Source organism: Cyprinodon tularosa, unplaced genomic scaffold, assembly GCF_016077235.1.
Source record: "Cyprinodon tularosa strain WSP-4 unplaced genomic scaffold, ASM1607723v1 ctg270, whole genome shotgun sequence".
In the NCBI taxonomy this organism is placed as follows: Eukaryota; Metazoa; Chordata; class Actinopteri; order Cyprinodontiformes; family Cyprinodontidae; genus Cyprinodon; species Cyprinodon tularosa.
In genome coordinates this window covers 1,508,635-1,652,813 of record NW_024038975.1, presented here as the reverse complement: position 1 = coordinate 1,652,813, position 144,179 = coordinate 1,508,635, and the positions used below count along the sequence as shown (strand labels likewise).

General features: G+C 37.9%; 4 protein-coding genes and 3 long non-coding RNA genes across 10 annotated transcripts; 4 read left to right on the top strand and 3 right to left on the bottom strand.

Moving 5' to 3' along the window:
• Positions 1–41,898: 41,898 nt before the first annotated feature.
• cbsb (cystathionine beta-synthase b) lies at positions 41,899–56,746 on the bottom strand. The gene is made up of 15 exons (XM_038289618.1): positions 56,687–56,746; positions 52,890–53,225; positions 52,079–52,185; positions 48,603–48,737; positions 48,419–48,498; positions 48,133–48,337; positions 46,296–46,387; positions 45,955–46,071; positions 45,782–45,866; positions 45,571–45,676; positions 44,507–44,578; positions 44,292–44,426; positions 43,333–43,441; positions 43,161–43,245; positions 41,899–42,661 (listed from the first exon to the last, which is right to left on the bottom strand). The coding sequence occupies exons 1-15, from the start codon at positions 56,707–56,709 to the stop codon at positions 42,564–42,566; spliced, it is 1,785 nt and encodes a 594-aa protein (XP_038145546.1). The 5' UTR covers positions 56,710–56,746; the 3' UTR covers positions 41,899–42,563.
• A 4,895-nt stretch (positions 56,747–61,641) lies between these two features.
• On the bottom strand, positions 61,642–73,240 carry u2af1 (U2 small nuclear RNA auxiliary factor 1). Its single transcript, XM_038289641.1, has 10 exons — positions 73,210–73,240; positions 72,636–72,726; positions 68,234–68,328; positions 66,971–67,058; positions 66,172–66,238; positions 65,375–65,424; positions 63,535–63,633; positions 63,304–63,437; positions 62,011–62,103; positions 61,642–61,919 (listed from the first exon to the last, which is right to left on the bottom strand). Exons 3-10 carry the CDS (start codon positions 68,275–68,277, stop codon positions 61,811–61,813), a joined length of 684 nt encoding a protein of 227 aa, XP_038145569.1. The 5' UTR covers positions 68,278–68,328; positions 72,636–72,726; positions 73,210–73,240; the 3' UTR covers positions 61,642–61,810.
• On the top strand, positions 72,625–83,750 carry gabpa (GA binding protein transcription factor subunit alpha). Of its 3 annotated transcripts, none has more exons than XM_038289640.1 (10): positions 72,625–72,751; positions 75,786–75,878; positions 75,960–76,104; positions 76,213–76,297; positions 76,392–76,613; positions 76,697–76,891; positions 76,982–77,038; positions 77,913–78,035; positions 78,243–78,435; positions 83,092–83,750. In XM_038289640.1, exons 2-10 carry the CDS (start codon positions 75,802–75,804, stop codon positions 83,309–83,311), a joined length of 1,317 nt encoding a protein of 438 aa, XP_038145568.1. In that variant the 5' UTR covers positions 72,625–72,751; positions 75,786–75,801; the 3' UTR covers positions 83,312–83,750. The 3 variants fall into 3 exon arrangements, with proteins under 3 accessions (XP_038145568.1, XP_038145566.1, XP_038145567.1); XM_038289638.1 differs by having other exon boundaries at positions 76,389–76,613; XM_038289639.1 differs by lacking the exon at positions 72,625–72,751 and adding an exon at positions 72,894–73,098 and having other exon boundaries at positions 76,389–76,613.
• A 1,608-nt stretch (positions 83,751–85,358) lies between these two features.
• On the bottom strand, positions 85,359–116,975 carry LOC119786351 (amyloid-beta A4 protein-like). Of its 2 annotated transcripts, XM_038289636.1 has the most exons (18): positions 116,743–116,975; positions 102,629–102,796; positions 102,358–102,487; positions 102,168–102,280; positions 101,736–101,926; positions 101,445–101,662; positions 101,132–101,299; positions 98,734–98,867; positions 98,568–98,642; positions 98,289–98,447; positions 95,776–95,904; positions 95,559–95,658; positions 94,442–94,509; positions 92,679–92,817; positions 92,171–92,224; positions 88,941–89,029; positions 86,223–86,369; positions 85,359–86,142 (listed from the first exon to the last, which is right to left on the bottom strand). In XM_038289636.1, exons 1-18 carry the CDS (start codon positions 116,800–116,802, stop codon positions 86,041–86,043), a joined length of 2,244 nt encoding a protein of 747 aa, XP_038145564.1. In that variant the 5' UTR covers positions 116,803–116,975; the 3' UTR covers positions 85,359–86,040. The 2 variants fall into 2 exon arrangements, with proteins under 2 accessions (XP_038145564.1, XP_038145565.1); XM_038289637.1 differs by lacking the exon at positions 101,132–101,299 and having other exon boundaries at positions 116,743–116,974.
• A 13,569-nt stretch (positions 116,976–130,544) lies between these two features.
• On the top strand, positions 130,545–132,476 carry LOC119786411. Its single transcript, XR_005281179.1, has 4 exons — positions 130,545–130,616; positions 131,688–131,981; positions 132,141–132,164; positions 132,353–132,476. It is a non-coding gene; the product is annotated as an uncharacterized LOC119786411 (long non-coding RNA).
• A 3,555-nt stretch (positions 132,477–136,031) lies between these two features.
• Positions 136,032–138,276, top strand: LOC119786324. Its single transcript, XR_005281172.1, has 3 exons — positions 136,032–136,163; positions 136,500–136,523; positions 138,215–138,276. It is a non-coding gene; the product is annotated as an uncharacterized LOC119786324 (long non-coding RNA).
• Positions 138,277–138,472: 196 nt separating this feature from the next.
• Positions 138,473–141,833, top strand: LOC119786344. Its single transcript, XR_005281175.1, has 4 exons — positions 138,473–138,508; positions 138,992–139,015; positions 140,762–140,861; positions 141,258–141,833. It is a non-coding gene; the product is annotated as an uncharacterized LOC119786344 (long non-coding RNA).
• The last annotated feature ends 2,346 nt before the right edge of the window (positions 141,834–144,179 follow it).

Below are 144,179 nucleotides of genomic sequence, written 5' to 3'. Positions count from 1 at the left end.
TGTTGATTCTCTCCTGTGTATTACAAGTCAATATATATGAGCCATGCAAATTTGCATGTGCTACATACTGTATGTCTTGACCTTTGGCTGATGGCTGTGGGGCAGAAACCTCAGCCTGAAAGGAACATTAATGTGCAGCTGGCACAGACATATCAGCTGCTGCACGCTGTAGACGTGATCTAGTATCAGTTAACCAACATGCTCTGCATGACAGGGAGATAGAGTTCAACAGAAGGAGAAGGTCTCTGGGAAGTATCTGCAGTGCAAAACATTTTGCTGAATCTTTCTGACGTATGTTCCTTAGAAGCCGTAAGTCATGTTAGTTATTTAAAAAATGTGTTTCTCAGACATAAAATGTTTTGCTGGGTCACTTAAAGCCATAGAGTTGGTCTTTCTAAGGCGTATACTTTCTTTTGCTTTTGAATTTAGGGAATACTTAATGTTTTCCTTAGAAAACAGCTTATTTTCTTTAGTAGAAATGCAAGTTTACACACTGTTTACCACGCTGCAAAAATATCCAAACCTCTTGTGTCTTCCTGCTTCCACAAACTACACTTGAAAGTCTTAACTACATTTTAACACAAACAAGCTTCTTCTTGTTTTTCTTTGCAAATTTTCTCAAATTCAATCAGATTTACTGGAGAATATCAGTGGGGAAAAAAACATACATACTTTAATTTAGATTTAGGACACATTCATACTGCTAATCCAGTCTAGGGATCAGTTGTGGTGAAAATATTCACACCTTCAGTCAACGGTTAGCTTTCAAACAGAGATTTTAAACAGTATCATGAACTTTTTTTTTGTGTGCAGTATTGCACTGATCTAGAAGAATACTTACTGATGTAGTTGTACACCTGCACCTGTTTGCTCTTCCATTGTGACTACACATAAAAAAATCACACCGCAAACAAACTGCTCTAGGGTTGATATCAATTGGGTTTCATATTCATGCCGGCTGTACTGTTCCAGGGTCTTGGGCTCATCCAGCACTCTCTGTTCCAAAAGGCGGACTCTGGCATAGTTGAAAGCGTTCTAAATGTTTTTTTGTGAAAGCAGCCTTAGGCTGCACTCTCACTGGGCTATTCTGACAGACGCATATGATTTGATCCGAACCTTTATTATTTTGCATATGTGTCTTCTGCTGAAAGGCAAGCCTTTCCCCTAGTCTCAGGTCTTTTAAAGTCTCTAACCTTCTGACCATCTTTCCCCTCAGCATGATGCTGCCACTGCCACCTTCCCTGATGTTACTATTCTGCATGTAAACCAAAAGCTATTCTCATCTTATATGAACTATTTCTTCCATGTTTCATGTGACCCTAAACGGCTTTTGGGAAACTAAAAGTAGGATGTAATCCAGCTTACTTACCGCAATTTCGTCCAACTCCTCTGTAAATGCCAGATCTATGGATCTGCAGATCTCCAGATTTTCCCAACTGAGCTATTAAACTTTGCACATCCTCCATAGTTGCCATAAGCCATCTTAGCTGTTTAGTTAATGCTGTTCTTGCTAAGCCTGTCAGTTAACATGGATGGGCATGACTTGGTAGGTTTGCTGTAGTGAGGTTGTATTTTTGGACGATGACTGAACAATGAACCAGGATTTGTTAGGAACCAGGGAAATAGTTCCATAATTTAACCTATTCAGATACTTAACAGCTTTATCCTAATGTGTCTGCTGTGATCTTTGGTTTTCATGAGGAATAATGCACACATGTGGAAATTAGATATTAATGTATGATACATAAACAAACAAAATAATATTAATAAATATGAACACAATTGTTGTACTAGATGAATTTAGATCATGGCTGCCCTAAATTAAAACAGACTCTGGAGGATTGCTTTGGGTATGCTTCTGAAAACTCCCATGAAACATTCTTGGGTGTGTCATTTAATTTGCTTGCTGCTATTTATATGTGTTCTTTGACAACTTTTATTAACAAGGCCAACTGCTTCACCCAAAAAATGTTTTCAACTCTGATAGGTCCAATCATGTGGCCTGATCAACCAAGATTATGCAGCATCTGATGCTGCAGCCAACAGTGCAAACAAAACAAAACCTGTTTTTTTTTTTATCTCAGAAAACTTTAGGCCACATTCCATGAAGAACATATTTAAAATGTGCTACAAACATCAAACTTATTGTTAGTATTACAGTGTCTTATCAAATTGCAAAAAGAAGTGAGAAATATATTTTATTTTTCTACTTTTTTTTTCATTTGAAACAGAAAAAACAACAATAAATGATTTTAATCTATATACATTCATTTTTAGAAATATTTAAACAGATTTACCGAGGCGATTATTTTGCTTACCAATAAAATGTGTATTTATGAAAGCTGGCGATGGTATTTAACAAGACTAAGCCTGTATTGTGAAGCTCAGCTGCTCCATTTAACTGTTTGAGCGCAGTTTCTGAACAGGTTTTGCAAGCCTTATTAGCAGATATCTGTGCTTAGGGAGTGGAGTGTGGAAACACTTGACTGTACTGATTTTTTAGCTGTTATGGCCTTGAAGTCATAATGTCATGTGTATTAGGGTTCCTACAGGGCAGCATTTTGGGACCATTTATTTTTCTGTTGTACATTTACAGTCTTCCTCTAATGCTTTGCATGTCAAACCCTCTAATGTATACTGATGATTTATACTCTTCTTTGTGTCCCTGATTCATATTTAAATACTGACTCAGTTAAAAACCTCCTAAACACAGATCTTCAGCACTTTCATAGCAGGTTTAAGAAAATCACCTAATGTTAAATTGAAGAAAACTGAATGTGTGAATTACTATTCACCCAGGAAATAATTGTTCATATTTGATCCTATAACCTTGAAGCAAAATGTTTCCATTTTAACCACTTACCAATATTTGGTAATTAACCACAGACTGTTGTCACATATTAAGCGTTAACTTTCAAAAATATGTCTTCATGTCATCATAATTTCCACTCTCTTGTACAGTCTGCCTTTCTGATCGCTCACTACAAATAAAATCTTTGTACCAATAGATAGACATTAAAGATATACATTTGAGACCTTATATTTGGACCCACTATTATACTGCTCCATTGTTTTCTAATGATCTAAATTTTGAAAACCCTACAATGAGCATTGATATAAAGCTTTAGCCAATGCAGGGATTGGTCTTACCAGTAGGGACTCCTGCTTTATAGGACTTCAGAATCTGCTACGGATAGAGATCTTTATTTCTTTCTTATTTTTGCTCAAGCCTGGAATGATATTCCATGGTTAAATCAGTATTATTTCCACACTAACACTTTTTAAGAAGTCCGATGCTACTGTATCTGTGGGTAGGCTGAAATGAGGCTGCCTCTTAATGCAGCTTTATGCCAGTCTGGTTTTGTTTACGTCGATATTATGATGTATGTGCTTTATGTTCTACAGAGCAGGAACCTGCTGAGAAAGAGAAATAAAAAACAAATACTTGCCAGGTTTATTTAATATTTTTCAGTTTAAAAAACTCAAATAAATAGTTGATCCAATAATTAACCTTACAGTAGTCACATACCTTCCCTTAAATGATTCATTTTGAAATTATCCCAACTGATCCATAAAATAAGTGCTTTTCTAAGGTTTATTAGGTGACCTCCTAGTAGTTGATTTTCTCATATTAGCTTCATCTTGTCTGTTCCTGTTTGGCTGTGACTCCATTCTGGTGAGAAATATCAGCTGTGCTGCTGCCATCAACACCTTTGTTTATAGATGTTGGAGGTTGGCCTGTTTTTCAGTGTACTCCTGTTTCTCTGACTGTGACTAACTGTATGTGCTCTCTTTCATCCTCTGACATGGGAGCTGGCTCAGAGCTCGTCTGCCTGACTGTGTGTTTCCTGAACAGGGCTGCCTGTGGAGCTGGTTGACAGTTGCCTTTTGTATCTCTGCTTCCGTCTCCTTAAACCCCAGTCAGCCTCAGCCTGGTTCTGCTGGAGGTTTCTCCCTGTTAAAAGGGAGTTTTTCCTCTCTACTGTCGCTACAAACATGCTTGGTGTGAAGAATTGCCTTAAAGTCAATGAGTCAATGTAATCAACTGGTTTTCCTTAGATAGAATCAAATGACTGTATGATCTGGTTGAATTGTAAAGTGACATGAGATGATATGTGTTGTGAATTGGTGCTATATAAATATACTGAATTGAATTGAATTGAGTTGTAAGACATCAACACTGTGCTTTATAGGAGGTGAGTACCCAGGACATTAAAGAGCAGTTTCCATGTACTATCTATCTTTCCAGGAAGACTTGAAATAAGTTCCAGAAGTAATTAAACCTATAAGTTATCAAAAGCAAACCCCAAAAGGGACCCCAAGGTTCCTTCAGTATTTGAAGGTATTTTTGAAGTTTAAGGAAACTATCGTTAAACTTCACCAAAAGATCCTCTAATTTCAAACCTTTAAGCTCCAGAAGTAACATGAAAGCTTAAGAAAACTAAGGTTCAAAAGTGCGATGCCTTTCAAGGAGGGTAACCTGTAAATCCTGGGATGTGCGTTGTAAGTCCAAGAACAGCAAATTTTACTTTGTGACAGCCAGAAAACCTAGAAGTAACTAGTATGTTTTGAAATGTAAGCTGTAAGGTTTGGTAAGTAACTTGTAAACACTGGAAAGTACTGGCAAGTAACAAGTACCATGCAAATTAACCAGTAAAGAGTGTACCAAACAAATCTCTATTTCTTAACAATACCCAGGTAATTCCTGTTCGTTTAAATTGCAATAGCCAAATGTTTTCCCGTATTTTATAGGAATATATGCACCATATTATAAACTTCTACCATGTTGTAATTTATCTGACTAGGTTGACTGGATAATAAACAAAACAAGATACTGTGGTCAAGATATTCCTATTGAAAGATGTGCTGTGTGTTTCTGATACACTCTGGAATCACTTATCTTGACCAAGAAGTGGATACTTTGAAAACAACCGAATTTGCATTATTTGAAGCACATACTACTCCTAGGATTTCATGGTTTAGATCAAGTAAAAATCACCCGCTTCAAAATTATTTTAATCTAACCCAAACTACGCAAAACCACAGATTCAATAATTCTTATTTATGAAGGAGAAAAGAAAAATGGTGGAAAAACGCGTGACGTAAAAAAGCAAAGGACACCTTTCAAAGGTCAAACCTTAGAAGTAAACTGAGAGTCCTTTCTTTTCACAACCACTGGAAATGTTGGCTGCCTGAAAGTTCACTGTTTGTGTTTTTGGCAAACATAGAATCTGTGTCTAAGCCTGCCATGACTGTTGTGTATCTATGCATGTAAACTGAGCTTACTGGTTATTATAGTTCAGTGTGGGTCCCCAAGTGTAGCAAACCACAGGGTTTAGGCTATATGATCTGTACAAGCTGTCCCTGCGCTCCCAGTGCTACATGACCGTCTCCACGCTTCAAACAGGAAGTGTAGAAAATTCCTCAGAGGCTCAGAGCTCAAATGACCAGTGATGAAAACACTGATAGAGCTTTAAGAATATGTTCCCCAGTGTGTTTCCCATTCTCGGGCCTCCGTATGTTTATCTGTTCCAACACACCTGATTCAAACCAAGAGCATGTCAACAACCTTTGACAAGACATCTGCTGCTGATTCATGAATTAATCACTGGTGTGCTGAGGTATGGAAATGTGGTATAAATGAATGCTAGTGTCCCTCTTTGTCTTTAACTATAAACAGTAACATAATATCCATAACTAACTGTTGAGCTTCTATATTCTTGTCTCAAAGAGACAGTTAGGTCCTGTTCATTGTAAATGGGAATCTACCTTTTGATTATCCACTGGCAATAGAAAGTCAAATCTGGTCTTTCAAACTCTGGATTTTTATCTCTGTTAGATCATTTAGAACTGCTTTGGACTTCCTTACATGAGACAAACACACTCAGTAGGGTTAAATACCTTATTATATTTTAATTCACATCATCCATGCATATTTATAGAAAGGTGAAAATAAGAATCTGAGTCACTGGCACATTTCACACTTTAAATGCCGTCCTCATGCCCTCGACTAATAGCTTAAAACACAGCTTTGGTAGAGTAAAATGGTGGAACAGAACCAATATGACCATTGATCATCCTGCTAAAAACAGCAATGAGTGCAGCTACATGCGGCGTTCTGACCCATATTCAGCAAAGTGATCAAAAAGTTAAACTAAACAGCCAATATTATAGGCGGGACATTTGACTTTTGATATTCCATTTGCCACTTGAACTTTATTGGTATTTAGTCTCAGGGATTTTATTGTTCCAGTCAGAAATATATAAAAGCCTAATAAGGAAAATAGCTCAGAGTGGAAAAGGTTGTAACTGTTAGTCACAAGCTCATTCCCCAAATAAAACGTGCCTTTTCTCTCATAGAGCCAAGATTGTTAGCTGTTTTTTTCAGCATTAGACATGTTTCATGTGTAGTGTTAACAGAAATAAGTGGTGCTAAGCAAAGTTAAATCAGTTTGGAACCACAAAACAAAACAAAAGAGACAGAAGATTAAAAAACAGCAAATTGTATAGGGAAAAGGGTGCTAAAATAAATACAAAAACTCATGGTTATCAGGCACAGATTACAGAGGAAGCAAATGTCTGATGACAGAAGAGGAACTCAGTCTCATGAGGTCAGCGACACGAGATCTGTTGCCTTGTTGGCTTTTTCTGTAAGGCAAACACTTACTGTAAACAAATCTCCAGAATGTGACAGAGGCTGATAAAGAACACTCAAAGCCTCTCTTGTGCAGCCGCTGTAGAGGCTTTTAGATCTTCCCTCCTCCCTGAGAGATTAGCACCGTCCTAATTGTGCCTACGTGAGTGAGAAACTGTGCACATGCGTCACTGCCAATAATCAGGCTTTCTGGCGGGGCAAGTATGAATACCAGAGGATCTGCTGAACTCGTGGAGCCTCAGAGCTGAGTAAATAAACAGCGCTCAGAGGAGCTTGTCAGGACTCTGCATGAGTTTGTTGTTCCTTTGGATTGTTAACATATTTCTATACTGAAAGTTTCTGCTTTGCATTTTGTACATTATTCTAATACATTAGCAGATGACAAAGTATGTGCATAATACTTTATAAAAAGACACATTAACTTATTTTTCTTTGTCTGACGTTAGGTTGAGTAACTTTAACAAATAATCTCTCTTTGAAAACAGAACATTTTTGCAAGTGTTTTTTTTTTTGCAATAATTCTTAAAATAAGTAAATAAACATATATATAAATCTACTAAATCTTCTTCAAATAGTTTGCTTGGTTCTTGTTCACGAGAGTCCTTGTTTAACGGGGTCAGGGTTGCAGGCCGCCATGGCCCTCACTAACGTTCACTTATGCTGAAATCATTGCCTTGTGATGAACAAGGAGTGTTCATCACAAGGTTGTTTTTCTTAAGACACTTTGTAAACGATTTGGTGATGTGTTCAGGATCACTGTCTTTTATGGGAGACATGTTTGTGTCCAAGCTTTTAATTTCCTGACTGATGAGTAAAGAATAATTCCTCACAGTCTTCTTTGCCATCTGGTTGTGAAATTATTTAAGTCCCTGCAGTGAAACACCCACACAACTTGATGCTGGAGGTTACCAGAATTTCCAGCTTCCCCTTTTTTCCCCCTTCAAATATAACAATAGTCTGCAGACCACAGGACATGTCTTTAAAAATAAATTGTGGTTTTCTCCGTATGATTTTGCAAATTGTAATCTGTTTGGGTTATTTTTATGTTGCTTGGAGCAACAGCTTCTTCCTCCCTGTGTGGCCTTCAGATCATATCGTACAGAACTCATTTGAGTCCATAATGAGATAATGGATTTCTCTCAGAAGATTGAGCAAACATTTTAACAATGTCTTTTCCTTTTTTAAGGTTAAGTAACTGGTTTAGAACACAAAAAAACAATGAAAGGCGTACAAAACATTTTTACTTCCAGAAAAGTCTAATGCTGGAGATCTCCATGCTTTTTATGCATGCATATATTTTACAGCTTGCAGTGAATCTGAGGTTAAATCAAAGTTCTGAAAGTTTAAAATATTGTTAAAATTTGCTTACTTCTTTTGATGTGGCCTTGTAACACATTGTGTCTCAGAATCTTGCCAAAAAATAAGGGATCATCTGGGCAACAGACTATGAATTTTTGTACATTTTAAACATTCTGTAAAAACCTATCTTGCACCAATTAGGCATTTACAAATAGAAATAATGTTTAGTTATCCTAATTCAACCTCAGATTATAACCTTAGTTGGATAGTATATGAGATTGTGAGTAAAAAGGGGTATGTATCTTTTTTATTAATGTAAGTCAGGCTTAAAGTTTCACATCTGATATTAATACAAGTTTATCCAAATAGAAGTTAAGATTGCATTGTTGAGAACAAAAATCATTAAGTTATAAGTGAGAATAGCACAGGGTGAGCATTGATTAAAAAAGGATTTCCTGTTACCGTAATTGTCTTTAATAACATTTAGCAATGTTTTAAGTCCACCCTCACATAAACAGCTGCAGCGAATCAGCACCCTGCAGTTGGAAAACCTGCAACAAAACAATAAAAAAACGAACGTTTTTCATCAATACAGCCAAACGTGGCCTATTTTATGTATGTTACAAAGTTAGGTTAATGGATAATTTTAGCTAAAGTAACATTTAGAAAGAAATGTATATATTTTATGTGTTTCTTGAAGTAGTTCTATATTGAACAGCACTGTGAAAGCAGCACCACCCTTCCACATTTCTGAACTTAAATAATGAATGAGTAAGACCATTTGGTTAGCCTGTGCAGAAAGTGTGTGTGATTGGGAGCTGCTTTCTCCCAAAGGTGGCAGGAGTCACCACTACATCCAGTACCGAGGTTTACCATTGAAAAATTAAACATTGTAAAGTCAATCAATAAAAAAATCTAACATTGTCAGTAAAAACAAAACAAAAAACAAACTCTTTATCACTGAACATTTCCTTCTAAGGCCTAAAGAGGCAGGTTCATTTTTCAGTTATGTGTACCAGTTCAGTATTAAACATAATATATAACACAAGTTAGCTAGTGGCTAAAGAGGGTTCTTGTTCACACTTTAGAGAAATAAGTTAACCATTAGTTTATTTTAAAACACAAGTACTAAATCAATTGATGGTTTATACAACTAACACTGATAATAATACTAAAAATGTCTCTTATTTGAGGTGTGGCCCTTGAAGCTAAACCGTCGATCGAACTGCATGAAGATAGAGAAGAGAAGCTATAAAACCTTAAAGCTTTCTGCATAATCTGGAAGAACCAATAAATGTCTTCTTGTTCTCAGAGTGGCCAGAACTAGTAAAAAGTTTGTTTTGCCTTTGAGTATTTATAATTCAGCCCAGCTGCCAAACTCAGGCAGAGAAGGTATTTTTTCAGATTAAAAAAGAGCAGGAGAGCAGCATGCTATATATTAGAAGATAAATGATCTAAGTGTTCATACTTTGATCATGTATTTTCCAACCATCTCTGCCTGCTGATCCCCTAACTAACCATTATATAACAGATCACTGTATGGATCTGGTCAGTTCCTGTTTAGCTGTGGCTCCATCCTGGGGGTAATATTAGCTGGGCTGTTGCCATCAGTACCTTCGATTATGGATGATGCAGGGGGCCTGTTTTAGGTTTTAGTCCTGTTTCTCTCCCTGACATAGCTATGAGCTAAGCTTTACCAGTAAATAACTGTATTTGCTCATGAAAATTGGCACAGGGCTCGTCTGCTTAACTGTTTCTCTCCTAGACACCTGTTGAGCTAGTTTACTATATTGTCATTTTTAGCTTAGAGAGTATTTACCAATAAGTGCTTCTGTCTTTGTTTTGTATCTCTGCTTCTATCTGTATGTCTGCTTCTGTCTCCTTGAACCCCAGACGGCCTCAGCAGATTGCCTCTCACACTCAGTCTGGTTGTGCTGCAGGTTCCTTCCTGTCAAATGCATCCTATCTAATTTCTTTATTTTAAGGGTAAAAATAATCATTCCATTGGGAAATCATCTTATTTATCTACTCAAATTAAAGGTAAATACAGTTATGTTAAGAAATGTTCACAAATTTTTTAAGATAGTTTTTGCAATGTTGAAAAGTTTGTTTACCTTCTCTATGCCAGATTATGTCTAATAGAGCCTTGTTTTTCTCATTATTTATAATCTTAAGCAATATCTTCCTCTGAGAGCTGGGTCACTTAAACATTTGTTAGCACATCTGATGATAGATGTTTTTACATGGATTTCTAGCTAATAATGCTGGAGGACCTTCTGAACAGGACCTTCAACTAAAATATTGTTTCCTCAAAAGTTTAATAGCTCAGTTCTGAGTTCTCCACCTGATAAGAAGATGGTGCACCTTTTCTTTGGTTAGTGGTCGAGATGTGAGTTACACTTTGGATTGCCCATCACTCCATCACACGGAGACACAACCTTGTATCCACAGGGGAAGCCAATTCTCCTGAAAAGGATGTTGGATGAAGGTGGAGTATGTGGAGGTACGCCATACATAAACAGGGACAACTTGGAAAGGACAGGCTAAAAGGCCCTGGCCAATATTCAAACTACAGCTCCTTCTTGCTCCAAGACAGTTAGCATTTGTCTCACTGAGCAGCTCAGAAACACTAAACATCTAAAACAAACACTGTATGTAAGGTTTTTATTCCTGCAAACTGCAAGCTAAATCTGCTTGATGTACATGTGTGGATGTATGCATCCTTACAGCGTTGGAGATAACTCATCCTTTTTTCTTAGAATGTTATCATTCAGGTGTCTCCATGTTCTTTTCGCTCCAAAGAATCTCTGAAAGTCAAGAATGACTTAGCATCTGATATCTCTGCATAAACAGGTTTACACAGATGAGGGCAATGATGTCAGATAACTAGTTGCCCTGCAGCCACAGTTCATGAAATATTAATGGTGGATAGCGTCCATCGGTGTTTACATTCACAAACACATGATTGTGCTTACATCTTCCCTCTGGTGACCAGCAGATAAGTTCTAGTGATTCATATATGTATATTTTTTTTTTCAAAAGTCTCAGGACTCCAATCTTTTCTACAATTTCCAGTGGGGGCCTAGCCCAAACTTTAAGCAACATTCACTTCCAATATCCACCCAATGCATTCCATCTAAATGATAGTTTGCATTCTAAATGTTGTTAAAATTGCAGTCATTTGACTGAGCATTGCTTTTTTCTTGCAGGTCTTTTGTCTTGAACAATTATTTCTCCTTTCACTCCACTTTCATTGCATGCATTACATTAACATGCAGCTCTTTCATTGTTCTTGTCATAACGTTGACGTTACCCAGGCCTTAGATTTGCCTCATGCATCAGCACCAGACTGTTGTGGCACTACAGTAAAGAGATTAAAGAGGAGTGCAGAACACAAAGGCACACACACGAACACACACACACACATCCCCATACACACACACACACAAGCAGTGTCAGCTGTGAGAGCTATGACGCACATTGGGCTGGGTTAATATTGTGCAGTAGACTTTGCCGTCTGTGTGAGCATTCCACTACAGGCAATAAATTCCAGCACTCTCTCCTACTGAGTTCAACCAGCAGCTGCAAGCTCAATTAGTCTACGTCTCTGTTGCAAAAACCAACACACAGACTCTCAATAACTCCCTGTTTTCTAATAAGTACCTCCTCGTCTCATAGGTCGTTTTAGACATTTTACAGGTCTTTTAACAGATATTAAACTGCGGGCAACAATAGACATTAAACACGGCTATCATGAAACCAAAGTCTGCATGAAAATCAGGTTTCTTTGCAGAAACTGCATACTATGATCATTCTGACATTTTTAGTTGGTACAATCAGCCTTTGCATTGTGATCCTTTTAGTTCAAGCATAAAAAAACATCACATTTTTTATGCCTTCTGTATCTCCTTGTCATCTCAGTGATGTACAAATGACCAGTTTAGGGTGCGTCCTCTTGCCCTCTTTATTGCTATAATACTCTTCAGTCATTGAAAAGGAAAAATGATGTAAAATGTTATCGATAAAGAGACTTAAGTATACCACAGGATTTATTTACGTACATCAGTTATGGAAAAAGATCCTTTCTCCCAGTTGCTGATTGACATTCGGATTGTTTTTCTGTAAACTTTTCTTGTGTTGTGGCGTTTTCATCTTGCATGGCCACCGATCTGTATCTCTTTTGTTGCACATTTTCAATGATCTATGACTCCCATTTTAATAATTGCACAGTGTTTTTTTTTTCATTTCCTTTTATGTTTACCAAGCTGGGTCGACAGGGTGAGCGACCCTGGTTTAAATCGCCTGCAAACGGCTCAGCTCTGATCAGCATGCTGTTGGAACTCAAGACCTGGGTCAACCAGTTAATTTACGTGATACCATTGAGCACAACATACGGATGTCAACAATCCGTATGTTATGTCAACATCAACAGTCATGTCTACTCTAACAAGCAGAAAATACTCTGATTACATTCGGCAAACATGGCACAGCACTGGTAAGAGAGATTGGGACAGATAAAAAAGCAAAACAATAAATACACTTACTACACCCTGGCTTCCTTACATGTTGCTATCCATTGTAGACTTTTCTGATTTCTGTCCCACTGATGACATCATCAATGCTAACCCAGCGTGAAGGTGTCACCAGACAATCCAGGGTCGGGGAACAGAGGCCATGCAGCTTGCCAGCCAGGGTTTAGACCCAGCTTGTTTTACCAGTGGGAAGGGAGCCAAATGCAGATTGTTAGACCCATGTTTGAAAATCCTGGGTCAACCTACTGTTTTCAGTGGGAAAAGGGCTTTACAATAGGGGTTCCTAAAGGAAAAGTCCGTTCAGCAAGGAATGACAATGGATAATTATTTATACCTAAAACTAATATGTTCACATTGATTTAATGAATTTAGCATTAATCAGTAAAAAAAAAATGAAAATAATATTTTTCATTGCCATCACTTAGTCTGGAACCGGCCATTTTTGCCCAAATATAGTAACACCTCACTCCTGACATCTTCCGGCACTGATGTCACGGTGCGGCAAGCCTAGCGCCATCCTTCCCGCTTTACAAGCAAAATAAAAGAGAGCTACTAGACACGCCTGCAATCAACAACAATCATTTAAGCTTTGAGAGGACTTCACCATTAAAATTCCCTAAAACTAATTAAACTGACAATGCCCACGTGCATAGCAGTTGGATGTTGTAAATCATTGGATAAAAGTGAAAAAAAAGTTATTTCACCTTTCCGATTCATGATCCTCCCCGGACGGGTTACTCCGATCCTTATCGTTGGATCGCCAACCCGAAGAGGGATGATTTGCCATCGAACTTCTGTCCAGAGAAAAACACGTAACATGCAGCCAACATTTCGAAGAAGAATGTTTTTAAGATGACTTGGATAATAGCGCTTTGTGACAAACACCAGATACAGCATTGGGACTTGAACAACAGCCGATACCGCACCATGACATCACAAACCGGTAGGCAGCAGTAGTGTTCCTTGTCAAACATGGATGCCTCCAGTAAAGCACATTTAAATGAAATTACTCTTAATTAAAAACATTTATCATTTATTGAACAGTATGTAATAATTTCATATTTAAAGTATTTTCAGAAGTTTGAATTCTGAATATGACCAGACTTCTTATAGTTGTATTGTCCTGTGTGAACCTGCATGCTTTCATTTTGCCTATATCCTTTAGAGCTGAGACATCTTTAGGATGATTTGTGGTTTTTCATCAAGCTTGAGCAGGTTGGTCAGTACAGTTCAGTCTGGTAGTCAGGAGGGATTCCACATTTGCTATGAATGTCTTTGAGTCAATAGCTGTGTTTCCATTAACTGTCGAAATGTCCAAATTGTAATTATAAAAATAAATGTGCTAAATGGAAACACTGTACTTTTTGGGGGGGGGGGGGGGGAAATAAGTCAAGTTTTTTTTAAAGAGTTTCACGGTTCAATGAGGTGATTTTTTCGGGCATATCAAAATTCTTACTTATATTTCACAAAACTGTAGTGGTAAAACATCTTTTGCATCACACCAGTCACATGATCTGAATCTTGACCTTAATGCCTTACTCCCCATAAAAAGACAAACCAGACCAGAAGTAGCTGAAGGATTATATCACCCACTAGATCTGTGGCTGAAGTATTGATTTATATCTTACGTGTTTACACCTGCCGCTGCCATGTTGTTTTCAAGAGTTAGCTCATAAACAAACATATTCATGTGGATATTTGATTGGATTTGCTATTGTAACTGTATTTGTCATTTGTATTTTTGAAATTAGCAAAATCTCACATTAGTTTTGTTTCTCTGTAGTTATTCTGGTTCTAAAGCCTCGGAGCTCTGCCTTGTCTATGCATACTCCAGTGTGGCCTGAATGTCTCTCATTTGCAGATGCCATTGTTGATTTGAGGACTTTAAACACATCTCTTACTGTCCTTACTAATCAGTGTGTTTAAACAGATGTCAGGCTGTTCTGTGGCTCTCTTTGCATTTCTTGATACTGCTTAATTTTGATGCTTGGAGAAGCTGTAATATCTGTGTATTTTTCTCCTGCTTTGCATGAATCAGCTGTTCTGTTTTTACATCTACGTTCATTTCTTAAATTTTTATTCATGCTTTCTCATTTTAAGGGTTCAAAACCCCCAGTGAAGAACTTATGCATTGTGTAAATTACCATAAAAACTACATTTTCACTTAACAAAGCTGAACTCTGTCATTGCATAACATTTGTACTACTCATTTAATTGTTTGGTTCTTCAGGAGAGAAAAATTGTGATCCTAGTAGTTTTTATGAAATGGTTTTAATGTTTGTGTGCAAAGTAAAACAGTGTTAGCACCCGAAATAAATAAACAAAAGATTTTGTTAAAAATATTTTAAAAATACAGAACTTGGGGAATAGTTTTCAGATAATAATTTCTTAATAGGATAGAAAGCCTTATAGATGGAGACCTATGTTCTTAAAGGTTAATAGAGAACATACTAGTAATTAATAGAAACAGGGAATAGCATAAAATCATTAGAGAAGTGTTCAATCTGATAATATATGAGTCATACAAAAAAGATACAGAACAGGAGAAATGAACAGCAGTGGTTCACTTTTTGGTTTGCAAATAGAAAAAATAAGGGCTAAATTGGTACTATGAGTACGGAAGATGGTTGTATGAATTGGTGAAAGGGTGAACTATCATAAAGCTGCTTTGCAACTAAAGAAAGATCAGTGTTTTATTGATGGCGCAGCATTAGTACTGCTGATGTAATTTATGAAAAAGTCAGACTGAATTTGATTAAAGAGTTATTTGATATTTTAAATGCTATTATTATAGTCTATATGTTTAAGAGAATTTAATTTAGAATTTAAGTTTGTTATGCATTATTTAAGTAAATAGTTTAATTAAATGTACGTGCTGCTTTTTACATGAATATGAGTTTTTTAATCTTTTTCTTTTGTGAGTGAAACATCAGAGAGGACGGAGTCACAGGGCCTTGTAGCACCTCATGGTGATATTATGACACAACAGTGTCAGAAGTTGTGTCTCAGTGGAAACTTCAAGGTGTAGAAGTCCTGCTGCAGCTGCGTCACTGATCCTGACTCCTGAGCTTCTTTCTCCTGTTACGGCAGACTTGTTATCACCAGAGTTAGCACTTCTGTTTTTCTCTATGTGGTCTCTCCTCTACTATTGTCAGTTTAAAGTGCTCAGAAGCTCAGAAGAGAGGGCATGTACATTCATTCTAGTCCAAACAAATCTTATTTGCACTAAAAAATATTTCTATTGCATTAGCTATTGGTCTAGAAATGTTTGAATATACAGTGATTAATTAATTATGCAGCAGTACTTTCTCTTTTAGCAATTGTAGCCAGACTACAGTTTTACATAACATAACAGACTTCTCCCCACCACAATGGTATCAGCTCTTCAGTGAAGATGCCGGCACTGATTTTCATCCTGGATTATAATTAATGGAACCTATATCTCTCTCTGGATAAAATTACAGTATTAACTCAAAGCACCAAGAAGATGCAGTGTTTAAAGAGTTAGTATTCGATTAATAATTGAAAATAGGAAACATGTTTTAATTGAATTTTCCCCCTTTTTTTCTCCTAAAAAGGATAGTGTTAAATATTTTTGCCTGTTGCACGTCATTACTGCATATCTATTGAAAATCATACTCATAACTTTGGATGACGTGTGTTTCACTTGCTTAAAAGGTTGACAGCTTAGTAACTTTGTTGTTACAGCTGCCTAACTTTATAGATCCCTCGGTGAATCTTTGTTTAAACAGAAACCAGTGACAAATCCAGTGAATATTTCTGGATGGAGACCTTTGGAGGCTATGATGTAATAGATTTTTTTTTCACTCTTCTAAATGATTATCTGGCGCTGCTGTGGGTTCTTCCCCTCCCAATATGACTAAAATACAGCACAGTCCCTTTAGAGGACTCAGCTGAAAGTTCATCCCTTTGTGTCTAGACTGCAAATGAACAACACAGGGGCAACAATAAAGGCTTTAAAGCTATCCATAGAATAAAAAAAACTAAAAAACTAAATGAAAAACTCACTACTTAGATAACTAATAGATACATAGTTATTTTTGGGTCACTTTTCCCAGGCCCAAATCCAGATAAAGAGAAAGGATTGTAATTGTGATATAGAAATTAAATATATTGGAAACTGTTTATTTGCATTTCTAAACACATTTTGTGTGGTTTGATGACTTCTTGTCTTTCAGGTGTTAAACTCCACTCACTGAGGTTAAGCATCTTGCAGCCATTAGAGGATTTTGTACTTTAGTCAATCTGAACCTGATAGTTAAGTTATTACAGGTATTGTAGTAGATGACTTGTTTGATTAAGGAAAATAAAAATATATATCTATATATAAAAAAAAAATATACATATATATATATATATATATATATATATATATATATATATATATATATATATATATATATATATATATATATATATATATATATATATATATATATATATATATATATATATATATATAATCATATATGATTGTAAAAGCTCTATCCTTATGCTATTTATTTCAATGATAATATTCATATTTCTTTAATTCTTTTTGCTTCATTGAAATATTTTGTAGTTTTTAAAGTTCAAACTTTCCAACTTCCAACTTTGAAACTCCATATAAAATGCTGCCTAAAAAAGAGATTATTACAACTTAAAACATAAAAAATGTAAAACACAAGAGGGTTTTAAAAAAATAAAAAAAATATGAGAAATAAAAAAATACGCTTAAAGGTAGTAGTCTCATATAGATGTTTAAATGGTAGAATACTCATCACTAGAAATTAAAGATTACAGTTGACAGTAACAGGTAATAACACTCGATTGTTAGAATCTGATACATGAAAACAAAATAAAGCCAAATTCATATATGTGCAGGGGGGAGGTTTGAGTAAAAACCAGCCTTAACACCATCTGATACTCAACGAGATGCAGAAGGAAAACCTCTGTAACTGAGGTGATGCCAGTGTATCTATCAGCGCCATTCTAGTAATAATTTTAATAACAGCAATAAGCATTTGGCCAGAGTAACCTTCCCAGACTGCGTCCCCTCTCAGTGGCCAGCTCCTTGTTTATTTGGTGTCACCTTTCTCCGTCTCACGTCTGTCACCTCCTCAGGCGACACATGAAGTCATCAGGCCTCACTGACGTCAGCTGCACCGGCTCCACAACGCAGCCAACAGTACTTGGTCTGTTTACAAGCCAGCTTTTCATTGCTAACGGTCGCTTATACAAGATTGCAGAAAGGGCATGTGTGTGAGTAGGACGCTCGGCGAGTGTGAAAAGCTTTTCCATGTAGGTCGTGTGTGTTTGCACAAGCCGGACTTGGGTTAAGGAAGAAGGGTATAGGCTGGCAATAGCTGAGACAATTGTGTTCCAGTCTTGCAGCTGTGAAGCTCTGATGGATTTGTAGAGTTGATTAACACTCAGGACAGCTCCATCCTTTTGTTTATTTTCTTACATTTCCTCCCTTTATTTCTTTCGGCAGTGCTCTGTGTCACGTACTCAGATCCATTCAGACTGATTATATGACAGATTTGAAATTCTCCAGAAGGACTTCACTATACAGGAACTATCTCTCACCTCCAAACTGCTTTGTTGTTTCTGCAGTTATTCTCTAACCTTGGGTCAAATGACAGGAACAAGCTTTTTGTTCAAAGGAAGTGAGCACATATCCTGCTGACGCCATGAGCTCATGTTCGCTCTGCCGTTTAGCAGGGTAAGAAAAAAATATGACAAATTAGATCACATAATACAGGGGAAACACCTGTTTGAAACATAAGTAGACCTCTAACAAAGGAGAGGTGGTAGCAGGCAAGTCAGCCAGGAAGTCGATCAGCAATTTTCTGCAGAAGTGACCTGAGTAAAAGCGGGGCTGCTCTCAGGAGGCGCTGAACGGGAAACCCTTTCACTCTAAGACGGTCTGGAAGCATTGACGTCAGAGATGAAAAAAGAAAACAACTGATGGAAGCAAGGGGGCTCCCAAAATGGAAAAGCTCTCCAGTCGCTGTAACAATAAGCAACATCTGGCACAAAGGGACACAAACAAACAAAATCGAATCCCTTTACGCTTAGCTATGCACACACACTTTAAATGAAAATGCTAATGCAGTAGACCTACAAAGTATGTGGCTGCTACCAATATAAAATAAATAAACTGTTAGAGTTCAGACACTAAAGCATTGTTCACAATTTTCAGCCTTCAGTGAATTAAATAAATGTCCTGATGTTTTTTTTTAACAGTTTTTCTAAGCTTTTACATGTAGTTAAAGATAATCTAAATAACATTACACAACTACTCCCCTGCTGGCACAAATTGGGTCCTTATGCAATGTGCAGGAAGACAGTTAATGTAGGGATACATGTTCTGAAAGCTGGCTGCTGGCCCCGGGCTGCGTGGGGAGGGGTGAGAGAAGTTGGGAAAAGGTGAGGCTCAAGAACACAACACGGTGGGGGAGATACGAATTTAAGGTGTTGTTCACACAACAGTTACAAAGTGCTTTTGCGGATTCGCACCACCAGAAAGCTCCACCACCGTCTTAAGCCCCTGTCACACCCTGATGTAAGAAAATTCTGGATAAGTTATGGGTACATTTTGTATAAATTATGAGCACGCTAAAGTACGCTGAAACACACTGGCATCATGCTCAAAATTTCCCAGCATATGCCATACATGGGGCATAAGTTACAGGTACGTTATCTGATCGTTGACATACGTTAAGTTTAAGTTACTCATAAGTGGTTGTGTCTAGCTTATCCAAAACCTATTAGTAATTTGCATAACTTGTTCGGAATCCAGTTTGTGTGGGTTGTTTTTGTGTTTTTCTCTCTCCACCACCAGGTGGTGCCCTGTTCCTCATTGGGCCTCCCTGCACACCTGCTGCTTGTTGGATCATTACCGGAGGAGTATTTGAGCAGTGGGCTGTCACTACCCCGACGCAAGAGTGTTTGCCAGTTTTGGGTACTCTAGCCAAGCTGAGATTAGCAGAGTCTAACCAAAGCTTTGTTTCTCTGAGTCTAATCTTGTTTTTGTCTTTGCTTTTCGGCAGGAAGCCTTTCCTGTGTAACTGGATAACCTGGACCTTCTCCCCCTGGAAGGATTACTGAGTACACACTGAGCAGGGGTAAACCTCCACATGATCCTTTCAAGTCCTCATCGGAAAACCAAGTGACAGTCCGCTCCTTTACTCCACTGGGTTCAACGTATGTCTACCTGTCCGCTCTCCAACGAGTTCCCTCTCCTTTCGATTAATTTCCCACAAACTGGATTCAAGGATTAAGAAGAGCCCCCTCAAACACTTTCCGGTTCCGGTTAACCAGTCCACTGAGTTCCAGTTCCTTCTTCTGTGTTTCATCAACATTCAATAAACCTGTTAAACTTTTTCCCTTGGTCTCTGGGTGGTTCCCTGCATGTGGGTCAGATCGCTTAAATCAATTATGACATAACTGATGCGTAACTTATCAACGTATATACAACACATATCAACGAATTTGATGTGTTCCAGACAACCGCTGAGCGTCTTTCTAACTTACAGCCACTATATAACGGCGTATCGGGAGCTTTTTGATATAAAAGGGGGTTCACAGGAGGAAACTTTCAGTTCTCTCCAGACTTCATGGTGAGCAGACATTCCACAAGATATGCAGGATCCGGCAAGGCTGAGATGGGAATACATATTAGCTGTCCTCCAACATCAGCATGATCTCATCAATTTGACTCTCTTCCAGTTTTTAGGATTAGCGAGATGGTGAGTGAGATGGATCCTCCCTGTGTTCACGCCCACGGCCACGGCTAACAAACTTTCTAGCAGACATGATGCTGAATCTGCTGCGACTGCAAACCTTCTTTCTTTCTTTTTCCTTTTCCTTTTTATTTAATCTTTTTTTACTGGCAGTAAACAGCAGCTATGTTAATACAGCGATCAAAGCAACCTTTTTACGCAGGACAGGTGCCTCCGGGTGCATGGCTGCCCTCCCCAGGTCACTGCATTGTGGCATTTCATGGGTATTACACTGCCGTGTGTTATGCATAGGTTAGACTGTCATTGAATCTATGCTGTGGACCCCTTATAAATACGCTATTGTGACAATCCCCTACTGTCCAGTAAGTGTCGCCATCTCACTGTTTGATTTTGTTCTTTTCAGGAAGCAGGTAGAGAGGCTGCTAATTGAAAGCGCCTGATGCCTGTTAAAGCCAGTCAGTCACTGGCTCTGGTTGATTTGGCCTTCAGACCAGACCGGAACAGGCAGCATTGATCTATACTTCTCTTTGACTGGCTGAGCAGCTCTTCCATTGCATAATTGGGAGAAAATAAATTATTGTTTCTTGGAATCCACTCGTCTGTCTCCCATTTTTGTCAGTTCCTATGAGTGGGTCGTGACACTATGTATAAGGCTAAAATTGAAAAAATACATACAAAGTTCAGCGTATGCTGGCATTTTGGAAAGAACAGATCCTTAAAAAAAATGCTGTTACATCTGTTATAAAGCATTTCAAAGAAAGCAAATCATATCTACAGTTACACACATTGGTGTGTGATGGTAGAGACTGGTTTGCTACTTCGGGGCCAGGAAGCAACATATTTGTTGAAAACTTGGCCGTTTCTTAATATGCATACTGGTGCGTTTTCATGTGCTCGTAAACATCATCAGCCTCAGCCGTAGAACTGGTCAATTCACAAGAAAGAGACTGAGAATGGACAAAGTCCCGAGATGTTGTTTTCACCCCTCCCTCTTTACCCAGCATGCATCAGAGCAGACTTGTCCGTTCTTGATACTGACAGCTCTCCTAGCATGCACCCCAGACACAGCAGGGGAGCGCTCACAGAGCTCACAGTATTAAGTGAAAAGTTTTCTTTTCTGTTGACTATCTAAAAATATTATTTTGAGACGAGAAAATTTTAAATTTAAGCGTCAATATATTGCCCATTTACCGATTTAATGCATTATTTAAAAAGCAAAGTTTTGATGTTCACTGCAGTCTGGGCTAACCTTAGCTCGTCTGGAGCAGCCCTCTCTAGGCATAGCCGTGTGTGAAGTACCGCTGGCTCTGATGCCAATTTTATTGTTTTATTTGGCAAAATGTTCATTTGATTTGTGTTTATCTGACTTGGTTAATTATTATACCCCCACTAAATGAAAAATGTAAGAATTTATTATAAATGCAGCTCCAGATGAGCCGAGCATGTGGTGACATCATGAGTACGCTTCTGTTCCAACTAACCCATATTTATGCTGTTTCTCCCATTCTCCCCAAATCAATGCTTTCCTGAGTTCTTGTTAAGAACATACTTGGCGAGAAGAGGAGTCCCTACTCCTGTTCTTGTAAATTGAGAAACGGCCCTTGAATTTAACCCTGCAGTGAAAAATCCTGAAACAGATTGTTTGGCCATCAACGGATGACCTCACACTTAAGTTGCTTAATTTATCTATTGGGACAAAAATCCACAAGTAAGCAAGCTTACAAGCAAGTCCACTGCTGAACGGATAGAAAACAAACAAAACATCTTGATTGGCCTAGCCAAAGAATGAAGGGCGACCAATGATTGTAAACATCTTTCATGCTTGAGAACCTTCACGTGTTGCAGAAACAAAAAAAAAAAGAAGAAATAAAGCAATTATATGAAGAACTGCGGGACAACTTCCTCTTAACAGCTCTTAAAGCTGTACTGTGCTCTGCTACTCCTGTGTCTGAGCTGAAACAGAAAAACCGTTGCCGTTACATAAGCATATGGTGTGCAAGGACTCTGATAGGGACTGATAGAGAATGAGGACAACGTGTAAAAGCTACCAGAGCCTATTGAGGAAGAAAAAAAAGGCCTCCATTAATGTCAGTGTCAAACAAATCTAGACACAAGCTCTAGATACTAGGAGATTCTGAGGAAACGCCACCCAGTTTTATTATGTAGACATAATTCAGACAGACTGGAGGTTTTTGAGACACTAAACATGTCCAGACAACCCGACTAACAGCATCTCCATGTTATAAACTACACATTTGAGTAAGTACTTAAAAAACAAGCCCTAAACTTCATTTTGTAATTGAATGATGTAATGAAGGATTCATAGCAAAACCTGGATATAATCTCTTAATGGCTGTGTGATGTAAAGCCATTTCATTCTGCAGCATGGTGACCCCTCAGACGAATGGCTTCACTGCATTACTAGACCACTCAGGCTTGGCTTAAAAAGCTGTTGTTAATTCTGTGCTTTGTGTGTCATAAAGAATTGAAAAGCTGCAGCGGCTGCCAGCCTGAACTCTGGGTTTCATAATGGAAAAGCCCGCCTGTCCCCCTGAGAGACACCTACACACAGCCTGGAGAGCAGCGTCTGTCTGGACGAGCTGACACGGCAACACAGTCTGACTCACAGTTGCTCTATGCTCCATCTCATGCACCACCTCTGCCTTTCACTGCACATCAGCATCAAACTCCTCTGAGAGGCATGACTGGCTCCTGTGTTTGTGTGGACATGTGTGCCAGTAGTCTTTTGCACTTTTGCCTCTGTGGCCTAGTAATCTCCTTCTGGTCTCTCTCATATTTCTCTCACATTTTCTAAAATGCATAGGGCAGTAGATGCACCCGCCTATTGTTTTGTATATTTGCAGAACACAAACTTGTACGTAGCCAGTTTCCCCTTTTTCTTTTTACCTGACATATAAAAAGAATAGAAATTTAGTTGTGCACAGAACCATAGAAAAGTCTTTCCCATCTTACAGGTTTCCTTCTTTTTCATTTTTGAAAAAGGTAATTCGCACTCGTCAAGCAAAATTTTGATTGCAGACACAATCCTAGGTAAATGTGAAACCCAGTTTTCAAAGGAATATTGTCCTTATTAAGGGAAAACAGCTGTATAAACCAAATTTTACCCTGTGATATCTTAATTATCCCTTAAACAAAGTTCAATCTGAAAAACTCAGAGGAAGAGAAAAGACAATTAGGAGAAATTCATTGATGCAGTCTTTGGCGCTCAGACCTCGGCAGGAAACACAGCGCTGAATTTTGATAGATATGCATGAACAGGAGCAAAGAACAGGGCTGTTTCCCCCCAGGTCTGAAACTGGTGGAGTGGAGATAGATGAAGTTGGTCAGTCTGTAGACTGCTGGTTAGCGAGACGATATGCTGAGCTTTATGGGGAGATCCAGTGGACTGCGTGAGCTGATACTAGAGCTTCACTCAAAGACCTGGAAGATGGAAGTCCAGTTTGGATAACACAGGTTGAGAGAACCTGTCCATGATGAGCAAGCATGAAGCGACAGTGGAGAGGAAAAACTTCCCGATGGGAAGAAACCTCTGACAGAACCAGGCTCAACATGGCAGTCTTCTGCCGGACCGGTTGAGATGAGACAGGAAACACAGTAAGAGTCTGGGAGGAATGACACTGGTGGAGGAGGGGCTGGAGGTGGGTTGAAACGGTGTCATCTAAATCAGGCATCCCCAAACTCGGTCCTCAAGGGCCCCTGTCCTGCAGGTTTTAGAGGTTTCTCTGCTTCAGCACAGCTGGTTATAATGATTGCAGTAGACCAAAAGCCTGTGAATCAGCTTTCAATTAAAATCAGCTGTGCTGGATAAAGACTGACACGGGAGTGGATTTTCACTCCAGTCCCGTCCCACTCCCACAGAAAAAAATTGTGTCCCGTCCCGATCCCGGGCCAGACTACAAATCTAAATCCTGTCCCGTCCCACTCCTGGTGAAATTACTCCCACTCCCATCCCGCTCCCATTCAGAATGACTCCCGCTCCTGCACCACTCCCATTCTTGTTTTTGAGCGCGGGTGAAAAACTCAGAGTGGAAGCGCTGTTGGTTTTGGGTCGTGTAGTTTTTTTGACTTGCATTATAGTGTAGGCTTCAAGGAAAAAAACTACAAAATGGCGGCGCCAGTACTGGATTTTTTTCTTTCTATTTAATTTTATTTTTTGGCATCGATCCTAGTTTTTTTTAGTTACTATTTGTTTGCTCCCGCTCCTGTCTGCTCCCGTTAATGTTTAATCCTGTACCGTCCCAATCACGGGAATCCCACGGGAATCCCGTGACCCGTGGGATTCCCGAAAAAATGTCAGTCTCTAGTGCTGGAGCAAGTAAACCTCTAAAACCTGCAGGACAGGGGGCCTTGAGGACTGACAGTGCAGATCGAAGGCCTTTTGCGATGAACTTTGGATGCTGATTGGCTTTCATGGAGATGTAGTTTAAAGCTGATTGGTTGTATCGCAGGTGGATGTAGGAGAGCAATAAGTTTCTTCAGTTGAACTTCCACCTAGACTCCATAAAGTGTTTATGCCACATTTAGCTGCAGCTATGCTATCAAGCGTTAACAACAGCTGACAATCACTTCGTTGTCTAATTTTGTCTCTTTCCTCTTTAACGAATTGTTTTAATTCAGCCTCAGTAGAGGGTTGAACTGCCTGTTTGAGTTGCTGTGACCACGATCAGATTTAAGTCTTTGATGAGGATTGTTGTGTTGAGCCGTTCAGAGGTGGAATTTTGCAATAACCTAAGCACCAAAAGTCTACGTGATGTAAGACTTTATGTTCCTGCAGGTCAGCAGTAGTTTTGCCTTAGAAGAGCTTATTTGGATATTGCTCAATGTTCTTTTCTGACCTTCTGGATGACTCTTTGAGTAACAACAAAGTAGTTCCGCCTGGCTGGGCGGTAATGAGAAACATCACCAATGTTCCACCTTTTTTGTGGAAAATTTTAGATGACAGCACAAACACAAATCCTTAGAGATGCCTTGGTAACCATTTTCCAGAGAAAAGGCATATCTGACTTTTGTTGTTAAATCTTTTTGAATGGACCATAATTTGTTGTGTTGCCAAATAGGTTTTGCTTTAAGAACTTTTATGATTCTTCATGGGTGGAAGACCTGTGACTATTAGAACTTAATACAAATATTATGTTTAATTTCAGTTAATTCATGAGTCAAAAAGGAGAATTAGAGTTTTTATACTAAGTCTGATGGGTTTGGACATCTGTCTTCCTTCAGGAAATGGTAAGATGAGATAATCTTTCAAATTCATTTTGTTTTTAAAATAGAAGTCCGTTAGAGGGTACAGATTAGCAGTAACATAAATCAACCTGCAGGATGTTTCTTCACTAATTGACATAATTAAAGTTCCTGCAGCTTTAGTTGAAGTGCTGCCAAGGCCTAGAGGATGACGGATCTGTAAAGTGGGTCAGTTAGCATTATTGTTGTTTTCACAACAAACAGAGAAACGATGTGGAATGCTTCTTACAGATGCCATCAGGCTGACCTTCCAATGGTTATGGGGAGTTGGTGGACATTTAACCTTTAGCCTCATGATTACTGAGCCTTTTTTATGCTGTTTTTGTAATGGCCTGCTGCCATGCTCCTGAGGGTCAGCAACAACGGGAATGAAGTTATGTTGGTATGTGAGGGATGTGACGAGGATTAGGAGAATTACACGGCAATTGTTCTGCTACACATTTGAAAACCTCATGATTTTTCGGACATAGATGTGATTCCTTTTACTATCAGCTTCTACCAAAAAGGATAAAAAAATATTATTTGTTCAACCAACATGACTATAGTTCAGCTGATTAAAGTACAATGGGTAGTTTCAAGCTTGTGAATTCCCCTTGAGGGGCCGTAGAGTGACGTACATGAGAAAATCAGAGCAAACACTCTCTCTGACCTCCATTCGCTTTGACTTTTCTTATTCTCTCAAGTCAGTTTATTTGTTTAAATACATTCCAGCCTTTTGAATTATATGTATCTCTTTGTGGTTCAGCTAGGAACACTATAATGTTAAAACTATGATAGATAAGAGATGGAGAAGCAGACCATCCTTCATTTCATCAGATGACACATTTTTGATTTATGAGTTTTGACAGAGGAATTACGTAAAATGTGAAAATGAAAACCAGGGCATGATGTTTTTTTTTTCCCCTCTTCGGTGTTCTGCTTCACAGAATTTGATCAAATCCTTCAATGTTCTCCATTCTGCAGTGGTTCTGAGGAGCAAAGAGGCGCTAAATTTCCAGGGATCGACCTCAGGGGCTCCTGGGCTTCTTTTATTCAGGAGCGAGGGAGTTAATGCAACATGATATGATACGATCTGACACAACATTGCATGATGCAATTTGAAATAATACTGTACAGTAATAGATGATATAGCATGACATAAAAAGATGAATATGTTTTGTTATCATATGTCACAACATATAAACACACACACACACAAAAAAACTTGTCTCACTATCTTAAGGGGACTTTCTATTGAGTGCCATTCATTTTTACAGCCTAACCCTTACCCTAACCATTCCGGGTTCATACCTAAACTTGACCCCCAACCTGAACTCAATTCACGCCTTAAGGCTTATTTATATTTCGAAACCAGGTCGTCTGTGTAGAAGTCGCCGTGAACAAAAAGATGTCCCCGCCCCTTCCGCAGACACTCTGCTGCATCTCTCCCAAACTGTAGCTGGCCACAGACAGGAGGCCGGCTTGTTTTGTTCTTATGACCGAAATTGCGTAAAGCAACGTGTGAAGTTTGGCCAGCTAGAAGAGCAAAGGTGTGCAACAACGCTGGGACCCTTGTTCCAACTGGTTTCCCGCTATTTTTGGCCCTCATGTCCCTCTGTTGTCACACAAACACGCCCCCACTTCCTCATCGCCTCGGCCTTATCTAGACCCACATGTGAGACCCATAGCATATAGCGTCAAGCGTCAAGCTCACTGCAACACATTGCTGCAGGACGCTAACCAGCCCTTTAGACCTAAATGTGACACCTGACCAAAAAACAGTGTGGGGTCCTGGAATCAGGCCCCACAAGATGCAGTCGGTCTGCACAATGTGCCATTTTCCCTGAAAATGGGCCCCACAATGTATGAAAAACAAGAACACACATATATATTCATGTCAGTGGTGCCAGCTGCTTTTGTGAAGCCCTCTGAAATAATAAACTCCAGAAACCACGGCCATAGTTCAGCACAGGATGACTGTTCTGACTGAATGATCACTTTCATCTCTTCTCATGAGGAAAACCTCCTTGCTGTCTGGCCACTTTCATTCAAAAATCCTTTTTGTGCCAATCAGCATTGAGCCGCCAGCTTAATGACCCGCCCCTGCTCCATAGACCCTCTAAGAGGTTTAGCCTCAGTGGAAATGACATATTTTGGCACTTTATCCAATCAGGGCTCTACTTTCTCACTGCTTACCTCATTAGATCGAGGCTCAAACCTCAACAGGGATTTCTCGGAGAGGCTGACATGCAGCGTCCTGCTGCTCGATAGCACAGTGGAGCTCAACAGCTGATTAATGCGCAACATACTCATGAAATCAGACACCTTTTAGGGCATGTTTAATGACTAAATTTATGAAGTTTGACAAAGCATATTTGACAAATAATTTTACAGAATGTATAGGGGATGTTTAGCATCTCTAATACTCAATGAGAAATTGCCACTGATACATATAAATGCATATATATGACTAATGACAATTAAATTACTTGAGTCTAAGGTTTGTCTGTTTATGATTAGAAATATTAAAAAATTTATTACCAAACAGCCTTTTATATATGCTCAGTATATTATTGTTAAAACACATTTAATGATCTGAAACATGTAAGTTTGAGAACAAAAAGGAAAAACATTGCAAATGTTTGACTTTTTCCCTGTTCTGTATTGGATGCAGCATAAATACCCCAAGTTTAATCCCAAAATACAAGTTATAAATGAAACTGTTGCAGCTTCTACAGATAAATACTTCATAAAGCAAAACATGCTGAAATCTTATTGCTTAGAAATCTTATAAATCTTTACTTTGTATTTTTGTTTATTCTTTTGTCTACTGTTATCAACCCATACCCAGTAAATTTATCCTTTAAAGTCAGAAAAGGGAAATATGTTCTGCACTTAATCTGAGATACATTTAATTAATTCTTGAGATTCTTATCATTAGAATTTATTTACTCTTTGCAGATTTGATGATTTCATTGGAAATTAACTAAAACTTTCTCTGAGCTAAACATATTTTAGAAGATTGTTTAACTATGCGAGCAAATGCTTGAAAGGCTGTATCCTCATCATCAAACATCAGACTGTGCTATTTTCTACCGTATCGATTTCCCACTGCAGATTAACCTTGGTAACAGATCAGAGGCTGGGCTCTTTTTGGTGCTGACGTATATTTAACTTTCTGGGAAAGGGGCCGTGACTACAAGTGCTGTGACCCAGTGACTTGACTCCAGTGGGTTAGATAATGATGACCTGGAGGTGTGATGGGTTGTTCCAGCAGAGATGTTACTAACACTAACAGGGCAGCGCTGGAGACAGCCCGCCTGGGTGATGTAACCAAAATCAGCAGCCAAATGACAAGAGTTCTCCATCAACCAGGGCTGCTGGGCACTGGATTAGAACTGACACGACTCTATTTGCTCTGCTTTGAGTGAGACATATCAGACACACCACAGACTCTGTGCTCCCTGTGAACAAACCAGAGCATATAAAAACCCAAACAAATCAATTTCTCTCTTGTTGGAGCAGCTTACCTGATTTAGATAAACACAGTATGAGCCAATCCGAGTAATTGGTAAACTGTAGGGCCTTCAGGGTAGAGCAGGTTTTTTTTTCCAAGCTTTGACTTTCTGGATTATGAATTAATGTGTTTTGTGAAGCACAAAACTGAGGTAATAATCTTCGGACAAAAGGAAGAAAGATCCCGAGTTACCTCACATGTTCAGCTACTACTACTAGCTAGATATCACTGAAATCTTGTTGTGAGTATGAACTTTCAGAGGCACATAAAGGCAGTTACTAAGGCTATGCTCACACTGCAGGCCTTGATGCTCAATTCCGATTTTTTTCACGTTTCCAAATATATGCGACTGGTACGTGATCTCGTGTGTGAACTGCAGTCACACAATGCAAGTGTCCCGCATGCGCAGTAGAGGACGCAAAGATGTCACAGGCCAGCAGTGCTCTGTGTTTACGCGCATCTAGCAATCTTTCCCAACCATAAAAACTCTATCTTTTCAAGATGGTTAAACATAAATACTGCTCTCCGCATCATCGTCTGCAATGGTTGTTTTTTTTTTTTTTTTTGACGCTTCTTCATAGCAAGAAGAAGCGGGAAGTAACTGCCTTTATATAGGTATAAGTCGCAATATGGGGCACAATTTGCTGCTCTACGGTGGTCTGTGCTCTCCAAGTGCTTTTCTAGTTTTTTTGTGGTTGATTTTTTTTTTCCTTAATTATTTACAGGCATACTATCTGAAAGATTACTGAGGCCAATAGTGAATTCAACAACAAAGAGAAATTTGTTATTACTTCATGCAAACTGGGAAGAAAACGGTAAAAACTGGGAATTTTTTAATCTAGTTAACTTTACCTCAGTAAACTATCAGATACAAGTGTCATCTTTTTGTGTTTTAACACAAAGTTTTGGGGGTCAACCTTTGATGCACAAATCGTTGTGATTCTGGTCCCTAAGTCATGCATTTGCGCCTGCCTGCGCACTCTTGTTCAGTACTCTTTGCAATCCAGTTGTGAAGAATGTGAATATTAATTCTTATCTTTTATTTTTTTTATTTATTTATGTGTTTATTTGAACAGGGATAGTGCACATTAATAAACATTTCTGTAAATGAGCCAGTGTTAGCTAAGTAGCTAATTTTCAACTGTAGTCCCTGGGCAAGGTTTAAAATGCCAACATAATAAAAACAACAACATTAAAAATTAGTGCAAACAATAAAATACATAGGTAGTAATCTACATAAAAGTTGGACATTGATCTGTAAAAAACAAAGACGTTATTATAAATATAAGATTTAAAAAGCATTGATAAAAGTGCATCAGACAGGCATACAGAAGTTATTGATTATGATTACAGGTTTGATTCTCCTGTAACCATGCTTTTAACATGTTTTTGAAAGTTCTGTATGTGTCTGCATTGCGTATATGAGTTGGAATGGTGTTCCAGGACTGAGCTGCTCGCACTGAGAAGGCTGACTGACCAAATGAGCTTTTTCTCAGTGGGACTGTAAGGTTATTTGAAGAGACAGATCTGGTGAGTCTGCTACCTTGTGTGAAAAAAGCGGTAAGTGGTGGTGGAGCAAAGACATGTAAAATTTTAAAGACCAGATTTGCATCATGAAATGTAACTAAATTTTCCCAGTTTAACAGGACATGTTTGTCCAGTATACTGTAATGATGAAAACGAAAGGGTTTCCTGTCCAAAACCTTTAGAGCCTGCTTGTAGACAGACTGGATTGGTTTTAATGTTGTTTTACAGCCCTGTGACCAGCTGCTAAGACAGTATGTTAAATGAGGCATAATCATTGCGTTAAAAAACAATTTTGCTGCATCTGTGTTCAGATTATTTCTTATGTATCTGAAGTTTACAAGGTTGAGTTTGACTGTTTGAGTGACTTTCTTTACATGTTTTTTAAATGTGAAACTTGAATCCAGAATGAGTCCAAGATATTTATACTCTGACACTACTGTGATGGACTGGCCTGCAACAAACACATCTGGGTCTGAGCAGTTTGATACTCTATCTTTGGTTAGTAATAGCAAACATAACCTTTGGTTAGAATTAGTAGGCATTTAACGGTAACCTCTGCATGGCCTCTTTGACCCATTGTTACCTTTACTGTTCAAACTAAACAACCTGGATGTATGTTCAAGCTTATTTTTCTTCTTTTTTCATGTTTTGGCTTCAATCTGATAAATGTTATGCCAGCTCTCAGCAGAATCATTAAGTTCTGGGATCTGACAACACCTTATCTTCATCTTGCATGACCTAACCTACTTCTCCAGGTGCAAAATCCTTCCATTTTGTGTCGGTACTATAACCAGAATTAAATATTTATATATTTTGGACTGGTCAACAAATGTATAAAACAATTATTTACATTCATTTTGTTCAGTCAAAACTAATACTTTTATTCTGCACCACTCTACTTTTTCTTATAGGTTGTAGGTTGTTTTGATAAAAACAGTTGACCTATGACTTTTAATTTTGGTGACATGATAAATATGTCTTATTACAAAATGAAAAGTATATCTCATTAATATGTTTCTGTGTAAATGTTTACAGTATCAGACAAAACACTGCTTGTAGACAATTGCTTCAGGCTGTGCACAGGTCAGTCTGTTTAGGAGGGAGTTTGCTTTTTTTCTGAGCTGAGGGTTGGAAAGTACACAGGGCAAACAGGAAGTCAAAGAATGGGTATGGAAAATAAAGAGATAAAGATAATGCTGGCATGTTAGAATGACGGAAAAACTGATTGTGATCACATGATCAGAAAATAAGCTCTCAGTTAAGAAGAGCCGGTGTAGCCCTTTGAAATTACTAAAAAGACGGATTTAACAATTGGAAATTCATTAAGCATCATGCAGGGTCTGACCCTTTCCTAAACACACAACCCTGCTAGACTTTCAAAATAAGACTCCAGGGACCCTACAAAATAAAGCCTCTAGATTATGCTCATGTATTATTTGATGCAAATGGCTGGACTTTATGATCCAAACTCCAGCAGTTTGTTTCTATTAGACTCTAGCGACATTTTCAAAACATACCCTGGAGAAAATTTCAAAATAAAAGTCTCCCTTTTACACTCTAATAAGCATCTATTCACCTAATAACAGGGAAAACCAGTGATTTAACATTTGGAAATGGATCCTTCCCTTTACACACTCAATCATTGAGGCATATGGGTCGTAGCTATGACCCACTTAACCAATTTCTTGAAATTATACTACCAAGGCCTGTTGACAACACACCTTACTGCACATTTCTAAATAAAACTCTTCAATTTCCTCTATAATAAAGCATAACCTTGTAACATGCAGCCTAAGCCCGCCAATGGCACTTTAATCACTACAATGGCTCTTAACATGTGTGCTGAGCCCGCCAACAGTGCTTTCATCACTACAATGCTCTATGGACAACCCATATGACCCATGTGCGTCATACGTGGCGTACGTCTATTTCGCAGCTTTCAGCCAACGTGACGCACCGCTCTCTGTGCCAATGGGCTTGCCCATTTTCTGTCCTTCAGGAGCTCTCATAGGCGTAAGCGATAAGTCTGGAGAGCCCCAACGTCACTTGTATGGGCCCTATTAGCCGTTTTCCCCAAGCAGGCAGCAGGTGGCCACTCTTCAAAATGTCTTTAGAAATTTTCTAGTATTACAAAGTATATACTTCTCACTTTATTTCTCAGCTCGCTCTGTACGTCACTCTGGAGTAAATACATGCAGATATAAAAACATGAGGCATTTATGACTGTGTGTATTAAAATGTATGGGTCAGTGGATGATTTGTGCAGCTCTGCTGGTCTTCAAGGATACATTATGATAAACATCAAAGTGCAGGTGATCTAGTTCGCCTCTTGAGTGATTCTGCTGTCTTTTCCGGTCTCTAATCCAGTTAACAGAAAGTAGAAGTTTGCATTTTAGGATAGGTAACAGGTTTAGTAATTTAATGTAGACTCTTTAGGGGTTTATTTGATAAGACAAAACCAACTTTATTAAATGCCTTGAGGTGATATAACTTGAGAATTTAACCGATTTAAATTTGATTTAATTCATTTATTACAATTATTGATAAGCAACAAAAAAGGACCAGAAAATCAGGAGCCAAAGGAGTAAATGGCAAAAGGAAAAATAAACGGGTGACTGCTTAACAGGACGATGGTGTCAAACGCAGACAAAATATGGGTTACTGGTTCCAAAACAAAACAGGAAATGAGGGAGCATAAAATGGGATTTTCACGGGAAAAAGAAAAGGAGGACACCTTGTTAAACTACAAGTCATATCTTTGGAGCAATTCAAACAACAAATGTTGGAATAAAACACAACTTTTTTTCAACTTTTCCATCACATTCAACTAAGTGATAAGCGAAGGGTAAACCTAACTGAAATAATAATCTAAATCAGACAAGCAACAAAATCAGGTTTCCTTCATGGCAACTGTTCTGAACTGGAGTGAGATACAGACTTTCCCTCTATATAATTCTTGTGTCACAAGGACACTTTTATCCACTGAAGTTTCACAATACATTGAGAAAGTGTTTAAACTGTTTAAACCTTTTTAAATGTTTTCATATTGCAACACAGCTTTCACGCACATAAACAGGTATTTATATATAGGTATTGCACAGGGTATTAAATAGGTATTGATATAAATAGGTATTAATATATACATATATAGTTATGCACTGGGTATGGAATATAAGCAGGTTATTGGACAGGGTATTAAATAGGTATTAATATAAATAGGTATATATATATATATAGTTATTGCACTGGGTATGAAATATAAACAGGTTATTGCACAGGGTATTAGTTATTGCAGAAGTTATTGCAGTTATAGTGCCGCATTGTAGAGCTTGATGGCAGCAGGGATGAATGACCTGCTGTAGTGCTCCTTTATACAAGAGTCTTTCAAAAAAGGAGCAGCTCAGCTCCTCTACAGTCTGGTGCGGGGGGGAGAGGTGTTGTCCATGATAGATGTGAGCTTGGACAGCACCTTCCTCTCAGCCACTTCCTCCACTGAGTCCAGAGTGCAGCCCAGGACAGAAGCAGCCATTTTCACCAGTTTAATACTTTAACTTTCAGATGTTTGGTAGATTTGTCACAAAGAGGGGGTTAGTTACCAGTTACAATTACACCGTTACCTAACTTAGGTCATTTTTTGATAAAAAAAATTTAATTTTAGGAGTAATTTTAATTTTAGGAGTAGTTCCTCTGGACCGCACTTTTTGGTTTTACTCAAGTAAAATTATCATGACATATTGCTACTCTCACCGGAGTAAAATCTTTGGGCACTCAACCAACTGTGAGTAACTTTACTGAAAGAAGAACCACGGTTAAACCTCACATTGAACCAGACACAGGCAAACTGTTTAAGTTTCATTAAAATTAATATTATCTTTTGTATACAATCTCTGATGTTTTAATGTTTCTTTCATCTGGTGAGGCAAGGAGTTCAAGGTAATATAGAATAAAAATTACACATTGTCACTGGATGTAGAGGATTCTGCCTTCTGCATGAATTCATTTTCCTTTTGTTTTTATTATTTTTTCCATTATTCTCTTTTGGTCTTTAAAAATAGGGAATTTGTACATAACTTTTTTATTATGGTCTGTCTGGTTTACTTAATTTTAACCAATAAAACATTTACTCATTACTTGAGTAATTTATTGGATGGCTACTTTATACTTTTACTCAAGTAGAAATATATTGATTAGTGCTACTTTAAGTTAAGTACATTTTTGGTACTCTACAGTAACCTTTCTACTCTGGTATAAAAGTTTGGCCATCAAGAAATGCTTTTTATTCATTGATATTTTTGGACACTCAGGGAAATTCACCCCAATAGTTTTGCCTTGCAGTACATTTGACATGTGGCAGGAAGAACCTGGAATCAAACCCACAACTCTCAGATTGCAGAATACCTGCCCTTCTCAATAAGCCAGTCTTCCCACTCTGTATTATGTGAAATATATGTAAAGCCAGATGACTGGCCAAATGTTAGAGTATCTGAGTAAGGAGAGACGAATAAGCCGCCCTCTTTAGATCTTTATCAATAAAAAGTTAGTTAATCACAGAATATCCTAAAAAAAAAAAACATTGAATTTTGTGTTTCAAAGTGACGTAAAGTGAAAGTATTGTCATTTTCAAAAGATCGTAATTAAAATGTGATTTCGGAAGGTATGCTTTTTAACTGGTTAAAGTATTTCTAGCCCCTCTTTGTTTTTTTATGACTGAAAGTTTCTGTTAGAGTCTTAAAGCTCACTACTGCTGATTAGTCTATTCAAGGGTTGGAGCTGGAGGTGAATAATTAACTTCTAATTCTACTCTTATCCTCTGCAGGTGAAAGTAGTTTGGATGAAAGGACCCTTTCGTGCGTCACTCTGAATTTCCACACCTTGTGGTTACTTTTGACTCTCTTTCTCTCTCTCTCATTCAAACCTGAGATCCAAGCTCATTCATCTCTGTGGAGAATTCCAGCACTAATTTATTATAGAATAAATAATCTTAAAACGAATTAGGCCATCTAAAGAAACAGAAAATAAGTTTTCCTTTAAACAAAGAATGGTATCGTTATGAAGCATTGTGAACGTGTAATTAAGTGGGCAGCAATGATTTTCTGATCTGTTTGTAGCAGACTTTACTGAAGCAAAAGAAACTTTATGATCTATATAAGAGCTATCTGTGTGCAGCTGCCATTTCTGCATTTAATGTTCAATAAAACCTTCGCAGAGATCCAGAAAGTCTTCCTCCAACTGTTTCTCATAGAACTATAGCTGTACATAAGTCTCCAATCATCCCTTGCTTTAATCCCGCTTTATTCTCAAAACTCCAAAGTTTAATTGCTTTCATGTTTTAATGAGGCTAAATAGTGTTGCTTTGGTTGAACCATAGATCATTGAAAGCTTCCTGGAAAACACACTGAAAAGCATTTCATTTTCTTCACTTTGCTTTTCCTATTGTTTTGACTCTCCATTGTTTTTGATTATTACTGCCACTACACATATTGCCCGACCAAATTACTCATAGGAAGCCCCCCTGACCCAGTGTTTGTGTTTATCAGTCCTGCGTTCCTGTCAGTTGAGAGTGGCTGCTGGTTGTGGGTCGGGTTCTTCCTGTTAAAAGGAAGCTGTTCCTCTTCACTCTTCCCACGTGTTTGCTCAGTATGAGGAAATGCTGTAAAATTAACATTTTAATACTATTGGATGTTTAGCTTTAATAAATAGCTTGTCATATATTGATTTTTCTGAATCTGGTCGTGTTGTAATGAAATTGGACTATGAATGATGTCAGTATTTAACAGAGGATTTCTTCTTTTTCCGCCTTCCTGTTTCACTACAGGGTTTCAGAAAGAAAGAAGAAGATATGTTTTATTACAGAGTTTATTATTGTTATATACTGTACATCATTATATATAACCGGAGCGAACAGATATGCTGTGCAATGTTTATGTTTACTGAGTTGATCCCCATAACCTCTCATAAGCTTGACAACTACTCTTCCTGGGGTCCCTTTTACAAACCCCTTACATAAAACAGTGACAGTATATTTGCATGTCCAACAAATTTAAAGAAATACATAGAACAAATGAAAAGTCAAATGAATTGCAAAACAGAGAATAAATTCTGAAAAGAAGTCAAATTTATATTAATCAAAACAAGTAACAAGCAAATATTTTAAAAGCATGACCTATGTCCCAGAAAGCAAAAACATCCTCAAAAAGACAATTTTGCGGATGTTTCTTTATGGGGCAGTCCTTTCCACCTACTTACACCTCTAAAAAATTAATCTGCAACTAGATTCAGTGCAATATAATATAATTACCCCCTTTTCAGAAATAATCATTTGGATTGAACTGGAACAGAAAACTTTAATTGATCATTTTTGGTACAATTCCTTTACCACCATGAAATATGTAAAAACGATCTGCCGTGTAATATAAAGTAGATTGGAAGACCTTAAATATGAAAGCATTGTACCTTGATTTGAAGGAATCCAGTCCTGTCTCTATATTTATGCTGCTATAAGCTCAGACTGCTGGAGGACATAGGGACCCCTTTTTCATCATTCTGATTAGTTCTATCTCTATTCTCCTTCATTCTGTAGAATTTGTTAGTTCAGTCTCTGTCTATGTTATACTCTCTCTGTTTTTTCTCATATTAGCTTGATCTGGTCTGTTTCTGTTTGGCTGTGACACCATCCTAGAGAGAAACATCAACTGCACCATCAACGCCTTTGCCTATAGATGTTTGAGCTTGACCTCTTTTTCAGTGTATTCCTGTTTCTCTGACTGGGGCTAACTGTATGTGCTCTCTGTCATCCTCTGACATAGGAGCTGGCTCTGATGTCATCAGACTGCCTGTGGAGCTGATTGACAGTTACCTTTTGTATCTCTGGTTCTTTTTCTATTTCTGCTTCTGTTCCCTTGAACCCCAGTCAGCCTTAGCAGATGGCGGCTCACACTGAGTCTGGTTCTGCTGAAGATTTCTTCCTGTTAAAAGGGAGCTTTTTCTGTCCACTTTCGCTACAAGCATGCTTGGTGTGAGGGATTGCTTTCAAATCAATGAGTTGATGCAATCATTTGTTTTTTTTTAGATAATAAACTTTGTATCAATTTGACTATATGATCTAGTTTCAACTGTAAAGTGCCTTGAGATTACGTGTTTGGAATTGCCACTATATAAATAAACTGAATTGAATTTTAAAAATAAGATTTTTTTTAAAAGATTCTGATAGACATCTGTTAGACTGGAAGGGGTTACAGAACCATTTCTAAGGCTTCACAATTTCCAGAAAACCATATTAACAAGTACTTTTCATAAATAGAGAAAACGTGGACTATCAGTGAACCAGGATTCCCAGAACACATTGGTGTATATCAACAGAGGTCAAATAAGGACTTAGAATCATAGCTGAAGCTCTGTAGACCATATGTGTCTTTGTTAGGTTCAGTGCTCAGATTCACCACAAAAAAAAGAGGCTGGACAAAAAAATGTAAGAAGGAGTTCCAAAGCCAAAACGACTGCTGTCACAAAGATCTATTGGTCCTAAAAATTCCCCATGACTGCCAGGACACAGGCTGTGGAGTGACACGACAAAAAGGGAGTTTTTAGATGTGTGCATCAGATTTACATATAGAAAACCCCGATTAACTAACCATTCCAAAATATTTGGAAATGTCAAACAAAGTGGTTGCAATGTAACCAGTGTTTGCCATCATGCTGCGGCTCTGGTAAACTTGCGTTTCCACCAGGACAATGATTCAGAGCAAACAGAACATTCGACTCTGAACAGCTCCACAAAAAAGGGTCCTACTGAGATGTTTTGTTGCTCGGAAACCATCACAGTGGTTTTTCACATTTCTTTAAAATGATTTAAAAAATTGCTTATAAACACCCTGTGAAATAGATCTTCCCATTACCTGAATTCTTCTCAGTTTTAGCCAGAAATCTCATTGAGAATGTCGATATATTTCAAAAATTTACAAACAAAACAATGAAACCTGTTTGGAAAGCTAAAAGAAAAAGAGCAAAGAAGTAAAAGAGCCGCTGAACAAAAGCTGAAAGAGAGGATGAGAGAAACTGCAGCATCTATGAAGGAAGAGATAATGAACCCACAGTGGAAGTGATGACAGAAAAGGACCAGCATCACCCCTGGACTATACCCAGATGTAAAGTGGACAGCTGGGGACAGCCTGATGTGACGTCAACAGTGTGACGTGTTTGGACTGTGACTAGTCAGGGATGGCGGAGCAGCCCTGGTAAATAATGGAGTCGATGTTTACAGTTTCTATCACCCCAATGTGAAGTCAACATCCTGTGACATCAGAGCTGTTATTTGACATGATTCCTCATCATGGAATGATGTGTGATGACAGGCAGATCATTTCAAATGATTCACAGACTGTCAGAAGCAGCTGGGAGCAAATGATGCTTTAATTTCACATGTCCTGGGTCAACACAGGATGCTGTGAAAATACAGGTAGCAACAATCCATCAACAGTGTGAAGAATTCAGTTATCACATCATTACTTAGAATATTCAGCTAGAAGCCAGCAGAGTTTTTTATTTCTATTTTTTGCTGTGGTTTTTAGCCTTTGCTGCTGTTTGGACATGTTCTGTATTATTTCAAATAGCTGTTTTTGCAGCTTGAAAGATCATTGTAAAGTGTCCCAGAAAAGCCCTACTTCCTGTCTTCAGTTTGCTTCTATTCTTGCTAATTTTGTACTTCTCTTTTTTTTTTCATCAATTACTTTATGCATTAACTACACTTTTGTTGAAAAGCATGTTTCCTTCACAAACTTGATGAGACACATTCAAATATCTCATATAGATAACCTGAATAAATACAAAAGAGAGTGGTTAAATCGGGATATGTATTAATTAAGCTAATTAAGGTCATGCCAAAGCACCGTTGTTGGATTTGAGTCCTGACTTTGACTAGGCCAAAAAAGGCCTGATATGTTTGGGATTTAGACTATTGAGAGGAGAAAGAAGTTTCCCAGATGTGCTTCAGGTAAATATCCAGAATTGGGAATTTCTGTGAGAAAGCGGAATTCATGATTACTTGAATAATTGCAAGGTTATATCAAAGCATCAAAGGAGTTGGAGACCATCAGACCTCAGCTACGATGATTGGCTGTGACTATCATGTTGTTTGTTTTTTATTCTATGGACGTTTTTAACCAGCTGGAGACACACCTTTCAAAAGATCCCCAAGTTTCAAAAGAAACTTTTATTATCTTTTCGGTCAACAGTGGATTAAGCCATAGTTTCCATTTTTGCCTATTCTCTCTCTTATGGTTGAATCCTCAATGCTGACCTCAACTAAAGCAATTGAAGCCTTAATATGAACATAAAGCTATGATGGGTCTGCAACGCCAAGGAAGGTTTAGCACTGAGCACCAATGCTTTAAAAAATGGCTTTGTAAAACTTCATAGACTGATTGATATCATTCACTTTGCTTCTTGTCTTTTCTTGAATGTCTTTAAATCAGGGCATTATTGGTCACTTTTAAAGATCTTTTTGTCAACGAGGCAAGGTAGGTTTATTTATAAAGCACATTTCAGTAAGAAGTCAATTCAAAGCGCTGTATATAAGAAAAAAATAGTAAAAGACATAGAGAAAAAATAATTGCAGTGGTATAGAGATGATTAAATAATTAAAAAGATTAACAATTTAAGAAAATATAGAATTAAATCACATGAGAGCAACAAAAAATTGGAAAATAATAAAGTGATTATTAAATATAAAAAAAACAAGAAATTACACAGTCTTCCCAATCTTTTCATTACGGATTGGCATGGTGCATTTAAAATAGACTACAGCGAGGCATTTACTTTGTTTTCCCTTGCCGTTTTTCCAAACTTTTCACAATTAGAAAGATAAAAGAGGGAGTGCTGGCCTAGTGGTTAGAGCAGTGCACTTGTGCTCTGAGAAGGTTGCAAGGACCCTGTTTGATCCCCACAGCCTCCACTCTGAGTTCCTGAGCAAAACCCTTAACCCCAAACTGCTCCCCAGGCGCCGCACAATGGCAGCCCACTCCTCCCCAAGGGGATGGGATAAATGCAGAGGTCAATTTCTCCAATGTTAGATCATTTAAGTTAAATCATTAAATTATTTGTGGTCGAATTTTTGACAAGGTTTTCTACTCCATTTGTCACATTTAATCACAGATTGGCTTTGAGCCTTAAATTGTTAAAAAAAAAATGAATAAATGCTGATTAAATTTGGCTTGGATGTGAGTGAGGTTCAAAGCTTATTTCATCCGTGGAGAAGAGTTTTTACTCTCAAACTACTCTATCGATGTGACAATGCTACCCTCTTCTGGTCTAATAGACTTTAGACTTAGACAAACTTAATTGTCATGTTGTTGAGTGTATACAAAAGGAAATTTTGTTTTGTACCGCTCTCATGAAATTTCCATTTCTTAAAGTGCAGCAATGATCAAATGTAAACATAATAATAATAACATGGTGCAAAAAAACGCATTAGGTGACATGAGTTACAGTTTTTTGAATATTTTTGAGTTTTTCTTTTTTTTTCTGTTTTTTTTTTTTTTTTTATTTTAAATTCAGCAGTCTGATGACAGTGGGGAAGAATATGTTTTGCAATCTGCTAGACCTGCATTGAATGCTGTGAAGCCTCTTCCCAGAGTGCAGCAGAGACATTCATTTTAATTCAAAATTTTATATGGCGGTGTATTCCAAAGCCTGCTGTAATAGAATATGAGATAATAAGCACAGAAAAAATTGACATTTTAAAACTTGTTTTTGAATGAAGTTATCCTGCTACATTCTGAAATAAAATCCCTTCCCCATTAAATCATGAGTTAACTTTTATCATCAACCTATTTCAGACAACTATTTACATTTTACTAACCACATCCAGTCATTAATACTGCCTTACCTATGTAATGAAGTATAGACTTTAAAATAACCTGTCTGGCAGCATGAAGTTGGTTAAAAGATCTCAAAGTAACACATCATGCCTTAACCTAAAGAAATGGCGAGTGTTGCAAAGACTAAACCCAAACAAAATCAAAATTATTCCTGGATTTAAACCATTCAGAAAAGAAGGATGAGCTCACTCCCAGAGATCTCATACATGCTGCAACCAAATATGGGGTTCAATTAGCTTTTTTTTTTTTTTTTTTTTAAAGGTTATGTTGCTTCAGATGGCTTTTTTCCCCATTAAAATAATGAATTTTTTGTTTTACTGTGGTTATGATTGTGTTTATTATGGAAAACGTGACTTTTTCTAAATACAAAAAAACAACCAAATAAGACATGTGCTAAGGTGCAAATTAATTTTTTTACAGAACCGTCCATAGACAACATATAAAAGAAGAATGTCACAGGGGACTGAAACGTTAAATGTTTGGATATTAATGAGATGAAGACAACTTCTATCAAAATGTTTATTATTTGACTATTTTTAATTCAAATGAAAGTTTATAGAAGCAAAATTAGGAAAGAAAGCCTGAACTTTACTATATAGTCAAACATCGTTTTACTTAACTATCACAATTTGCCCACTAGGTGGCGACATTAATCCCTCTGCTTCCAGCTAGGTTTATAAGAATAAAAACAGCCCTAAAACTTAGGAACTTCACAATATAAAAACTTAGTTAGTAAACAATAAAAAAAAAAGTTTTAAAGTGTCTGTTTTTACTCTAATTACTATGCATATATTTTCAAAGATCTAATTTAATCAAGTCTCTCACTGAATCAGGCAGAACAGCTTATTGTGAGTTAATATAAATACACTTCATCTCTAAATCAGTTATCTCTGTCACCAGTCAAAATTTCTACATTACAAAGATCATACCTCAAATATGAACAAATCTTTAATTTTTTTTTCTACAAATGGATCAACAAACTACAATACTGAACTAATCAGGTTTTACTATGGTTTAAAAATACTGACCTACAGCTGCAATGTTGAAAGACAAAACAGAAGGATCAAATAAAGCAAGTTTTTTTTTATATGATGTTATTAATAAATCCTTTAAAAGCAGAACTATTCTCATTGATTTTCAGTTTTACTGTGCTGACAGCAAACTTTAGGACTATGGGTGTTGATGGTCCTCCTGTGTGGTGAGGAAGTTCAGGAGGTCAATGGTTGTTATGACGCCCATCACCTTCTGCATCGGACGAACTGAACCACCTGTTTCATCCGGACAACAAAAAAAAAAGGGAAATTAACAAATTATTAGTGGCTTAACTGAAATACACTTTTTTTTGACAAAGTTAAAAGATAGGCCAATTTTGTTTTTTATTTAAAAAAAAAAAGTCCTTTATAGAATCTGTGACAAAAATAAGGGTTAGGGTCGACAGCGGTTAATTTCAGTTTTCAAACATGCCTTTTTATTTCTAAGGCTATATTCTAGTAAATAATGGCATAAAGAGCAAAGTTACCAACAACAATGCAAAAACGCAAAGTGAGAATTACAATCCTGGAAGAATAAAGTAGTGCATTACTCAGAAGACACAAAACCCCTTGCATTTTGAGGAGTGAGATCTCAATATACAGAACCTCTAACCATCTTTCTATTTTATTGTATTGTTTTTTTTGTTTTTTTGTTTTAGCTTCTGATCTTGGGAAGAAGGTTTAAAAGTAAATAATAAGCAAATAGCTAATCTTAAAAAGAAAAAAATATTCTTACACTTGGTGTGATCGTTCACCACCAGCGCATAGGTTTGTGTTTTGAGAATGCAGGATAACTTCCCCAGTTTGTCTGTCAGGTGCACCTGAAAACAAACATAAAGGTTAAGAGACAATAAATATGTTTGGCTTCTATGTTGTTGTGGATTCAGTGTCTCCACCATCAGGCAGACCTGTCTGAAGTCCTTGCAGAGCATCGTTCTGACAGGATCTGACAGTTTGGCCTTTCCATCCTGCACACTGGACATGATGGTTCCCAGCGTCACCATCCCAAGGAGTTCACTGCAGAATCACAGGCAGATATTCAGAGTCAGAATCAGGTTTATTGCCAAGTAGGTTTGCACTTAAAAGAAATTTGACTTGGTGCAGACAAATCAGATATACAATTATATATACATACAGAATACAGAATCTATAGCTATATACAATATAAAGCATACGAATACTATATGCAATATATATCTATATACACAGTAGCCTGTGCATTAATGTAATGCAGGAGGTCTGGAGATGCTACGTTGGTGTAGCTACTAGGTCATGAACAGGGGAGGTAGTGTCAGTGTCTCAGGGGTCTCTGGGCCTTGTTGATAAGGCTGGTAGCAGATGGGAAGAAACTGTTTTTGTGGTGTGAGGTTTTGGTCCTGATTGACCGTAGCCTCCTGCCAAAGGAAAGTGACTGAAATAGTTTGTGGCTGCGGAGTGTGGAATCAGCCACAATCTTCCCTGCATGCATGAGGCGAATAGATCCTTGAGAAATGGAAGACTGCAGCCGATCACCTTCTTTGCAGACTGTATGACACACTGCAGTCAGCTGATGTTCAGCTCCCATTTTAGGTCCTGTGAGATAATTGTTCCCAGGAACAGAAAAGACTCCACATTTGACACTGGGAAGTAATAGAGGGTGATGGGGAGAGCTGGGGCTGAGTTCCTCCTGAAGTCCACAACCACAGTCTCCTATTAGGAGACTGTGGTTGTGGCAGGCCGTAGTTGGTAACTTTTTCAAAAATTGGTATTTCTACATGGCGATTGACTGACAACCAGTCGATCGCCGGGATCACGGGATAAAGCATGATGGAAAATGCATTTCCACAAACGTCTCTCTGTGTATCTTTTGCAAAGTAACGGCACATACCCAGAATGATCGAGGACCGGGGCCTGATCGAAGCCCTTCTCTCTCAGCATCTTGATGACTTCTTGGCAGGAAAGGAATGGTGCAATGATCAGAGGGTTGGACAGGTGTAAGCTGTGGATGGTCAGGTCCCACCACCTTCAACAGATAAAAGTTAATCTCCTATTTCCCATCCTATCCTAAAGGTGGAGAAGCCGTTTATTTCTTTCCTGTCTTACCAGGGTTTGACCTCACTTGGATTCTCCAGGAAACCTTTCTCACACATCCACTGATCACACAAGAACTTAGACCTGGAAATAAAATCCAGCTTTTAGATTTTCATCATGGGGCTTATATACTAAAAGCTTATTGGTTAACAGACATTAGAATTATCCATATTCAGAAGCATGATCCTCTAAATTTCAAACTCCTCCCAGCCTCAAAATCCCAGGAATGCAGCAAAATAAGGGTGAACCAAAATGCTGCTGTGATGGTTCTTACCACAGTCATAAACCTGGTTTCCTTTAATAGTTTCTATCATGCTGGTAATTTTCATGCTTTATAGAACTTTAGAATGTCCACAAACATTAACTTTGATCAACCCAATAAAATCAACCTTAGTGTTACTTTGTGCATTAAACTAATTAGCATCATGACATGTTAAATCATTTTTCCCTCAATATTACTAACATAAGTTTTTGCAATGAGTTTAGTTTATACCACAATCTAGATTTTCAATCTATTTATATGTTTGGATGTGTGCTTTTCAATTAATTAAAAGATGACAGTATCACTACTAAATGAACTTAGATTTGATTTAAGTTATATTGCAAAATCAAATAACAACAATGGGATAAATTATTTCAATAGTTACCCAGAATATTGCTAAACAGCCAAATATTGAACTTTTATGACTTAAAGCTTTAAATAGTGACTTTTAGTGGCAAAGGTTGAAACCAACTGTGGCATGTTAAACTGCCCGTCATTTAGAAAACTACTGTACAAAAATATAAAAAATGAACAAAAACTTTAAAGGCATTTTGGGTCAAAAATATTACCTGTTCTTATTACTTTCCTTTTTAAAAAGAAGATAAATGCATTACCTTTGTTTTTGTTCGACTGCCCACTGTACAAACTATAGGTATTATATTCTTGGCATGAAAGCCCCTCTAAGGGGGGTAAAACCTTTATGATCCTCATTTGGATTATTATGCACATTATCTCTGGTCTAAAAGACTAGATGCAGGAGTGAATAGCAGACTCTAACAGCCTTATTGCAGAATCTCTGCTTGTTTTCTCTTACATGTAGTTACGAACAGAGTCTGGCAGGATGACCACGCAGCGCTGTCCTTCCTCCAGCTGCTGAGCCATCTTCACTGCTGCCGCCATCGCTGAGCCAGAACTTCCACCTGGATTAAAAACAAAAGAGCGACAAGATAATTATTCGAAATCAACTTAGATGGCATTTAAAAAAAACATAAATATGAATATGTTGGTCGGTGGTATGAGCTCACCACAAAGAAGGCCTTCCTCTCTTATTAGTTTGCGTGCCATGTTAAACGTTTCCTTATCACTTGATTTGTACCACTTGTATACGAGCTGAAGGGTTTTATAGAGAGAAAGATTAAAGTTATAGCTAACTAAGAAACCATTAACTTTAAATGTCTGTGTTCACTCTAACACTCACAGATCTATCCAGTACAGTGGGTATAAAGTCATATCCAATACCCTCAACCTCAAAATGAGCACTTTCATGTTCTTCAGTCTGTACCAGCGAAGAGCCCTCAGGATCCACACCGATTATCTGCCAACAATAAAAAAACAAACAGTTATATTAACATGGAAGGAAGCTATTTTAAACGTGTCCATCTTTAAATGGATGTAAATTACATGCATGATTATTTTTTCACCTAAGCAGTGTAGGTTGATGATAAACCATCTTTTATTAGCTGTTATGGTGAATAAAATCAAAGCACTTTCCTGAGTGAACACTTTCATGAGTGGGTTTTTTGGGTTTGAATATCTTGCCTTGACATTGGGGCACTTCTCCTTTAGCTTTCGAGCGATACCTGTGAGCGTACCACCTGTGCCGGCTCCGGCCACAAGCATGTCCAGTTTACCTGAAAGGAAAAGGACATTTCTCTCTAAATGCCCATGATCATTTCAAACTAAGGGCAGAAATATATAGTTAAAGAAACAACATGTAGGATTTTTGCTACATTTGTTCTTGGCATTTTTTTATGCTTTATATGTGTAACATTTGTGCTCTTTTTTAGATAAATAAAACTGCATGCTTTGTGGTTTACTTAAATGTGTCTGGATTTTATCTTGTGTAAGTTTTATGGTATGTTTAAAATCTCACTGGTTAGCATAAGCTTAAAGCATCATACAGCCATTAAAAAGAGTTGAACACTTTTAAACTTAAATAAGGTAAATTTCTTATCTTTGACATTGCATTTACTGGAAAATATGAAAGTTAAATAAATTCAATCATAACATGTAGGCCAAATATTATATTTTTAACTTTAGTTGTTATTCTTTTTTTTTCATCATTTTTGGGGGTTATATGATGTATTCCAAGTTTTATGTGAAAAAGTTGGAGGTTTTTCTAATGAACTTTTTCCATTTTTCAATCACACACACTAAAACATTAACATAAAATGTCCTGAGATAGGCTAGATTTTATTATTGCTTCAAACAATCCACCAATCTAAAAAAGCCAGTGTTGAAAGCAATCTATTCACCATGTTTAATTTTAGCTGGGATAGCAAATAGGAAAAAGATGCTCAGTTTTGGGTCTTGATTAAAAAAAAAAAAAAAACTGAAACACTGTCTTTATGGTTAAACACGGTGGTTGCAGCATAATGCTGCGGGGATGATGTGGGAACAGGAAGCAGGACAAAACTGATGTGATGAACGAATGAGAGAAAACCTCTAAGAGGCTGTAAAGATTTGAGACTGCGGTGGAGCTTTAAGAATGACATCAATCCAAAACCAAAACACAACAGTGTGTTAAAATGCAGAGGGGGGGGGGTCATCCCTGGTGGGCGTGGCTTCTGCTGCAGGTATCACACCTGCTTGTAATGCCCTCTGCTGTTATAAGGTCATTTTAAAGTGAAAGGTTAATTCTCAGCCGAATTGTTTGTTCTTTGAAGAACCTTTGCTTACACCTGCTTTGAGTTTGCCTGGTTTAAAATTATGCTCAGACTGCAAAAAAATTGAAATCTATACGAGTCATTTTTGCTTAAATTAAGTGAATTTTGAGGAACTGAGGAGATAAGTGAGACACCTTGCCAATGGAACAAGACAAATTACATTTAAAACAAGAAAAAAAACAATTGCTTTGTCTTATTTCAAGTGAATATTATCTAATAATTTTATTTTAGGAGTTGAAATACTCATTCCCTTAGCAAATAATCGTATTTACCTACTAAAATTAAGGGTAAATATACTTAAGAAATGTTGTACTTATTTCTAGATGGTTTTTGCAGTGCAGGGTTTTGTTTTTTGTTTCCTTTCCACCCAGACTGTTTGCTGCTGGTGTCCTAACTTGATAACTTGACCTTACAAGGTGACATCACCCTCCCGGTCATTCTTCAACAGCCTTTCTTGCCCTTTCGTAAGAGACTCATAGGGTGGGAGGTTAAGGCAATCGAGACACATGTTATGACAATTTTTGTTAGACACTGAATAGGTTTTAACTGAAAATGCATGAATATAAAACATGCAGGATTACAGGCCTGGGTCTTCATGTTTTTTAAGATTATTGCGCTGACTGGGCAAGTTTACAGAACTTGAAAGAAGCAGACATTTTGGTTCATAGAGTAATAAAATGAAAGATAATAAAAAACAAAAACAAACAAACCATCACACTGCTCCAGGATTTCTTCAGCCGTTGTATCATAGTGAGCCAGGGGGTTACTGGCGTTACGGTACTGGTCCAGGATGTGCGAGTTTGGAATCTCACTCCTTAACCTCCAAGCTGTGCGAATGTGAGACTCCACTGAATCAAATGCTGCAGATGTAGGAGTTCGCACAATTTCTGCCCCGAGAGCCTTTAGCACATCCACCTATAGTATAAAAAACAAGGGCAGATCAGCTGCATGTACTGACCCACTGCTGTGGAACAAACTAATGCAGAAAACACTTACTTTCTCCATACTCATCTTCTCAGGCATTGCAATAATGCAGCGGTAGCCTTTCACAGCTGCTAGGAGAGCAAGGCCGATTCCTAGAGGTGTTCATAAGAGCTGGTTTATAAGCGCTGGTGTTGTTTTATTATAAAGTAAGTAACAGAACCACAGTTAGATATCTGAGCTATTGAGAAGGAAGTACCTGTGTTTCCAGAAGTGGGCTCAATGATTGTGTCCCCTGGTTTGAGGATCCCTTCTCTCTCAGCGTCCTCCACCATCCGCAGAGCGATTCTGTCCTTAATGCTGCCTCCTGCGTTGAAGAACTCACACTTGGCCACTAAATAAGGAATAACATAGGATACTGTACCATTTGCATTGTGAAAATATGTGATAATTGGGAATTAAGAGCTGGCACACAAGAACATAAACCTATGTAAAGTTGTTGCAAGACTTCATTTCACCCTCTGTTGCATTCACATCTTAAGCAACCCTCAGTGTTTGTGTCTGCTTGAAGAGGGAAACTATGAAGCATAATTTATGACATTGTTTTTAGTTTGAGTGTTTTAGATTTTTTATGTTTTGTTTCTTTAATGGATATTATTTGCCTTCTGTAAAGCATTTCTGTAAAGCATTCCCATTACCCTGTGCATTTATGGTGCTTTACATATGAAGGACCTAGAGTGTGGCTGAAAAGGAAAAACCAGCCATTTCAAAGGAATTTAAATCATGCCATTCAATTGCACATTTGAAATAGATTTTAAAGAGGAATTGTAATTTAAAATGTATGAATGAATTATTAAATACTGGAATTTAGAAATGTATTTTCAAATCCTATTTCTAAATTCATATATTTGATTTTAAATACCTCATCTAATCACCCATTTAGAAAGGTAATTCATTTTTCCATTTCCATTTTATTTCACCATGCATTTCAAATCCTTTATTTGGCCCTCTCCATTTACCTTTTCTCTAACCGAGCAGACTGAAAACCAATCAAGCCAATCACAGTTGCTTCTCAGACGTAACCAGCTCCCTCATTGGTCAGTTTGTGAACTAGGTTTGGCAATCAGGGTTTCTATGGAAGAAACCCTAGTTTTGATTTTAATGGATGTTTGACTCCAAATCCTTTCAGCATGAATATCCTTTGTATTTAACAAGGTAACAATTTGACAAACAGTTAATATGGCTATATAAATATATTACCTCAGACTTTTGTTATATAATGAAAACTTTTCTAGTTCTGATTGAAGGAAAACAGTTGGTGTGCCTTAAAAGTATATATATATTAATTTGTCACATTACCACCCGCATCCCTGTCTCAGCTAAAGAAAGGTAACCTCACAGCATGATTCAACCACTACCATGCTTTTATCTTGGTTTTGTTTTGGCTGCATTTAATGATTGATCAAGATTGATCAAAGCATGTTATAGTGTTTTATGACTGAAACTTTCTTTCAGATCTGAATAACTTTCATTCCATTCCATTCCTGCTGGATTAATACTGAGGTCACATTGCAAACAATCAGACTACATTACAGGAGTAGAGGAGAGGTTGTGACAGACTATAGTTGAGGTTGCTAGAGTTCAGAAGTGGTAATAAAATTAATTATGTATACCTGTAAAGTTTTGGGTTTTTTCTATTCTTATTTTTAGAAGATTTAGTGTGCCATTCTGCTACCAAAGCCTGCATTATTAGATTTGAGGTTCCTGTCACTGATGCGGAAAATGTTTCTTAAGTAAAACTTTAATCTTCAAAGATGGCTTCCTGTTGTAGATTAATTTTTGAATCCATAAAGTGCAATAGAGAACACAGCAGGACATCTATGTTTGGTAAATATAACACCCATTGCTTGCCCAGAGTGACACATTGTTACATGCACTAACTAACTGCAATCCTCCTGATATGCACAGATTCCAGGTCAGATGCACCGAAGCATCCAGTACATGGACATATAATTGCCCCACAGTCCTTTATTTCTGTCAAAGAAGCATTGTAGAGGGACAGATAGCAAATAAAGCCCATATTGTTCTTCTCTGCTTTTCTGTTGTTCTACTTTTTTATGCAGGGTTGGTTCATGGCTGTATCTTACTGGGGCATTCAGTTCACATCATTACCAAGGCTTCAAATGCTGAAGGTCCTTGTTTTAGTCAGAGCTGCGCTCATTTTCATCTCCATGCAGTTTAGCTGCAATGTTCAAAGTGAAGCTTGATTGTTAACAGCAGTCCAAGTAGATCTGCTTGCAAAGAATTCCAGATGTGAGCAAGTTCTGATATTCCAGTCTGTTTGATGACTTAGTCAGCAAAAAAATTAAGATAATAAATCTAGGCATTAACCAATATTCTTGATGTTAATGATGTGTTTGTTTGTTGTTGTTTTTATGCAGCTTAAAGGCATGTTTGGACCACCTGACATGAGTGTCATGATGGGGGAATGTGTTTCTTTTAATTTTAGACAAGGTGATCTAGATTTTTAGGTACATATTAATATGCATGTTACAGTCAATAAGCAAGTCTGAATACAGACACTTTTGTAAATATGCAAACAAACCCTGACATGACTCTATTTAAAACTCACTAACCTTTTTTCCACCAGAAAAAAAAAGTTGGAATGCAGTCTAAGCAGCAAAGGCCACAAAATAAGGTCTGGGCAAATTTGGATTTATATTATTTATTTTTTTCGTGATCAAAGAAGTCTTTTTTTCTGTAAGTTATAGCATAATTATACTTTTATTTTTCAATTAAAAATGTAAAAACACATGGAATGCCATTAATGCTTTTATGGATCCACCTTTCAGTGTGTTGCAGCTGTAGGTTTCTTGAACTGTCATTGCCAACGTTTTACATTAGAGGATCTAAAAACAAACTCAGGTGGCTGTTTGCATAACAGGTAAACTCTGCAAGCAAATTGTTGCCCTGCAATTTATTTAGGTTTCAAAGTAAAGGGGACTGAAAATATTTCCACTAAAGTTTTCAGGTTTTATTTACTCACCCCCTGAAAAAAATGTAGTTTCTTCTACCTATATTGTCTTCTTTTTACCTAAAAATCTCGCATTATGCAATGAAAGCTTTGGATGTGATGTGACAAATGGAGAAAATGTGAAAGAGGTTTTGCACTATAAAGTCTCAGCCTCTGCACGATGTGAGGCAGCAAAGGAGATTTTTCTACCAAACACCCTGAATGTTTCCAAGTTTCGAGTTGCATTTTTTTTCTGTGGGCCTAAAGGACAACGAGTCTTTGTTTTTCACCTTTCCCTCCTTGTGAGCATGCTGCCTTCATAAACAATACCCCAATGGTAACTCATTGCCCATTTTAAGGCCATAAGCTACTCGATACAGAGCAGGAAGCCATCATGACCTTTAAAAAAACCCAAAAGCATTTTCCTGCCATAAGGGTGAAAGGAATTGTGGTAGGGTTTTTTTTCTTTCAATAAAAGCACCAATCTTTCATTAAATGTTGCTCTAAATCAGGCATACTTTTAGCTTGCTAAAGCTTGAAATTGCTGATGTCGCCCTTGTTCTCAGTGAGATACGATTCTGTGTGAGTTCATCTTTGCTATTATCAAAATAGAACTGTGTAATGTGTCATTTTAGATTTTATTAAAGTACTTTAAGGGTGAAAAGCTGATCTGACTCCCTATCAGTGTCTTTGTAGGTGCAGTTGCATCAAGTTTTACTCACAAATTTCACACTTTAACCCAAACTCCTTTGGGATTTTATTCAGGCGAACCAGAGGCGTGTATCCGATGTGTCCCAGGATGTTGGGGAGGATGCTTGGTGGTTTGATGCTGCAGAGGACAAATGTCAACATCAACCTGATTGAAATGCAATCAACCTTACACAGTAACTTGAGGGGAGGAGGTTATCTGGTGCTATGGTTGGATTGTATCATTTTGCTGCGCTGTAGACTTGCAATAAAAAGTGTGTGCTGTTCCTAGGATGGTATTATTATTAAACATATATCCAAAAACAGACTTAACATGGCTTTAAACCTACCAGGGAATGGCTGTCCACCTTTATCGATAGGCAGAGACAGAGGGAGATTGTTTTAGCTAAAACATGATGTATGAAGGAAAACTATCTGCACATATATTTGAAGATATCTCCACATTAAGACACAGTGGTGGCAGCATCATGCTGTGGGGATGCTTTTTTTCAGCGAAGGTAATCAGTTTAAGTATATGACAACTGAGGAAGAAAATCAATCAGAGGCTGCAAAAGACTTAAGACTGTAGCTGAAGTGATCAGATTGGAGATGCTTTGTCCTGATCCAAAATGTAATGCTCTCAGATTAATTTTGTTAAATCCGATGAAGTTTGAGCAGTTCTCATCAGTTCTTCTTCACAGCATACAGAATGTGTCCAAAACTTTGAGGTTGTGAGACCTTTATGAGACCTTTCAGAGTCGAAAAGAAGGTAATAACCTTTATTTTACATCAAGAAGCTAGGTTTTTATTTTTTCGTTCCTCCCCTCTGAGTCATGTGATTCTTACCGTGGCGGCTGGCTATGAGGGGACTCTGACATTGGAGCCCCTGGCCTCCAGGTGCATTTGCTGGGTAAATCCGGACGAATCCACTTCATCTGATCAGCCGTCTCTTTTGCGTTTCTGTCCATTCCACCATTTTCTCCACATTTTAGGAAAGGATTGTCTGCATCATTGAGCGGCTCGTCTTTTGAGAGTCCAGGCAACTTGTTCCCACTGGGGAAAATTTTGAGATCTCCATCCATGCAGGATTTTTGCTCTGCATGCATCAGGGTTCCTCCACCTGGGCAAGTCGCTTGAGCATCTTTTAAGCATTGGTTTCCGAACACAGAAGGCATTACTCCCCTGCAGCAGGAACAGACAGATGTTACATCAATTCTTAGGAAAATCAAGATTTAATTTAAACCTATAGGAATTGTCATTTGAAGAAATGCAATAAGGAGATAAGTCTCCAGAAATAAGATGAGTAAAACCTTACTGAATGTCAGATCAATCTAAAATTTATGTTCTGAAGCTAAAATCAGCTTTGTGCATGATAACTGTGGTGCTTTAAAGCTGAAGTTCAAAGGTCTAACCCTTCTCCCCCAGGATTTCCCCCTGTCATTATTTAATAGGTCATGATTATGGATAATGAGCAGAATTGCAATTTTTTTCAAGTCTTTGGTAAGATAAAAAAAAATGCAGAAAATTATTGTATCAATTTTACCTTTTTTACAAAATCATTTGATAATAAAGGCAGTAGAACTTTAGTTTAATCTAGCCAAAAACCTAAAAGTTATGTTTGGATCTGTTAAAACTATGCAAAAGTTTAAATAGGTAGAATTATAGATTCTACAGATAAAACCCCTCCAATAGTCAGATCCATTTTACCTCTGAATTAAAAAAACATTCAATAAAGCAATCAATTTTAAAGAGTGGCCCAACAATTGATAGAAAGTGAAGGTTTTTTGCAATAAGTTTGGGTCACCATCTGATCAATAAACCTCCTCATCCAGAACTTCATCTAAGGACGTTATGCTAGGATTGTTATAAGTAGCAATTCAATCCAGAAATACTTTATAAATCCCAAAAGGGAATGAAATGTTGCAGTAACTTATAGAGTTTTCTTTTTTTTTTTTTTTTTAGGGTTGTTGTTTATTTTGATAGTTGTGGGCAAGGAGGATCTTCTGTAGTTGTGTGTCATGCACTGGATCAATGGAAGCCTCTGACTGAAGACGGATTTCCGTTTTCTGAAGAGGATGCTCAATGTTGTCCATAATCTTCTTAACATTTTTCTTAACTCTATAGTCTACAGATGTTCCAGAGGAATTCCGAGAACAGAGTTTGCCAACTTTATCATCTTGTTGAGCTTTTTTCAGTCATTTACTCTGATGCTGTAACCCTGGCAGATGATGGAGGAAGAGATCACACTCTCCACAACAGACTTATAGAACATACGTAGCATCTTGCTACAAAGGTATTATCTGCTCTGTCCCTTCTTGTAGTCCAGTTCTAGTTTGTCGTCCAGGTGAACATCAAGGTATTTATCCTCCTCATCCACCTTCACTTCTTCTCCCTTGATGTTAACAGGATTCCATTTGTTCCTGTTTCTTGTGAAATCTACAATCATCTCCCTTGTTTTGTACGATTGTTCGTGACTCCACCTGAGTCTTCAGAAATTTCCCACAAAGTAAGTCAGGCTGAATTGTGTTAAATAAACTGGAGACATCAAAAAACATGATCCTCACAGTGCTGTCTGCCTTGTCTAAAATCAACCTGATATGTCTGCTGTGGTTAAACCTCATAACAAGTGCCCAAAAAGAAAAAACAATATAAGTAAAAATTCTTTCAGTTTTACTGCATTCAGCACAAGAAGCAAAAATCCTCAGAAAAAAATAAGTATTATCAAGAAACGGAGAAGATAAAGTTCTCATAAAAAAGAATATCCTAATCGATCAAGCAGAGCTTCTCCAAATTGCAGCCATCTTAAGCAGAGAAAATCTGGGTCACCTCTGTTTTTACTGTTGTGATTAGGATGTAGAACAGCAATTAATAACTTTCTTTGCCCAAACACTAAATAGTATTTAAAGATTAGCACTCATATTAGTGATAATCTGTTAATTATGTCCATCAGGAGTTTGCTAGGTAGTATAGTTCAGATTCTAATTATTTATTATCATTATTAATATCTAATTAATCTAATAAATTACTAATTATTTGGTTCAATATGCTTTTGTCATTTTTTGCATCACTAATTTAGTTCCTCTTTTAAATACTTGTCACTCACTTTCTATTGCCCATCTCACACAATAGATTAAAGTTGGTTAGTTAGCAACAATTCCACAGAAAACAGTGATTGGAAATCTTTAATTGATACGAGTATCAAATATGTTGATCAGAATTTCCAAAAATTACATAATTTTCACATTTTGCATATTTTAATTTTTCAGAGAGTTTTTCCAGCTATGCATAAAAATCATTTGAATTAGACTATTTTAGATATTTACTGGATGAAATTCAGTTTTTGTGTTGCTGAAATTACTTAAAATCAAAGAGTCTAAGATTTTCCAGCATTATCATCATTCAGTGGCAAATTATGATTATCTGTTTTTCTTTTCTTTTTTTCTTGTTTTGTTTATCCGAGCATTAAGCCATATATCCCCACAGGAAAAAAAAAACTGTCTCTACAGGATTATATGAACAATTGTGTTAGCCTCCACGTTTTTGCATTTTTGTTGGATTTTACTAATTTCTTGGATATCCTGAAAAAAATGACTTCACTGATTTCCTCTAAATTTCTATATATCAAACTCTAACTCCTAATGCTGTGGGTGCTTTGTTGTTTCCAAGTTCACATAAATGCAGCTTACTGTCAGAAAGATAAAAGAGCCCTAATGAGCTATGCTGTTAAAAAAAAAGAAATAATAATAATAGTACAAATTACATTTAAAACAAGCTAAATAAGCAAACGTCTTGTTGTATATTTCTACAGCTAAAACACGTATGTAGAAAGAAAATGAAACTATATTAATATTTAAGTGTTAACTTATCTGGATGTGCTCACTCAGATAACATATTTCTTAAACTCTTTTTTGTATGTTTTTATTTACCTCTTAATCTATTTATTTTTATTTAATTATCTCCTTCCTGGAATATAAATCACTTTAAATATTGTATTATTAAAAACAGCTTTAGAAATAAATTTTGGTGGATTGATTTATGCATCAGGCCCTTTTGTTGTATTGATGTCATCCTAATGTATCACAAGTGCAAGTGAAAAAAAAACAGCTTTCATTTATATACTCTTCAAGGAAACATTTTTGTGTGGTGCATTTGTTTTACAAAATGCTAATAATTATCAAGAAGTTATATAAAAGATTTTACACAGACATTTTTTTAATGCAATACTTCTAACAAAATAATTTTCTGCAGGTCTTCTTTAATATATACAAAGATAATACTTCAGTTATAATGAAGTAAGTCTGTAACTGTTTTCAAAACAACTTCACTGAAAGTAGACCAGGAAACGGACAAAATTCTTTAAACTTTAAAAGCCTGATTTAAACTAATTTAAAACTCCAGTTACTACCTGTATACTTGAACTACTTTGCCATGGAAAGTTACATTTTAAATTTGGTTAAATAACTTTACTTATTAATTTAATCTAGAGAGACAGAAGGATAACTTTTATCCAGATTTAGATGTCTCATTCCTACTGGTTTAAAAGTTTTAATTAATAGCAATAATCAGATTTAATCAGGTTACAGGAGCTTAGAATAAAGTCTCAGTATTTGTTTCCCTGCAAAGTTTTAAGAGAGGATACTCACAGGAGGCTGGGCACCACTGACATTCTTCCAAAGACTGTTCTATACAAAAGAGGCTCATTCCCAGACCTAATATGTGTGGGGGTTTGGGGACTGTATGCAGGGGACCAAACCACTGAGATGCTCTGATGGGGGGGATGCTGGTCTTCTGCAATCGAACACATCACTCTCTTCATTAATGGACAGCCTTTTGATGTGTTTTCTCACATCATTTATTAAGAATTGATTTTCCTACCAGGATAAACTGAGGTAAACATCTCTTTGCTGCTCAGATGCGGGGGGCTCCTGACACCCCGTTCCCCCCTTCATGATTTCCACCCAGGCTGCACCCCAAAGCAAACTTTGTAAACACTTGTTTTGATGCAAAGGTCTTTTTGGGTTAATGCCTCGTCGTTTTGGTGAAACATGGGTTTGTTTCCCCCAAATATCAAACAACAGTTTGCCATTCAGTCTCAGACTGGAAAAATGTCAAGGTCATTAAACCTCTGACAGTGTTGTGCTGTTTGGGCTGAATTGTAATTTTAGGTGTGTTTTTTAATGTATTCAAGTCTTTAATACATCTTTTAAAGCTAAAATGTCTGCGGTTTGCACATCTTTGACATTTTACGCAACATATCTTCTCACTCAAAACACATTTTATTGTTAAAGTACCAATAACTGCTGCTAAAATCCCTTTAAAAATATTATGCCTCAACATTTTAGTTAAAAAAAAGGTTATTTGTATGAATATTAGATTACCAATTTGTATATAAGAAGAAAAAATACACTCAGAGAGACTTTAATACTGAAACTGGTATTTTAGTAATACATTTGTTTGTTTCTTATGGTGAAGAAAGTGAACTTTACCCAAGAAAATCATGAAATAAATATCATTGTTGCTTTTTTTTTGAAAATTTTTTGTATCCAATGCATTCAGGTAGATCAAAGTAATTTACAATGACACAAATGCTGCAGTCCTTTTCTCACAGAGTTGATGGAAAAGATCTGAAGTTAATCCAGCAAACAAAAATCAAATTTGGATCAAATCATTTTCCAATTTTACATGACACTTTACCGGATGCTGGGATTAACCTGGATTTAGTCATGCAAGGAGTAAAAAGATCGTCTCTTTCAGTCGATTTAGTGAGCTTAAAAGGAAGAAACAGAAAAATCGACATGAATATATATAAATACTAGCATGAAGGTACCCCAAGGTTTTAAAGAATATTTTGCCCTCTGATGGTTAACAGTCTTTTTAAAGATGTGAGACAAAGTGCCAGAGTGACTAGAGGATCCTTAGGAGTAGCAACCCCACCCCCCTCCTCTTTCAGTAGTCACTGCACACTGCCAGTCAGCTGGCTGAACAGATGTCACTGAACTTTGTGACGTTAAACAACAGAGTTTTAGACCATTCCTGTTTGAATATATAGATACAGTACACGTTGGCTATAGCAAACATGTACTGTATTTATATTAATGTTCCTTTTATATATGTTTTACAGAAAAGGAAACTATTTAAATTACCAATAACAGAGCTAAAAAAATAAAAAATAACTGGTCACATTTCAGCAGCAGCAGGCATAAGCTTAGCTTGCATGTAACAAATAAAGAAAATATAAAAAATTAAATACATTATATATTTCTAGTTTTTTGTGCCGATAATGGGAAAAATAATATTTTACCAATGGATATTATGATATTCAATGGAAGAATAGAATGGCATAATATCCCATCCCTTACATATGACTGGATAAAAATGTAACATTGGATTAGATCAGATTAGAATTCTCATATTGATACTGGAATAATTTGCTCTGCTACAGAAACCAATTATCAGTCAAATTAATCACAGAAAATAATGCCTAAGCTCATTAGAGTCTAGATTTACTCAGAGTTAGAGTGATGGGCTGTTGAGAGCAATAATAGCAGCTGATAAAGTGATTAGCCTATCACACCACGTCTGCAGTTAGTTTAAGTATCTGTACCAATCAAAGTCTTACCTGTGTTTTTCTTTGATGCACTTACTCAGCCTCTTTGAGTGTAGGGCAAAAAAATAGATTTATTTCAGAATTCAACAGTTAGCAATGGTAATAGAGGATTCATGAGGCATGCTTGTTGAATCTATAAAGAAAAATCAACACCAAGAGTCTTTTTATCTCACAGAAGAGGTTATGAAAATGTTTAGGTTACCTGTCATTTAAATTCAGACTGTGGAAGAACCACAGTTCTGGTATTATTGGATAGTCACCTGATCATGAATGTCAACAAAACAACGGAGATTATTGTAGATTGCAGAAAATACATAAACAAGTTGAGTATAGCATTGAAGAAGAAGAAGTGGAGGTGATGGAGGAGTATAAATACCTTGGTGTTCCCCTGCACAACAACCTACACTGGAGACACCGTTTACAAGGAAGGAACAGAGTGTTGATTACAGTGTGATCTCTTCCTCAATCATCTGCTGGGGTAATGGCATCAGAGCTAATGACTTAAAAAAGCAAAACAAGCTGATAAAGGTGGCAAGTTCTGTTCTAAGAACTCCTCTAGATCCTCTGGAGAATATTTGACAGAGAAGAACTCTTCGTGAAGTGAAGAACATTATGGACAACAGTGAGCATCGTCTTCAGAAGTTTTTTTAAACAGATCTTCCTGCCTACAGCTATCAACACCTGGATAGAAAATAACCTATGAGTTACTGCAACACTTAATTTCCCTTTGGGATTAATAAAGTATGTTTTAACTGAATTTATCACTAGATTTTTTCAGAGCATCTGTGAAACTGGGTCGGTCTTTCTAGTACCACACTGAACTGGTTTAAATCCTACCAGAAGGACAGAGACTTCTGTGTGTCAGAGAATAGAAAAATCTCACGGAGGGTTCCTCAAGTCTCCACTCTGGGGTCCCTCCTATCTTACATCTACATGCCCCCCTTAGCTTAGATTATAGCAAACAACAACTATGACTATGCTGACGATACACAGCTTTACATCAGAATGTCACCAGGTGCATCAGTATCTGAAGCACAGGGGACTTCACAAAGCATCAATATGTGGCGGGTTGGGATTGAGTTGTTTCAGTAGGACTTGGTACTAAACTACACTGCCACAGGTACCAAAAACAGGTTCAATTTTGTTACCATGTCTACCTGGCCAGTGGCCACTAAACTGGACATATCTGAGCTACTTTGACAATTTATTGAGCAGAGGTCTCCGGGTCCAGACCTAGAGCTCCATCTTTTAGATGTGTTTCCTTCCACACCTGAATCAAATATCTAAATAACCTTCTCAACATGCAGTCAATTTCTCCAGAGTCCTGCCAATGAACTCATTATTTGACTCAGGTATGATGAAGCAATAAAAAGGTACAGCTTACCGAACCCCCAGAACTGGGATTAAATAATCCTGCTAATGAGTATTGCCAAGAGGAAGATACGAGACACCAGAACCAACAATGCAGACAAGCTGAAGACTGGTAAGCAACTAGGACTTGAACAATATCCTAATAATTATCATGTTGTGCTTAACTGTGACTGTGTTGTGGGGGCAGCAGTTTCAGCAGAGACTTCCAGATTTCCCTTACCCCAGACACTTCCGGCAGCTACTCCATATCACTGTGGTCCAACACATCTCCACCAAATGGTTTAATTACTTGCTTAGTTGAACTCCATTTCTTCAAAGTCCTGCAAAAGACTTGCTCATTTGAGTTATCTAAATAAATGTAAAAGGTGCAGGACACCATCCATCAAGGATTGGATTCCCGCTTCACCAGCTGTGAAGCTCCTCATGTCATCACCGAGTACCAAACCTCCCTGCTGAGAAAACTAATTTCGGCCGCTTGTATCCAGGATCTTTCTTGAAGTCTTTGCTCCACCTCCTACACAAGGTCAGGCTCCTTCCCTTCCCAGCGAGGTGGCGTTCCACACTCCTAGAGCCAGCGTAAGCATCAGTGGTTCAGGTCACCTCCACCTCTGACTGCCTTCCAATCCTCTTTGGCCTTGTCCTTCATGGTTTCCCCTGCAGGTCCACTGAGGGATGGTCTTGTAACGCTCCATCATGCTTGGCGCAGTCGGGTCCAACAAAGATGAACCCCAACCACAGGCATGCGCCACTGTACTAAGGTGACTGCAATTGAAAGGATTTTGTAGTCATCATAAGGGCTTTGTGTGACCCCTAACCTTGGGAGATCAAACCGTTGGCATTTAAGCTGCCAGAAATTACCTCTGGGATATCTCATTCACCACATTAAGGTGATGGTTAATGCCACGCATTTTAATTGAAAGCTCATTAACAGGCTTTTGCTCAACTGCAGTCATCAAATTCAGCTGTGCTAAAGCAGGGAAACCTCTAAAACCTGCAGGACAGCGGCCCTCGTGGACCGACTTTGGGGATGCCTGACATAGAGGGTGATAAAATTCTGTGCCTTCACCTTATCCTTAACAGTTGCATATGCTGGACACACGGGGGCGCCAAACCCCTATTACACATGCATTAAATTGGTGTAATCAGGTTCAGTTAAAAGCTTAGTAAAACTGATGTCACCACTTTTTCTAAACCTTGAGCAGATTCTCATATGGCCAAATAAAAACCTGCTTTTTGAAAAAAAAATCTGTAAAAGTTTCCTTTTTAACTGAATTGTAGATATTTTATCATGATGAACCTTCAGTTTATTAACATATTCAGTAGATTACTGGAAGAAGTGATGCTAGTGAATACACAAATTTCACTCTCCATTTGTTAACTGATGGACTTTCTCTTTATTTCAAGGTTATTATTTATATAACAACCTTCAGATGCTGTATTCTTCAGATTGTAGTTAGCATATAAAGCTATGCATGGCACTCAAAAGCACAATTTTACGTCACAACAAAAAAAAACTACTTTCTCAGACAAACCAGACAAAAAAAATATTTAAAACAGTTTCATCAGAAGAATAAAAAAAGAGAAACATTTTTAGTGACAAATGAGTCAGTAAACATTCTATTTGAGTAGAAACCTTAGATTTAATGAGGTGAAAGTTATTTTCACAAATTTTCAAAAACCTGCCTTGTATTAAAATCAAATGAGGCAGGACACAAACTAAAAAAAAAAACAAAAAAATAACACAGTGATGGATTCAGGGATGGAGAAGTAAATGATCAATACTCGTAACTCAGAATCTTCCTGAACGCTCTCTGTCTCTGGACCGACGCCTCTCGTGATTGCGGCCTCCTCCTCGACCTCTATCCCGGTCTCTGGATCGGGACCGAGACCGGTGGCGGCTACAGGCGTGAAGAGGTAGAAATAGATTAAACAAAACCGCTTTGAACATAGGTATAACAAATTTTATTAATGCTAAAATAATGTTTTTACCCCTTCCTGCGGCGTCCATAGAGCTCTCTCCTGAGTTCACGTGAGATGGGTTTCAGATGCATGAAGTTACAGAAGCCTCCACGAGTGCATTCTCTGTAAACGGGGAAGGAGATCCATTTAACAATAGTTACCTGCAAACCTGGCAGGTGTTCGAATAAGGTTGGAAGTCCAGCACTATTGTTCCACCTAAAGTCTGCACCAAATTGAGAGTAACTTTTGCTCCCCAAGTTTTATACCTTCAACCTTTTAAAGCCACAAACCAACAATGCTTTTGACTAGAATTCCAAGTGCAAGGCTAAGGTGTTTGCTGAAATGTAAAGTTAAAAGCACACAGCAGACTTTGTTACCTAAAGAGTTTATGCGTTATGATTACTTTCAAATTAATCCTGAGGCCAATATACAGCATTTGACACCATCAATGCTGCGAGCGGGGCTCCCCTCTAGAAGACGCACCTCAATCGACCAGGTCATCAGACCTAGAAGAACGTATTGCTTTACTGCCACAGGCTCTTATATCGTCATGGGGATGAGGCTTTTGCTCTACTTTTTTTCTGTCTGCTCAACTACTGGTCATGGCTGAGGCAAGGAAAATGTTTAAACCTCCTAAGGCGGCTATAAAGAGAAAATCTGAAAGAGATCATGGGTGAGGAAAAACAAGAGTCGATCATGGAAAGGCGTTTGTTCGTTGGCGAACGCTGAAAGAAGAAGCCGGATGTAAAACCGATTCTCTTTTCTAACTTTATTATTAGACTGGTAAGTTAACACTTGGCTCCTAGTATAGTCATATATATGTATTATTATTTCTTCAGCTGCATTCTTTACAGAACGTCTCATTCTGCAGCCGCATTTAGAGAGTAATTTAGTCCCACATTTCCAAAACAATTATCTGCTTGTTGTCAGAGCAGATCTAACAAACTTCAAACTAGATGCCAATGGACAGGGTAGAAAACATTTTGTAATAGTTAGATTCTTTGCAAAACCACAACTTAACTGAGGTAAAAACAGCCACATATTTATAAGAAAAATGTATATTATTGGTGAGGGGAGCTGAAGTCTTCTGTAAGGAGGCATCTACATGCATGTAAGCTTGAAACTCTCAAAACAACATTTAAAGTCTGTAAGCACAAAATCTACCTCCAACCTTTTTTTTTTTTTTTTTTAATGAGGAGGTACATTTAAAGAATGATCGGGTATTTTAGGATGAACGGTTTTAAAATCTTATGTTCAGATCAGGCAACATGAGTCGGAAATTAAAGCAACATTTTAACCGGTTCATAAGGCGGCGGTGCTCACCCCATCTCATACTGGCGACAGCAGGCCTCTCTGAAGTCTGTGACTGGAGAGAGCTCTGCGTGGATGGGCTGCCCGTTGAACCATCGGTTGTTCAAGTCTATCACGGCCTTCTCAGCATCCTCCTCATTGCGGAACTATGGAGTGATCAGAGGAGAGGTTAATAAACAAACCAAAAGAACCGTCACAGCAGTGCAGAAATGAAAATCGAGTTGCTTGGAGTCCAGCTCTCACCTTTACATAAACATTTCCTACAAGGTGGTCCCCAAGGTTGTCACAGACGTTCATTTCCTCCACTTCTCCGTACTTCTCTTCCATCTCTGTAAAGACTTCCTGTGATGGGAGGGAAAAGGCAATTAAGACTGATGGTTTGTGTATTTTTTTGTCATTTAAGATAAAACCTGAAACTTTAGTGAGAATTTCAATCCAAGGCAGTCTCACTTCCTCTCTAGAGTTTATGCATTTTGCAATTACCACAATGCAAGCATCGTTCGGCTATGAGAGCTGACTGTCAGAGCCGACAGAGACACATGGGGGTCTGAATTAGTTCAGAGTTACAAACGGATCGATACAGAGAACCTTCAGAGACCGAATAAACTAATGTTCAAAAAATGGGATGCCATCACTGACACCTACATGAGGAAATATGCAGTTAGAGGGCTGTGTATTGTTGTGCACTATTTGTTCTATGAGTGTTGAAACAGTAACCCATTTGTTTTGGCATTGCACTTTTGTCCAACATCTCTGGTCTGACATTTTTAGGTTTATTGCAGAAAAAATTGAGAAAGATTTTAAGTTATTTTGGAAGGATGTCCTTTTTGGACTTTATGACCTCAACAGTACTTACACTAGACCAAATGAGACTTTCATTATTAATCCGATTATTCTCTTGGCAACATTTTACATTCATAAATGTAAGTTTGCACATTCCAAAATATATTTTATTGCTTTTAACAATGAGGTCAAGTAATATGTCAACACGATTAAGTATTCTCTTAATCAAAAGGCAACAAAAACTGTAAATGTGTGTAAACAACTTAATATTTTTTATATAAATTTGTACTTTCCCTGGCAAAATGTGATGATCTAAATCTTCATTTTTGTTTTATGTTAAAACACCAGCAATGTTGGATACTGCACAGTGTATTATTTTCACAATGGAGAAAAATTTTCATGTATTCATGTAAACTGTGCAATTGTTGGGGGAAAAAAAAAAAAAAAAGTTCTGTGCATCGTCTGATCCACATTAAATAGAAACACTACTCAGCCTCACAGACGACAGCTTACAGCCCTGCATAAATGTGAAAGTGACTTCTGACAACATACAGGTTCAGCAGATGAAGCCCATTAACCAGGTTTAATAAACATTTATGCAAATATGTTGCATATATTTATTTCATTATAGTATCAGTGTTTTTTTCCCCAGTTTATTTTTTAAATTCAGGTCAATGCTCCGCTACACACTTTCAAAGTGTAAAGGCGATGTAAGGATGATGGCTCACTGATATGGTACAAGGATAATGTAAGTTCAGCACAATTCATTTGAATCTCAAAACCTGCAGTGCTGCTTTTTAATTCTATTCTTTTTAATGATAATATGTTCTTTACATAAATAAAAGTTAACTTTCTTTTTTTTTTTTTTTACATGAATTTCATAAGCAACACTATAGTTGTTTAAACAAAGTTTAAAGGTAAGAAGAAAAAAACCATATATTCAGTGTCATCTTCATTTTACATATCATTAAGTATTTACAGCTCCCAGTGTTTTTTGTTTGGAAACCTGGTCCAAATGGCTCCCTGTGTCTTAAAGCCTGCAGACCACAAATCCGACTGTGGACAGAAAAGGAGGGAAACTTCCTGATTATGTTAAAAGGAGAAGCAAGGGGCAAATAAAAAATTCTGCTTCCTCTAAGCAAACCCAGATATGTCCTGCAGCTGAATGAGAATATCCAGATTTCCTGGGTTTTGTCTTTTATTTAATTCTGTTGTTTGAATCTACTTGAAAAATCTCTTCCCTTCCTTTCCAATAATTAATTTTTTTAAAACACTGCTAAGAATGTGAACCACTGGTTACCTCAAAGAATTCATCGTAGTGCTCCTGCATCTCCATGTCGCTGACAGTACCTAGTGGATGTAAAGGAGAATAAAAAAAATAGACAATTACATCCGTGTTCATCACCATGTTGGGAGAAAACCTCTCAGCATTTTCTAATGAAATAATTGATACAAAGTGACCTCCACTGTTTTTAAAGTAAATAAACGTTTTTATTGAATGAAACAATTCTTAGAATTATCTTTTTTGTGATGTGGTCCTAAACCAACTGACACATCAGTGATTCTGCTGCAACAACAACATCTATGTTCATGTGTTTTAATAAAAATATGACTTCATAAATCATAGCTGCAATATTATCCATCTAAGAAAAATCAAATATACTCAGTTTGCAAGGTTTGGGGGACATTTTTTTCTAAAAAGAGTATGTTATTCAAATATAAAATATAGTGTGTAAATATAAGGATAACTAGACGCTGCTCTTAGTCTCTGCAAGCTAAACCTGTCCTGGGGAAATGAAACAAATTCCATGATAAAGGATTCTGCCAGCCTTGGCTTATTTTAAAACAAAGGATTTAAAAAACTAAAGGAATGCATAACCTAAATTATTACATTTATGGTCCAATTATTTTGGTGTCATCTATAAAAGTTTTAAGCAACGTGTTCCAACTACATAGACCCTGATTTTATGCACAGACATTAACTTAAACACAATAAAATAATTATTTTCAGCATGAATAAATGAGGATTTCCATCCCTGCCATGTAACGTCTTTAAAACTCTTACAGTAAGACCCTTGACGGAGAGTTTTTACTTACAGGTCAGCCCATCCAGAGACTGAGCGCTGTTCTGAGGGTTCCGGTAAATATTGAGCAGGGCAATTGTCTGTAAAACAAACAAGAAGCCCACAACAGTTTTAAATCAAAATAACTAAAACACAGCATCAAAGAACATGCAGACCCCATATATACATGAATATCCAAAATGTCCCTTTAGAGGCAACAATATAGGATATGATAAAGGACTTTCTCTATTATAGATATTTAAGCTTTGTGAAAGTGTCTCATATTATTGCAAAGTGCTTCCACATACAATTCTGTTGTCAGGAATCAAATCTAAACTTAATTGTCATGTTTAAAGTAAGACATATTAACAGATTTAAGAATATTCCTGCTATCACCTGACAATGAATTGCAGACCTCATCTTCACAAAAAATTTGGTTCAGCTGTTTGAAAGTCTGACCTTTAAATTACTTATTTTCTCTGGAAAAAAAAAAAGATCTAAGCTAATGCAAAAAAATTAAAAACAGTTGAGTGAGTACAGATTGCAATACAATCTAAAAAAAAAAGTATAACTATTGTAAATAATTAAGAGAAAGCAGCATGAATATTAAGAACCATAAAAATGGAAATGAAAAATCCTCTGTTGAAACCTTGCTCAAACCTCTCTAAAATTCCTAGTATCAACCTAGTCCTTGTACTTAATAGCAAATGATGAGGAAGAAAGCTATATTAATCACTCTAATGCAGTATGTACCATATAAATGATGTATTACATGTTACAAGTGTTCCTTATTAATATTATGTATCTATAAGAGTATGAGTTGGATCATTTACCTGGCTAAATGTTGGCTTGTTGTGTAATCTGGAGCAACGGTCGCCATGTCGACAGGCACCGATTTTAAAGTAAAAAGAGCAATTGACTCTGCAAAAAAAAAAAAAGTGAGAACAATAAAGTTAAAACAAAGACACTTTTTTAGACACTGTAGGAGTTAACATCTCATGGATAAATATACTGAAAAGACCTTATTAAAATAATGCAAGTGAAACCATGATGATATTAGGATGACAGTAAGTCTGTCACAGCCATTTTATGCCGATAAACCTGATGATTTAATAGATGCTTATGTTTTAAACAACAGTAATTACATTAACAGTTCATTTAAGTCACAATTTGAGCAGTAAAACTTTATTTTTATATATTTATATGGATCTTTGTTTAAGGATAAATGCAATCAAATACCAGAACATCCCAGTCTTTATGTTTAAATCTGATATTTGGCAATAAGGATATGACTAAAACTAGCAGATTTGTTTCTTGGAGTCAATGGTTAACATAGGAAGATTATGCGAGTTAAACCTTATAATGATTAGGGCTTTACAGCCATTATGTTACTGAGGCATAAGTAACATTGAACACACTACTATATTAATTTTTAGCATATATATATATATATATATATGTATATATAAATAATCTATTAACACAGGATTTGAAAAACATAAAGCTGAAGTTTTTTATTCCTCTGCCTGTTTAGGATAAAAAAAAAGTTTAGATTTAGCCATCTAGGCCTTGTAAAAGACAGTTATTTAAATTTTTATTTCCCACCAAGGGCCGATGAAGTTCATCTCATAATTTTGGTTTATAAAGCATTTCATAAAAAGTAGGGATATTAATGAAGTAAGTGTGTTTTGGGTTGTGTAGATGACTTCATTGAAACCTTAGAATAACTGCATTCAAAATTACCGACCACCATCACATGCATTTTCCTCCTACATACAACAAAGAAATGTATGAAATTACCGCAACTGCAAGTACTAGTTAAATGTAAAATCAGTAAGAATGTTATAAGAATATTTCCTGATAAAATATATAATTGTTTTAAAACACATGTTCTTACTTATCGCCTGATTCAGAGCCAAAGCTAATTTTCTGAGCGTGTTAGCATGCTAGCACTAGTAGCCGATGCTAATGTAGTGCTATGTTGATGTTTTTTTACAGAACGGAGCAAGTTTTGCATTACTACTCAAAGCTAAAATTAAGAAACATGGAAAACGAAAACCCCGTTATTTTTAACCAAACAAAGCGCAAAGACTCACTTGTCTTTCTCTGTCCCAAAAATGGAGGCCAAGTACTCTGCCATCCTCGCTCGCCTGGCTGCTCAAAACAGGCTAGCACACTTCCGGTCTAGCTCCTTCAGAATAAAAGGAAATTCATCGTCAGCATTTGATTTTTCACAACAAAACGATTGTAAAGAAATATGATTGTGAAAATACACGTTATAAAAATAAGTAAAAACGACATTTAACTGTATAACTCAACGTGTTTATTTACATGTTATTCTATCTAATGTTACTTCTACTTTATCAAATTGTATATTTTTCACAGATTTATAATCATTACTGTTCTATTGATCCTTCTGTTTGATCAGATGACAACAACATTGGGAAAACAGGATCTTTATATATATGCATCAGCAACAAAAAATAGGCATTTCAGCATTCATTCATCATGAAGTTAAAATAATAACTCAAGCCATAGATTGTTACACACAAAAACTTAAGGTTACTTGGAGAGATTTATTGAAATATTTCAACTCTATTCACTGAAGGAATGGTGCATGCAGGAATCCATTGAAATACTCTGCAGAGGTACAGACGTAGCAGTTACTCCCAACATTTACATTTTAAGAGAAATAAAACATCCAAATATTTGTAATTCAGTGTTTAACAGAAACTACATCTTGCTTGCTATAGTTTTTTTAATTAACATTTATAAGTACATCTTACTTTTTTTAGTCTCGAAGATGCAAAATTTGCAATGTTTGCACATTTTTACATGTTCCAGAAGTCATATAGACAAGAGGCAACATATTTACACCCATATGACAGTAAAAAAACAAAAGAATCAGAATCAAGTTTATTGCCAAGTAGGTTTGCACTTACAAGGAATTTGACTTGGTGTTGTTGGTGCAGACAAAAAACAAAATAAGATAGAATATATATATATATATATATATATATATATATATATATATATATATATATATATATATATATATATATATATATATATATATATATATATATATATATATATATATATATGTATATACACAGAAGCTATATACACACAGTAGACTGTGCGTTAATGTAACGCAGAAATCCTGAATGGGGGAGAGAAACATTGTCCAGTGTTACGGCTCTTGGCCTTGTTGATAAGGCCGGTAGCAGATGGGGAAAAAACTGTTTTTGTGACGGGAGGTTCCGGTCCTGATGGACCGCAGCCTCCTGCCAGAGGGAAGTGACTGAAATAATCTGTGACTGGGGTGCGAGGGATCAGCCACAATCTTCCCTGCACGCCTCAGAGTCCTGGAGGCGTGCAGCTCCTGGAGAGATTGCAGCCAATCCTTAGCGGTGGCACCAGCGTACCAGATGGTGATGGAGGAAGTGAGGATGGACTCAATGATGGAGGAGTAGAACTGCACCATCATTGTCCTGGGCAGGTAGAATTTCTTCAGCTGCCGCAGGAAGTACATCCTCTGCTGGGCTTTTTTGGTGAGGGAGTCGATGTTCAGCTCCCACTCTAGGTCCTGGGAGATGATAGTTCCCAGGAAGCGGAAAGACTCCACAGTGTCAATGGTGGAGTCACAGAGGGTGATGGGGGTAGCTGGGGCTGCGCTCTTTCTAAAGTCCACAACCAACTCCACTGTTTTTAGAGCGTTGAGCTCCAGGTTGTTCTCCCTGCACCAGGTCACCAGATGGTCAGCCTCCCACCTGTGTAATGTATGTGTAATGTGTCATTTACTTTCGTAAATATGTTTTATAATGTATTAAACTCTTATAAGCACTACATGCAGCGACATTTTAAGTTAATTGTTGAAATTATTTTATACAATTTAATTAATCATAGCAGATAATTGTAGATTATTTGAGCTTAGACAAAATGCCACAATGCAGATGCTTTGGTATCTAACAGGCTGCTAAAAAGGGGAGTACTATCACCTGTAGCTTTTGTCTTAAAGGAATAGTACACCCAAAACATGATTAGCCTTCATTTTCTACTCACCCCCATGCTGAACAACACTCTGGAGTACTTTTTTGATATCTCAAATGCATCTGGAGATCTGGGAGGCTTCTTGCTGTCTGCTGACATTCAAATAATGGAGGTCTATGGTGACCGAGACAGAAAGGTCCATAAAAGTCCACAAAAAACGTGTCAATATTCCTCCATACTGCTCGTCCAATGTATTCCAAGTGTCCTGAGTGGGTAGCATCCAGAATTTACTCGAAACGAAGTCATTTAGAATGTTTTTAGAGCATAAACAGTAGTGTATAGGATTTCCTGAAAGCGCGCACATGCGCGCTCACGACGCTACGGAAGCCGGCAGACCAAACCAGCGCATTCAGCTCGGCAAAGAACTCATGCTCTTCCTCAACACTGAAGTCCTCAGACATTTTTCTTTCGTTGTTTCTTTCTTTGCGCAGGTAAACAGCACATTTCTTCTTCTACGCTTGCATTATTGGCAGAGCAGACACTTAATGCGCACTTTCATCTGGTTTGGTCTGCCGGCTTCCGTAGCGTCGTGAACACGCATGTGCGCGCTTTCAGGAAATCCTATACACTACTGTTTATGCTCTAAAAACATTCTAAATGACTTCGTTTCGAGTAAATTCTGGATGCTACCCACTCAGGAAACTTGGAATACATTGGACGAGCAGTATGGAGGAATATTGACACGTTTTTTGTGGACTTTTATGGACCTTTCTGTCTCGGTCACCATAGACCTCCATTATTTGAATGTCAGCAGACAGCAAGAAGTCTCCCAGATCTCCAGATGCATTTGAGATATCAAAAAAGTACTCCAGAGTGTTGTTCAGCATGGGGGTGAGTAGAAAATGAAGGCTAATCATGTTTTGGGTGTACTATTCCTTTAAGGTGATACTGAATTGAAGCGAAATGAGTGTTTTGACCATGTTTTTATTGACCATCATGCATGCAGCTGATTTGCCTCTTTAGTGACAGCTTTAAATGCTGTTTGAATGTTACAAAATGATAAGTATCATGAACTAAAATGTTCAGCTTTGTATTTAGTAGACTGTTTGTTATATATTTTAATTGAAGATACCCAGATCATCAAAAGGGACCTATGTGAAGATACACAGTGCTAAAAGCCCTACAATTTTGGGCTGAAACAATCAATCATATTAATCGGTTATTGAATTAATCTACAAATAATTTAGAAATTGATTAATCGTTTACTTGACTATAGAGGCTATAAAACATACCTTTAGCTGACAGAGCAACCCACTTAGAGAAGGAATTACATCAAAATTGTAAAAAAAAAAAAAAAGATACACTTATGGCTGCAAATAATTAAGATTTTATAAAATGATTAATCTGTCAGTTATTTTTCTATTTTTTTTTCCTGATTAATCAATTAATAATTGGATAGCCAAAAATATCATAAAGAATACTTTCATCTTTCAGGAGAGACTTAATGTGTGCCTTTATGGGCTGATCTTGAAAGCACACTGGAGGCAGGGGAAGACTTGAGACAAGGTAAAATGTTAGGATAATTATCATTAAAGATGTGTGAGTTTATCACACCCCGGTATGGGCTGCCTGTTGCGCATCAGAACTAACATTTTAATCTAATTAGGACATTTCCTCTGTCTGGATATATGGTTATAAACTTCATTCTGTACATGGCAAAGATTTGGAAATGGAATGAAAGCGGTGTCCTATTTTGATAAGGCTGGAGCCATGGATGACTAATCATCTGCTAAGGTGTATAATGTAAAATATGATGATGTGGCAGACTGGAGATGTATAAAATGCCTTTTTAACTGTTAATCGGGCATACTTCCCTAGAGGTGAGCCCAGAGGTGAGCAGCCCACATTCTGTAACCATAAGCAATTGCTCTGATCTGAGTAAGATTACAATTTCTATCAAAATCTGTTGTCATGTCTCCTGGTTATTTAATACATATAAGTTATGAGGTGTTATTTAAAGAGTTTGTCCAGAGTGATCTCTTTTCAGGGAAAAGAACTGGAAAGATAGAACTTTAGGGTGCTGAATAGAACCTTACCAACACCTAGAGCTGCAACATGATGGTTCAGATCAGTGTTTTAAATGGACCACTGATCTTAAAGTCATTTTGAGAAGAAAACAAACAGGAACAAAACACATTTTTGCAAACACCCAGACATGCAGCTGTAACTTCAGGTTAAAGTTGTTCTACAAAATGCAAAGCATTGTTTGTGTTCTGTTTTTTAGTAAACAGTTATGCACTACTTTGCACCAATGCATTTCTTCACTGTGAGATCACTATATCTTTGGACATAATAGTTAGTGGTTGTTACATGACAAGATGAGAGAGGGGTAAAAAGGCAATGAAAGTTCTTGTTATTATCTTTATTACACATAATCAACACGTAAACAAACAAAACTCACTCTTAACTGTATTTTGTTTCAAAAAAATGTGAGCCAAGTGTTACCAGTTAGTCTCCGCCCCTCATTTCTGTGGCTATGTTGTTGGCCCAAAAACTTGAAGATACGTCGGGACCTGGTGCAAATTGGACCTCTGATCTGTAAAAAGTTTGACATTTTGAAGGTATTGATATTCACAGGAAAGATGTTAGATCTGAGGACTGTTTAACATGCTAGTACAATACTAGATGGGATTTGTTTAGTCTCGCCCTGCCTCTTCCCGCTATTTTAGAGCTAAAGCAGCAACGCTAACCCTGCTAGCTTAGGCACACTGAGGCTACTGCCAAGAGGCCGCCCACCTCGCCGAGAAGTTCCCCTCATGTAACAAGCGTAGTCCCGCCGAAGCTGGGTTAACTAGAACTACAGACGGTTCCTTGTTGGGTTCTGCAAAAATACAGAAGTAGCCTTAAAGTACCGCTAGCTGTTAGCTGGTAAGGCTAAGCTGACGCCGATACTCCCTGCAAACAGACAGTAGGTACACGTCCCGAGATGATTCGATTAATTTTAGTCCAGACTTTATAATTAAATTGTCATAGTTTCATAAAATCGATTATTTCGTGGTGGATTTTAGGCTTATTTTACCAGTAAAAGGAAAAACTAAGCTGTGTTGATCCGAACGGCGGATCTCGGAAGTCTTGTAACGCTGTAAAACCTTTAGCCAGGATTTCCGGCTCCTTTCAATTTGCCCTATGCTGTTTTGTTTCCGTTTATTCTATTTCCGTTTTAAAAGTTTTCTACATCCAGAGTTTATGATGTCTTTTGACCAAAAAAATCAGAAGTTATAAGCCCTCTTGCGCACTCAGAATATTTTAACCGTAGTTTAGCACCGAAGGCAGTAGAGGACCAACGGTTGAGTTATGCCCTGCCTCGCCACGCGCTGCTGTTGTGTTGCTAACTTATTTCAGCACAGGCCTGCTACTTATTTGCTGCACATGTACACTGCTTTCCTCAATTTTTTTTTATTGTCTATTCCCGTTTGACCTATTCGGGATAAATAGTTATATTTGGTCAATAATTTTGTTTTTGAGGCCTAACAGTTGGCCCAGAATGCCACAGCCTCGACCTCGCGTTAGTAAACCCTGCCCCGGAGTGAGGTGTCCCTGGCGGCCAATGAGAAGCCGAGGCTCAGAGGCCTTTCTACCATGGACAAATCACTGCTGCTCATATATGTTGTTAACTTGGATAAAAAATACAAGCTTTTATTTTTACTGAATACTCCGTCTTTCAAATTATAATTTGTAATGTTGCATTTTGTGCCACTTCACTAGTTCTACTTATTACTTTTATTTATTTGCTTAAAGAAAGGTGCTAGTTAAACAAAAGCTAATTCTAAGAATGATCCTGAATACTTCATTTTCCCGTAGGATGTTTGAGGACTAATAATTTAAGTAAATAAATACATTTCTTAAAGATTCATCTAACAGAAAGATGACGTTTCAAAACAAGAGACATAAAGTGACCTTTGATAAACATTGAATATAACATGTTTAACAATGATCTAAAGTAATTATTCCATCATTTTCTATTATAAAAATCCAGTTTAATATTGCAGGTTTAATTATATGTAAAAATGCAAAACTTAAAAAAAAAAAAAAATCAAATTTCTATCATTAGTATTTTTTACACTTGTTAGTGTTTGTATATATGAGCATCTCAGTTTAATTGCCAGGGTTCCTTTAGGGCCAAAAATCATGGAATAATTATTTTATTTTAATAACCTTTATGTTTTTTTAAAGTTTAAAATCAGCCGTGATTAACCATTACAACATATTTAATTAGACCTTAAATTTATAATTTGTACATTCATTCTTTAGTTGACAATTTATGTTGTAAACAAAAAAAGAACTGTAGTAGTGGGAATTTTCCTATGTGCTGTACTTCTGGGTTAGGTGTGGTTATGTATTGATTGCACTATAAAGTCCTTGTTTTTAAGGAACCTTGTTAATTTTATGGTGGACATTATTCTTTCTCAACAACCCCTAAAAAAGCTATCCTCCTAAAAGAGGCCTAGAATAGTTTCATTTTATACATCAAAATTAAATGATGCTTGTTAGTTGCCTATGCAAATTCTCAGTCGTCATGGTCATGGCAGCCACAGCAAGGAGTGAGTTCTTACAGCTTTCACTGGAGAAATCTTCCTGTTTATTTATGATCTATCAAACAAAATTAAGACAAGAAGACAGAGAAGTTTGGTAAATAATTGGCAAAAAAGCACCCCATACACATGAGAACTAAAAGAAAAAATGTTGAGCCCTTTACAGCTAAAAAGGTGCGTTAAAATCATTTGCTGATACTAGCAAAGTAAAGAGGGGATTTTTTTTCCTGATTAAAAAAAAAAATATATTGAAATGTATTGATCTCACATTAGAGAAATTTACCTCTGCTATCATGGGGTGCCCAGGGAGCAGTGTGGGGTTAAGGGTCTTGCTCAGAGACCCAGAGTGGCAGTCTGTGGGAGTGGGGCTCGAAATCAGAACCTCAGGATTCTAAGCTCTATGCCGTAACCACTTGGCTGCCACTCCGCCTCAACTAATATATAATTGAAATATACAATAGGAGTGATTTTGTTTCCTTTAATCCACACATGGCTTTAGCAATGACTGCTATTTTTGGTCTGTTTTACATAAATTTAAACACCTTTGGTGGTTAAAAACAACTATTTGGAGCCACTAGGGGGCACCACAGTTCAACATGTTGTTTCAACTTGTGTGTAATTACCTTAAACAGTTTGAAGCACCTTGATGCTAAAATTACTCTTCATCATCCTTTAAGTTGCCATTAGCAGTGTGTTTTAGCTTCATAACCAGCAATTTGATAAAAAAAAACACATTAGTATGAAACTTGAAGCTGAAACTATTTAGCAGAACAGACAAGTATTGAAATAATAGTTACCGGTAGATAAATTGGTAATTAAATAACTTAAGCATAGTTTTAAAAACAAGCCCTTTGCTGTAAGAACAGCTCACTTATAGCAGTTCAAATAAGTCTGATTATTAAATTTTTTATCAAAAAAAGGTGTCTAATAAAAAAAAATGATAAGCAAAATAAATGTCAGTTAAACTTTGTTATAATTTGTTGTTTACCTTTTCTGATCCTTTCTCTGTATAAAGTTTCAGTGAAATTAATCTGAATCAAACACTATATCTTCTGTCTTCCAGGGATCTATCAGTCAGGATGGCTAAAAGCGAGCCAGAGGAGATGATAGAGATAGAGATAGATGAACGGGAGAAACAAGCATGCCTAGAGGAAGGGTAAGCATAAAAACTGATGTGAACACAGCTGTGATTGCACAGAGCGAACATATGTTTGTTCTAACAGTTTAACATTTGTAGCATTGAGGAGCAGACAATCACTGCATCGGATTTAGTTCAACAAGACATTGACATCAACGAGCCGATTGGGAATCTGAAGAAACTCTTGGAGCCTCGGGTCCAGTTCTGTCTGGATGGATTCGACATTTGCTTACAAGACATTCAGGTAAGATCGGTTTGTGATTAAATAAACTCATATTTTAAAGTTAGTATTTCAACTGCTCTTGTTTTTTTTTTTTTCCAGTGTTCTAATTTGTTGCCTTTCTTGTTTCAGCTTCACCCGGATCACAGCCTCTTTGATCAGGGAGTGAAGACAGATGGCACCGTGCAGCTCAGCTTGCAGATTATAACCAGACCAGGTACAAGTTTAACCAGACCTCATTAAAATGATTCTCCTGTAATCCAGATTTTAACAAAATCATCACATTAAGTGTTTCTTCTTTTGCCCAGGAGAAGAGAAGCTGAACATTTTGGAAATAGTGAAGCCGGTAGAAACAGTAGAAGTAGTGATTGACCCGGATGCTGCAGGAGAAGATGGGACAATGGTGGAGGAGGGGCAGCTGATTGCGGTGGAGCGGTCTTCCCTGACTGATGAGACCTCAGAGCAGGTGACACGATGGGCCGCGGCGTTGGAAGGTTATCGCAAAGAGCAGGTTCGGCTAGGAATACCATACGGTAAGAAACGCCTTCACCAGAATCCCATTAGCAATTAACTTACCATTAGCGGTACAGATCTTAAACGTCTCGCTCTTCCGCAGACCCCTTGCTCTGGACAGCTGATCAGGTGATCCATTGGGCCGTTTGGGTCATGAAGGAGTTTAATATAGACGAGATGGAAATCGGCAGCATCCACATCCCTGGACGAGAGCTCTGCTCTTTCAGCCAAGAGGAATTCCTTCAGAAAGTGCCCAACGGCGAGATACTGTGGAGCCACCTGGAGCTGCTGCGCAAATGTAAGCTAGCTGGAAGGAAATCTAAGCACTGGGACGGAGGTCTCTTATTTACTCAATTCTGTAAAGAGTAACTACTTGTATTTAACTCAGATGTGTTGGCCAGCCAGGACCAGTCAGGGGGGGACGCCACCGTCACTATTGATCAACGTAAGTAAACTGGCCTGTGTTTGTGTTACTGACATAACGTAGGGTCTGATGAGGTTTTAAAAAATCAAAAACTTTAATTTCTATTTTTCTTTAACGTTTTAAACCTGTCCTTTCACTTAAAGAGACACCTCTGATCTATTGTATTCTGCATAACTTCTCAACAGTTTAGTAGAGAAATAAGCCAAATTGGATTATTTGTTGGAATTGAAATTCCATATTCAGTCATTTAAGTTAGGGATGGGCATTTAATTGCATTTGCAATATAATCACAATTTAGAAAAATGCAATTTTCAAATTGCAGAAGAACTCAAATGTAGTCACATTACAAGAGTAAGACCCTAAATTTCTCCCTCTAGCCATTTAGGTGATGGTATTACACTTTAAGTGGGTTTTACACCACAAAGTAGGGAAGAGAGAGTTGTAGCTAGCATGCAGATCCATGCATGATAGTAGAACTAAGAACTTTTTAACACAAAGGTTACAGCAAAGTAAAGCAACTATGGATTATGGTCTAAATGTTTGTTTCATGCAAAGAAAATCCCTAGAAAATTGTAATATTGTTTGGAAATAATAGTTTAGCTTTTTGGCAAAATCATTCAGCCATAATTTAAATGGACTTTTGCTATAATTCATATGACTCATACATGTATATTATGTGGATATTCTCATCTACTAAACAACAACATAATCATGTTTGACCAAACTTTACTGATACTTTACTATCAAAATAAATAAATTGCATTCAAACACTCAATTTGTTAGAAATAAATATTCAGCAGCAAAACTTAACAGGATCCAAACAGTTTTGCTGACATGTCTGCGTCACTGTGGTGGGTTCACGTATTTATGCAAACTGTCGTGTGCGACTCTGCAGCTGTTCAAATAATTCCAGCCCAAGTCAGCACCCCTACTGCTATAAAAGTACTGAAACACAACCGGGGCCCCAGAGCACCCCGAATTTCAGGAGAGGAGCGCAGTTCACCCGGCAACCGCACAGGTTGGTCACCACATATCACAGAAAGCTCAGCATTTTATATTTTATGTAACCAAGATTTCTTTTAAATGAATTTGATTGGTTTTATACTATTTATCACATTTAAATACCTGACTTAAGAGCCTTGTCGATTAGTTGCAGGAACTATAATTCCTATAATTTATTACAAAAATAGTTAAAACCTTATTTCCCTTGTGCGATGGCCGTCAGGTAACAACGGTCAGATCCAGTTGTGGCAGTTCCTGCTGGAGCTTCTGACGGACAAAGACGCCAGAGACTGCATCTCTTGGGTTGGCGAGGAGGGAGAGTTCAAGCTCAACCAGCCGGAGCTTGTGGCACAGAAATGGGGCCAACGCAAGAACAAGCCAACAATGAACTATGAGAAGCTCAGCAGAGCCCTGAGGTTTGTTTCTCCTCATTGATATCATGTCTTGTTTCCTCCGGGGTCTATGATTTTATTAAGTAACATCTTAAATATATTGATTAATTCATTGATTCCTCTTCTGTTATATATCTATTTAGACATGCACTGCACTGCATAATTAATTTCTTTATTGAGAAACCGTTTCAACTTGGGACATAACCAAAACATGTGCATGAGGTCAGCAGGAGACTGGTTACATCTATCACAGGTGTCTGCGACGTTGGGGTAGAATTTTGTCAGTGTATGATCTGTATAGTAGGTCCTATGTATTAATTTTAATTGGATTAAACCATGTCGTGCACAGATAGAGGAGATGTGTACTAATTGTAAATTCTAAATATTAGTCCACTGGTCCTTTTCAAGAGTCAAACCTAGATCTTGTTCCTATAGGTTTTTTCATTCTAGAGGAAAGACAGCAGTATTAGAGTCAAGTGCCCTAAAAATATGATTGGCGTCCATCAAGAAAAGTTTATCAACTAAGGTGATTACAGGAAGATTCGAAAGACCCGTGTTTTCCCCCGCCTGCCTTACCGGGCGGGCGGGGGGGAAAGCATACAGTCACCGGGTCGGGTTTGGTCTCTCCGTTCCTGGCTGGCTCTGGATCCAGAGCTGATGGCTCGGTTCAAATGCCCAGTCCGGTGCAGTCAGCAGGGGGCCCAGCAGGAGTGTTGAGTATATTGAAAAGCCTTCTAGCGTTGTGAAATGATTGTCTACCCAATATAAAGCCTGTTTGATCAAGAGATAATTTCTAGTAGAATCTGTGGGAGACAGAGTCATAAAAGTTTAGCAAGAATTTTGTAATCAACTTTTAAGAGTGATATGGGTCTGAAACTACTACAAAGTAACGGATCCCTATCCTTTTTTAACAGCAGAGAAATAGTAGCATCATTTAAAGTTGGGGGTAGATGGCCAACAGACAATGACTCATTATATACATCACTTAAGATCTTGGAAAGAAGTGGGGAAAGTTCCTTGTAAAATGCTAGGCTATGTTTCAAAAGCATAAATTGGCCTGAAGATGGAGATGTTGGGCTGCTAATTTTTCTACCCACTCCTCTTCTATTGTGGGGAAAACAATATTATGAAGTATATTAGGTGAGTTTAACTGAGGGAGGTCAGATGCATATAGATCAGAATAAGATTTTGCAAATGTTTAATTTATACTTTTTGCGTCAGAAAGGGTGGTACCAGAGGGTGATTTTATAGTTGGGATTCGCTTAGAGGCTGCAGCTGCTCTGGATTGCTGAGCAAGGAGTTTGCCAGCTTTGTCTTCAGACTAAAATAATTTTTGTTAGGATTTAAGCAGTTGCTGTTCTGCTTCATTGGTGGTTAAAAGAGCCAGTTCAGAATGAAGTTGCAATCATCTTTTGTAGCGTGCAGGATCTGGGATTGTAGAATAATAATCGTCAACTTCAAGGATCATTTGTGTTAACTCTGTTATTCTTTTCAAATTGGCTTTCTTAAGGTAAGCTGTGTAAGAAATTACATAGCCTCTAAGATATGTCTTGTAGGTTTCCCATAAAGGGCCCCTTGATACATCTACAGGTGCTGGTCATAAAATTAGAATATCATGAAAAAGTAGATTGATTTCAGTAATTCCATTTAAAAAGTGAAACTTGTATATTATATTCATACATTACATACAAACTCATATATTTCAGATGTTTATTTTGTTTAATTTTGATGATTACAAATGACAACAAATGAAAATCTCAAATTCATCATATCAGAAAATTAGAATATTACTGAAGACCAATAAAAACAAAGGATTTATAGAAATGTTGGCCAACTGAAAAGTATGAACATGAAAAGTATGAGCATGTACAGCACTCAGTATTTAGTTGGGCCTCCTTTGGCCTGTATTACTGCAGCAATGCGGCGTGGCATGGAGTCGATCAGTCTGTGGCACTGCTCAGGTGTTATGATAGCCCAGGTTGCTCTAATAGTGGCTTTTAGCTCTTCTGAATTGTTGGGTCTGGTGTATTGCATCTTCTTCTTCACAATACCCCATAGATTTTCTATGGGGTTAAGGTCAGGAGAGTTTGCTGGCCAATTAAGAACAGGGATACCATGGTCCTTCAACCAGGTACTGGTAGCTTTGGCACTGTGTGCAGGTGCCAAGTCCTGTTGGAAAATGAAATCTGCATCTCCAAAAAGTTGGTCAGCTGCAGGAAGCATGAAGTGCTCTAAAACTTCCTGGTATGTGGCTGCGTTGACCCTGGACCTCAGAAAACACAATGGACCAACACCAGCAGATGACATGGCACCCCAAACCATCACTGACTGTGGAAACTTTACACTGGACTTCAAGCAACGTGGATGAAGTGCCTCTCTTCTTTTCCTCCAGACTCTGGGACCTTGATTTCCAAAGGAAATGCAAAATTTACTTTCATCAGAGAACATGACTTTGGACCACTCACCAGCAGTCCAGTCCTGTTTCTCTTTAGACGCTTCTGACGCTGTCTGTGGTTCAAGAGTGGCTTGACACAAGGAATGCGACAGCAGAAACCCATGTCTTTCATACGTCTGTGTGTGGTGGTTCTTGAAAGCACTCACTCCAGCTGCAGTCCACTCTTTGTGAATCTCCCCCACATTTTTGAAGGGGTTTTGTTTCACAATCCTCTCCAGGGTGCGGTTATCTCTCTTGCTTGTACACTTTTTTCGACCACATCTTTTCCTTCCCTTCGCCTCTCTATTAATGTGCTTGGACACTGAGCTCTGTGAACAGCCAGCCTCTTTAGCGATGACCTTTTGTGTCTTGCCCTCCTTGTGCAAGGTGTCGATGGTCGTCTTTTGGACAACTGTCAAGTCAGCAGTCTTCCCCATGATTGTGTAGCCTATAGAACTAGACTGAAAGACCATTTAAAGGCTTTTGCAGGTGGTTTGAGTTAATTAGCTGATTAGAGTGTGGCACCAGGGGCCATCAATTTTGAACCTTTTCACAATATTCTAATTTTCTGATATGATGAATTTGAGATTTTCATTTGTTGTCATTTGTAATCATCAAAATTAAACAAAATAAACATCTGAAATATATGAGTTTGTATGTAATGTATGAATATAATATAAAAGTTTCACTTTTTAAATGGAATTACTGAAATCAATCTACTTTTTCATGATATTCTAATTTTATGACCAGCACCTGTAGAGTGTCATTTATTGTAAAAAAAAAAAAAAATACTTGAGAGGTGGTTGTTGCATGTTCAACAAAGGTCATTAGCTAGTAGAATCAATTTAAAGCTCCATCGTTTCGTCTCTAAGTCGGAAAAAGAATGTTTATAGAGAAGTGGGAGCATGATCTGAAATTATTATACTATGGTTGCCACATGAGCATATATTAGAAATTAATCTGTTAGCTAAGAGAAAATAAGTCTATTCTGACAGATGGGGAAAAAAAGGAAAATAATTTTTTGTCTGGAAACCTCCATGGATCTGAAAAACCCAGCTTTGATGCAGTGGATCAAAGTAGTTTGGCTGACTTTGTAAGGGAGTATGGTCTGATTAAAGATCTGTCTAAGTTAGGATGCTGAACATCCTAACTTTATAATTACATAGATGTGAAAAACTTGGATATGAACTTATCATCATCCCAATTTGGTGCATAAACACTGTCTAGGGTGACAGGGGTGTCCTGATACTATAACAAACCTACCAGACCATATTGAATGTTGCTTTAATACTGGGATTTTAAACCTCAATTATTTTGAACATACTATGTGAATCCCTAAAAGGTGTTGAGGTTAGATAGCCATGGTGTGTAGGAATGAACCTGCACAGGTAGGAAAAATACACTTTAAACTACCTCAACGGTTATGTATCCCTTTAATCAGGTACGAAAAAACTAATTACTTACTTTTTGGTGTTTTTTTTTTTTTAAGCGTATGGCGATCTGACCTTACATTATTTTTCTTGTACATGACTAAAGGATACACGCCAGTCAGGGTAGTTTAAATTCTATTTTTATACAAAACTGAAGGAATAAACTCAAATCTGACGTCTTGCACATGCGTATTGACTAGAGGTATGCTGGTCTGATGGGGTAGGCTCATCTGACACCAGAGTAGGAAGAGCATCATGGAAGCTGCCAATACTGCTGATCCTCACTAAAACACCCCACTAATGGTGACCCTGAACGTAGCTGGCTATAAGGAGTTTCTCCACCATGGACAGGAGAGCTGGTCAGAGCTAACAAAAAGATGGATGAACTTTAGTTTAAGGTTTAGTAGGACTTGGCTGTAGGAACTGACTCCTGTCTAAATTCAAAGCTCTGCCTCGAGCATGCAGCCAGAATAGTATTTATCTTTTACTTTTCCATTGAACCCAGTAAATCCCATTATACCTGGCCTGCATTTCAGCGAAGGTGAATGTTAACGGTTAAAAGTGCTCGAGTCTGTTTAACAATATGTGCTAAAACTTATTGGATTTTTAGAAAAAAAGCATGGTTTACTTTAGCAGAAAAGATTCTAAACATTAATCCTTAAAAAAGAAAAAAAAAAATCCCCACTGCTCATTTTTATTTAGCCGCCCTTCCTCAGAAAGTGCAATCTTTTAAACTTACAGGAAAGTATTTATGGTTGAGGTCATACAGTGTGTGGTAACAATGCTTTTACTGATAGTAGCTTTGCTCTGGTTCAGGTACTACTACGACGGTGACATGATCAGCAAGGTGCAGGGCAAGCGCTTTGTCTACAAGTTTGTATGCGACCTGAGGACTCTGATTGGCTACAGCGCCGCCGAGCTCAACAGCCTGGTGACCGAGTGCGAACAGAAGAAACTTGCTCGCATTCAGATGCACGGCATCGGACAGCCCATCACCACGGTGACGCTGGCTACCACTCTGGATAAGGACAGCTGAAGGAGTCCGCGGCTGGAAACTGTACATTAGGCCAGCCAAGCTGATCTCTGATTAGCCTGGATTAAAAACTTGTAAATACAGTGAAATTCAGCTTAGACTGAGGCAGGTGTTTTTTTTTTTTTGTTATTTTAGCTTTTCCTCAACTACCCAACTGAAGCGTGCCCAGGATGAGAGTGTTTATAGTGAAGGACTGGTGCGTGCATGGCTGAATGAGTGTGACTGAAATCCAAATTAAAAGCTTTGTTTTGTGCGCTTTTTCTGTGTAATCCAGGATCTTTTCCACTGTATATACAAATATTTCATGTTTTTTGATAGCCACGAAGGCAATGTATTTTCATAAGACTCGTTTTGTATTTTATTTAGTGCATTTCCCTAAAGTGTTGGACCCTTTTTTTTTTTGTCCGCCAAAGGGGAATAAAGTGACAAGCATTTTCTAACAGCTTTGTGTGAAATGTAAATCTTTTCAAGACTAAAAACATACAAAAACAATCAGCCAAACATGAATATGTACATTCAAAATTTATTAATGGAATGGGGGAGTGTAGAAAGCTTTTCTTACTTTAAGCAAATGTTTCATCAAACCACACATAGGGGAAAGGTCATTACACGTTCAAAGGAGAAATAAAGCATTTATTAAACATTCACCTGATTAAGAGCTTCAGTTGGTGTCTGTACATTTACAGAGGTGATATGTGTTGTATTTTGACGATAATGCAATATATATAATCATGTCACATTCATGGTAACTTAGGGGGAGTTAAACATATCTGGCTTTTAGGGGCATTTAAACAAATGTGCAACCAAAAAAAAAAATAAAACGATACAGCACTGTACATGTATACACGGCGAATGTAGAAAAATAGAATGGTTGATTTGATGAAGGAATGCATTTGTGGTTAATACAGAACCATCTGGAAAACATCTTGATTACTTTGCTTATGCTGAGCACTGCCACTCCTGAATGTCTGCAATGATTTCAGCTGTGTACAAAACTGCTTCCAGATGTGAGGAATGAGATTACATGTCAGGAACTTCCAGGATTTTTGACAAAAACAACTCCATAACCTGGTCATCGACAGCCGGACATTCTGGCAACCATATATTTACAATCAATACATAAGAGAGTTAAATCAGGAATGATATGCTATACAAAATAAAACTTTCTAAAGCTTGACATTAAAAGGATAGTTCCAGATTCAGAATTGCGGTTCTGTTAAAGGTTATGAACAGTTCATATCTTAGAGCAGATTATCCGTAATAAACCAGGTTAGTTGGTCCGTGAGGCTGAAGAAACTTAAAACTCCAATGTGTTCAAAAACACAAAAGCGGCTAACATTATAAAAACGGTGCAAAAAAATGGATTTTTACATTTGTGTTATTTAAATTGGGTAATTTTTTTAACCTGAGAACCCTTTAGGTGTTCCATTCAACGAAGGTTTCACACTGGAAGGTCATTGGTGGCGCAAGATTTAATATTATTGGCTAAATAATAGAGAAATGCAGTAATATCATTACAGCTTTAAAAGTTGTAATCTGATTTAATCCAGAATTAAAAATCTTCACCTTAAAAACACATGCCCAGCTTTCTGCCTGAAGCCATTAAAGCCATAAAAGTTGACGTTTCCACATATTTTTAAAGACCATTTGCTCTGTGAGAGAACTGTTGTTTTTATGTAAAAATGCTAAAATATAAGTTGTTCTTCTAATTCACCATGGATGACATGCAGCTAATATTAGCTGAGTGATCTACAGCAACTAAGACATTAACTGCTTCTAAAACAGAACCTCATTTTAAAATGTTGAACTATCTCTTTAATCTTTGTTCAAAAGCAAAGATCACAAAGTGCGGCGACAGTCGGCATAAAAATCAACCATATTCATATTTGGTGATAAAAGTCAGGCTGAGTGCATAGAACACAAACAGTACCACAATCTTCTTTCCTTTCGGATTCTAAAACACTTCATATTTTGCACGCCCATGCAGCTAACGAAACAGTGAAGCATGGAGATGAGCGAAAGTTTCAATTAAAGCAACTCTGTGAGACAACAAAGCAGAACAGATTCTCAATACTTCTTTTTTTTTTCCTTCATATCACGATTTCACAAAGAAGACACTGGAAATATACAATCCTGCAAGAATATCTAGAGGGAGGTCTGCTCCCAGGACCTCCCGATCAATAACGCCATGCACTACACTTACAGCTAATCTCTGGCTTATTATATTACACAATAAAAAAACATTAAATACCATTAGCTTCTAAATATTTTGATTGTGGGTATATTTTTCTTTTTTTTTCTCCTTTTATGTAAAATCTACCTGAAACACTTCAGTCGTGCGTCAATGAGCTCTAAGAGCCTCACCATGAAATCTGAGAGCAGATGATGATGTCATTTAAACAAAGGGGTTTCCTGTACAAACACCTTGTGAAGTTGTGATTGGCTGAACGTGCAGGTAAACCAGGGTACCGTTGTCTGTTTGAGGGGGAATCTAATAGCAAAAAAAAAAAAAAAGACTTGATTCCATGCCATTTCCCTTTGGCCTAAACCCCCTGGCAGAGACATGCACAGATTGATCTGATGTGTTAAGCGTTCAAAACCATCTTTGTTGAAAGGCCCTTGGTTCAGCTCCCTGCATGGGTAAAGGGCGAGGGATCAAAAAGGAAAAGAGCAGGATGGTGACAGAGTTGTGCTGAGGGGAACACCTGAAGGAAACGCCACCCCACAATTCTTTAGTTCTGCATTTGCTCGAAGAACTTGTAAGTGGGATTCTCATAGCCGTTCTGCTGCATCTTGGCCAGATGGCGTTCCTCGGGGGTCACTGCAGCGTCCACCTTTAAAAACATGGATATGGGGATTTGTGAAGAGAATAACAGAAGGAAAGACAAACTGGAGCTGTAAACTACCCGTTTACCTCGACTACACCGTGATGGATGGAGGTGTATTGTTTCTTTCTCAGCATCACCAAAGTAATGACAATGACGGTTGCTATGACGACTCCTCCGACCATCAGCCCAATAATGGCCCCCTTGTTGGACCCCACATCCTCAGCAAAAAACACCTACAGAAACACATTCATATGAGAAGCATTGCTCACTAATTAGTAGCACAATGAGAGGAACTGAAGAAATAATGATTTGCTGAATTTAAACATCCATCCGTTTTCCCCCCCGTCACGCTTATCCCAAGTGGGGTTGCGGGCGGATGATGGTGCTCCAGCTGTCTATGGGTGAGAGGCGGGGTACACTCTAGACAGGTGGCCAGTCCATCAACCATTCAAGTACACACTCACACCTAAGGAGAATTTAGAGAAGCCAATTAAGCTAACAGTCATGTCTTTTGGACTGTGTGAGGAAGCCGGAGTACCGAGAGAGAACCCACGCATGCTAAGGGAGAACATGCAAACTCCATACAGAAAGACCCCGGGTCGGAAATTGAAGCCAGAACCTTCTTGCTGTAAGTGCTACCCACTGCGCCACTGAGCAGCCCAGAAGAGTGTAGCTCACTACAAAATAAGAGGCAGCACTAAATAATTTGAATGGTGCTCCCCCTACAGGACAGTTTGAAAATAGCACTGTTTTAAACAGTCACTCTCTCAGCAGCAGGAAGACACATATCACCATCAAAATTCTAAAGAGGTGGTTATTACTGTAAATTATCATATGTAAACCAGTGTGTAGCAGCCTTTTCACTCTAAAGTGTGACTCTTATATTGGTAGGTGAAATGTGTGCCTCTTAGGTCAAAAGTATTTCAATTGTTCTTATTAGGTGATTCAGCTTCTCCATGTTTTAAAGATAGATCACATTTAAATCACAATAACACAAATAAGGTTAGATATTGTACGTTTAAGTCCAATAATAATGCGGTCAGATCTGCATCAGTTTTGTAACTTTATTTTTGTTTTAGGTCTCTTCACATAGTAAACTCCTTGCAACAGATTTAGAGTCCTATCTCGTTCAGATTTACATGTTCTTTCCCTTAGCTCTTCTGACAGTTTTCTATGCCATATTTGCTGGCTCCAACATTTCATAAACCTCCAAACTAATAAACTGCTCTATAATCAACTGCTGTTAGCACAGAGCGAGAATTATGGCCGCTGAAGCTTTTATATTGGGCTGCTGTAAAGCTGTTTGTCTCATGAACATGGCAGTGAGACTGCTATTGGGGTCTGTGGACAGAGACAGTAGGGGGTAGTGTTGTCACGATACTAAACTTTTCAACTCGATACCGATACTAAGGAAAATATTCGATACCATTTTCGACACCACAAGGATAAAAACAAAGACTCCAAAATTCAACAGAAATATTTTCATTAATAAATAAAATACAATAAATAAATACAATAAACAATAAGAACAATGTTTTGAGGTTGTATGCTGTGCACAATATTAAGCAAGCTTGATAAAAAACTTATAAAATTAAGTTTTCCTTCCTTGGCTATGCTTTGCACACATAACAATGACGCTAGCCAAACCAGTTAAAAAACTAAAATAATTCTCAGCAGCTGCACCTCTTACAAAAAAAAGTCTGAAACTGAAAAGTGCACAGAATTATTCAATCACACAGTGTTCTGAAAATGCATTGTCCTCTAATCTGTGCATAAGATGAATGACTGTTTAGGTGCCACTGGTGGTAGCACTGTATCGATACTTTAAAAAAAAAGAGTATTGTAGGCGCCATATGCCTGTTTTATGTATAGTTTGAAATTATTTGTATTATGAGAATTTGATATTTCATTTACAAAAGTGACTCTGACAATAATAATTTGATTTAAAAATTTATAGAAGTTAAAAAATTTTAATTTAAAATGTTTACAGGATGCTGCTTAGTGTGCCTTTTGATGACATCATTTTTCTGCGCCAGGTGCCCAGTAAGGTAACCGTTGTAAACAGACACGGGAGGAGGAAGGTTGGTGGCTCACGGTTTTCTGACCGTGTTTTTGCTTGGGCCATGCTCATATCGTTACTCTGTGGAACCTCAGATTTAGTTTTGTGAAAGTTTAAGAGGTATATTTTTGTATACGTTCGTTTTTTTTGTTATCGCCTTTGTTTTAAAATAAAAAAGGCAAAATGTGACATCAGTGGAGGCTATTTTTTTTTTGGAACCTGAAACACGCGTCAGCCACAAAAGCCCAACCTAACACGGATTTAATTGAAACTCTTGGATTTACCCTACAAGTATTGTATCCGGATACAACGTTTCAGTATCGATACTTTTTTGAATATCGATACTTTTGACAACCCTAGTAGGGGGAGATGACAAATCTCTCAAATGTCTCATAAACACATAGCTTACTATCACAGGGACATTTATGAGGATATGTTGGGGTAAAATTGTTACTTAGTGTTGCTTTAAGTTGAAGTTTCAAAAGATACAGCAAGTTTCATATGAAACCTGTAACAAGTGATGGAAAGAAAATCTGAATGTCCCTCCATTATTCCTGTGTTTGTGTCTAATAAGGACTCTATTTTAAGCAAGTGGCTCTAAATCCTGGTCTCTTATCCTGTGTTTCTCCTTGGTGCCACACGCCTGACTACTATAAATGACCAACAGGCTTCTGCCGCTCTTGATGGCTGCTGAGGAGAACTGCTGTTCAAGGAAAAAGGGAATGACCTGCTAGGATATTCATACCAGTTTCTGATGGTAAACCTCATATCCAGCATTCTGCTTCTCCGTGTCCATCCGCACCTCTGGCATCTCTTCTGGCTTTAAGGCAGAAACTGAAGCAAACAAAAGCATCTTTCTTGAAAACAAAACAGCAGCTGACAAAAAAACATATCATGCAACAAAACAATATTCTAACTGACAAGCATATTTTTAAGCTTAAAAAAAACAAAAGCAACTATCCTTTCACCTTAAGTTTCATTTTAGTCTCTGCTCTTGAGCGGTGAGTAAGAGTTGCATCATTTCCTAAGGGCATTTTCCAAACAGCAACCAGTGGAAATTTTGATTTGTGGAAACATGCAAACTCATCCAGCCACTTTCTCCAACCGGTTTGAGTGGAAAATAGCTCTGGAGAATTACCTTTACAATACAGCTACTTGTCACCTAGCCAGTTTTGGTTTTTTAAGTTCAAGTAAAAAAAACATTCAGAAAAAAGCACAGAGAAAAGGTTATATCAGTTTTATTTGCTTTTTATGCAAGATAATATAGAGAAAAAAATGTTTTAAACCTTCACAATGCTTCATAATATATTACATCCAGGAATATAAATCAATAAAAGTGTTTTATAGTTCAGATAAGTAATTTCATTCATGGATTTTAAATTAATTTTACAGTACCATATTTTCACGACTATAAGGCGCATATAAACGTCTTTTTTTCCCTTCAAAATGTGCGGTGCGCCCTTTGGTGCGGTGCGCCCTATGTGTGTTGTTACTGCGGATTTTGAGACCACCTCATTGAGGATATGATGAAAAAGTGGCTGAGGAAGGTGAATGTAAGGAGACCAGGTGGTTTTTTTCCACTCATCACCATCGCTGTTAATCTGTGACTCCATGCGTGCCCATCTCACAGCTGATGTGAAAAACATGGTGAAACAAATGAATGCTGTGCTCGCTGTTATTCAACGTCTCGACATCGGTGTGAACCGGACGCAGCAGGTGCGGCAGAAGCAGCGAGTTTACATGCAAAGTCAATGGTTGACGCGTATAGGCGCAGCAAAAGGTCCCGCAGCGCGTTTTGAGCAGCAGGTGCAGCGCGTCGGGAGCATTTAAGCATCTGACGCGCTTGACGCGCCGCCAACGCGCTGCTGCTGCTCGAGATGGAAAAATTGAAGTTTTGCTGCTGGACACGCCGCATCAATCAATCAGAGAAGCTGATCTGGGAGCTGACAGCAAGACAGACACATCGCTGAAGTTACACATATACACATCGCTGTGATCGCTCCTCTGAAACAGTTTATTGATGCCTAAATTAACTTAACCTGCCGACAGAATGTGTTCGCTTTTATTATCCAGTTTTCAGGTGGATTTTCCCACTTAAAAACATATTAAAACTACTTTATTCCCACTGATCACGGCAAATATAGCTGCAAGGTGTATTTAATACAAAGTATTAATCAAACCGCGGAGCTTGCCGTGAGACAGACACAGCGCTCTGATGACATATGATATTAACGCCAATGAAAAGGGCTGGATGGATGAGGAGATGATGAAAGCGTGGCTGAGGCAGGTGTATGTGAGGAGACCAGGTGGTTTTTTCCACGCATCACCATCGCTGTTAATCTGTGACTCCATGCGTGCCCATCTCACAGTAGATGTGAAAAAAAAGGTGAATCAAATGAACGCTGTGCTCGCCGTTATGCCGGGGGTCTGACAAAGGAACTTCAACCGCTCGACATCGGTGTGAACCGGCCGTTCAAAGTAAGGCTGCGAGCGGCGTGGGAGCGATGGATGACAGACGGAGACCACAGTTTAACAAAAAGTGGAAGGCAGCGCCGTGCAAGTTACGCCACAGTTTGCGGATGGATTTTAGATGCTTGGACTAACGTGTCTGCTGGCTCTGCTGTTCGAGCTTTCGCAAAAGCCGGGATTATTTCTGAGGAGCCGCGCTGCACGGAAAGTGACTCTGACAGCGAAGAAGGGGAAATTGGCATGTCTGATTTAGCACAGCTGTTTAATTCAGAAACAGAGGATGATGACTTTGATGGGTTTGATTAATACTTTGTAATAAATACTTGAATAAAGCACAATTATACTCAGTTTTGCTCCCGCTCTATTTTTCTACCTGAAAACTTAATTCAACAGCAGCCTCTGGGCCGGGTCTCCTCTGGGTTCACCGCGGCGGCTGGCAGGTGTTTTTCATCTTAATAATAATAATAATCTTGGTTTCAGGATTTTAAGTTAATTTATGCGTCAATAAACTGTTTCAGAGGAGTGATCACAGCCCTGTGTCATCAGCGATGTGTCTCTCACGGCCAGCTCCCAGGTTTGAATAATACTTTGTAACAAATACACCTTGCAGCTATATTTGCTGTGATCAGTGGGAATAAAGTAGTTTTAATATGTTTTTAAGTGAGAAAGTCCACCTGAAAACTTAACACCTGTATATAAGAAAGGCGCCCTATAGTCCAGTGCGCCTTATGGTCGTGAAAATACGGTAACTAAGCTTTGAGAATCAAACTGCAAATGTAGTTGCTATTGCATCAAAAACGATGCATCTGCATATAAAACAAAAGAGAAAATGAAAAGTATCTGCAGTCTGAACGGTCAATCCACATATTATTCAACTTCTGATTGCTTTGCAAATTGCTTTTCTTAATAATTCAGGGGTCCGTTTCACAAAGCAGGATTAACAAACTCAGATTTAAATACTCAACTCTGAATTGGTCTAGTCTAAGTTCGGAATCTCTCGAGTTTTCGGTTTCACCGCAGCTGCTGTGAATTAGTTGAACATGAGTAGAAAAAGCCATTATCAGTGGATTTGATGAGTCACCATGACAATAGGCAACAGGAAGTGCCTATTTCACAGCACTGGAACTAGAGATTTTAATGCAGAAATGAAAGAAACAAATTGAAGAAAGCTTTTAAAAGACAGAGCAACATTGCTACAACTGCAAGGGAGGAAGATGGCAAAGGAGAAGATTGCAGCTTGAGTAAATGCGTAGGTTTATATGAAGTGCCTGTTGCAGGCTGTTTTAGCATTTATTAAAGCACTCTCCTCCTCCTTCAATCTGAACGGTTCAAGACCGTTCAGATTGAACTCTGACAGTGGTTGTATTTAAGTAGGGATACAAAAGACGATGGCAAAAAGATAGAAGTGATCAAAATTGAGCATCAAGATCTCATGTGTGAATGTAGCCTAACTACTGTCTGATATTAAAAGAATAAAAACAGAAGGTGTGGAGCACAAAAACATACCAGGCCGTGTTGGAAGTCCCCTGTCTGGATTAGGACGAGCATCAACGGGCTCAACTGCAGAGATCAGGAACAGGAAAAACAGGATTAAAGGATGAATGGGACATTAATCAATCTTTGTATTGTTAGTGTTAGGGTACCTGACTTAAACCCAACTTCAAATACTTGTTGTTGCTCTTCTGTCTGCGACTTGATCTAACTTTCACTCTCAGAGTCTGTGGTGTTTTTTATGTGCATGACAAGCAGAATCCTGTCTTTTTTTCAAAAGTTTCAAATTTATAAAATGGCGCACAAACTTCATTACATATGCAGAGCTGATATAACTACATATAGTAGAAAAAAAGCTTCTCTTGATGCAAGGCAAAAAAGGAAATCAGGTCAGTAAGAAAACTGCTCCTTATCAATGAATCATTGATAATCACATTTAGATTACTTCATTAATCTATACTTTAAATCCCTAGTAGTTTATATTAAGTCTAACTTTAAATAGACTGTTTAGGTTAAGTATTACCGTGGTTCTCAGTGTTTGGCTGGTTGAAGCTCTCTGGGTGAATGAAGCCCTGTCTGTCAAAGCCGGGTTCCATCGGAGCAGAGCTGTACGCCTGGTCTGGCATCAGTGCGTCGTTACCATAGCTCACCCTGCCATCAACCTGCAATTGATAGATTGATTTTATTCATCTCACATTGGAGAAATTGACTCGTTACGTTAGCACAATAGTCAAAAAGAGGAAGAAGAAGGTGCCAAAAGGAGGAAAAGGTGCATGGAGGTATATACAGTACATACAGTACATCCTCATATAAATGTATGCAACAGCTGAAGTCTCTTATTTAGCAGGATTATTAAACAGGGTTATTGCACAGGATATTAAATGGGAATTTATATAGATGAGTATTTACATATATATAGCTATTGCATTTGGTATTAAATATAAAAAACAGGTAATTGCACAGGGGATTAATAGTAACAGCACATTAGATATTGCACAAGTTCGTCGCATTGTAGAGTCTGTTGGCAGCAGGGATGAATGACCTGCTGTACAGCTCCTTTTTATAAACAGGGTGTAGGAGTCTTTCACTATAGGAGCTGCTCAGCCCCTCTACAGTCTGGTGCAGAGGGTGGAAGGTGATGTCCATGATAGACGAAAGCCTCAACAGCACCCTCCTGTCAGCCACTTCCTCCACTGATTCCAGAGTTCAGCCCAGGACAGAAATGGACTTTCTCACCAGTTGGTTCAGCCTCTTTCTGGCCCGCTCCGCTATGCCAGGGGCCCAGCAGACAAAAGTGTAGAGGAGGGCTGATGTCACCACAGAGTCATAGAAGGTTTTAAAAAGGGGCCTGCTCACTCCAAAAGACCTCATTCTCCTCAGGGCGTTGGTGTTATGAGTCCAGTCCAGGTAATTACTGATGTGAACACTCAGGTATTTGAAACTTTCCCCAGTTTTTATGTCCTGCCCTTGGATGTTCACGGCGGAGTGAGGTGGGCCAGGGGGCTTGAGACTTTGGAGACGTGTGAAGAGTTGAGGACAGGGAGGGGGCTAGTGTGAGGTCAGTCAAACTGGATGAAAAATCTTTTTAACTCGTCTGCAAACTTCATATCACTGTCTGCAGCCCTGCTGGTCCTCTGCCCAAAGCTGGGGATGTTCTTGAGACCTCTCAACACATCTGTGACGTTGTTCAATCCCAGATTGACAGACATTACCGGACACTAGCACAGGGTGGAGGGCTTCCACTTCCAATAAACTCCCTCAGAAACTCGACTCGTCGGGATTAAGTAAGGGCCTCATGTGTTACAACTACTTAATACTGAATAAAGCGCCTTAAGCTGTGGTTTTACAGTCTTAAACCACTTGACCTTAGAATACTTATAGTTTTACAGATGCCATGTTTCACACCCTTAGCTTTAAAGGGGAACACCATTTTTTTACATTGGCCGTGGATGTCTGGGGGACATCCACAGCCAATGTAAATATAACCACGGATGTCTGGGGGACAGTGATTCGCCTATATGTTATGAATGCTGGCGTACCATAAAGAATAAATTATGAACAGTTTAGTTTGTGCCTTCAACTCGTTGCCCATAGGAAGACTAGGAAGACGTCACTTGGATATTACAAAACCGAATATCTTCGGAACAGCTCCAAATGACACAAAACTCATATGGGTGAGTAAAACATGATGTAATAACCTACAATCAAGGGGCCAATGTAATATATTTAATATTATTCATACAAACCAGATGGATTCCATCTGTGATTGGGAGCAGGCTGACTCACCCGCACATCGCTCTGCAGGGAGGAGACTTGCTGAGACAGCTCAGACTGGACTCTCTGCACTATGACCGCTGGAATGAAAATGAAGATCAGGAAAAGTAGAAGTCAGAAAGGGTGTGGAAGGAGAACAACAGCAAGCAGCGTGGCTGACGACATTTACTTTTTGGGATTAGCACGCTCCCTAAAGAAAACTTCAAAAAAATAAGAACTAAAATCAGTGTGACTATAAAATGTGTCGAATACATCTCCTTAATGTATCACATATGGTGCGTCTGAATCATCCACTGCCTGAAACCTGACAACAGAAATACGATTTTTCACAAACTCCCATTGGTGCAGTGACTAATCCACACAAACTGGAGTGCAGTTTAGTCCAAGAGCCACATGCTGCATCTTGGTTTTCATACAGTCATTAGACCAGCCATGTTTTCTTTGTCTATCTGAAGAAATCAGAAAAATGTTTCCAACAACATTGGGCTCCATTTTGGTGAGGCATACCGTAGGTAGGCAGAATAACCCTGTAATTTTGAAAGGAGGGTTTGGTTTAACCAAAATACAGTATTCTGATACAATGCGGGCGAATATTGTTTTATGTGCTGCTGCCCTATCATTGCTTCATCACATACATTTCTTTTTAGTAAACATTTACCTCCCACTAGCTCTTTTTTTTTTTTCTTGTTACCTGTACAACCAGAAATACCAATGTGCTCATAACCCCAGCATCGCTGCGGTCAATACTTATTTCTATGGTTTTTCTCAAAGCCTCCTTTTGAGGTTTTCATTTCAAATAATCTCTTTGAAACCAGGTTTCTAATTCACAGCTTCTTACTGCTTTGTGTTTTTATCATCTACAATCAACCTTTGTCATAAATCTGCATTTCCTGCATCTCTAAATGCTGCATTAAGACAAACCTCCTTTTGGATGAGATCAGATCAGGATTATGTCAAACCAAATGGAGAGAGGTTTTGGGATTAGGCTTGTGACTCCTTTTGGTCATAGCTACTCTAGCTAAACAACAGTAAAAAAGTTGTGTGCTCCAAATAAATAGTACACCTAAAGCACCAACAGCAGGTGAGGTCAGACAGTGTCCTGATACTTTTAAGTAGTAATGAAACGTACCAACTTGTTTCTGGATCTCATTGGCAACGCTGGGCACCTTGTAGAGCAGACCTAATGACTGATTCATCCTCTCATCAATCACACGAAGGTGGGTCAGAACCTAGGATGCAGTTAAAATTGCAGACAAAGCTTGAATTTTTTTTAAAACCTATTTTACTATCATTATGTTTCATAATCCCAATAAAAGACAAGAGTTTTCATGTAGGAGGTTCGGCACCTGTGGTCGGATCTGTGCAGCCTTCTTTGGATCGACTGTGCGGACGTGTTCGTAGTGCTTCAGTGTGTGCTGCCTGTCCTTCTGTTCAGCACGGACGTACTTCTTCAGCAGGCTCAACACCTGCCGGGGCTGTTGGAGGCAGGAATCATTAAGTTAGATGTTTTTCATACGACTGCTTCAGTTTTTAAAGTTTTTTTTAGAAGACAAACCCTAAAAACTAATCCACGGTCTTGTAAGGCAAGGCAAGGCAAATTTATTTGTATAGCACAATTCAGTACAAAGACAATGCAAAGTGCTTTACATGATAAAAATATAGGAAAATAAAACAGAATCAAAGCTAGTAGGGAAAAAAATTAAATCAAATAGAAACAAAAAAGAACATTAAAAACAGTTGGACTGAAGAAAATAAAAAAGTTGAACTAATGATGTTTCAGTTGAACTGTTTAACTAGAATAGTCGAAGGCAATCCTAAACAAATGTGTTTTTAGTCTTGATTTAAAGGAACTCAGGCTTTCTGCACTTTTACAGTTTTCTGGAAGTTTGTTCCAGATAAGTGGAGCATAGGAACTAAATGCTGCTTCTCCATGTTTAGTTCTGGTTCTAGGTATGCAGAGCAGGCTGGAGCCAGAAGACCTGAGTGGTCTGGAGGGTTGATACACTGATAGCAAGTCTGTGATGGATTTAGGTGCTAAGCCATTCAGAGATTTATAGACTAACAAAAGTATTTTAAAGACTATTCTCTGAGATACAGGGAGCCAGTGTAAGGACTTTAGAACTGGGGTGATGTGCTCTACTTTCTTAGTCTTAGTGAGGACATGGGCAGCAGCGTTCTGGATCAGCTGCAGCTGTCTGATCCACTTTTTAGGCAGACCTGTGAAAACAGCGTTGCAGAAATCAATTCGACTAAAAATAAACGAATGGATTAGTTTTTCCAGATCATGCTGAGACATTAGTCCTTTAATGCTGGAAATGTTTTTCAGGTGATAGAAAGCCGACCTTGTAATTGTCTTTAAATGCTTTTGGGGGTTCAAGTCTCAATCCAGCACTACACCTAGACTTCGGGCCTGATCAGTGGTTACTAGCTGAAGTGACTGAAGCTGTGTGCTAACTTTAGATCTCTCCTCTATTGGTCCAAAGATTATTACTTCAGTTTTGTTTTTATTCAGTTGAAGAAAATTATGGCACATCCAGGCATTGATTTCTTCTAAGCATTTCCTCAGTGCTTGAATTGGTTCATAGTCACCTGGTGACATGGGGATGTAAAGCTGTGTGTCGTCTGCATAGTTATGGTAGCTGATGTTGTTGTTTTTTATTAACTGAGCAAGAGGGAGCATGTAGATATTGAATAGGAGGGGACCAAGGATGGACCCTTGGGGAACCCTACATGTGATTTTTGTCATCTCTGATGTAAAGTTGCCTACTGACACAAAAAAGTCCCTGTCCTTTAAGTAGGATTTAAACCAGTTGAGAGCTGTACCAGAGAGGCTGACCCAGTTTTCCAGGCGCTCTAACAGGATGGAGTGATCAACAGTATCGAATGCTGCACTGAGGTCCAATAGTACCAGCACTGTGGTTCTTTTGCAGTCTGTATTTATACGGATGTCATTAAACACCTTGATAACGGCGGTCTCTGTACTGTGGTGAGCCCGAAAACCTGACTGGAACACGACAAAGCGGCTGGTCATTCTTAAGAAAGTGCTTAATTGTTGAAACACTGCTTTTTCAATGATCTTACTGATAAAGGGGAGGTTTGAGATGGGCCTGGAGTAGTAGTTTGTCTAAATTGTTCTTTTTCAGCAGTGGTTTGATATTTGCTGTTTTTAGGGACTGCGGGAAAACAGCAGACAGAAGGGATGTGTTTATTATTTGGGTCAAATCAGACGCTATGACAGGCAAAACTTTCTTAAAGGCCTACGTAATCCCCATTCTTTTGCACATTTTGTCACAAAGCATCCACAAACTCAGCTTTTTCTAAATTGGGATTTTATTGTAAAAATTGTGAATAAAATTAAACAATACATAATCTCTAAGCGAAAGTAAAACAATGTAGTATTTTAATTCTAATAAATTCCAACCTCGCCCATGATTTCTGACCTACTTCCCTGTTCCCACAGAATGGTGCTGTCTGCCATAACCACAGATCACAGGGGGGTTGGCGTCTTATCAGCAATAAGCAGTCTTAGCTTTCGGTTTCATGGAAAAAAGGTTTGCTTAGCTTGATATTCTAGTTTAGGATCCATCTCACCAAAACATCTTCCTTTGTGGTACCGCCTACACAGACAATTCGAATTTTTATCTAGAGTATCAGAATAAAGGGTGTTGAACACAAATAGAAGCCACATTTCTGAGATTTTTACTACCCATCAAATGCTGTTACTTTATTAGTTCAAGTCTCAATAAAACATGCAGAAGTGTGCGGTTAAAAGATGAGAATCTTTCAAGAGCTATGAATACCTTGGCAAGCTTCTTAATTACATGTTGAGATGTGGAAGTGTGTGAACGTGCAGATATACCCGTGGAGGATTAGCCTGAAGAGCACTGAGGTAGTTTTCTAGAGCCAGCCGCCTGCGACTGTTCAGCAGAGCCTCCACGCGGGCCATGTGTGTTTCCACCAGCTGCTGTCGCTCTTCAGCAGCCTCCTGCTCCAGAGCTTCCACCTTCTCTTGGAAGTGCTGCACGTGTGAAGCACAGAAGGCACTAGGTTTAATCTCAGGACTAAAATACAACCTGTTTTCATTAAATGTTACTGACAGATTACTTTAATTTCACTGACACAAGAGCTGGATTCCCACCTGAATCACAGCTTTCTTGTCAGCACGAGGCAGGTTCTTGGCTTGTCTCTCAGCCTCCTCCCACTCCCTCATCACCTGGAAACCAAAGATAAAAGTCATGGGGAAAAAAAAAAAATTAAAACGATCCACACATAAGGATTTTATTTTGGGAAGTGAAATGTCATACCTGAGACATTTTGTCACGGTGTTTGGCCTCAAGACTTTCTTTGGCTTTTCGGAAATCCGTGTGTTCATTGTCATCACCAGGAGATTCGAGGTACTGGTCAACAGCGTCTGGGGGACTGGGAGCAATGGTGGGCACTGGAGGGGATGAAGGAAAGGGAATGAGTGCCAAGCAGAATGGTTTTTATCACAGAGGGTACGAAACAAGGCGGCCCCCCAATCCCAAAAAAATAAAAAATACAAAGGAAAGAATGAATCTGTCATCCCTGGCTGGCAGTCAAACAATAGCAGCTAGGTAGACATTAGGAACTGTTTCACCATTTAATTAAATAAAGCAAGAACGTCACGAAAGCCATGATGTGATAAAAGATTTACACTGCAAGTTTCTCTGTGGGAAACTCAAGATATTTCGCAACATGTTGAGTTTGGATTAAGGAGCTGACAGTTGACAAACCTCAGCTTTCCGAAACATTCATAAGATATAAACAAGCTCAACCGACAAGAAACAGACAAAGACAAGTGTACACTCTATATACACTGAAGAGCAAAGCATGCAAACACACATGAACCGAGATGCATGCAGACGCACGCCGTCATGCAGAGGTCAGATTGGTCCGTCTTCATGCTGGAAGAAGAGTTAGTGATTCAGCTTAGAAATAATTAAGCAACCTTGATCCTTAAATAATTGATCTTTGTTATATAATATCATGGTATTGTTCTCAGATATCAACAGTTTTAAAGTAATACAGTTGATTCATGACGTATCAATCTAATCAAAGCAATAAAATACGTTTAATAGCATTGACGTTATTTCATTACCATGTGTACTACAAACTATTTTAATATCCTTGTGCAGAGGTTTATGGAAGAAAAACAGTCTCATTGGAATCTGCCTTTTTTTTTTTAACACCGAATTTTAAAAACTAAATTTTTTTAGACATTGAATACCTTACACACAAATTTTATTTGGTAAAAAATCACCAGAAAAAAAGTTCAGCTGCAAAAAAATTCAGCTGCAAAAAAATTCAGCTGCAAATTTGAATTTTTACCAGATAAAAATTGGGTGTAAGGAATTCAATGTCTAAAAAAAATTCAGTGTTTAAAATTCGGTGTTAAAAAATTCAGTGTTTAAAATTCGGTGTTAAAAAAAGGCAGATTCCAATGAGACTGTTTTTCTTCCATAGAGGTAAAAGTTTATTATGGGGCTGCTAAATACATTACATTCTGATTATTTTAGAAATTGACCTTATCCTGAACTGAAAAAAAAATGTTTGATGTAGGAAGAAACATCTGCTAATCAGACCATCTCAAAATTATGGTAGTTGTTACTACTTGTCTATCTGCTTTGTCTAAGAACCCTCTCCAAAAAACATTCCATCAACAGGCAACCAGACAAGGAGCTCTTTTACTTTTTTTTTTTTTTTTCCCTCCTCCCTGAAACTATTTATCAAAGACCCGGGGGGGACTCCAGTCTCGATATCATTTACTGTTCTACTTTCTGTTTTTAATTAGAGCTTGCTTGTGCAAGAGCATCTTCTAAAATAGCACTACAGGCCGTTCACATGGTTATGTTTATTGAATGAATCTGGGTTTCCCCAAATATTCCAAGAGTTTATCACCCAATTTAAAGAGAGTGAAAGAGTAACTGCCCCAGCCACTGCAGCCTCCTGTCTGATTTTAAGGTAAAGGACAGTAGTAAAGACATCAGCTGAAATAGTAGTCATTAAGTTTTATGATGTTCAAAGGTAACTTATAAGGTTATAAACAGGAGAAGAGTAATCTTTTAGGGATTGGGTAAATTCAATATGAGGAAAGCTGGAATCTGATTTTATTGTATTGCTCCTGGCCTAAGAATCAGGATATATCTGATTTTAAATTACTTTGAATTACAAAAACACATCCTGGTTGTGACATTCTAAGAGAAGAATAAATAAATCATAAATATGATCCTTTTCCCTTTAAGGCATGCAACATTTTCAAGGGATTTAATCAGAAAAATTATAACGTTTTTCTGATTGTATTTAAGGATAAAAAAATAAAATAAAAATTTAAAAGTTATTTTTTCTAATAGGTAACAAGATCATATAAAATAAAATAAAAAAACTGTCAATTTAATGTTATTCACATTTTGCCACTTGTAGAATCTTAATTGAGCTTAAAACTTGCTTCTTTTAAATTAGTTTGCATTAAATGAAAAATGTGGCATTAAGGTGAGATGGATGGTATTGAAACTAAACACGAGACGAGACTATATAGCGCTGGAATAAAGCCATCAGAGTTCTGTGTGGTTAGGAAGCTTCAGAGGAACTACAAGAGAAAGTTCGGCAGCGGAGGCCTGAGGACAGGAATCAGGCCGATGAGGTGGACACTTGATGGTCCGGTTCCAGTCTGGCAGCACTTACACGAGCTGCCACACACAGCCAGGCAGTACTCCTCCGACTCAAAGTTATTCCTGTTGCCCCCACAGCCCCCGAATAGGAAGGGAACGCAGCGGCCCTTCCTGGGCACGAAGTACCAACGCTCCAGCATGGCGTGACAGGGGCCGGACTCGGCACGGGCCCAGCACACCGCTGAGGTTATATACATAAAGGCACATGTAAACAAACATCAAAGCAGGGATGGGGTTTCTGATTCTGATGAAAAAACTTCAAAAATGAAATAAAGTAACACCTGATGGAGAATAACACAACCAAGGCAGCAGGTGTCACAGCTTACCTCGCACAACCTCCTCCACAGATTCAGTGGTGGTCGTGGTGGTGGTTGTCATGGCGACATTTGCGCCACGCTCATCGCTGTCGCTCTCATCTATAATGTCGTCCTCTTCATTGTCGTCTTCATCTCCGTCTCCGTCCTCGTCCCTTTCGAAGGCTTCTTCCTCCTCATCCTCGTCGTCCTTTTCGTTGGCTGGCTCAGTATCTGCTGGGCGCGTCATGCTGCCAGCGGGAGAGCCGCGTCAGGGTTTGCATGAGACCAATTGTGCAGCTGTTTGCAGGTGGGAAGCAATACCTGTTGTCGGAATATTCATTCTCAGCTGCGCCCCACCACACGTCAGACTCCTCCTCGTTCTGTTCCGAGCTGTCAGACCTGCGCTCTTCTTCTGCTGGGCAGCACACAAACTCCACACCAAGAAAACGGTCGATCCCACACGGCAGCAGCATCCCGTAGTCAATTAGATTCATAGAGCGGTCGCCACAGGACTGATTAAAAAAAAGAGTCAGTTATAACTTAAATCTGACATCTATAACCTAATGAAAGCGATCATAAAAATAAAAGTGAGCAGCAACAGACTAGGTTAAGTACAAGCTGTGAAATAAGCAGAATAACCCAAATAAACAAATATCCCCCCCCCCCAAAAAGCCTCACTTTATAAAGACAAGCTGCAACTTTAAGGAGCAACACAAGAACAATGGAAAGACAGCATTTGCTATCCATGCTCACCTCTTTGGCTACAGTGTGCCAGTGCAGGTGGCCCTCACACTTGTTCATCTGCTCCTGGTGCAGAAACTTGCACTTGTCAGGAACCAGCAGGGCGTCGCTGACAAACTCTCCCACTGCAAAACATTCATGTTTTTTACTGTTTGAACTCATCTCTTCAAACATTACCCATCAGTTACCCACAGCTGCTTACCCAGGCAGCGGTAGGGCACCACGATGTGTGTGTGACTCCGGCATTGCTTACGGCCCTTCTTGCACCAGTTGGGAATGCTGATCGGTTGGTTGGCCTCTACTACATTTGTGATTTGTAGATCTGGGTACACCTGTTAAAAAAAAAAAACAGTATTTAATTTTATCTGTTATCATTTTATTTTGCATCCTCTCCCTTTAGGTTTGTTTATCTCCCTGTATGTTCTCAACCCAAATCCCACTGCAGGTTATGCTGTTGGGTTGTGTCTTAGTACCTCCTGGCAATACTGCAGGATGCCCTCCTTGGTGCCAATGCAGCTCTTGGTGCCAGATGCGTCAGGCTCCCATTTCCCAGTCTGTATGTTGATGTGCATGTTAAGCTTCCCGCAGAACATGGCCACCTGAGGCTCTGTTAGCGAGCCAACAGAGTCATCCATGGGCACCTGAAAGAAAGAATGTAGTGAAAAAAACTTCAATAACCTGCTGAAGACAAGAGATATTTAAACTGATCCTGACCAGCCACACTTCCCTACTTTCATTTGTACAAGTATCAAAAATAAAGCAGCAGGCACTTTTTTGCTGCTCAAATCGCAGTATGGACACAGCAATAAACTTTCTGATTGTTTGAATTAACCTATGAAACATAATATTGTACCTACAAATGATCTGATGTCGTCCTTATGAATTTCCACCTCTATTCAAGCACATACTGATCATGATCAGGAGAAAAGTAGTGTAGTAACAAAGCCAAAAAGTTAGATGCATTCCACCTCAAAATACCATTGAAACATCAGCTGTGCTTTTGCCATCAACGCCTTTGTTTATAGATGTTGATGCTCGGCCTGTTTTTCAGTGTAGTCCTGTTTCTCTTACTGTGACTGACTGTATGTGTTCCCTTTCATCCTCTGACATGGGAGATCGCTCAGCGCTCATCTGCCTGGCTGTGTGTTTTCTGGACCGGGCCGCTTGTCGAGCTGATTGACAGTTTTGCCTTTTGTATCTCTGCTTATTTTTCTATGTCTGCTTCTGTCTCCTTGAACCCCAGTCAGCCTTGGCAGATAGCCGCTCATAGTGAGCCTGGTTCTGCTGGAGGTTTCTTCCTGTTAAAAAGGTTTAGTTTTCCTCTCCACTGTCACTCTACGCATGCTTGTGAGGGATTGTTTGAGTCAATGAGTCGATGCAATCAGCTGGTTTTCTTTAGATAGAAAACTTTGAACATATCTAACTGTATCATCTGGTTGAATTGCCTCCATAAACTGCCTTTAGATGACAAGTGTTGTAAATTGAAGCGATATAAATAAACTGAATTGAATTTAGTTGGATAAAATCAAGAACAGTTCATTCAATCATCAGAAAAAAAAAAACAATTGAAATACTATTTTCTGATGTGTCTATCTTTAACTTTTTGTATAAGGGAAAATGAAATTATGAAGCTTAAAAAGCGAAACTGACCTAAAAATATTTAGTATTTAGCTGTGACCAATAATGATGGCCTGAAAAAAACATTTATATCCAAACTAGCTCATTTAAAAACCATTAGATATGTTTAATGACTATATTCTAGGTAAGACTAAATTCACAGGCTGTCAACAATAAATACCAAAAACCAAAATTATGCACAGTTGTAAAACCACAGCCTGAATGGAGGGATGTGACCAGCATGCACCTTTCCTTGAGCAACGCTGTGAATGAAGGGATGTGGAGGCAAAATTGTCATATAGATAAGAGAATATAATACTAGATTATAGTTGAAAAAAGGCACAACAGAACATATTTTTCTTGATTATATCCAAACATTCAAAACAAATCTGTTTTATTAGATCCTGGATAGGTAAAAAAAAAAAATATTTCATGTTTAAAGCTTGCACACTCGAATCTCAACACTAAAATGTAAAGTCAACAACTTTCAGTGCTCTTTGGACAGAAAACTTGTCAGACTTGCTTTTGTTTGTTGCTAAACATCAAAGTGTTGCAGTTAGGGAGTGGGCATAACAGCTTTTAAAATGGAATGAATCACCAAACCCTGTCTATATCCAAAGATCTGCCTAAGGGAGAACATAAAAATAAACTTTCTTTAACATTAGCAAAAACAATTGGTGTCCATTAGCCAATAAGCAAAACACATTCCTAAGGCTTACTGTGAGAAAATCTTTTAAGGCTGAGAGTAAATGAAAGTTACACCACATCTGTGGAGTTGCAGCTTAAATGTTTATTTGCTTCTTTGATTAAAATCTATTTCCAAGTAATGTAGATCTGAACAGAAGTCATTTAGAGGTACTGTTCCCTATAGATATATACATGATCTTTTAAGGTCAAAGTCAAATCTGCATTAATGTCCTTTTGCTTTCTCTTTATTTTTACACTTATGATTTAAAAAAAATAACATGCCATGCCACGTCAGCATGGACGTGTCTCCACAATCTTATGTTTGTTCACAGCCTTGGTTCGCCCAAAAAAAAAAACACTACAAAAAACACATGAACATGGCTTATAATAGGGCTACAGGTAGTCACTTTAGTCTTTGGTAACATGGTGTGTACCACACTCAACATGAACTAGAGGATGCCCAGGAAAGAGTTGTCTAAGCAGATTAAAAAGAAAATTATAGAAATGTATGTTGAATGTAAAGCCTGTGACTACAGTTGCATATGTCATTCAAAAATGTATGAACATTTTAATTAAGAATATAACCAACCTCCCTGGGTTTGGCCGTGGGAAGAAAACTGATGACAAATTAAAGAGGCAGGTTGTAGTGTTAGATGAGCCAAAGTGGATTTTATGCAAGACAACCAAGGAGGACACCATTGTTGATAGCAAATCATAAAAAAGCCAGACCCAAGTTGGCAAAATATATGATGACTAGCCACAAAGCTGCTTAGAATATGCCCCATGGACAGATGATACAAAAATTTTACTGTTTGCCAAGATGAAGCATATCAAGAAAAGGAACAATGTCCTGACTGTGTAACATGGAGAAGGCTCTGTTATGTTCTGGGGCTGCTTTGCTTTATCTGATAGAAATAAGCAAAGTCAGAAATCTGGGAGGGTAAAATAAATTATATAGGAGCTACCTGGAATTCTTGTAAATGTCTCGGTGTCCAATCCAAATCAATCGGAATTGGCTTCAACAGGGAAGTATTAAAATCATCTTTGTTGTGGTTGAGCCAAAGTCTATGCAATTTTCACCAGTTTAACTGTTTTTTTACAACACAGAATGACAGCGTAATTAAAGATGCTATGGACGGTTGTGCTTGAAAGTTACATAACCTACCATTAAAGAAAATGATAAATGAACACTAGTAATTCCAACGACATGACCCTGTAAAAAGTAATAATAAATAAAATTTTGATTTAGAATTTTTGGTTTAAACGAAATTCTAATAAAAAAAACTTTCCCAGACAAATTAAAACACTCTGCCCACCAACAGTGAAAAAACATACCTGCCAACATATGCAGGAGTCTAACAGAACATTTCCTGAACATTACAGAAAACACCTGATTGCAGTGGTTGTCTCAAAGTTGCTCAACAAAATTCCACTTCAGGAGCTCCATCAGGTTTGTTTACAAGTATATATATATATATATATATATATATATATATATATATATATATATATATATATATATATATATATATATATATATATATATATATATATATATAAAACGATTATTTTACAAATCGATTAATCTGTCAATTATTTTGTTTATCAATCGATTAATAATCGGATAGCAAAAGGTTAATCTTAAATACAAACTGTTTATTTATTTATTTATTTTAGTTTTTTTTACAATATTGCTATAACTACTTACCTAATTCAGTTTCTCTGTCTACTGAAGGCACATTTTAGAGTCTTTATACTCCAGTTAACAATTAATTGATTACAAAATAAGTTAACAATTAGTTCAATAATCAATTAATTCTTTGTGCTCTAATAATAATAGTTATAATAGTAATCTAATAATCATCACTATGTACTGATGTCACTGAAGAGTGCTGAGAATACACTGCATTGCTTAACTGAAAACAATCCGGTTAGCTATTAGTATCACAAGGAAGACAATGTTCTGAACAATTCTTTTTAAAGGATATTACTACATTTCCTTAAAGGTACAGGGGAGTATTTTCACGAATTATTGAAAAGACCTGCCTTCTCCAGTTTACGAGTAAAATGCACAATCACAACCCTGTACCCACTCCTGAGAGGAAACGCAAATTGAATGCATGCAATAGCATGCAGCCCATTTCTCCTCATGCATGCTCTGTTTAAAAGTTGCTGTTTGCATCGCTCATATAAACTTACTTTCTAAAAGAACATTTGCAATTTGTCCCTTACGTCAGACTCATCACCGTAAATTAAAATGTGGATGAGCACATAGAAACATACACTATATTGCCAAAAGTATTTGCTCACCTGCCTTGACTCACATATGAGCTTAAGTGACATCCCGTTCCTAATCCATAGGGTTCAATATGACGTCGGTCCACCCTTTGCAGCTAGAACAGCTTCAACTCTTCTGGGAAGGCTGTCCACAAGGTTTAGGAGTGTGTTTATGGGAATTTTTGACCATTCTTCCAGAAGCGCATTTGTGAGGTCGCACACTGATGTTGGACGAGAAGGCCTGGCTCTCAGTCTCCGCTCTAATTCATCCCAAAGGTGTTCTATCGGGTTGAGGTCAGGACTCTGTGCAGGCCAGTCAAGTTCATCCACACCAGACTCTGTCATCCATGTCTTTATGGACCTTGCTTTGTGCACTGGTGCACAGTCATGTTGGAAGAGGAAGGGGCCAGCTCCAAACTGTTCCCACAAAGTTGGGAGCATGGAATTGTCCAAAATGTCTTGGTATGCTGAAGCATTCAGAGTTCCTTTCACTGGAACTAAGGGGCCAAGCCCAGCTCCTGAAAAACAACCCCACACCATAATCCCCCCTCCACCAAACTTTACACTTGGCACAATGCAGTCAGACAAGTACCGTTCTCCTGGCAACCGCCAAACCCAGACCCGTCCATCAGATTGCCAGATGGAGAAGCGCGATTCGTCACTCCAGAGAACGCGTCTCCACTGCTCTAGAGTCCAGTGGCGGCGTGCTTTACACCACCGCATCCGACGCTTTGCATTGCACTTGGTGATGTATGGCTTGGATGCAGCTGCTCGACCATGGAAACCCATTCCATGAAGCTCTCTGCGCACTGTTCTTGAGCTAATCTGAAGGCCACATGAAGTTTGGAGGTCTGTAGTGATTGACTCTGCAGAAAGTTGGCGACCTCTTCGCACTATGCGCGTCAGCATCCGCTGACCCCGCTCCGTCAGTTTACGTGGCCTACCACTTCGTGGCTGAGTTGCTGTCGTTCCCAAACACTTCCATTTTCTTATAATACAGCTGACAGTTGACTGTGGAATATTTAGGAGCGAGGAAATTTCACGACTGGATTTGTTGCACAGGTGGCATCCTATCACAGTTCCACGCTGGAATTCACTGAGCTCCTGAGAGCGACCCATTCTTTCACAAATGTTTGTAAAAACAGTCTGCATGCCTAGGTGCTTGAATTTATACACCTGTGGCCATGGAAGTGATTGGAACACCTGATTCCAATAATTTGGATGGGTGAGCAAATACTTTTGGCAATATAGTGTATCACCAGAATGATTGAGGACCACTTATTTAGATGATCCACCCAGAAAAAGATCATCCTCCACTATACCTTTAACAAATGTCTATAGAGTAAAATACTCTTGCAATATATGCGTTTAGAATGACATTGTTACAGCGAAATGTCCCAATACATAAATCAAAATAAGATGCTTATTTCTGTGAGTGTTGTTTTTGGGGTAGGGGGTGTGGGGGCTGAAGCAATCAACATTCATTAATTGTAGTCTGGTTATAAAAATCACTTTTCTTTTCTTCCATGCTGTTATTGATTTTTATTTTCTCCAAATTCCCCTAAATTAATCAATATGTTTTTTTATGTCATTTTATTTATGTTAATCCATATTCATTTATCTAGTAATCAAGTAACTATCAACTATTTTTAAACAATGTTGCTTCTACAGGTTTACGCAGTGAATTACTGATGATCAATAATTTTATTGTAGTTATCTAAAAAGCTGTAATACATTGTTGTAATCATCATTATATACGTTGTTGTAATACGTACTTGATTCCTAAGAACATTTGTGTTTTAATAACTGATATTAAAGTAAGTAAATCTCTGTTAAAAGTGTCCTTCATAAATTAAGCTCTTAGGTTGTATTAGTTAACAATCTGGCAGACAAGCTGTAATGTCTAATTAGCAGGCCAACCCACTCAAATAAATGTGATTGACCTCATCAAGTAACTTACAGTTAATGTATTAGCTGCTATCTTTATTTTTTATTTTTTTATCTCAGTTCTTTCTAGTATCAAGAGGATCATATTTTGAAGATGTATAACAAAACAAACAGAAACTTAGGTTAATAAATTGAAAGAATACGTGAAATACTCATGTAGGGCTGCAACTCACAACTTATCTTACAAATCGATTATTATGATCAATCGATTATTAATCAGATAAATGGAAATGTTAACCTTGAAGATTCTTCAAAGAACACTTTTTGCTAAATTAAATCAGGTGCAACTCAAATTTTCCACTTCGGAAGCTCTGGATAATGCAGTACAATTTTTTTTTTGTGTGTGTTATATATATATATATATATATATATATATATATATATATATATGTGTGTGTGTATATAAGTGTGTTACTCCTTCAGCTAAAGGAATGTTTTAAAGTCTCTTTACTCTAGTTAACGATTAATCGAGTATTAAAGTAGTTGACGATTGTTTCAATAAAGGATTAATAATGATTAATCCAATGAATTGTTTCAGCCCTATACTCATTTCCAACTAACAGAGATGTAAAGCTTTCATTAAGAGACAGGATATATTTCTCTGTCTATTATTACTGTCTACTTGCTCCACCTGTGATATAGCCTTTTTTTAGTGTAAACCAGCCATCAGTGCCATTAGAGACAGTTAGCAGGTTATTCAAACTATTCAAACTAGTGCCCAGAGGTGTTTAGTAATTTTGTTTTGATTGTAAAATATTTTTACAGATTGAACTTAAGTTTGTCTTTTCTTTTTCTAAGACATACTTTAGTGGATTTTTACAGAAGGCACTTATTCAATTTGATATACTAATTTTCTAAGGCAGTGGAGTACGGAGTGAACAATATTCATTTGGTCAGAGAAAGAGAGAGAGAAGAAAAGCCTCACGCCTGAATAGTGAGAGTTTGCACCCAGTGTTTTCAGATTGGGCGGATTATTGCCCAATTGGGCAGTTTTCATATTGATTTTGAGGGTAAAAATTGCTTTGGGCCGGGTGGAGATAATTTGGGCTGGTTCGGAGTCAGATCAGTGGTTTTTGAGTTAATCTATTAAAACACATGTCCACCAATCATTTATCATTACTCCCTGACCTTTCCCCATCACCGATTAGCTACTGTCATCTGCCAGGGTGTTTACAACAGAGAACTAGTGTAGTGGCGCCACAAATGATGCTAGTTTTTGCAGCAGGTGGATCTGGTGTGATAAACCTCGTGCTGATGATTAATGCGGTCTGTTTGGAAGAGTAATCTTTTAAAGGTGTTGGAGCGAACCACTGCTTTCAGGATTTAGCGCTTGGTGAAATTAAACTCCTCACTCTCCCTCTATCAAGTGCACCAGTTGAAGGAGCTTTTTCACAAGTGCTCTGCTTAAAGGTGACTCCAGAAATTGCATGGGCCTGCCGCTCCTGTCAACTTTGATGGATGTGCAAACTGGACCAAATGGCGGATTATACTTCTGCAATCGCACACATCAAATGTCGCTTGCGTCTGGTCGCGAACCAGTTTTGCTGGTATGCTTCTGCACCGTCGGTCTGGAATTTCTAGGGACACAGCAGTTTCCTGCCAAAGCGCAAGAGGGAGCCTATTCAAGAACTCGCCAGAACTTTGGCGGATGGTCACGAGAACTTCTTCGGCGGTGCCGGTGGGAGTGTTTATTTTCCAAAACATGTCTGAGGCATCGTACAAGTGTTTTTACTTCCGAACCTCCTCGTTAAACCTTTCGTCTTGGTTTTCCATTGTTGTCATTATTCCTCCGATTTTAAAAATGGTGTGCCCTGGCACCGAATCGAAAAGGACAACCACACAGACAGCCGGAAAGACATGCCAAGGACCAATCACAACTGCTTTCTGACTGTTCACTTCCGCTTGAGGTCTGCGCGGGTTTGCAAGCATCCGACATGTAGTCAGATTTTTTTTTTTTAGGTGCACGTCGACGGTTGCAGAGCCTCTGCACGGGGGTCGTGGTCGTGCACAGAGAAAGATTTGACGGTTGCAGAGGCTATGTGTCATAAGAATAAATTGACCTTAACACGGAAAGGATGGACATCAGCAACATTCCGCCCTCCCCGACAGATATTGGGGAGATTTCATTCAACCATTTGCTGATCAAAAATCACAATTGATTGTATTATAGTTCACCAGAGTAAAAGTTCAGTGTTCAGATGTTCAATGTCCCAGCAATCTAATAAGCATTAAAGGTACGAATTCAATTTCAAACATGTTAATTTCATTATTTTAATTATGTAAAAATAAGCTTAGCATATTCGTTTGTGTGCACCAATAAAAAGAGGAGTAGTCTACATGGTTATGAATCCATCTGCAAATATGTTAGTACCCGCTATATGCTGTGTCACTTACTGGACCTGACAATGCTGTGCTGGCTGGGTCAGAGTTGTTTATGGAGAACAACTCTGGGCCCAACTTTGTTGGATTGTAGCATTTTGAACAAAATTCATCCTCTGCAATTAAACCATCCCCTTGGGGAGCAGTGGGCTGCCATCGGTGGCGCCTGGGGAGCAGTGTGGGGTTAATGGTCTTGCTCCGGGACCCAGAGTGGCAGTCTGTGGGAGTGGGGCTTGAAGTCAGAACCTCTGGATTCCAAGTGCAATGGCCTAGGCCACCACTCCTGTCTAACCTACAATGTAGTGCTGAATAAGGCCCCGTCCACACGAAGTCAAAACGAACACGAAACTCTAATATTTTCCAGAACGTTTGTCGTAAAGACGGAGACGTAAAATAAATGTGATCATCCACACGAATGCATGAAAATGCTGCAAAATGTATGCCAGGCCTGTAAGTGGTGCTGTGGTGCCAAAGCAAAAATAGGCGACGAAATGTTGGGCATGCGCACCAATATTTATACATGGTTGCCCTGCGGGTCCATTTTCGTGGTTCAGTCAAATTCAGGTGCTGAACTATGTTGTCGATATTGCTCTGTTCTTCCTGGAGATATTCCAGAAGAAGAAGATTCTGTTGTAAGCCCGACAGCAGGGTGAGTAGCATGAGCAGCAACCATTCAACACAGTACGGCGCCATTGTTGTTGTGATACTGTGTCGCGCATGCGTGTTTAGAGGCGACGCTATGACGCATGCGTGTAAAAAAAAAATGTGGTTAGAGCTTAAAGATGGAAACGCGAAAACGGCATTTCAAAATCTTCCCACTCTGAAGGCTTAATAAAAAAAAGATCGTTTACAGACCCCCGAAACGCCGGCAACGTATGGATGAGAGGCTGGTTTGGTGAAAAATTTGTGTGTTTAGGCCAGGGTTCGGCTTCGTGTGGACGGGGCCTAAGTTGTACTGAAGTGTGTTCATGTTAACACAGTAAATATAACAAATAGATTAATTAAGCAGGTTTTTTAACAGATGTTTGGACTGAAAAACCTGGACTCTGACAACACTGCACCCAAAGTGGGTATTACATTAAAGCTTTTGATAGTCTGTTGTTTGTAGTAACTATTACACTTTTTCGTCAAAAATTAAAGCTCTAAAAGCAGACTGGAGACTAAAATCTCACACTAGTAATATATTACTTTGTAGTACTGTCTTGAGCATGTCAGGATTTGGTTGAGATTAGAGGACCCAAATGCAGAGGCAGGGAGGCAGAGGTGAGTCTCTTGAAGGTTTAATTGAATGTTCACAAACAACTGAGGAAGGAATCCAAAAATCCAACATGAAAAAATGTAAAACAAAAAACAACCATGGAGACATCAGGGCAAAACAATCATGAGGAGCTGCACAAGGAGAGTATTTATAGTAGAGTGAACAAATGGAGGACTAACGAGCAGATTGGGAGCAGGTGTGAAGAGAGGAGTCTAAAAAGGAGCTAGGGAAAAAGGAGACCAACACTTAAAGTAATAGTACACCCAAAACATGATTAGCCTTCATTTTCTACTCACCCCCATGCTGAACAACACTCTGGAGTACGTTTTTGATATCTCAATTTGACATCTTAGTCATTGTGACTAAGACTAGATTTAAAAAGGCTGACGAAATTAACACTGTTGTGCATAACAAACATTTGTAAATTCATAATATTTGAAATCTCATGCAAAACATAAAACATATAGTTTAAATAGTTACAACTTCCATAACTAATGAATACAAATTTCAAGTTTAAATTTGTGCTTTATTCTTCATGAACACAAACTGCAGCGGCTGTTTTAGAATACAGATACAGAATCTGAACAATAATAATCTTTCCTTTATTATTTCTGTCAAAGGTTAAGTGTCACCTGTTCTACTGTGTGAAGCCTTCTTAGAAGAGGCCCCATTCCAATTGCTGTCATACCATCTGCCATATTTATAGAGCAAAAGACGGTATTTAAAGACAGGAAATCCAATTGTTTATATTTTGATAAAATTTCTAGCAAAAGAAGGCATAATATTTTCATATTATTCTTTCAAGAGGTGTAGGTAATATTTCTTCATCTGTTTTTCCAATCCTAACTGATTTGCTGTCAATATAGGTTTTATTGAAAATTCTAGCATTTTTGCCTCCCTCCGTATATGTGTGGGGGGACAAGTTCTGACTGTTGTTTGTGCTTATGCACCAAACAGCAGTTCAGATTACCAACCCCTTTTGGAGTCCTTAGGGGGGGTACTTGAGAGTCCCCCTCCTGGGGACTCCCTTGTTCTTCTGGGGGACTTCAACGCTCACATGAGCAAAGACAGTCCGACCTGGGAAGACGTGGATGGAAGGAATGGCCCACTTGACCTGAACTTGAGTGATGTTCTGTTGTAAGTCTTCTGTGCTCATCATGGATTGTCCATCACAAACACCATGTTCAAGCATAGGGGAGTCCATATGTGCTCTTGGCACCAGGACACCCTGGGCCGTAGTTCAATGATCGACTTTGTGGTTGTTTCATCTGACCTGCGGCCGCATGTCTTGGACACTCAGGTGTCGGTCAGACCTGGTAGGTCCAAAGGCATTGTGAGGGTTTGCTGGGAACATTTGGCAGAGTCCCCATTGAGAAGGAGCTTTAACTCCTACCTCCGGGAGAGCTTTGAACACATTCCGAGGGAGGTTGGGGACATTGAGTCTGAGTGGACCATGTCCTATTGTTGAGGCGGCTAGTCGGCTGCAAGGTTGTCGGTGCATGTCGCGGTGGCAACCCTTGAACACGCTGGTGGACACCAGCGGTGAGGTAAGCTGTTAAACTGAAGAAGGAGTCCTATCAGGCTTCACTGACCTGTGGGACTCCAGAAGCAGCTGATGTGTACCGGCAGTCAAAGCGGCAGGTGGCTCGGCTGGTCACTGAGGCAAAAATTCAGGTGTGGGAAGAGTTTGGAGAGGCCATGGAGAAAGACTTTCGTATGGCTTTGAAGCGATTCTGGATCCAATCCGGCATCTCAGGAGGGGGAAGCAGTGCAGTACCAGCACTATTTATAGTGGGGGTGGTCTGCTGCTGACCTCGACTCAGGGCGTCGTATGTCGGAGGGCGGAGTACTTCGAAGACCCCCTTAATCCCACTAACACGTCTTCCATTGAGGAAGCAGAGCCTTGGGGCTCCAAGTGTAGTTCTCCATTCTCTGGTGCTGAGGTCACTGAGGTGGCTGAAAAGCTCCTCGGCTTACCGAACCTGGATTCTGCTACTGACATCGGCTTCGATTCTCCTTCTGTACATCATTGGCTCTCTGATCTTCTGGTCCATAAACTTGGCTCTTCTAGGACTTCGGCTTTGGATAATCCCTTCTGGACACTGTTGCTCCTCGGCATCAGTTAGCATCAGCTCCGCCCATCACCCAGAGCTTGGGGGGGGGGCGCCCGTCATAAGCTGAGGACTGCCTCCTTCTCGGAATTTTCACATCCCTCTGTGATCGGACTGAACTCTGAATCAGGTCAGTGAATATTGCTTTAGTAGTCATCAGCCCTTTATTCTTAGTCACTGACCTGAGTTTCTGTTTCTACAGAGGATCCAGTTTATCCGCTCCGCCTGAGGAGCAGCCACACGCCGTTAGTAAATAAAGACTTTTGAACTCATTAAGATCTGTCTGCTTTGAATATTGGATCCAAGGTTTCAAGTGCCTGACACTTTAAGCACCTCTAGAGAGGCCTACTTAAGAAACAGAGACTCGATTAACTAGTAGTGGGGATTTTCCAACAGGAAAAATATTTTTCACCTTGGATCACTGACAAATGTTAAAAGCAAGCCTCCTAAATGATACCCACTAACTCTTCTGCTTAAAGGAATAGTACACCCAAAACATGATTAGCCTTCATTTTCTACTCACCCCATGCTGAACAACACTCTGGAGTACTTTTTTGATATCTCAAATGCATCTGGAGATCTGGGAGGCTTCTTGCTGTCTGCTGACATTCAAATAATGGAGGTCTATGGTGCCCGAGGCAGAAAGGTCCATAAAAGTCCACAAAAAACGTGTCAATATTCCTCCATACTGCTCGTCCAATGTATTCCAAGTGTCCTGAGTGGGTAGCGTCCAGAATTTACTCGAAAAGAAGTCATTTAGAATGTTTTTAGAGCATAAACAGTAGTGTATAGGATTTCCTAAAAGCGCGTTCACGAGTCTACGGAAACCGCGGCAGACCAAACCAGATGAAAGCGCGCATTCAGCGTCTGCTCTGCCGATAATGCAAGCGTAGAAGAAGAAATGTGCTGTTTACCTGTGCAAAGAAAGAAACAACGAAAGAAAAATGTCTGAGGACTTCAGTGTTGAGGAAGAGCATGAGTTCTTTGCCGAGCTGAATGCGCGCTTTCATCTGGTTTGGTCTGCCGCGGTTTCCGTAGACTCGTGAACGCGCTTTTAGGAAATCCTATACACTACTGTTTATGCTCTAAAAACATTCTAAATGACTTCATTTCGAGTAAATTATGGACACTACCCACTCAGGACACTTGGAATACATTGGACGAGCAGTATGGAGGAATATTGACACGTTTTTTGTGGACTTTTATGGACCTTTCTGCCTCTGGCACCATAGACCTCCATTATTTGAATGTCAGCAGACAGCAAGAAGTCTCCCAGATCTCCAGATGCATTTGAGATATCAAAAAAGTACTCCAGAGTGTTGTTCAGCATGGGGGTGAGTAGAAAATGAAGGCTAATCATGTTTTGGGTGTACTATTCCTTTAAGGGCAATAAATAAAACATAAGAACTCAAATATATCCAGAAAACACAACAAAATAGGAATTTAACCAAAAAAAAAAACTAGAAAACATGTAGCAAAGTAAAACTGATTACTCAAAAGAAAACAACAGAACCAAGACCGTGAGATAGCATAGCAGCATCTCTGGTCTAGCTGAGCATCAGTGGTACCGATGGGATACAGGCGCCATCTTGCTTAGTGAAACTAATCGGACTGCTTCCTATTTCCATTATCCTTAGCAGTTTCCCCAGCCCGCAGCTACATTAGCATAGCTAGAAATGCCCTCAATAGTAATAGCTGGGTCATTCTTAATGAATGTGAAGTACTTGTCGTCTTACTAAATATTTAACAATTCAGACTGACATATAAAGCTCGTTTTTTTTAGCCCAGCCTGGGAAAGTTTACAGAAAAAAGCTAGCAACCGTTAGCTAACGTGACCCCTGTAACAGACTCTGTTAGGGAAATAAATGAACATTTGTAATTGATGCTGGGAGAATACAACAACATTAATGGATGCAAAAAAAAGTTGAGGAAATGTCATTTAACATGTAAACAAAGACCGGGGAGTCAATCACTGACATCTAACGGTAAAGGCCTGCTAGTCCCTGAAATGACTGTTTATCCTGCGGAGGAAATCTGCTGTTATGCTGATGATAACAGGCCACTTAACAAGATGGACTCCAGGAAGTCGATACATATAAATATTATGCTGGATGTTCTTTGTAAGCATAAACAAACCACATTGCACCACGTAACAGTAAGGAGGCCCAACATAATCTGCGGTTTAGCCGTTAGTTAAATGCGCCACAGCGTCTGGCGGCGTCCTCACAGACAGGCCCGCTGCGCTCCAATCGGAGCCCGGGACAGAGCGTCAACACCCCGCCACAGGCTGCGGTTTCTCCGCTAAGCTCACCTCAGATGAAAGCGTCAAGGTCGCCATCAGTAAGAGCAGAAACGCCGTGTGCTCCCCCATACCGAACTCCCGATTCCCACAACCACAGCTTTGAGGAAGGAATGTGTCACTTGGATAAAAAGAGAATCGTTTAAAGAGACTCAAACGTGTCAGCTGAGGCGCTCCGATCCTGGTAATCCTTCCCTGTTGTTTTCTATCCCGGAGGCGGCTGAGTGCAGCTGGAGGATGAGTTTGGATTGGAGCAGGAAGGGTGGGGGCTGGGATGAACTATTTTAGCACTCATTTTATCTGCAGGATTCGCAGGGAAAATATAAATAAATGATTTATTTTCCTACACAGGGACGATTCTAAAATATCAGGGGCCAAAACAGGCAGTGTTTTGTTTATTTTATATATATATATAGCTTTCAGAGTTTCTCCAAGTCTCATTCTTTTCACTGTCACTATGGTCATTTTGAGATTAACAAAGAGCATCCACACATAGAAACACATGTGCACAACAATGGGCATATATTTTAAAAATATACATATATTAGTGGCCGAAAATTGCTTACAATACTTCCAGGATTAAAGGACTAATGTCTCAGCATGATCCGGAAAAACTAATCCATGCATTTATTTTTAGTCGAATTGATTACTGCAACACTGTTTTAACAGGTCTGCCTAAAAAGTGGATGAGACAGCCGCAGCTGATCCAGAACGCTGCTGCCGGTGTCCTCACTAAGACTAAGAAAGTAGAGCACATCACCCCAGTTCTAAAGTCCTTACACTGGCTCCCCGTATCTCAGATAATAGACTTTAAAATACTTCTGTTAGTTTATAAATCTCTGAATGGCTAAGCACCTAAATACCTTGCAGACTTGCTATCAGTGTATCAACCCTCCAGACCACTCAGGTCTTCTGGCTCCAGCCTGCTCTGCATACTTAGAACCAGAACTAAACATGGAGAAGCAGCATTTAGTTCCTATGCTCCACTTATCTGGAACAAACTTCCCAAAAAATGTAAAAGTGCGGAAAGCCTGAGTTCCTGTAAATCAAGACTAAAAACACATTTGTTTAGGATTGTCTTCGACTGTTCTAGTTAAACAGTTCAACTAAAGCATCATTAGTTCAACTTTTTTATTTTCTTCAGTCCAACTGTTTTTAATGTTCTTTTCGTTTCTGCATTTTTCCCCTACTTGCTTTGATTCTGTTTTATTTTCCTATATTTTAATCATGTAAAGCACTTTGCATTGTCTTTGTACTTAATTGTACTAAACAAATAAATTTGCCTTGCCTTGCCTTGCCTTACAATACATCTTGCTGCACCAGCTGTGTTGGTTATATCTGTAGGCTCTATGCAGGCTGAGACTGGTCATCTTTGATATGCCCGGTGGGCCGTTCCTAATTTCAGCGTGCGAGGGCTGGCCCTCCTTAAATCATACCGACCCCTACACTTACTCTGCAGCCGAAGTACCTACCTGTCACAGAAAATATCTCAAGGAGCTCAAGAAGTAATACAATTTTAACGACCTAAATGATGTGTGCAGTATCGGTATAGCAGAACTCGGGTTGAGGGGGGATGAGGGGAATGGCATCCCCCCTTCTTAAAAAATTCTTAAAAATCATCCACCTTCTTAAATGACCATCACCCCACACCATCCCCTGTGACATTTTATTACTGAATGTGTACAATTTCTACTATATATTAAAAGTAATGGCAATTATATTGCCCTTTCAACATTTGGTGGGCTGTGAGCTTACTAGTAGCCTGTGCAAAAATAAATAATATCAAAGAAGTGTCCTACCATGACTATGAAGCTGATCCCAGTGGGAAATTAGTCCCTAACTATGTAGGTGCAGTGGTAGCCATGCAAGTCCAGAGACTGACGGCAGTTCTACTGTAAGTTGACTTGGTCAAGGTCAATGACCTGCGTACCTGACATAACAACCATACCATGCATATTGCTTTAGGTTAATAGACAATATTAATTAGGCTATGTATGCTTCCAAAAAATAAAAAATTCAACCATCCTCCTACTTTATTTTTACAACTAGACTGCTGTATATAGCCCTTCCTTGTCATGCACATCCTTGTGACGGCATATGGTGTAAATTTTTATTTCTTCAAACCATAAAATCCTTGCAACAAACTAAATTATAATAAAACAAAAATGCTTTCTTTAAACCAAACTAGGACGTTTCTCTTATATTTGGTGAATTTATGTTAGAATATTTAGCAAAAATATGTTGCAGTGCATGATGGGGTTCTGCCAACTAGACTGGCAGTCAACTTTGAAGGTTTCATTTTTGAAGAACTGCCTGTCTGGCTATATATTGTATTTTTTATGTCGATAGACCTAGTATGTGTGAGTGGGTGTCTGGCTGGGTTCGTGCAAGTCCGTGGATTCGTCCGTGTTAATAACCAAAGCAAGTAAAACTGCAGTATTGTGCTTCACATTTCAGACGCACATGTTTGACTGTGGCTCTATGAAGCCCAGAAATTTGTTTAAGTTTGGCACGCTCTACAAAAGTTTGTAACAATTATTATGTCCAGGAAGAAGTTCATATTCTTTTTTTTCTTCTGATGAACATATGTTATAATTTTGTAGATATTTGAAAAATGTGTCTACAGAACTGAAAACCTGTCTTGTTATTGATTAAATAAGGCAAATGTACAAGACGAGAGTTAATGCCTTTGTGTCTCCAGTTTTTAAAAGGATCATCTAAGTGAGATTGAGGAAAGGTATGATAGTAACAGATGGTAACATTTACCACTGTATCCGGCACATAAGGGTTTGTGATTTGCTGCTAAATTCTGAGGCTATTTAAAATTGTTCTGTTTGTTAAATCTAGATGATGCAAATAAGCAGATGTAGTTACAGTTTTTTTTTTTTTTTTTAGTAACCCAGGCTGGAGTGTGCTCCAGTTCTTTACTTTGTATAATATTCTGCAGGCCATCTCCAAATCCTGAAAATTCTGAAAATGGGTCAATGTAAGAAAATAAAACATTTCTGAAAAATATGTAAGAATCTGAGCAAGGAAACCTTTTTAGAGGGGCTCACATTATAAAAAGAGGAAGCATCTAATCTTTAATTTTTGTTAACTTTACCAGAACCTTCAAGCTAATTATGCAGCGTTTTTGGGAGGATTATTCTCTCATATTTGAGTTTGTCTGTTATTTTAAATGTAAGATTACAAATAAAGAAAGGATTCAAATCTTCAGTCCAAAATTATCTTTTTTGCAAGTTTATTGCACTCTGACTGTGACTGGCTGGATGTGCTCTCCTCATCCTCTGACATGCGAGTGCGCTCAGAGCTTGTCTACCTGGTTGTGTGTTTCCTTGACCGGGCTGCCTTTTACAGCTGTTTTTTGTATCTCTGCCTCAGTCTCCTTAAACCTCAGTCGGCCTCGGCGGATGGCCGCTCACACTGAGCCTGGTTCTGCTGGAGGTTTCTTCCTGTTAAAAGAGAGTTTTTTCTCTCCATTGTCGCTACAAGCATGCTTAGTGTGAGGGATTGCATTTGAGTCAATGAGTTGATACAATCAACCGGATTTCAATAGATAGAAAACTTTGAATTAATTTTACTGCATGATCTGGTGAACTGTAAAGTGCCTTTAGATGACATGTGTTGTGCCATAGAAATAAAATGAATTGAATCAAATTTAATTGATTTATTTCTCAAGGTTTATTAATAACATGTTACTGTTTAATCAAAGAGTGTAATTTTTTTTACTCTGACTATTATCCATTATTGTAAGTAAGGAAGACACACGCTAGCCAGATCAGAACAGGCCTGATTACCATGCAATAAGGACAGTATGATGTCTTGTTCTCTCTCTATGTAATGAAGTATTAAAATGTTGACTGTGTGAAATCCATCAAGCTCCGTTTATTTAACTTGAGTGCATAGTTGATACTTTTTGCCCACAATTTAAAATCGGTAATCGGCACAGCAGAAATTTTCAATGGCACTGTTACCCGATTACACCTCAGGGGGGCCCATCTGCTTTTAATTGTCTGGTCAGCTGTTGGTGTATGGTACAGGACAGACTCAATAGGAATACATGTCCATTCTCGTTCTGTGAGATTCAAATAGAGATTGCAGGACAGAGGGACTGATCTTAATAGGGAATATCCTTCAACTATGCACCTGCACACATGAAGAAGAATTGTCTGTTGAGGAGCCAAAAAAAAAAAAGGTTGAGGGAAGTGATATAATAAAAAACAAAACAGGGGTAATCAGTGGAAAAAAACAACCTTCTGTGTTCTTTGTACAAATGGTTTAATTTTGCAGCAAAAAGGCTCACACTGAAAAAACTTGTTAGATAAGTGCAGCAGGTAGAACTACACAAAAACAAAAGTTTTTATTGGTTTTGATGAAGTTTGCAAAGTCTTTCCTCCAAACAATTATCTACTGTGATAATCTATTAACAAACTGAACAGGAGGAAAAGATCCACTGATATTTCCATGCATCAAACAAGTAGACTGTATCATCCATGCATATATACATATATCCATGTATATATAGATATATACATAGGGTAATCAGGGGTAATCAGTGGAAAAAAACAACCTTCTGTGTTCTTTGTACAAATGGTTTAATTTTGCAGCAAAAAGGCTCACACTGAAAAAACTTGTTAGATAAGTGCAGCAGGTAGAACTACACAAAAACAAGAGTTTTTATTGGTTTTGATGAAGTTTGCAAAGTCTTTCCTCCAAACAATTATCTACTGTGATAATCTGTTAACAAACTGAACAGGAGGAAAAGATCCACTGATATTTCCATGCATCAAACAAGTACACTGTATCATCCATGCACATATACATATATCCATGTATATATAGATATATACATGATTAAACATATTATTCAGAGTCCAGATTTCGATATGGGCCTTCATATGAGGTAAGATCACTATAAAAATAAACTTGTACATAAAAGCACAGTTGTGCACATATTAGTCAGAAGTTGTGCATAAGAAACATTTGTTAACTCATGATATCTGAAATCTCAAGCAAAACATAAAACATATAGTTTAAATAGTTACAACTTCCATAACTAATGAATACAGATTTCAAGTTTAACTTTGTGCTTTTATTCTTCATGAATACAAACTGCAGCAGCTGTTTGAGAATACAGATTTTTTCTTTGAGAATATGAATTCACAACAGTGGTGTGACGTCACGGCTTCCAATACTGGTTAATGGAGTACAGAGAGCGAAGAGTGGAGCCGCTCATGCGTACTGCACTGTGTGCAGAATTATTAGGCAAATGAGTATTTCAATCATCCTTTTCATACATATTGTCCTACTCCAAGCTGTATAGGCTTGAAAGCCAACTACCAATTTTATAAATAAGGTGGTGTGCATCTCTGTAATGAGAAGGGGTGTGGCCTAATGACATCAACACCCTATATAAGGTGTGCCTAATTAATAGGCACCTTCTTTTCCTTTGGCAAAATAAGTGATAAAAGAGATTTGACAGACTCTGAAAAGTCAAAAATTGTCAGATGTCTTTCAGAGGGGTGCAGCAATTTGGAAATTGCCAAAGTTTTGAAAACGGGATCATCGCACAATCAAGCGGTTCATGGCAAATAGCCAACAGGGGCGCAAGAAGCGTGTTGAAAAAGAAGATGCAAAATAACTTCCCATGAATTGAGAAGGATCAAGCGTGAAGCTGCCAGGAAGCCACTAGCCACCAGTTGTGCCATATTTCAGAGCTGCAACATGTCTGGAGTGCCGAGAGGCACAAGGTGCTCAATACTCAGGGACCTGGCCAAGGTAAGGAAAGCCGAAAAAAGGCCACTTTTGAACAAGAAACACAAGACAAAATGTCAAGATTGGGCCAAGAAATATCTGAAGACTGATTTCTCCAAGGTGTTTTGGTCTGATGAAATAAGAGCAAGTCTTGATGGGACAGATTGATGGGCACCAGGTTGGATCAGTAAAGGGCAGCAGGTTCCTTATGGACTCAGACACCAGCAAGGTCGTGGTGGGGTACTGGTATGGGCTGGTATCATCAAAGATGAATCTTGTGGGACCTTTTTGGGTTGACGATGGAGTCAAGATCAACTCCCAGACCTACTGCCAGTTTCTGAAAGACACCTTCTTCAAACAGTGGTACAAGAAGAAGTTAAACGCTGGAACATTTAAAAGAATGTTGCAGCTTGGTTTCATCAACAGAAGGGCATACTCTGTACCACATCCTTTGTCCTTAGTACATATAGAGACAAATCAAAATAAGCTAATTAAGTAACATTTCTTTTTACCAAGATATTGTGTTTCACTTGAACATAAATGGGTAGAGTGATGCAATATTTGTTGTTTGATGTTTTCTTCTTTTTGGTAATATAGTATATATTAACACACTTGCCTTTAATTTTTATAGATTATGTTCTTGGAGCCTCCAACAATCAACAGAGCAAGCACTGCTCTAGCATTCTTTATGAAAGCTGTTGAAAACTATGGTTGACATTAAAAACGTAAATATTTAATGTCTGTGGTTAGTTTATGGAAAGGTTCTGACCTATCAGAATTCAGAGGAGAAAGAAAAGCCAGGAGTCAATTTAGAAAACACTTGGTTTTTTGCTCTTGGACCTTCTGCTTTTCCTTATTTAACAATACAATTCTCTACTAAGAATTGAGCGCCTATGGCCAGACGTGTGGATTACTGTAACTCACCTGTACTACGAAGCATTCCACAATCTGGAGGAGCACGGCATTCTGGACTTGTCCAATACTCTGCATTTGTTTTGCACAGTGTTCCTGCTACACACTGCAGATGCTCTGCTTGCCTTCACAGAAGGATAGGACAATCATCCTTTAAAATCTAACCAGCTAACCAGCTCTGGACTATGGGGGACATGCAGAAACCTGTGCAAAACACATCTGTGAGAGGTTTGCAGGATTTTGAGCACACATGGGCTTTGTGTGGCCCTCCTGCCCACAAAAATAGCAGATGGGCTCTTTCAAAGATTTTGTTTGACTGGGGGAAAAACATTTTTCTTTTCCAAACTGCTTACTCACATTTCCCTTTTGACTGGCGGTACCTGGACTTGGGATAAAGTCCCTTTTTGCAGCTCTAAAAGCCCACAGTTGAGTCTTCCTATGGGCTGCCACAAAGGCATCTGCCAAGGAAACTGCCTCCACTGCATCTTTTGAACTTGTCCAATACTCTACATTTGTTATGCGCAGTGTTCCTGCCACACACTGCAGATGCTCTGCACGCCTTCACAGAATGAAAGCACAATCGTCCTTTAAAGTCTGAAGGTGGCATCACTCCTAACCATCTCTGGACTATAGGGCACATGCAGAAACCTGCTCATGAGACTGAAGAAGTGCTGGTTTGTTTAATGAAGCAAAATTGTAACATTATTTGGCAGTTAAAAGTCATTGATCTTTGTTTATAGAACCTGGAGCTGTTTGGAACTGACTGGGAATCGTTTTATGGTGTCGGTGAAGAACCCTCTGGAGTTCAAGTACCACAAGCTGACTGTCCTCTGTCTCCAAATGCAGTGACGATCATGATCAATCCACTTTCACCTTCTCAGTCATTTGGACAGGACATTTTTGTGTCAATGATTCAATATGTTGAAGATCACTGGGAAACAAGCAAGAGCATTTAAGTAAGACGTCTGTGGTGAAAATATGACAATTTGCTGTATCCTACCTCTGCAAATTTAATTTAAATCTACATTGATGTCAGCATTTTTGACTACTTACCATATATAGAACAATTTCTGTACAGATTATATCTTATGACAGTATAGTTCATGGAGCTGTATGTCGTCCTGCAAGAATTTACTCGAAACGAAGTCATTTAGAATGTTTTTAGAGCATAAACAGTAGTGTATAGGATTTCCTGAAAGCGCGTGCCCGCACGTTCACGACGCTACGGACACCGCGGCAGACCAAACCGGATGAAAGTGCGCATTCAGCTCGGCAAAGAACTCATGCTCTTCCTCAACACTGAAGTCCTCAGACATTTTTCTTTCGTTGTTTCTTTCTTTGCACAGGTAAACAGCACATTTCTTCTTCTACGCTTGCATTATCGGCAGAGCAGACGCTGAATGCGCACTTTCATCTGGTTGGTCTGCCGGCTTCCGTAGCGTCGTGAACGTGCGGGCGAGCGCTTTCAGGAAATCCTATACACTACTGTTAATGCTCTAAAAACATTCTAAATGACTTCGTTTCGAGTAAATTCTGGATGCTACCCACTCAGGACACTTGGAATACATTGGACGAGCAGTATGGAGAAATATTGACACGTTTTTTGTGGACTTTTATGGACCTTTCTGTCTCGGGCACCATAGACCTCCATTATTTGAATGTCAGCAAACAGCAAGAAGCCTCCCAGATCTCCAGATGCATTTGAGATATCAAAAAAGTACTCCAGAGTGTTGTTCAGCATGGGGGTGAGTAGAAAATGAAGGCTATGTTTTGGGTGTACTATTCCTTTAAGCAGAAGAGTTAGTGGGTATCATTTAGGAGGCTTACTTTTAACATTTGTCAGTGATCCAAGGTAAAAAATATTTTTCCTGTTGGAAAATCCCCACTACTAGTTAATCGAGTCTCTGTTTCTTAAGTAGGCCTCTCTAGAGGTGCACAAAGTCTTCATCCTCAAATAGACTTCTCTTCCTTCCCCAAAGTCTGATTTGGCTGTGGTGTCACTGTGTCAGGAATCTAGTTGGGAGGAAGTAATTTAAATGATTAATATCCAGTGTATCAGTAGAATATCTTTCTTCTATGACAGAGAGACAGACAGATACAGGCACAGGAAGGCACACACACACATACACACACACACACCAGTTCCTACTACTACAGGCCCAACTGTTCCTTAACTTCCACCATATGGCAGCACGTTGGCACCTCAGATGTGGCTTCATATTTGTTGTGTTCTTCCCTGCCATTTTGAAGCCACAGACTCTTTGGTGGCGTCCTTCCTCCGGTGTTGTCCTTCGCATTGTATATGAAATGGCTCCAAACATCCAGGCGTTGTTTTCGCCCAGCTCATTCAACAAAACGTAAACTGTTATCTGAGCCCAACGCCATGACTGCAAAGTTGAGCTAGGAGTATAATGTGCTACTTCTGACTGAGCGGTGCGAGGCACTGTGGGACACAGGCGCAGTGTAGGGACAAACAAGGCCATAACGCGTAATCTTCTATGAAGCTTAAGAAACACATATATTAACAATTACTAATTACAAAACAATTATAAACAATTACATTTCTTAATGTCCATTCGTCAATGGCTCATTAACTTCTTCTGGTCTTTGTCTCGTTAGCGAAAATATATATATTTTTTGTCAAATTTTATTTTCTGGAAAAAAAAATTGTGCGTCATCGTCTCGTCATCGTCACGGGAAAAAGGCGAAATATGTTCGACATCATCCTGGTTGACAAAATTAACACTGCTTCTGACTAATATGTACACAACTGTGCTGTTATGTACTAGCTTATTTTGATAGTGATCGTACCTCATACCTTCATGTCAATTTTGCTCGGGGCAACGGCCCTGTTACTCTAAGCCTTACAGCGTATCGGTCCAACGCTGTTCAACCAGGGTTCCAGGCAGCTGTTTGAACAGAGAGCTGATTGGATCAGTCCGATAAGTTTCTGGTTACTCTCTAACAGTCACCTAGTTACAGCTCAAAGCTGTGCATCCTGTGAAACGGCAGAGTTTGAATCCTCGAGTAAAAAACAGAAATATAGGACTAATTTTACAGCAGAATCTACTAAAGTATATCCACGTCTAGTGAAGGTGAGGAACAGTGGCGGATCTAGACCAAATTTACCAGGGGGCCAGGAGGGGCCCAGGAGGGGGCCAGGGTGTTTTCATGGGGGCACAGAAAAGCATGAAAAAAACAATCAGGGCATCTTTTCAGTTAGGTTCAATATAAATTCTATTTCTTATGAGGTCAATATACATTTATCATTTAGGAATTTTACATATTTTTGACTTAATTTAAGTTAAAACTACTGTTTTCTATAAAGTTTGAATTAGAACTCAAGAAAAACTGTTAAATTCATCTGTAAAAATCAGAGCATTTTTTTATTGTTTGTGGGGGAAAAAACCTTTAGCAAATGAAAACTGGGATCCTATCTCAATACCACTGAAGCTATCACCTTATTGTTTTTGAATAATTAGTATTGTAAAGAAAAAGAATGAAATACATCCAAAGGACCTGTCTGTTCCAGTGCATCTGATCATTAGAATTTCTTTTAAGTATTATGTCTTCAGTACAGGGGCACTGGCCCCCGTTGGCCCCTGTCTAGAACCGGCCATGGTGAGGAATGATGACACCGTGGCGAGGTGCACTGTATAGTGAAGTCCTATGAAAAACAGAAAGCACAACTGGTGTTCAAGGCTACAAGATTGAAAGTATTGAAAATTAAAAATAAACAACCAATACTGTTCTGTTTTGTGTTTAAAAAAATTACTGTTAATAAACAGTTGTTGAAAAGTTGCTGGCATTAAGTGTGTATGTATGGGGCACGGTGCGGCCCGTTGTCCCCGGGGAGTGGGTGGGGGTTAGGGGTGTGTGTTAGGGTTAACCCTAACCCATTATTAATAATAATAATCATCAAGACATATACAAATATTATGTTATGTTATATTATGGCCTGGGAGCTTTAGGGTCCTGCACAGTATTTAAGCTGTTCCTAGGACTACATTCTTCTGGACAGAGATCTCTAACGTCACAGCTGTAATTTTGTGGAGAAACCACAAACCAAACCAGTTTCTGGGGTCACTGCTCCAAGTCAACTTCTCTCAGTTCTTTTTGTTTATCAGTGTTACTGTCACTTGGTACTCCTACATCATTGACTACAACCTTATCTATCTATCTATCTATCTATCTATCTATCTATCTATCTATCTATCTATCTATCTATCTATCTATCTATCTATCTATCTATCTATCTATCTATCTATCTATCTATCTATCTATCTATCTATCTATCTATCTATCTATCTATCTATCTATCTATCTATCTATCTATCTATCTATCTATCTATCTATCTATCTATCTATCATCTATCTATCTATCTATCTATCTATCTATCTATCTATCTATCTATCTATCTATCTATCTATCTATCTATCTATCTATCTATCTATCTATCTATCTATCTATCTATCTATCTATCCCTATCTTTCTCTGTCTTTCTCTTTCTATCTTTATCTATATGTCTCTATCTTTCTCTATCTTTATCTTTATCTTTCTCTTTCTATCTCTATCTTTATCTTTCTCTTTCTATCTCTATCTCTATCAATATCTTTTTCTTTCTATCTCTATATCCTTCTCTATCTTTCTCTATCTTTACCTTTCTATCTCTATCTTTATCTTTCTCTTTCTATCTCTATATCTTTCTCTATCTTTATCTTTATTTTTCTATCTCTATCAATATCTTTCTCTTCCTTTCTATGGCTTTCTCTTTCCCTTTCTATCTCTATCTTGAGGTTTCTCTTTCTATCTCTATATCTTTCTCTATCTTTCTTTGTCTTTCTCTATCTTCCTCTGTCTGGGCAGCTTGAGGTCCCTGTACAAAGCTCCCATAGAGAAATGCAGTGCGGATCTTCAGTGGAAGGTAGTGCACGGGGCCGTGGCCACGAACAGACATGTATTGATCACAGATCAGGGAGTCAGTGTGCCTTTTGTCAGGCTGAGGAAACGCTACAGCATGTCTGGCTCGGATGTTCCAGACTGGTTCCTCTCTTCTCATTGTTAAAGCAGTGGGTGGGCGGATTAGGATTCAGTTTTATTAATGAACTGTTTATTTTTGGTCAGTAGCACAACAGAGTAATATTTGTCTGGTTAATTTTCTGTTTGAGGGAAGAAGGGAGCGGGAGATCGACAGGCGGATTGGTGCAGCGTCTGCCGTGAAGCGGGCGCTGTACCGCTCCGTCGTGGTGAAGAGAGAGCTGAGTCAAAAAGCGAAGCTCTCGATTTACCGGTCGATCTACGTTCCTACCCTCATCTATGGTCATGAACTCTGGGTCATGACCGAAAGAACGAGATCGCGAATACAAGCGGCCGAAATGGGTTTCCTCCGTAGGGTGGCTGGGCTCTCCCTTAGAGACAGGGTGAGAAACTCGGTCATCCGGGAGGGACTCGGAGTAGAGCCGCTGCTCCTCCACATCGAGAGGAGCCAGTTGAGGTGGCTCGGGCATCTGGTTAGGATGCCTCCTGGACGCCTCCCTGGTGAAGTGTTCCGGGCACGTCCCACCGGGGGGAGGCCCCGGGGAAGACCCAGGACACGCTGGAGAGACTATGTTTCTTGGCTGGCCTGGGAACGCCTTGGGGTTACTCCTGAAGAGCTGGAAGAAGTGGCTGGGGAGAGGGAAGTCTGGGCCTCCCCTCTTAAGCTGCTGCCCTCGCGACCCGACCCCGGATAAGCGGAGGAAGATGGATGGATGGATGGATCTTCTGTTTGGTCAGGCAAAGATGAGCATTTGGCTCAGCAGGAGAAATAAAATGAAGGGGAAAGGTTCTGTAGATGTTGAACTGATGTTCAGAGGGCTGGTAGCTGCATGTATTAGGACAGAGTTTTCCTATTATAAGATGGTGTCAGACTTAAAAGAGTTTATTTGTATATGGGGAGGTAGAGATATTTTATGTTGTGTAAGTGATGAACAACTTACTCTCAGTTTGTGAGGGTTTTAATATTTCATTTTTTTTGGATTTCAGACTGTTAGAATGAGTGTATGTATATGATTTACTTGTGAGTTTGTATTGTAATGACCTATTGGACCAATAAAGGGAGTTCAAGGCCCATGGCCTGTCTTTATCTTTCTGTCTCTATCTATATCTTTCTCTCTCTCTCTCTCTCTCTCTCTCTCTCTCTCTTTCTCTCTCTCTCTCTATATATATAGATATATATCTATCTATATATAGATATAGATATAACTATATCTATATATATATATATATATATATATATATATATATATATATATATATGTTTTGTAGGCATTCAAAAACAGAAGGTTTAGAGTCATCCAGGTTTTCATGTCTTCAAGACATGCTTGTAGTCTTAGTGATGATTCAGTTTTCTCTGGATATATGCTCAAATACAGTTAACTATCATCAGCATATCAATAGAAGTTGTAAAGTTAAGTAGTCAAAACTTAGGACCAATATTTATTGTTATTTATCATGTTTTAAGAGAAAAATACGTTTTTTCAACATGTCATTCATTGATTTATAAAATTTAAATTCAAAAATAAATATTTAGATTGCCAGTCAAAATATTTTTGTTAGCAAGCTAAAGATTTATTTTCTCAACTAAACGTTTCTTTTAACTTGATTTTGCAAACAGAATACTAAGTTGGTTTAAAAAAAATTGTTTATAGTTCAATTTTTAGTTTACAAATCAAATATATAGTTTGTTTGATAAATATTTAGCTCCAAAATAAATATTGAGTTTACAAACAAAATTTTAAATTAAATTACTTGTTAATCCCATTCTATCTAAAATTTCTACTAATTTGGAGCATATAAATATAGTAAAGAGAAATGGCCCTAGCACTGATCCCTGTGGTACTCCACAGGGAACCCTTGAGCTTGAGGAGTTTTAATATCAACATAAACAAAAAGGAAATCTGTCAGATGTGCTGTTCCTATAGAAATGTGTAAGAATATTATGATTTACTCTATCAAATTATAGCTCAGAAGATTGCTAAAAGTTCAACTGTTTACTGTCAGGATTGTGCAATGGTGGGTTATAGAGGAGAAGTTAGGACTGCTTCCTGGTCTGCATCCTGGGCTAGTAAATATATTTGTGTATTAAACATTTCCTTTTTATTCCCCTAAACAGATAAGTCCGAGTCAACAGCAGACCCATCTCTCCATTCCAGAGGAACCTTTTGTCTCAATGAAAGAGGTGAATGTTTTATAGTGAAAGTTTTAAATTACATATAGCATTGTGCAGAAAGTCACAGTTTTGTTGTATTTTGATTATTATGTCTTAATAACCATTTTATATTGTATTTAATTTCTAATATAAAAATAATCCAGTTTGATGCTTTTGTTTTTTCTTAATCAACATTCATTTTTTCTGAAAAATTAAGGAATATTTCATTTGGCATTTTTTGCAAAAACAAGAGATGTAGCCTGTAAAATATGACCGTTATGATATATTCACGCTGACTTTTACTCTTGCATAAAACCCCATATTGCATACTGAATCAGGAATTAATCTTTGCTGTCAGCACATTTTCTGAGCAGTTTGTCTGGCATTAGTCATTTACTATGGTTCTCTCTCCCAAACAATCCGCACAGACAATGCTGACACCAGTGACGCCTTGTATGCTTTCTTTGAGCATACAGACTGCTGGATGTAAAATTCACTAGCTGTACTAGCATTGTGCAATTTAAAATAGTGTGGTGAAGCTGCATAAAGCCAGACATTGCAGAATTTATAAAGTTAGTCATTAAAATATCTTTTGATGGATCGCGTAGATACTAGATATAAAAGCAGGGGCTCAATTTTTCTTATTTCTTGTCTTTGGGCTCAAAATTTCTGGCACCATATTTACATGTAACTAGATATACAAATAGTGGTGTCTTTTTGGTTGGCTCCTTATTGCACTTTGACAGAAAGCATGTCATTTACCATGAAGAATGGCTGTGCAGTTTTCTTAATAAGAAGTAGGAAAGGGAAAATATTTGAAAAATTATGGTACCCATCATGTAGTAAAGTCTTGATTCGTTATTAATTTATTTGAAATGTTGGAAATGGTGAAATTGTGAACTTGTGGTGTATCATATCACTTGGGTTTCTATAGTTCTGTATAGAGAATTTCAGCAGATGTCTTAGAGCTGAAACATGTTTCCAGATAAGTAAAACATGATACATTAAATGTTCCTTTTGTTTTTATTGGATGTAAATCTGGGTTTACATTGCTTTCTAATTAGTTACATCTAAGTTAATAAGTTTTGTCTCCTGTTACAGTTTGTCTTACAGGTAACCAAGGTGAAGACATCCTTCTGCCATGCACTTGTGAGGAAAGAAATTCTACGGAAGAGTTTAAATGGCAGATTGAAAATCCGCTATCACTGGTTTTGAAATTTAAACAGGAAAACAAAACATATGGGGAAAACTACAAAACCAGGGTTACAACCTATCTACATGAGAGCGACACTAACTGCTCTTTACTTCTGAGGAATATCACTGAGAATGACAGCAAAAACTACAGTTGCCGTTTTTATAAGAATAAAGAATATCAAATTCTTCATTTAAATCTGAGTAAGTCTGTTATTTAATTTTTAACACTATTAATATTAATAATTTTTTCAACAATTTAGATCGTAGCTAATCCCCAAAGCTGTCAAAAATAATTATTATAGAAGAAACCCTTTTTTATTAACATGTTTCCACTGACAGTAAATTGCTTTCTCTTTACAGAAGTCAACCAGATATCACCTACAGGTCAGTTCTTCTATTAAACTGTTTTCTTAAAAAATACAGGTAATAATAAGGTTTATTGCTGTAGCCATCTTTGAAATTATTCTAATGTTTTTTTAAGCACACAATGTTAGAGACATTATGTTGATATATGTAAAATCATAGCTGTATATACTGTTCTCATTGTTGCTACTATTATTTATATCTTGCAGATGAAGTTCCTGCTATTCATAAAAACCCTGATATGACATCAACCGAAGAGAATCCTTCCAGAATGTATTTTGCAATCCTTCCAGTAATTGCTCTTCTTCTGGTTGTGGGTGTACTTAGGAATCTGTGAGTTTCCTTTTTTTAAATATTTCTTTTAAGTTTATTCTCTTTTATTCTTTATTTACTTTCAAAGTATGGTATTTCAATATAGTCTGATATAGTCTTCTTCTTGTGTATGTATGTATTTATTTATGTATTAGGGTTGCGACTAACGATTATTTTGCAAATTGATTAATCTGTCAATTATTATTTCGTTGAATTCGAATAATAATCGGATAGCAAAAGGTTCCTTAAATAATAGTTTTTACAAAATTAAACCAGGTGAAAATAAAGCTTGAAGAGTTCTGGATAGAGCATATTGACAGATGAAAATTCTTTATTTATCTGAAATGCAATATGTATGTATGTATGTATGTATGTATGTATGTATGTATGTATGTATGTATGTATGTATGTATGTATGTATGTATGTATGTATGTATGTATGTATGTATGTATGTATGTATGTGTGTGTGTGTGTGTGTGTGTGTGTGTGTGTGTATGTATGTATGTATGTATGTATGTATGTATGTATGTATGTATGTATGTATGTATGTATGTATGTATGTATGTATGTATGTATGTATGTATGTAGGTAGGTATGTAGGTAGTTTAACTTTTACACTTATCTGTCAACAGAAAACAAAGAAGTGATAGGAAAGCAGCCACTCAAGCACTCAATCACCTCTGAGGACATCAACTGAGGAAGTTGTGTCATAAAGCCTGTGTCGACAACAGTTGTTTCCCAACATTCAAATAAAATAAAGTTTAGATGACAGGTGTGTGCAATCTTTCTGTTTTAACTTGAATCCCTGCAAGTTTTAACTTGCAGGGATTAAAGTCTGATTCTAACAACAGGTGAATCATACTGATGATCTGAACGTAGTCATTGGTTCTAACATAAGCTTTGAATTCCTCTCAGTCTTCCATATATTTAATTAATACATAGTCAAAACAAATCTATTACCAACTTTTCTCAGAAATATCACTTTGTTTTACTCTGATTTTATTTTTATATTTATAGATGTGGTTATTATTAATTAATAAATACTACTTATGGTTCTGACATTTTCTCAGAATATAATATTCAGCAAGATTGTTATATCTTTATTTGTTAATGAACAACATCTGTGATAATGTGAGTTTTACTGTGACTGTATCATGTTTTACTTTAATTCCATGTTGAGTTGATATAAACAGGATATTGTTCTTTTACTTTTACTTTGCATTGAAACTACCTTTTTCAAGACATGAGCCCTTAATTATCCCTTAGTGCCTAATAAGGATTATATTTTTGATTCATTTTTACACATGATTTTGAGCAATTTGGAACATGACTCCATTAACACTGCACTGATGATATGCGCTAATAATAATTGATATAACTGTTTCAACTGTGAACTTTATTACGATCTTTAAGAAAAACTGCTGATTCATCCCATTGGTTAAAATAAGAGTGTAGAAAATGTGACTGAAAGGGTCAGTGAAGTCCTGCAAGGGAAACCTGGTAAAGACTCTTCCTTCTGCTCAGTGATGAACTATCAACGACCCTTTTACCCCAATATATGTGGTAGTGATTGTTTTTATTTCTGCTTTTCCATTTTTAAGAGATCTGTTCTCTGTGAAAGATGTAATCCTTTTCAATGTTTAGATTCCACTGGAATTGATGTTCAAATGAGTCCATAAAGCTATAGAGAGGTACTGGTGAAGATCTAGCTGGATAAAACTGACCATGCTTGTAAGGACGAATAAAATTAATTAATCGCCCAGAAATTCAGTGAAACAATTTACTGTACATTTCCTTTTTTAACAGAATTTAAAAGCCTGATGTGTAAAAAAAGAAATTGTTTTAATAAAGAAATGTCAATGGAAAAGGAGTGTTTACAACTAGTCCAATTTCCTTCTCAAATATTTTATTTCTCTTTGCAACGTAATTTTTTTTAAACATTTTATTACATCTGAAATAAGTTTTCTGTTACTAAAATGTTTCAGAATCATCATCAGTCATCAATTCATACTTTGTATGAAGTGTATATACACACACACACACACATATATATATATATATATATATATATATATATATATATATATATATATATATATATATATATATATATATATATATATATATATATATATATATATATATATATATATATATATATATATATATAGGAGGAGGAGGAGTTATGTAACCTATGGACCAAAAAGTAGAAATCTGTCTGAACGGTAAGTTAACTGAGTTCGCTATAAAGTCCACTATATAGTCCCTGCTGTATATAGTGATTGAGGGATTTAGGGTTAGGGTGGAAGTTCGGACACACTAGGCTTGTATGGGCTATAAGAACAGCAACATTTAAACAGAGCGTGCACGAGGAGAAATGGGCTTGTCAATGGTCCTGGCATGCATTTACTAGGCGTTCCCTCTCAGGAGCAGGTACAGGGTTGCCCGTGTACATTTTTTTTAAAGTGGAGAGAGTGAATGTTCTAAAAAAATTTCAAAAGTCCTCCACAATACCTTTAATCCCCATGTGGATTTAATTCGCCAACTCTGGAACGAGCAGTTCTCTTGTAAACCAGGGGGTGGCAGCAGTGATACCATCATGGAGAATGTTCTACTTTGGCATTTTAAAGTTAGTAGCTGTATTAACCAAAACTAACAACAAGTACATAGCAATCAATTACAACAATAGGCTGCACTGTAAGAGGAAAAATTAGTTTTTATGTTTTATACATAAAAGTTAGTCTTTGCAATCATCAAGGATTTTTTCTATGTAATTAAAGATGAAGAGGAACAGCTCAAGCCAGTTCCAATGTATAAATACGTGCATATTTTTATTAACAATGGCCTCATGAAAATCTGGTCTGTTTTGAGTGAATTATTTGGAAAATATAGATGTTGTGCTTTATTAATTTTCCTGTTGGTTCATTGTGATCAGTGTAGGTTGACACAACAGGGTTGGTGCCCATTCATTTCCATGCCACTCCTCAGTGCACATTAGTCCCTGCCTGGCCACCCTTATGTAATTTTTCTTGAACCGCCATTGGAGACTGTGAACTCGTCAGAAATGATAGGGAGTGGATTAATTCAATTTACAGTTAAAAATAATCTGTGAATGTTACTCAGATGCAGTATTTCAGCAAGTATTACAACTAGTCCCGTCTGATTACATTGACATAGGGTATATTATTTGATGCATTTCCCTCTTGCGATTTTCAGGAATTTACTGATTAAAGAGAAACTTCCCAAAGTGAGTTTATTATTTATTTTGATCAAACTTTAATGTTCTTCTTGAGATAGTTATCATATAAAGACTGATGCAATCAACTTAGTTTGAAGCCCAAACAGAACACAATGCCCAGGGATTGGCTTTCAGAGTAAAAGCCCATTTCTAAATCATGCCTGTATTACTTTTTGCATGTAGCATTAAAAGTACTAAGATAATATTTAATGGCTTCGGCAATTACATTTCTATAACAAATTATAAAACATCTAAGGTCAGAGAGGTATAGGAGTGCCTCTCTCCCTCCTTCTGGGAAAGATGACATCACACTCTTCCTTCTTTTTTCTTCTTTCAATTTTTGCTTTCACTTACAGACCAGACTCAGAAGGACATGGAAAGACACAAATCAGTATAGAGGTTGCATGAAGGTGAAGAAGGGGCAAAATGCAGCAATTTTTAGTGGCAGTTTTTCTGGTGACAATCTCAGGTAAGTTACAGAAATACTTAACTTGTATAGAGCATTTAGGAGTTTGTAAAGCATTTAACTGAGGCAGCCTTTTTATTTATTCTGAGAGCAACTATGCAGAAAGTTGAAATATGTGAAAACCTCACAATTTGTGTTCTGCCAGATCTTACGTTCATCAATGCCCTCGGTTGTTTTTTTAGTGTAATAAGCAGCATGACTGTTGAATTTTTGTTTCCTTCACTTCAATGTCCTGCATAGAAGAAACGACAGTGTCTCAAACTTTGAAAGTCAAAAAGTCATGCCTAAATACTTCAAGTATTTAATGCTTTTTTTGTTTGTTTGTCTGTTGGTTTACAGGACTACTCCAAGAAACAAACGGCTGTAAGTTTCTTTTGTCATTGCTCACAAATAGTGAATCTATGTAGTCCTCTTTGAATAAAAGCAAAAAATGTTCAGGGTATCTGACTGTATTATTGGGAGAGAAAAAGCAGATATCATAATCCCTGGATTGGTTCCGGCTGTTTTCAACCCACATTATTCCTCTGAGAGTTTTCAGAGCCAAGACTCTGAAATAAAGTGAGGATTGCAACATCGCTCTACAGTAGTGGCTTTAAATAAAACCAGAAAAGTGTTCATTTAACCAGTTCTAGCAACTTGCTCATTATTTATTCGCCACTGACGGATTCGTCAGTTTTCCTTCTTGGTTAAGAGGGGGTAACATTTGATTTTTCTTTTTCCGCATTTAGTAGGCTATAATGTTGTGCAATGAAGTGGTTCAGCACCGCGGTGAAGTTAGTTTGAAGTTGGACTTTGGATATTCAAGCTCCGCGCAGTCAGCGGGACCTAGCTCAGAGTTGATTCGACTGAGGGACTCTGATGTCGGCCAGCGTCTCCCAGCAGCTCCCTCTTCTCACACGCGCTGGTGCATTTAGGGACCGTCAACAAATCTTTCAACCAAGCACTCTTGAGAAACAAACATTAATAAATTCCTTTTCTTATGACATGCTATGACGAAACTAATATGAAACCATGCCAAATAGATAAAATATGTAAGGCTTTTATGCAAGTTTAAGCAATTTTCAATTTTTAAAGATTTTTTAAAGACAAAAGTTGGGACTTTTCTTCAATAGCTTCCAAGTCATGTGACCCACTGACTCACATTCTTTGTGAAATTGTTTTACTACAATAGTCTGATGAGGCATACTCATTTTTATTCAATTTTAGGCCTTTGTATATATATTTTTGACATTTTTTATAATACAAAATTGATATTTCTTCAATAGCTTCCATGTCATGTGACCCACTGACTCCAAATCTATGTGAGTGTGCCTCATCGGGATAATGTAGTAAAACTATTACACAAAGAATTTGAGTCAGTGGGTTACATGACTTGAAGAAAAGTCCCAACTTTTGTCTTTAAAAATATCTTAAAAATTGAAAATAGCTTAAAATTGCATAAAAGCAAGTGTGCCTTAGTTTTCTATTGGCATGGTTTTATATTAGTTTCGTCATAGCTGGTCATAAGATAAGGAATTTATTAATGTTTGTTTCTCAAGAGTGCTTGGTTAAAAGATTTGTTGACGGTCCCTAAATGCACCTCCGCGTATGTGAGGAGGGAGCAGCTAAGAGACGCTGGCTGACATCAGAGTCCCTCAACCATTTGCTAGATCTCGCCGCTGAGCTTGACTATCCAATATCCAACTTCAAACCAACTTAACCGCGGTTCTTGAGAGGCAGAGATCATATAAGGTACAAAACAGCGGTATTTTACCAGTCAAATATTGTCTATGATCCATGAAAGGGGAGTTCTGAAAGAAATACTTGTATTTTAGGCAAGGCAAGGCAAGTTTAAGCAAGGCAAGAATAAAAAGCAAATTAAGATAAAATTAGGTAGTAAAACAAACAAAACAGTTGGACCCGACCCTTAAACTAATAACACCTCAGTTAACAGTTTAACTTCAACAGTCAAGTGGAATGATTATATTTAATAGATCTTGATGAAAAGAGCCCCCCAAGACCCCAACTATTGTTTCTGTGTGCATACTCATGCTTTGTCATCTGTTCTTTTCTAGGTGATTCTGAGGAAAACGTAACTGATTACATCAATGAAGATGTCGTTTTGCCATGTAACTGTATTATCTGTCCGAACTGTTCTAAGTGGCAAAAAGGCGGCGAAAAGCCGGTTTGTAAGTTTGATGAAAAACTAATACTGCCTTTGAATGGTTATGAGAACAGATTGAAACATATTCCAAGTGAAACCAAAGGCTACTGCTCTATACAGCTGAAGAACATAACAGAAGCGGACAATGGGAAATATATATGCTCTTTTAATAATAGTGGATACAAAACACATTGTGTGAATTTAGGTGAGTCATATAATTCTTATTATTTATTCTATTATTCTTTATTTTTCAATATAGCATTTATAGTAGATTTTCCAACTGTTCAATAAGATAATTCTTTATCAGATCCAATTATGTTAAGCTTATTAAAAACTTGACAATTTAAGTTTCAGTTAATTTTTATAAAGCTTCTTAGAAAATTACTTATTTTTTAATATATATATATATATATATATATATATATATATATATATATATATATATATATATATATATATATATATATATATATATATATATATATATATATATATATATATATATATGTATATATATATATAGAGGCTTTTATCACTAGAGCTAATGCCAATAACTCGCCATGCTAAACCTTGGATATTTTTGTAAAATGTTTCTAAAACGGCTGTCAAATGAAGCCAACTTTCCTTAATAATGTGTTCTGATGGACAGTATCAAAGTTTCAATTCTTAAATTTCTTTCTCTCAACAGAAGTCAAGCAGAAACCATCTGCAGGTCAGTTCTATGTATATGTATATGTGTCATTTTTATAGATAGTATCACGTCATGCATTCGGGATATCACATCTGATGACCATGCAACACCATTACAGGAGGGGTAAACAACAGCGTAGTAATGACTGCTTCTGTCACTATATACAGTTCTGCTTGAAAGTTTACATACTCTACCATTAAAGATGATACATTTACACTAGTAATTCAAATAACACAAAATAGAAAAAAAGTAATACAAAAAAAATCAAAATTTACTAACTGCTAATTAAGTATAATAAAATATTAATTTAAACTTTTTATTCATAAAAAGAATCTACTAACAAGACCTTCGCAGTGCTTTGATGCTCGGGCCTAAAAAAAAACAAATTAAAGCACCTTGCTCATGAACAGTAATACCAACCTATCAGTCAACAGGTACAGAAGTCTTAATTAACATTTCCTGACATTACAGAAAACAGCAGGTTCCAGTGATTTGTCTTAAATTTTTGCCCAATAAAATTTTACTTCAGGAGCTCCATCACACTTCTTTACTTGTTTATTTATATATATATATATATATATATATATATATATATATATATATATATATATATATATATATATATATATATATATATATATATATATATATATATATATATTTATATAGGCTTTTATCACTAAAGCTAATGCCAATTACTCGCCATGCTAAACCTTGCATATTTTTGTAAATTTTTTCTAAAACAGCTGGCAATAAAGCCAACTTTCCTTATTAATGTGTTCTGATGGACAGCAACCGTAGATAGGAACTGTAGATAGGCCTACTGTAAAACTGGCCATGATACAGAAGTCTTGTGTTGTTTATAAATGCAGTCATGGGAGTAATGTTTTTTTTTTTTGGGGGGGGGACATGTCCCCTGCACTTTTTCAAATTTTGGTTTTGCTCTCCTGCACATTTTACTTTCCAAAAACAATGATATGCCTAATTACGCAGACATTTGTTAAGCACTAGGACCAAGTGGAAAACCGCAGCTTTAGACCGCCCACAAGCTCCTGATTGGCTCACCGTCTTTTCTTGTGTGATTGGGTTTCACCTTTGTCAGTTTTGAAAAGCTCAATTTACAAACATCTGCTTGGTTCTTTGATTGGATGGTCAAACACCCTGAAGTTCGTTATATTAAAAAATACTTGCATCCCCCCCACTTCTGAAATCAAAATTTCATAAACGAATGCAGTAGTCATGCCTGGGAGGTAGATAAACCATCTTTTATCATTTTCCAACCGAGAAAGCATTCGGTATTTTCTGCAGCATTCTCCAGCAGAAAAACAGGTGCAACCCTTACAAAGGATGGGACAAAAGACATCATCTGCCATGCTTCCTTGATCCTCCGCAGTTAGCCTCTTCAGCTAGTCTTGATTGGCTGTAGCTGCTCCATGCCCTGGCACTGTTTCCTCAGTGGAGTAGAGCAAATTTTTCATTATATCTGCCCTCATGTTTAGTACAAGGTTTTCTTGGTATTCATAAGATCATTAAGACTCAAACCACGTGTAAAACCTACTGAGAGTACTGTCTTCCTCTGTGGTCGCTAAGCAAATGCATGCCTCTCTCAAGATGGCGGCAATCGCCGCTAAGCTCACACTATAATGTATGATGCCACCGCAATGCTATCTATATAAATGTATTACTGCAACCATCTTTAAATTAGTTCTAATGTTTTTTAATTACTGAAGAAAACTAATTGTTGCAAATAATATTTGTTTTTTGTAGGTAATACATCTGAGTCTAAAGAGCTTCGCAGAGTGTATTTGTCAGTCTTTCCAGTATTTGTCCTTCTTCTGGTTGTTGGTGCCCTTGGGAATGCTTATTTGTAAGTTTTCTTTTTTTTTTATTTAGGTGACAATTTGAAAAGTTTATTCTCATCTCACTTGCCCATTAAGTATAGTATTGTAATATAACACACTCGAATGGTTTAAAATCATTAAGCTGTTTTTAAAATTACACTCATACCACTATAAATAAAGCATTGAACCCTAAACCTGTACACTTCCTCTTAATTTACCCTCTTAAGGGTTTTAATCTATTTGATGAAACTAAATTCTCAGACAAAAATGACTCAAGTTTGTTGGTTTGTTGAATGACCTAATGCAGTAGGAAGTGCTTTGGGGTCATTGGGCTTAATAAAGTTTTATGTTTATACAGGTATTTATTGAAAAATCTATTTGACAGACACTACATTAAGACTTTCATATTTATCCGTCTACAGCAAACAAAGAAGGGAGACTATCAAGGATGACATCACTTCCCCCTGAGGAGGGCATCTGATATAGCTCTGTCATATAGCCTGTGTCGACGAAAGGCATTTGCTAAGATTTATATCCCAATCAAATGAGAGGTTTTGCAATATTTCTGTTCTGATTTAATGTGACAAATCTCTTAATTACTCCAGACCTCAGATTTGTAGTGATGCACTCATATCTGCCAGTTATGATAAAACCAGTAACATAAGGTGAATCAGATGGATGATCTGAAGATAATATCTGGTTCCAGCAGGTTTTCATGTCTTTTCTGAAAAGATGAGCAAGTGAATCTGTTCCCATCTGTAACAAAAAAAAAAAAAAAATCCTTTTGTTTTGCCTGTACTTTCTGACATGTTTTCGATGTTATAATAATCAACTGGAGTGTTATATCGTTGTTACTGAACGTATATAATGTGGGTTTAACAGGTATTGGTTTTCTAACTCCTTATTAAGTTGATGTGAACAGGATATTTTTTATTATAATTTTACTGAATTTTACTTTCACTGAAGACGAAAGCGAATGGGAATGTTTTTTTTAAGAAGAATGAATGAAAACTTATGAATGGATTATATGGAAATGTATTTTTACCAGAGGTGTGCCACATGCCAAGGATCAATTCATTTAAATTAGGTAATGATCCAGATTAGGTGTGAGTTTTAGCTTTAGGTGTAGGTCACAAGATGGGACATTTGCTGCATGGCGCACGTCTACGCTCTCCTACTGTAGTAATTTTTGTTTAGAGAGGATTTTTAACGATGGGAGCTGGACTCCATTAAAACGTGCATTGATTTGCACTAATAATAGATTAATAATCTAAAAATAGATTAATATTTTTCTACAGTGGACTTTATCAGGATCAATAAGACAAACTACTGATTCAGACTATGCTTTTTTTTTTTTTTAAAGTGGAGAAAATGTGACTGAATGTTCAGGGTCAGTGAAGTCCTACAGGGGGAACCTGATAATGACTCTTCCTTCTGGCATCATTGTGAAAGATGTCATCCATGTCAATGTTCAGAATTCAAGTTCAAATCCATAAAGCTTTACTAGTTAATCTAGTTAGATAAAAGTTACACTGTTCAGCTCTATGTGAACAGGTGGTGCTTGTAAGGACAGAAATGAGCCCATCACCCTTGTGTTTAGTGAGTGAATTTATTTTTTTTAACCAGAATTTAAAAGTCAAGTGAATAAATTGTATATAAAAGCATACTTTTTAATAAATATTTATGGGAACTATCAGCTGCTCAAAAGTTTTGCTACTATTTTTTTCTGTCTCTTTTGTTAAAATTTTGGGGAGGGAGTTACTGGAGGTGGGAGGATCAAAAGAGAAAGTGATGTCATCCCTGGTCCAGGGGTAATATTTCCTGGTAGGAAACGGAAACCTGCCTTGGGTGCTAAAAGTAAACAGCTGAAAGGGGAAGGTAAATTAGTGGTTGTGATGTTACTCAGGAATTTCCAATTATTATCAGTTATATTAAAAAAAAGTTTTAATTTTAGATAAGAATGTCTTTTTCCCAGTGTTGTATATATTTTTTTCTGGTATGCTGGTGAATATTTTCAGTCATCTGGGTCATAATCCAACAAAATTGAAAAGTTAGAAAAAAAAACACTGAACATTGCTTTCCAAGTTTGAAGAGGTTTTACTTACCATCCAGGAAGCTTTCTCAATTCAAAATGACTGGATTAGCTTTTGAGTTCCAGGCTTATAAAGCGGGAGAAACAAGGTTTCAGCTTGTGCTGCTCTATAAGCCTGGAACTCATATTAAGCAGAGGGACTCAAAGTAAAAGCTGATATATTTGCACTAATAGTATCCACATTTTCCACCTTAAAATTTCTTTTTAGTATTTGTGTCTTGTTGACTGTGTGAAAATGTGCTCAGAGGCCACTTAGTATAGATTTCACAACAGGATGTCAGGCCAATGGGAATTTGGACACGGAACAGATTAGGCATGCCTGTATAAATAATAGAAGTTTGCCTGCTTCTCAGTGCTTTGTCCCAATTCTTTCCCATACATTAGGGCTCAGCTTTACTTTTACTAACTGTTTGTACTCCCTTTTATCAATGTGACTTAAAAACTGACTCAGAGCTGGTCTGTATTACTGCTTTTTTCCCAGACAAAGCCACATGTGGAGCTAGTTTATCATACTCATTGCCATTACCATTAGGAGGAAACATCTCCTTTTGTTATACGTAAGATGATGTCTCCTTCTTTTCTTACAACAGCAAACAGGAAAGAAATATTTATTCTGTCAACATGCATCATCTGTGTGAAGAATTGCTCCTGAGTTAAAAGCACAATGCAGGTGAATGTCTACTGTCGCCACATGCTTTACCAGAAGGATTGAATCTGTGAAAGTCCATGCAATCAGATGGTTTTACTTTAGAAAACTATAACATGTCTAACTGATTTGAACGAACAGTCTGTAAAGTGACATGAGATGGCATGTCTTGTGAATTAGCACAGTATCTCAGTTTTAAATCAAAGGGTGCTCTTTTTCATTTGAAGTTATAAAGCAGGGTTTAACTTCTTACATAGCATTTATTGTTTTTGTTGAATGAAGCCACCGCTGGTATGTGGGGGTCTGAGCGGCTCCCACAGAAAAAATATTGTAAGGCAGGATGATAATCTGAATGAACTGACTGCACTGATTACGTTTTCAGGAGTATTTTCTCACTTAAAAACATATTAAAACTACTTTATTCCCACTGATCACAGCAAATATAGCTGCAAGGCAGAGAAAGGATAGTGAAGCTCCGCCCAACGCGCGTCAGAACTAACTGGTACAAGCAGTAAAAATGAAGCAGCAGACGCGATTTTGCTGCATCCGGTGTGAAAGCAGCAAGTACATCCCGCTGGCAACGAGCATGCTTTTAACTGGGGGGTG

Bases quoted from the DNA above. Each gene is read 5' to 3' on its own strand.
- u2af1 (XM_038289641.1), bottom strand. From the start codon at position 68,277: ATGGCAGAGTACTTGGCCTCCATTTTTGGGACAGAGAAAGACAA. The intron at 67,059-68,233 runs GTGAGTCTTTGC...TTTTTTTTGCAG, and splicing joins TTTGGGACAGAGAAAGACAA to AGTCAATTGCTCTTTTTACT. The intron at 62,104-63,303 runs GTGAGCACCGCC...CCCCGTTTACAG, and splicing joins TGTCGCCAGTATGAGATGGG to AGAATGCACTCGTGGAGGCT.
- LOC119786351 (XM_038289636.1), bottom strand. From the start codon at position 116,802: ATGGGGGAGCACACGGCGTTTCTGCTCTTACTGATGGCGACCTTGACG. The intron at 102,797-116,742 runs GTGAGCTTAGCG...TCTTTCTTTCAG, and splicing joins CCTTGACGCTTTCATCTGAG to GTGCCCATGGATGACTCTGT. The intron at 98,448-98,567 runs GTGGGAATCCAG...TCACACGTGCAG, and splicing joins ACAAGAAAGCTGTGATTCAG to CACTTCCAAGAGAAGGTGGA.
- cbsb (XM_038289618.1), bottom strand. From the start codon at position 56,709: ATGTCAGTGGTGCCCAGCCTCCT. The intron at 53,226-56,686 runs GTGAGTATCCTC...TTCCTGCTGCAG, and splicing joins TCAGTGGTGCCCAGCCTCCT to GGGAGTAATGCCTTCTGTGT. The intron at 46,072-46,295 runs GCAAGATATTCA...TATTGTTGGCAG, and splicing joins AGAAGTGCCCCAATGTCAAG to ATAATCGGTGTGGATCCTGA.
- gabpa (XM_038289638.1), top strand. From the start codon at position 75,802: ATGGCTAAAAGCGAGCCAGAGGAGATGATAGAGATAGAGATAGATGAA. The intron at 76,298-76,388 runs GTACAAGTTTAA...TCTTTTGCCCAG, and splicing joins GCAGATTATAACCAGACCAG to GAGAAGAGAAGCTGAACATT. The intron at 77,039-77,912 runs GTAAGTAAACTG...GCGACTCTGCAG, and splicing joins CACCGTCACTATTGATCAAC to CTGTTCAAATAATTCCAGCC.